This window comes from Pseudorasbora parva, chromosome 2 (assembly GCF_024679245.1).
Source record: "Pseudorasbora parva isolate DD20220531a chromosome 2, ASM2467924v1, whole genome shotgun sequence".
Taxonomy (NCBI): Eukaryota; Metazoa; Chordata; class Actinopteri; order Cypriniformes; family Gobionidae; genus Pseudorasbora; species Pseudorasbora parva.
In genome coordinates, this window is record NC_090173.1 from 12529071 (window position 1) to 12673249 (window position 144179).

At 40.2% G+C, this 144179-nt stretch overlaps 3 protein-coding genes across 6 annotated transcripts in view; all 3 read right to left on the bottom strand.

Moving 5' to 3' along the window:
• Positions 1-5493: 5493 nt before the first annotated feature.
• LOC137092072 (uncharacterized) lies at positions 5494-28049 on the bottom strand. Its single transcript, XM_067456348.1, has 14 exons — positions 28022-28049; positions 25975-26328; positions 23294-23380; positions 22820-22912; positions 12633-12707; positions 12016-12129; positions 11572-11706; positions 11303-11386; positions 9048-9146; positions 8744-8833; positions 6896-6991; positions 6536-6634; positions 5880-5908; positions 5494-5738 (listed from the first exon to the last, which is right to left on the bottom strand). Exons 2-14 carry the CDS (start codon positions 26237-26239, stop codon positions 5646-5648), a joined length of 1359 nt encoding a protein of 452 aa, XP_067312449.1. The 5' UTR covers positions 26240-26328; positions 28022-28049; the 3' UTR covers positions 5494-5645.
• Positions 28050-28550: 501 nt separating this feature from the next.
• LOC137048646 (uncharacterized) lies at positions 28551-88237 on the bottom strand. The gene is made up of 16 exons (XM_067426827.1): positions 87922-88237; positions 85778-86119; positions 85449-85535; positions 85263-85358; positions 84889-84963; positions 77576-77689; positions 74390-74524; positions 74125-74205; positions 60944-61042; positions 60580-60678; positions 57098-57193; positions 56807-56905; positions 37173-37529; positions 36708-37061; positions 33662-33763; positions 28551-28825 (listed from the first exon to the last, which is right to left on the bottom strand). The coding sequence occupies exons 3-16, from the start codon at positions 85483-85485 to the stop codon at positions 28551-28553; spliced, it is 2019 nt and encodes a 672-aa protein (XP_067282928.1). The 5' UTR covers positions 85486-85535; positions 85778-86119; positions 87922-88237.
• Positions 88238-141406: 53169 nt separating this feature from the next.
• The window catches only part of map2k4a (mitogen-activated protein kinase kinase 4a), a 25643-nt gene continuing 22870 nt past the window's right edge, over positions 141407-144179 (bottom strand). For all 4 annotated transcript variants that reach the window (XM_067456359.1, XM_067456355.1, XM_067456366.1 and 1 more), the window contains one exon: positions 141407-142083. In XM_067456359.1, coding sequence (XP_067312460.1) covers positions 141970-142083 — 114 coding nt within the window. In that variant the 3' untranslated portion in view covers positions 141407-141969. The remainder of the gene's footprint in view (positions 142084-144179) is intronic.

Here is a 144179-nt window from a genome sequence, read left to right on the forward strand (position 1 = left end):
ACATTTGGTCATCAAAGATTACACCAAGATTTCTGACCGACCCTGAAGGAGTAATCAAAGATGAACATAGCTGGATGGTAAAATCGTGTTGTATGGTCGGATTAGCAGGGAAAACTAGCAGCGCAGTCTTTGCTAGATTGAGCTGCAGGTGATGTTTTTTTTTCATCCATGCCGAGATGTCCGCCAGGCAGCTTGAGATTCGTGCAGCTACTGTGGGATCATCTGGTTCGAATGAGAGGTAGAGCTGTGTGTCATCAGCATAGCAATGATATGAGAGGCCATGTGCCTGAATGATGGGTCCCAGTGATGTAGTGTAAATGGAGAAGAGGAGAGGTCCAAGCACTGAGCCCTGAGGAACCCCCGTGGTCAGTTAATGTGCTTTGGATACCTCTCCTCTCCAGGCAACCTTAAAAGACCTACCTGTGAGATAGGAATCAAACCAGTGGAGCGGAGTCCCTGTGATGCCCAGTGATGAGAGGGTGGACAGAAGAATCTGATGATTCACAGTGTCAAAGGCAGCAGACAGATCGAGGAGGATGAGGACTGATGATTTGGATGCAGCTTTAGCCAGCCGCAGGGCTTCAGTAACTGACGATAATGCCGTCTCAGTTGAGTGGCCCTTTTTGAAACCTGACTGGTTTACGTCCAGTTGATTAGACTGTGAGAGGAAATATGAGACCTGGTTGAACACAACTCTTTCAAGCGTTTTCGCTATGAATGGTAGGAGAGAAACAGGTCTGTAGTTCTCTACAAGTGATGTGTCTAATGTGGGTTGTTTAAGCAGTGGGGTTACCCGAGCCTGCTTGAATGTGGTGGGGAAGATGCCGGTGGAGAGAGATGTGTGTGATGATGTGTGTGAGTGCTGGTAAGAGTGTAGGGGAGATGGCTTGTAGAAGATGTGAGTGGATGGGATCTAGAGGGCAGATAGTGGGATGGCTGGAAAAGGAGAAGTTTAGATACTTCAGCCTCAGTGAGTGTAGAGAAGGAGGAGAGAAGATGTTTGGCTGTGGATGTGCCCAGTGGTGGGAGGTGGTGGAGGGGGACAGAGGAGAGAGTTAAAAGTTTGGAGAGGAGAGGGTGAAAAATGTGCGTGTGTCTGAGGTGCTGTTGATTTTGTTGTGGAAATATGACAATTTAGCTGTATGGACATCATGTGAGAAGAAAATGAGCAGAGATTGATACTCAGGTCAGATGGGTCGTTTGAGTTGCGCCATTTTCTCTCTGCTGCCCTATGTTTGGTCCGGTGTTCACGAAGAACATCAGATAACCAAGGGTTAGAGGCGGTAGAGCGTGCTGGCCTAGAAGATAGAGGGCAGATACTATCTAGACAAGAAGTTAAAGTAGAACATAAATTGTCTGCTGCAGTGTTGACATCCATAGAGGAGAATTGTGTGGGTGACGGAAGAGAGGATGACACAACAGAGGAGAGGTGAGAGGGAGAAAGAGAATGCAGGTTTCGTCTGAAACTAACTGGTAGAGGAAGTGGAAGTGTACGAGTAGTAAGATGTAGATTAAATGTGATGAAATGATCAGAGAAGTTTATGGGTTTGACCAAGATGTTTTCTGTAGTGCAGTTGCGTATGTAGACGAGGTCAAGATGGTTGCCAGATTTGTATGTGTGTGAGGTAGTAAGGAGTTTGAGATCAAATGAGGATAAAAGGGAGTGAAAACCTGTAGCATACGGTTTGTCCAGGTGGATGTTGAAATCACCAAGGATCAAAAGTGGGCTGCCATCCCCAGGGAATGAGGATAGCAGCACATCTAGTTCCTCAACAAAGGTGCCCAATTGACCTGGAGGGTGGTAAATGACTACCAGATGGATTTTAGCAGGAGCTGTAACTGTAATAGCATGGTATTCAAATGAGTTGTTATTGCATAGAAAGGTGTGGGTTGAGTATTTCCAATTGTTTGTGATGAGATGTGATGAGATAAATACACAAAAACATCACTGCCAGAAGTTGTCCCTTGTCAAAAAATCTTTAAGGATTCCAAATAAGAAACCTGTACAGGATTCAATTAAGAATTCCTATCATTTTTTGGAACCATTCTTATAGGATTCCATTATAAATAGTCTTATAGGATATTTATGTATTGTTCTATATGATTCTTATCTGATTTCTATTGGATTCTGTGGCAATTGTCTTATAAGACAACAAATAAATATCCTGTAATATCCTCTCTCTCTCTCTCTCTCTCTCTCTCTCTCTCTCTCTCTCTCTCTCTCTCTCTCTCTCTCTCTCTCTCTCTCTCTCTCTCTCTCTCTCTCTCTCTCTCTCTCTCTCTCTCTCTCTCGTCATGACAACCGCAATGCTATGACAAATGCTATTGAGTCTGACTTCACAAAATGCGTGTGTGCTTATCCTGGGTGCCATGGCAACAGTGCGAGTTAAATTAATATGCTGATGGCTTGCACACACTCACAGGAACACACAGAGTAACGGCTAAGCTCAGTGTTTTGACTGAATAATACGTTCCCTTTCGAGGGAACTCGAACTGCGTCTACGACACTTCGGGCATACTCCCTAAGCAATAGAATGAAATGAAACATGAATGAAATTACGTCCAATTCTGATTGGTGTTGCGTCATGACGTAGTATGTGATGGCATTCACAGAAGTTACACAAGGGAAACCGGCACATAGTACAAAAAGCTTTCGCTCTTCAGCAAGGCACTCTTTGTTACTCTGTCTGTCTATTTAGTGTTTTTTGTCCTGTAGGAAAACATATTATATTAGAAAGATGGCGGGTGGTGTGGAGAGCTTGCCGCTTGCCCACTCAAGAGGAGCTGCTAGAGGTGCTGACCCGTGCTGTGGCCAGATTAAACATCGACTGGCCACAGGAAAAACTGTTCTCGCCAGGGCTTGCCATTTTTCCCAGAAAGCCTCATTCAGCTCGCGTCTCCAACCCTCCCGTGTTGGATTATTAAAACGCGCTGGGGGCGTGTGAGGCTGGCTATGGGGTGATGCCTCGGGTAGAAGAGGCTCTCGCACGCCATCTTTCGCCCGACTCTGCATCTTCCCTAAGAGCCCCGGTTATGCCCACTAAGCCCTGTTGTGATACGTCAGCACTGGTGGGCAGAGCTTATATGTTGGCAGGTTGTGCTGGTATCTCCCTGAACACTTTGTCTATTCTGCAGGCCTACCAAACCGATCTCTTTAAAGATCTGGATGAGGGGGATGGTACCTCACCGGAGGATATTCTGGAACTGAGAAAGGCTTTTGATTTGTCTCTCCGCATCACCAAGGAGATGGCCCGTGCCATCGGTCGCGCGCCATGGCTTCTATGGTGACCGTGGAGAGACATCTATGGCTAAGTCTGTTGGGGCTAAAGGAGAAGAAGAAATCCTTCCTCCTAGATGCCCCGATTTCGCCTCCTGGTCTGTTCGCCGATGCCGTTACCACCGTCGTCTACAGATCTCTGGAGGCAAAGAAACAATCAGCAGCCTTCCAGCAGTATCTTCTGCAGCCATCTAGATCGGGGAAGGCTGCCGCTAAAGGGCAGCCCCATCCGTCAACCAGCTCCTAACACCGGCAGGTGCAGAAAGAGAATGTTGCTTCTCAAATCCCTCCTCCGGGAGCTTGGCAACAGAGACGGCATGCTTGCCAGCAGTCTTCGGCGCCGCAGGTCGATCTGAGGACAGTCCTGCAGGCAAAAAAGGCTACTGGGAAGAAGTCCTAGCTGTGGCTGGGCTTCTGAGAGCGGTCTCTCCCATGGAAAAGAAACAGAGGTCTTGCCGCTCTCGAGGAATCAGTGCTGTGCTCCCACCGTCAAAGGTCTTACCCCGTCCACACTTAAGGTGTACGTGGCTGCCATTGGGCTTTCCACGCTCCTGTGAGGGATGAGCCTCTGGGAAAGCACCATCTGGTTGTACATTTCCTCCATGGGGCTTGGAGGATGAGACCTGCAACTCACTCCAGAGTTTACACCAACTTGCCTGGAGTTTGCTCTGGCGGAGTTAAGGCCATCTTGCATCCGAGACTGGGCTATGTGCCTAAGATGCCATCAAGTATGACACGGTCAGTGGTTCTTCAGGCATTCCATCCTTCGCCTCACGTAACAGCGGAAAAAGGGAGACTTTTCTGCTCTGCCCAGTCAGGGCACTGAAAATTTACTTGGAAAGGTCTGCACAGTGGAGAAACTCAGACCAATTCTTGGTGTGCTTTGGCACACCTAAGAAAGGGCTGCCTACTTCTAAGCAGACGGTTAGTAACTGGATCGTCCAGGCTATAGCCGTGGCTTATCGGGTGCGCAATCTGCCTTCACCCATAGCCGTGAGGGCACATTCCACCAGAGGCATTGCGTCCTCTGTAGCCCTCCTTTCTGGGGTTCCGCGCATGAGTGCTCGCCTCCTGGGTGTGCCCAGAAACCGGCTTTCACACTAGGGTGGTGTTAGCATCGGTGTGGCATAGTGGGTATTCGTTCCCCGAACTGTCGTAGACACAGTTCGAGTTCCCTCAAAAGGGAACGTTCAATGAGAAAGGGAACGAGACACTGCATCTTGTCGCCACACCTCCTCTCACCTAGAGTGCCTGCTTCATTGCGAGGCTGTTGGTACAATGTTCCGGCTTCCCTTGTTTAACTTCTGTGTATCCCATCACATACTAAGTCATGATGCAACACCAATCAGAATTGACATGGAATTCATTCATGTTTTAGAGACGCTATTGCTTAGGGAGTATCCCCGAAGTGTCGTAGATGCAGTGTCTAGTTCCCTTTCTCAGGGAACAAGGGTTACATTCGTAACCCGAGACAGTTTCTTTCTCGCAAAATCTTGTACTGCGTTCACACAAACATGATTAGAGCATCTGGAGCAAGTGATTTCCCTCCTGGATACTTCCAATAAATGTACGTGCGTGCAGTGTGAAACCCGCTTTAGAGCTTTCTCCCGTTCTTTACAATGGGAGACGGAATTTAACGAGTCTCGAACATAAACACCCGTGACAAATGTGGGGAGGAGTATAGCCTCAATACTGCACAGCACTGCCGCTGGTCTCATAACATCTAATTATGGCCAAATTAAATATACTTTGAGTAGGAATCTGAATTTAACAGGTCATACAAACATTCATATAAAACATTTATCCTCAGTTTAAAGGGATAGTTCACTTTAAAATGAAAATTCTATCATCCTTTACTCACCCTCAAGTTGTTTCAAACTTGTATGAATCTCTTTCTTCAGCTGAACACAAGGGAGGATATTTTGAAGAATGTCAGTTAACTGTAACCAAACAGTTAATTGGAGCCATTGACTTCCATGGCATTTTTTTTTCCTAATATGGAAGTCAATGGCTCCAGTTAACTGTTTGGTTACAGTTAACTGACATTCTTCAAAATATCTTCCCTTGTGTTCAGCTGAAGAAAGAGATTCATACAGGTTTGAAACAACTTGAGGGTAAGTAAAGGATGATAGAATTTTCATTTTAAAGTGAACTATCCCTTTTAAGAATCACATATACAAAATAAAACATTTCAGTTTTTTATCACAGTACAAAACTATTTACATGAATAATGATTCATGATAAAATAAATATACCAATTCCAACTTAAAAAAATAAAATAATACAGTCCATGTTGTTTCAGTTTTGCAGAAAATAGTGCCTAAAGTGAGTGAGATAAATCTGAAATAATCATTTTCTGCATTGTTGATCATTTTGAGGTTCCACCTGATCTCCCTTTCAGAGGAGTCATCGCTTCTGGTGTGTTCTGGTTTTGATGTGATGTGTCAGGTGGAGTTATGTTCTGCATTCAGGGCAAGAGATTTCAACAATATCAATGTTTTTTGGAGAAGCTCATGGGTTTTGTAGAATCTTGTAATGAATAAAACAATATTTTGCAGGTCATTGGATTTTAAATCACTGCAGCCATAAAGATTATACTAACCTGACAAGACTTCAGACATTTTGAAAAGCCTGTGAGGTCAGAACAGAGAGAAAAAATTAGTGGATCTGTTGAATCTTTCTCTGAAAAAAGAAAGAAAGATAAATAAAAAAAACACTACTCATTCATCTAAATCTTCAATAACTTTTAATAGCAATAACTGTTGTTACATGGATCCCTCAGAATGATTTGAATGGTAAATTTTAAGTGTTTTGAGTATAACACACTGTAAAAATGTTCAACCCATTTCAAATGCTTATATGGAAACTATATTGCTAATATAGTTGAGGGAGCCAATACATATAATTTTTAATTCACGCTTACTGTGAGCAGCTGTCGTTGAGTTACACTCATTTCAGGATTAAAGGAATCAAGGAGGATGTTTAAGGGTTTTAAAAGAGTAAATGGCAGATTATTAGGGGTCTGGGATAACTCGGGTCTATTATAGCTACACTTCTATTGAGTGTGTTCTGAGCTTTACAGCGAATCAGAACACACAAACAGAGACACACTGCAATATGTGTTAAATTAGTGACTCAATCAGACTTCAGAAGTTTTCACTGCAGCTACAGCAGAAACTAAACGGAGGATAATTTATTAAATTAATTGGGACATGTAATCGAGAGATTGTTATCAATAGAATTGTACTTTATACTCACAAGATGGAAATAATCCAGAAATCAGCAGAGCTACGGCAAAGAAACACTCTGAGGGAAAGACAACAAATCTCAGATCTTCCACTGCTCGGACACCAGTCACTGACAAAAAAAAGAAAGAAAAGAAGAGTGGATACATTTGCTTTTTAAATATTATCATTACTGTTTTGAGAAATGGATGCAATCTAGGCAATATTTTATAATTAGTCCAGAGAGATACATATGAATTCAGCTAATAATAGTTTAATTAAAACAACTTTGAAAAGGTGACATCGTGAAACATTTTAAAGTTTTATAATGTACTCTTAACTTTGTTGAATTATTTATATATAAAAACAGTAAATTGAAGTGTTGTGTTCACACCTGTTTTCAGTATCAGTTCTGTCATCAGTGTAACAGAGGCCAGTAAGACAACAGCAACTGATCCAAACAGATATACAGGAACAACACGGGGGAAAACTGAAATGCAAGTTTAAAAATGTAATATTGATTTCAAAGACAATTATTGCATCAATTTACCTTAACCTAAACATTTACGGAGCTCCTAAAGGGACTTGCATAACGTTTAAATCCACTGGAGGCAAGGTTTCAGAACCCAAGTGCAGTTTATTTAACTCAAAACAACAAAGTAAACAATAACTCGGCTTGATCTTGACTAACTTGACAACAACTAAAACATAAACTTGGATCAGACAAAGACTCACCACCGACGGGTTACATCAAAACATCAATACTAGACAAAGACAAATGGCAAACATGGGCTTACACAAGGACTAATGACTAGACAAGGGACACCTGTGAACAATTATTAAACAATGAACCAGTGACAACATGACACAAGAACACATACATGATTTAAGCTTGGAACATACTCTGCAAGAACAAAGAAATTTGTTCGTTTTCTTGAGGTGGCAAGAACAAGAACAAAGTTCGTTTTGGCCAGTGCATTCATTCTTCAAGAGAAAAGCAGGTGCCGATCATCTGCGTTTCTCCACATTAACCATGCCCACTTTAAATCTCTGACCAATCACACAATAGTTCTCGGACACCCACAAGAAAAAAGTTCTGCTCAGGCGATGTGTCGAGAACAAGCTGCGAGAACTCCCAAACCAGGGCTGGAGAACAACATGACGTCATTTTGTTCTCGCAGTCCTGGGAGCGATAACTTTTTTCTCCGTTCTTGCGGAGTATGTTGCAGCCTTTAGAGAAGAGTATCTCCATAGAGTTGAGTTTAGTTGATTCTGCTCATTTGCTGTCTATCACTTTAAAGCTACTTTGACACGATGTGTATTGTATAAAGTGCTATGGAAATCAAGGTGACTTGACTTGACTCAGTAGTTCATACCTTACAACCATTTGTATTTTTGATTTGCATGGTGTATAATATGATCGATTTCAGTCTATCTTTCACTCATCTGAGACATCACCTTAAAATATGCTTATTCAATTGTTTTATTGTGTTGTAGTGTGCGACTGATGTATGAAGTCTGTTTAAATACCCCAATGTTTAATGTCATGGACCAATTTATGGGCCCTATCATTAACCTGGCCCAATGCAGCACCAGGCAAGACGCAAGCGTTTTTTTTTTTACTAGTTTCAGCCTGACACAGTTATCATTTTCACGTCCAGCCTCACTTTGTTTAAATTGCAAATGCATTTGCACCAATTTGTGTGCCCATGGGTGTGCTGTTCTGAAAACCAGGTGTGTTCAGGCACATTGTTGGCGCGTTGCTATTTTGATGAACTGAAAACGACTGCGTTATTAACCAACAAAAACCTGCCCTGAAGTCGATAGTGTAGTATTTTTTGTTTTATTTAAAGGGTGCGTTAGTAATATGCACTTATAGGCACAACGCATATTTTAAAATATTTAAAATAAAAGGATTACATTGTAAAATAGTATTGTTGTGTACATAAAGATAAAAATGCCTACATGTCAAAGGATGCATGTATCAAAATTACAGATTTATTATGAGTACTATTTGCAATATGACGAATGAAATTGGTTACTTATTTAACCAATCGTGGTAATACACACGTATTTAAACAATCGTCAGGTTGAGGGTGTCTATATTTCACCATGTAAATAGCGGATCCACTATAGTGCAAGCAAAATAGGGCCCTACGTCTTTAACCACAATACTTATACTGATGAGGCTGAACCACACTGAAGTAGAAAAAAATATAAAAGTAGATGATCAATACTTTACCATCATCAAAATCAAGAAAATATAAAGTAAATTTCATAATGGCCCAGAGTATCTGCAGAAACACCATCACACAGCCCCATCCGATGGCATCTGTACATAAAAAAGAGTGAAATGAAGCATCACTTCTCCATCCATTTCAATGATTAAATGATCCTTTTTTTAATAAATCCACAAGCACGACAGCTTTATACTGTATATCCTGATCTAACATTTTGTGACCAGGTAATGAACTTCAGCATAAATGTATAATAGTTTATTCAATAATCTGCTATTATTCCACACAATATTAAAAATATTACTGTACCCGTTTTATTTTCCAGTGTCAATATGTAAAGACCAATCATGACTGCATTAATCACTAATATGAAGATTAGCATCACCATTCTTATGACAGAATCTGAACCTAAAAAAGAAGAGAGGGTGATAATGTTAATAACTCCTTCATACTGATCAGGGGTTAAAACCGATCTAATAAAGAGAGGCACATAAATAAAGAGATCTGAATATAGAAGTCTGAACACAGATCATGATTAAAATCACTGACCTACTGACCACTGACTGATCTAAGTATTCATTTCTCCTGGAGATTAAACTCAAGCAATCAGAGACAGAGAAAGCCAGAAATCAAAGATGAATGTTGTTGACAGAATTATTATTGGTTAACATTACTCAAAAACAGTAAATACTCTACTACTAATTACATGCTAAAATACTTAAAAACCAAGTTTAAATACTGTTTGAACACATGACAAGGAAGTAAAAGCATAAATCTATTTAGAAAATACATCTGTCTTGATGCGTGTTTATATGTAAAGACAGAAAAGATTGTTTGTGTTTGTTAGATGAGAATACACTATATTGCCAAAAGTTTTGGGCTGCCTGTGTTTACATGCACATGAACTTTAATGACATCCCATTCTTAATCCGTAGGGTTTAATATGGAGTTGGTCCACCCTTTCCAGCTATAACAGCTTCAACTTTTCTGGGAAGGCTGTCCACAAGGTTTAGGAGTGTGTTTAGGGGAATTTTTGACCATTTTTCTAGAAGAGCATTTGTGAGGTCAGGCACTAATGTTGGACGAGAAGGCCTGTCTCTCAGTCTCCGCTCTAATTCATCCTAAAGGTGTTCAATCGGGTTGAGCTCAGGACTCTGAGCATCACTGCTCTAGAGTCCAGTCGCGGCGTGCTTTACTTCACTGCATCCCACGCTTTGCTTTGCACTTGGTGATGTAAGGCTTGGATGAGCTGCTCGGCCATGGAAACCCATTCCATGAAGCTCTCTATGCACTGTTCTTGAGCTGATCTGAAGGCCACAGTTTGGAGGTCTGTAGCTATTGCCTCTGCATAAAGTTGGTGATTTCTGCGCACTGTGACCCACAGCATGTGCTGACCCTGCTGTGATTTTACGTGGCCTACAACTTTGTGGTTGAGTTGCTGTTGTTCCCAATTGCTTCCACTTTGTTATAATACCACTAACAGTTGAGTGTGGAATATTTAGTAGTGAGGAAATTTCATGAATGGACTTATTGCACTGGTGGCAACGTATCACGGTACCGCGCTTGAGTTCACTGAGCAGTGATGTAGAAGCGTGTGCATGCCTAGTGCTTGATTTTATACACCTGTGGCCATGGAAGTGATTTAAACACCTGAATTAAATGATTTGGAGGGGGGGTCACAATACTTTTGGCAATCTAGTGTATGTTCATACATGTTTACCAGGTGCACTCTAAAAAATGCTGGGTTGTTTTAGGAAAAAATATTTTTTTTAAAATGTTGGTTTTTGTTGGTTTAACTTTAAAAAGTAAGTAACCTGGTTGCCTTAAAATTTTGAGTTTATTGAAATTAAAAATTTGAGTTGATACAATGAAGGAAATTTGTTTAATAAATAGAAACTCAAAATATTATTGTATCTGAACCACATAAATTTGATAAATCATGAAAATAGCACTATTTGGCTGCGTCATCACAAATAAAACACAGAATTACCCAATATGCTTACAAAATCTTTTAATAATATTTTAATAAAGGTTGTCCAATCTAAAAAAAAAAATCATTGTATTAACTCAAAATTTTAATTTCAATGAACTCAAAATTAAGGCAACCAGGTCACTTTTTTTTTCTAAATAATTGTTTACAGTGTATGAGTGACTGTTGACTTTGGGTGTATGTGAGATTAACACATGTACACTGTAAAAAAAAGAAGGTACATTTTAAACTTTTGCAGTATAATCAACTTGGATGTTAAGTTGACTAGTTGACTAATGTTTAACTGACTTTAAAAAATGAGTTACATCTTGTATAACTAATTAAAAAAAGTGTAAAATTCCTTAACTTATTTTGATGAGTTAAAACAATGTAAAAACATATGTTGTCAAAACTTACTGAACATATAATTTTGTTCAACAGTGTAAGAGTAAAATTGAAACACTTTGTTACATCACTTTGTTAAAGTGAAAATGTCATCAGATTTCTGTAATGTTTCTCTAAACACTGCTTATCAATATAACAGAGATGTTCATGAAGTTAGAATAGAGATCAGAATTCATAATCAAATACTCACAGTCAAGTCTATCATAGCATCTAAAAAACCATGTGTCATTTGTCATCATCAGTAACACTGGTAAAATGACAACAATGACGAGTGCTAAAAACAGAGGAGTATTTATATTAATGTCGGATGTTAGAGTAAGGCATCAACAGATTTACAGCTGATGCAATAAAGTGCTTTAAAATGGCTATATAGAAGAATTTACATGTTCAAGTGTAGTGATCTGAACTATAGATAAAATTAAGGCAAATGAACTCAAATTATTATGAATATGAACTCACCTCCTCTGACAGATCCAAATGTGAAGAACAGGAGGATGAATTGTAAAGTAGGCAGAATTTCAAAGATCATATCAGCCACAACATCAAGTATATTAATTATCTGTCCACTTTTCTTTCTAACCTGTGTAAGTAAAACTATAGGGGAAACATTTTGATTAATTAACATCTAAAAACATTCAGTTTTGAGTCATTATACAAAATGTCGGCTAATCTGTGTGGTGTGTTCAAGTGCAGCTTTGCCCTGCTCGCAGGAGACGTGAAGCAATGCCACTGTCAGTTTAATCATACAAATATGTTTGTATTTTAACATCAAACAATATTGTGTCATGCATTCACATTACATGAAAGTAATGAAGGATGTTTGAATCAGTGTAAATCATAGCTGTGTGATTCAGAGATAAATACATGACTTATATAAATCTGAAATAAATCAGAAATACTTACGGTACATGATTTTGCTGAAGCAGCACAGAAACAGTGTTGCAAACAGTACTATAATTGTGTCTCTTTCAAACTCAGCAAAATTCAGAAGTTTTTCCAAAGCACTTGTAAAAAGAGCTGAAGAAAAGAATATAAAGAAAATTACCAAATAAAAGCAGTCAAAATATGATTACAGGTCAGAAGAATTATAAAACACTTGCAGTACTAGTGGAGAGCAGGGCACAACCTAACGCTTTTTGACTTTCTCAGTTTGTGTAAATCTACTTGGAGTTCACTTTTTCCCACATTAATTTCACACGTCTAGTACAATTATGTGGTTTTATTTCATTTATACAGTGTATATTTTTTTTCTTGATTTGTCCAAAAGTATGGAAGTGAAATGTGACAACATGCCCCATAGGTGGGGTTCAATGAAACATGACCAAAACACATGAATGATCTGAATGATGACATAAATCAAAAGCTGCTTAATATGTCTGCATATTTTATTTATTTAAGTTATTGTCCCAAATTTGTAGAAAAAAAAATCCATTAAAATTCTGACAAGAATTTTTTTTGTTTATTTTCTGTGAATGTGTATTTTAATGTATTCATGAGGGTTGACTGGAATTTGTGTTTACCTAAATTAACAACAGCGGAGAGAACCACATATTCTGAAACATAACTGTATTTCAGAATCAGTGTTTTAATGTTGCCTGTAACACAAAAAAATATTTAATGATTACAATCACAAAAAAATACACAACATCGACTAAAACACTAAGGCCTTGTCCACACTAATATGTTTAAGTTTGAAAATGCATCTCTTTCTCTTAGTTTTGGCCTCCCGTCCACACTAAAACAGCGTTTTGTCCTGCGAAAACCCAAGTGTGTATTTTATAGGGGTGTCAACATTATTTCGATTCGGCGATGCATCGCGATGCGGGGCATGAACGATTCAGCATCGATGCGGCAAAGTGCCATAATCGATTATTTGCAATTCCCCTTTATTCCACAAGGTGGCAATGTCTGATACCCAATGATGAAGTGACGTTTCACTCATAGTTACCTTTGACAGAAAACGAAACAATAATTATAATCTGCAAAACTTGAAATGGCTCAGTGATTTACTTCAGAGAGCAAGTACTAAACACAATCATATGTTAGTGTCACTGTCTCTTGATGATGGATGTGGTCAAGAAGCTGTCAGTGATCAGAATATTGATTTTGAAGACGTTGAAAATGAGTTTGGAGAATATGCTGGAGATCGTGAATATGAGGCAGATGCTGAATATACTGGTAAACGAGCTCTGACGAGGACATATGATGATGGTATTAAACATCTGCTCAAACTGAATCCTTCCAAGCTCCAAAAGGTAACGAAATAGGTTTTATTTTATTCTTCTGTAGCTGTTACTCTAAAATCAGTAGTTTTATATATTATCACGACAAGTAGAGGTCTATCCATGTTAAATATAGATCTGGGTCGCTAACGACCAGAATATGTAAGAATGTTTGGGGAAACAGTCATGCATTTAAGGGTTAATTGCATTTTATTTTATTTTATTTAATTACATTTTATTTTATTTAATAACTTTTATGTCAAAGATACAGGAGACACATAGCAGCCAATACAATCTGTTGTTTAATATCTGCTTGTATTGCCTCATGACTGATGAAAAATTTGCTTTGTGTGCAGTAGAATTTTGATGCATCACAATGCATCGTAGAATCGAATTGAATCAAATCGTTACCTGGTGAATCGTAATCGAATCGAATCGTGAAGGCAGTGCCAATGCACACCCCTAGTATTTTACCAAAGGTAAAAAGGTATAATATATACCTTATATAATATATTATATATAATATCCTAATATAATACCCAAAGGTATTTTACAACAATGACACATTTAGTCATGTGATGGATATTTAACCGATAGATATTTATGTTTTATACTGCTATTGTGCCTATTACGTGCAATTCACTTTAACACTGTTGCTAAAGATGTTACATTGTACACTCTTCATATCGAGAGAGATAAAAAAGAGAAATGTCACAAAATCGCAATTGCTGTCCTGCGGCAAAACATAAGAGCAGTTGCATTTTAGACCACACATATAATGGTGACTAAAGCCGCGTTTCCACCACAGGAACTTTACCCAGGAACCAGGAACTTTGGGTGGTACTCGGTGTGTTTTGACCGCAGGAACCAGGGTCTAAAAGAGGTTCCAGGTATTTCCGGAGGTAGTACTTTTTCAAAGTTCAGGAACTATCGAGGGCGGGACTTGGGCGCTGAACATGCTGATTGGTTGAGCTCACGCAGCCTTTTATTTCAACTCGGCATTTTTAAAAGTCTTTTGCGAGGTTCGGTCTACGTTCAGTAAATATCAGTCTTGCTCTCTGTCTGATGGCGTGCGTTCATCTCAGCCATCTCACGTTCAATGTCCGTAATAGCTGATAATAATATAACGGTACATTGTCATTTTAAATCTAGCTTTACAAGCTTTCTGAATATGCTGCTCTTTTCTGTCGTTGTTAATTTCCTCTTTAGTAAACCTAACGTTATACATAACCAGCAAAAGCAGCACAGCTTGAATCTCTTCCATTCTCGTTATTATTTTTTTTACAGTCTATTTTTCACCATATAAACGACCTGACCGATTACTTTTAAGTGTGCATCCTTACATGACGTGACAGCGCGCGCTGCGCTCATGTTGACAAGAGAGGAAAGCTCATTTTTCTGAGGGGTAAACTTTTTATTTCGTAAGTTATGAAGATAATGTTGGAATAATGACACACGCCTGACAGAAGATTTTTTTTTCCTGAGATGATTTTTACACTTTACAACAAATAAAAAGCTTATTATATAATACTGTATTAGTCCTGGTGGCCGTTAAGAGTTGCTATGGCTACAGTAAACACATTCCAACTGCTGGAGAAAACAGCGTTGACATTTTTGATGCAGCAGACAAACTGTGCATGTGCATGTTAACACATGTAAACACCAGATCGGTTTAGATAACGTCTCATGTAAATAGTCCACTAAATCTTTCAATCGTTACACACAAAAATTATTAGTGTCCGTCTATGACTTGGAGGAGCAGTCGCGCGCAGTCCTACATCACCGGACTAATTTGCCTAATCTTCACGGAACTTTAGACCGCAGTGGAAATGCAGACAGCTGCAGGTCTGGGGGGGAGAAAAGTTAGTGTAAAAAAGTTCCTGGTACAAATTGTTCTGGGTAATTTTGGTGGAAACAGGGCTTAAGTGCGACCTGGACGAACCAGCGAATGGTGAGATATTTTGATTATATCAGTGGCGGTTCTAGGATTTTTCTGTAACAGGGGCCATTAAGGGGCCAGATGTTACATTCAGGGGCCAAGTACAGGGTACATTAAAAAAAAAAGGGGGAAGGAAGGAAGGAAGGAAGGAAGGTGTTTTATGTCATATTTATTAAATTTATTGTAGCTTAAATGTTAGTTTTTGTTTTGTTTTTTATGGAAAAAAAGGCAGAGACTGCCGTTTTGGCGGCAGTGGCTCAGTGGTTCATGTAGATTGCCTACAAACCGGAAGGTTGGTGGTTCGATCCCCGGTTCCACCTGACCAAATGTCGAGGTGTCCATGAGCAAGACACCTAACCGCAGCTGCTCCCAACGAGCTGGATGGCGCCATGCATGGCAGACACCGCCGTCGGTGTGTGAATGAGAGAGTTAATGGTTGAATGTGAGGCAAGATGTAAAGCGCTTTGGATGGCCATGGGTCTGTTAAAAGCGCTAATGTAGTCCTTTTACCATTTATGACATATTAAATTTTATTGTAGCCTAAAATGTTTTATATATGTGGTTCATGTTATGTTTTCTAGACAGACAAACCAAGACCAAGACGAGATGCTGCCTCATCACATGCACTTTATTGAACTTCCCATTCACCCCGCATACACCTGTGACTCCTTATGTCATCATCTCCGATGACCACTAGATGTCCTCATAACCTCATATATGTATAACATATACAATATGTTACATCCCCCTTCTTAAGTATGTTACTTTGTACTGATGCATAAACTTCTGCACAACTTTTAAACCCAACATTTAAGTTTGCTTTACCCAAATTTCACCATAACTACAAAATTATTCAACACTTTCCTACAAATGCATTTATACTCAAACTAATGCATATCAACTTATTACACATGTAACCATGCCCATACATGACTCTCAGTCTTTGTATTTTTCAGGTATTTTTACAATTCTTCCAGACCTTGTACGGTAAGCTTGCTCTTTCTCTACGCTGTTATTACCATTTCTTTCATTTGAAACGTCCTTACTGTCCCGTGCATTGCTCTGTGATTCATCAACCGACTGCTGACTATCAGTATCCATGTCAACACTTTTCTCAAATGTTGATGAGTCTGTTTCTCTTGTTTTCCTTAAATGTCTGCGATTTCGTCTGAACATCTTCCCATCAGGAGTCTTTACTATGAAAGAACGTGGCTGTTCATGCTTTTCCAGAACAACAGCTGGCTTCCATGAATCTCCCTTTTGCATCCTTATTCCTTCACCAGGTTGCAGATCAGGTAAGTATTTAGCCATCCTGTCGTAGTATTGCTTCTGATTCCTCTGTCTCTGTTTAAGTTGCTCATGCACTTGCGACATTGCCTCCGTGGTAAGCAATGCAGATGATGTTGGTAGCTTCGTCCTGAGACGTCTCCCCATCAGTAATTGTGCAGGTGATAATCCTATCCCTTCCATTGGCGTGTTACGGTACTCCAATAGTGCTATGTACGGATCACATTGACTACTCTGCGCTTTCTTTAAGAGATTCTTAACTGTTTGCACCGCTCTCTCGGCTTGTCCATTAGACTGTGCATATCCCGGACTTGAAGTCACATGCTTAAATCCCCATTCCTCTGCAAAACTTGAAAATTCAGCACTTGCATACTGAGGTCCATTGTCAGATACTACTATATCTGCAATTCCATGTCTTGCAAAGATGGACTTCATTTCTCTGATGACTCCACAGCTTGTCGTGTCCCTGAGTAGTTTTACCTCTATGTACTTTGAAAAGTAGTCCACACATAACAGAAATGCTGAACCACCATGGTAAAAAATGTCTGTACCTATTTTTTCCCAAGGTCGTCCTGGCACCTCATGCTGGAACAATGGCTCTTTTTGATTGTTGTTCCTGTTTTCATTGCAGGTAGCACATCTGGATACTGCATCTTCAATTTGTGTTGACATACCTGGCCAGTACAAAATGTCTCTGCCTCTTGCCTTACATTTGACAATTCCCAGGTGTGACTCATGTATTTTGTTGACCATTTCCTGTCTTAACTGATTTGGAACAATGAGCTTATTTGCTTTGAATAACAGACCATCTTCATAACTGATTTCCTCTCGAAATGTCCAGTATTGCTGTATTGATCTTGGCATCATCGATCGTTCTTTCTCCCATCCAGTCAGCACTGCCTTTTTTATCATCTGCATCTCCGCATCCTCTGCTGTTGCTTTTTTGAAAGCATCCAGTTTCTGTTCTGAAATAGGAAGTTGTGAAGTAATCCAGTTCACTGCCAGATCCTCTTCCAGCAGATTTTCCTTCTGCTCATGTAGATAAGCACGACTTAGAGCATCTGCTATGTATAGTTCCTTACCAGGTTTGTATATCACCTTCAGATCGTACCTCTGTAGTCGTAGAAGCATTCTTTGTAATCTCATAGGAGCTTGATGCAGTGGCTTCTTAAATATACTCTCTAATGGCTTGTGATCACTTTCAATTGTGATTTCCTTTCCGAACACATACTGGTGAAATTTCTCACATCCATAAACTATGGCTAACAACTTTTCAATTTGTGCATATCTACGCTGACAGTCGTTCAGAGCTCTCGAGCCATAAGCCACTGGCCTTCCTTCTTGCAGAATCACAGCTCCTATTCCGTCTGAACTGGAATCTCCCGACAATGTGACTGGTTTGCTCACATCAAAGAATTTCAAAGTAGGACTTTGAGTGACCAAATATTTCAGTTTTTCAAAACTTTGCTGTTGAGCATCCTCCCAGTGCCACTCAGTCTCTTTTTCCAACAACTTCCTTAAAGGTGCACTTATGTCAGACATGTTGGGAATGAACTTTGCCAGATATTGCACGATTCCAAGAAATCTTTGCAGTTCTTGCTTGCTTTTTGGTGGTGGAATTTCAGTCACTGCCCTTATCTTTTCTTCATCTGGCTTAACTCCTTGAGCACTCAGTATGTGTCCTATGTATTTGATCTCTGTCATTCGTATTTTGCACTTGCTCCTGTTGAGTTTTAAATTGTTTTTTCTTGCACATTCCAGCAGCTCTATTAGCCTTTCATCATGCTCTTGAATGGAGTCTCCCCACACCAGCAAGTCATCGATGATGTTTACCACACCTTCCAGTCCTTCTATCATTTGTGCAATGGATCTCTGAAAGACTTCTGACGCTGAGGATAATACCGAAAGGTAACCTAAGAAAACGGTATCGCCCAATTGGCGTGTTCATTGTGCACAGCTTTGAACTTTCATGATCCAGCTTTATCTGCCAAAACCCTTGATTTGCGTCTAGCACAGAAAAGTACTTCGCCTTCGGCATTCTTGAGACCACATCTTCTACTGTCAGCATTGGATAATGCTCTCTTTTTATTGCCAGATTTAGATCTTTAGGATCCATACAAATGCGCATTTTCTTCGATGTAACTACAGTTACCATGCTGTTGACCCATTCAGTTGGTTCAGTTTGCTTTGCAATGACCCCCATCTGCTCCATTCTTTGTAGTTCTTCGACCACTTTCTCTCGCAGAGCTACAGGTATCCTCCTTGGCGCATGCACAACTGGTCTGATATTAGGATCAGTTTGTATGTGGTGTTCTCCTGGTAAACAGCCTAATCCTTCAAATAGATCGTCAAAATCCTGGAGAATGTCACGGCTCTTCTCAATTTCATACAGTCTTTTAATCATGCCCAATTTTTGACATGCAGATCGTCCTAGAATGGCAGGTGCATCATGCTTCATTATTTCAAACAGGATTCTGTATTTCTGTCCTTTGTACATACAGTTCAGTGCTTTCTTGCCCAATGGCGCCATCTTGTGTCCCGAATATGTAACAAGTTTGCAGCTTGACCTCTGCAGTCTCCCAGTTATGTTCAGCAACTTGTACACTCCTTCTGACATGACATTACATTCAGCACCAGTATCCAGTGTCACTTTTACCTCATTCTTGTTTATCTGGATTGTCTCGATCCATTGTTCATCCTCCTTACTTGAGTTGACGGACATTACATTTCTTTCTTTTTCCACTGTCACTGTACCAATAAACATGTTATCATCTTGTTCAATCACGTGCATTCTTTTACTCTGACTCTGCCGGTCTTTGGTGTTACACATCTTTGCAAAATGATTTTTCCTCTGACAAGACTTACATGTTTTCCCGTAGGCTGGGCATTTTCTGTACTCGTGCTTGTTGCCGCATCTGCTGCATTCCTTTCTCATCACTGACGTCTGCTCTGATTGGATGTCTCTCTTCTTTGGCTTTATGGATTCAACTTTGTGTACATTTACTTCATCATTGAGTGCTTTCATTTGACTCGACGTGATCTCGCTGGCCCTGCAAATGTCTATGGCCTTTTCTAATGTGAGATCCGTTTCTCTTAGAAGTCTGCCTTTTAGTTGATCCTCTCTTATGCCACACACAATCCTATCACGAATTAATGAATCGTGCAGATCACCAAACTCACAGTCCTTTGCTTTGCTTTTCAGATCAGTGACGTACATGTCGATTGTTTCTGCAGGCCCTTGCGATCTTGTGAAAAACACGTGTCTGATGTACGGTAGGTTTTTTCGAGGCTCACAGTAATTTTTAAACTTCTCTTTTAGTACTTGTATTTTATTTCTCTCCTCTTCTGAGAACTCAAATGTATTACATACTTTTATGGCCTCTTCCCCCGCCACGTGCAGAAATGTAGCACACTGCACCGTCTCTGACTTCTCTGCTACTCCGCTAGCTAGCGAGAAAATTTCGAACCTTTGTATCCAGTTCTTCCAATTTTCCGCGAGATTACCTTGCAGAATCAACGGCGGTGGTGGCTGTAACTGTGCCATCCTCTTTTCCTGCGTTTATCTCTGTTTTATTCTGACACCATGTTATGTTTTCTAGACAGACAGACCAAGACCAAGACGAGATGCTGCCTCATCACATGCACTTTATTGAACTTCCCATTCACCCCGCATACACCTGTGACTCCTTATGTCATCATCTCCGATGACCACTAGATGTCCTCATAACCTCATATATGTATAACATATACAATATGTTACAGTTCAGAGAAGTGTGCATATATATGAATGTCACTGTAATAAAATGAAATATGACATATGACACAAAACACAGCCCAGTCTCTTTTTGTTAAATGTCAGTTTGTGTGATCAATGACAGACTATAAGAGTATAAGTAAAAGGCATAAGAAGCTATACAAGAAATAAAGTGAACAATTTAGTCAAACAAAGGTAGTACTATCTACAGCGGTTAAATCATGCCTAAAAATTTATAAAACTTCGCTTTGCCCTCATTCAAAGAGATGCCAGGGAACAAATGATAGATTCATGAGACCAAAGATTGGCAGTTAGATCTACACAAAACGAATAACATCTCAATATCTCAAGGCGAATATTAACCACTACAGAGACTTCAGAGTCAGCGGCAAACGTAAGGACTAAAGCCGAGGAAAGGCAGCTCTCGCCGGGTTAACGAGTGCTTAGTGCTTACTGAAAGACTGGATCCTACAACTCAGAAAATCGGCAGCTGAAAACGGCGCCGACAACTCAGCAGCTAACAACTCTTTCACATAAACATACTAGTGGTAATCAAACATTAATAGTTGTGTGATTCAAACATTAGTCTCAGACGACAGTTCTCATGTCCTCAGAGTTGAAGTACAGTCTCTGCCGAGAAAAAATAAAAAATAAAAAAACGCACTGTAGAGATTTCCCACGAAACACAGCAAATCAGGCTTTTACAGCTGCTACTTCCTCGTCCCCAAGAAGGATGGCAGCCTCATTCGCATTCAAGGTGGTGGTATACCAATATACAGTCATTCCATACAGACATTCTCTAGCTCTGTGTGTAGTACTCTCTTTCCCCTCTAATGGTGCGTTCACACCAGACACGAATAAAGCGATAAGCTCGAGTGATTTACATGTTAAGTCAATGCTAAGACGTGAATAGATATTCTGCGGTGAGGATGATGTGAATTGAGCGTTTGATGCGTAAAACAAATTGAAAAATCTGAACTTTGGCGAATATTCACACTGCGTTAACCAATCAGGAGCCTGCTTGCTACTTTCATGTGGTGATGTGTCACAAAATGTAGTTTTAGGAGTTTTTCAGGTAAGAATGTAGTTGTTTTCGAGGTTGTGAGATCCAGTCGATCAGCTTAACTCGACTAGTCCTTCTTGCATCTTGTGTGTCTTTGGTATCCTTGATCTATAATTTGCTCACTGCCTAATTGTTAGGCCGAGAGCAAATTAAGTGTCAAAACTTTTTTGTAGGCCATTTAACTTTACCGTTGTAGCCTACTAGCGCTAGCTTTGTTTAACTAAATTGTTTGCTTTAGTTATTGTATAGCTTCTTATACCTTTACACATAAACTTACATTTAACAAAAGACTGGGTTGTGTTTTATGTCACATTTAATATTATGACAGTGATAATCACATTCACACTTTTTGTCTGAACCCCATAAAGTGTGTTTTTTTAAATGTAGCCCAAACGAAAAAAGGCCGGGTTGTGTTTTTGAAATTTTGTTTGTTATACATGCAGTTAAGATAATCAAGGTATGCGTTTCCTGAACCACATTTGCGTGGCTATTAATATTTTTATGAAAATGAAAATGGTGTTATGACATATTTCATATTATTGTAACCTAAAATATTGTTGCTGCTGTTCCATCTGCAGAGTAACAGATTGTGTCCTTCCATCCTTGAACTTGGCAAGTCTGAACTTATTCAGACTAAAGTGTAGGACAGGCGGAAGTACTGCTGAAAGTGGCCGTCATCCAGGCACAGCTCCTGAAGCGCCTCGAACGTGCATCTATTTTGCTTCAATCGCTCAATTTATTCACGCGTCCAATTCGGTTTATAGAATTGATTCGTGTTTAATTCGCTTCATTTACTTCTGGTGTGAACACACCATGAGACAGACAGGAATCTGCAGTCTCAATATCTCGATGACTGGCTGCTTATAGCCAAATCGGAACAGGAGTTATGCAGCCACAGTTCCCTGCTCATCAGCATTTAGAGGACTTGGGCTTCAGGGACAACTTTGGCAAGAGCTCGCCAGCCAAATGATCCCTCTCATGGGGGCAGTCTTCGACTCAGCCAAAATGAAAGCTTGGCTTTCACAAGAGCGTGCATTGAAAACAAGGAGCATGACGGGGTCAAGTGGGGTCCTTCCACCCCCTCAGGCAATTTCAGAAGGTGCTAGGCCTAATGGCGGCAACCATTGTTGATGCGATAGCGCTGGCTTACAATGTTGTGCCCCTTAAGGTTTCCACACAAACATCAGCTAAAAACTGAAGCAATACTCATTCCCGTTATCTCAGGGAACCAGGGTTGGGTTAGTAAACGTTTTCCAACATTTGAGTGTGGACGAGAAACGTTTGAAAACGCTAGTGTGGATGGAGAGCATTTTGAAACGAAAACGCTGTTTTCAAATGTATCCAGATTAATGTAGACATAGTCTAATACACAATTTAAAATAAAACGTTTTAATCAACTTTCTTTTGGTAAATCACTCACACAAAGATTAAAAAACGTCTACCTGTAAAGTTGGTGAAATATGGAGCCGCCCAGAGCAACAAGAGAGGTCTCAGAAAATAAAGAGCACAACAAGAGACAGACTCATTCACAGATCCTGAAACACAAACCAATATTGATAATGAGAATTCAATGATTTACTGTATTTATAAACTAACATAAGGCTGAAAGAGTGTGGCTATTATCATTAGAACAAATCTAGCTATTGTATTTACAGTGGTAGTACAGCTTTTAATTCCATGTCAGCAGCTGAGGACATTTTCATGGAAAGATTTACTTCTTGTATAAGTTATACAAGAGTTGCATAAATACAATACAATAAAAACTAAAACAAATGTATATATGAAAAGACAAGACTATACAAGATATACAGGAGAGATTATATCAGAAAATATTGAATATAAAACATTACTCAATTCAATTGTAAACCTACACCTGTATTTAAGTATTTATCAATTTCTTCATTAGAAACACTCACCTTCAGAAACACCCCACAAGACAAAAGCAACGAACATGATCATATTTGGACAGAAGACCAGAAACATCTGAAGACGGAAAAAAGCATCTAGAGAGAAAATGCAAAATAATTAAGTTGGAATGGAATTTGTAGTAATAATTTTGAATATGTAACAATAATATATTTAATTAATAGTATTATTCTTAATCAGATCAGCTTAATTTTAACTGATTAAAGGGGGGGTGAAACACTCAGTTTCAGTCAATCTCATGTCAATCTTGAGTACCTTTAGAGTAGTATTGCATCCTTCATATCTCTGAAAAGTCTTTAGTTTTATTATATTTATAAAAGAAATATGGGCTGTACCGAGTCTTTCCGGAAAAAACCGAGCGCCTGGAGGCGTATCGTGTGGGCGGAGCTAAAGAATGATGAGCGCGCAAAGCGGTGACGTCCTCAAGCGTGGAGAAACCCATCTATCTCAGCTAATACAGATAATGATCCACAATCAAATCTGAGGCTGAAATAAATTGAACAGGAGAAACGGCAACATCAGGATGTCCATCTCTGTGGTATGTACTGTATTTAGGGGCCTTTGTGTGCAGTTTATGAGGACATGATTCGGTTTATGGACTATTGTATGTGACTAGACCTTAGAGGTAGCAAGCAAAACGGTTTTGCACGTCAGAGTCAGAATAGTGTAACGTTATACAGAACAACAATGGAGTAACCGTTAGCGCATTTGAATGACGAAGCACGCGATCGTATCGTTTACTGATGTTTACTCATGCGACGGTAGCCAATAGCAGAGACATTTGAAGTTGATTTACTCACCGGCATCTTCCAAAGCAGGACCGCTCTGTCAAAAACACACTTCTTTGGTATGATTTGGTGAAGTCCTGTGACAGCAGTGACCGTGGAAATCCACTTTGCGACGCGACTGAAGCGATGCCTTGAAGCTTCCCGTCATTTCTGCGTTCAAATCGGTTCAAATGCAGCGCTGCCTTCCCGGAATGCTGTGCTGAAGCGCTGAAGTCGCTCGACGTCACCCATAGGAATAAAATGTAGCACGGCGCGACATAAGTGTTCACGGACGACTGGATCTGCACCTGAGAGACTGTTTACAGCGTGCATTTCCTCTCTCTCCCTCTAGTGACGCGCGCGCACCCTTCCGGGAGAAGAGCCCGTACAGCCCATACAAGGACCTTCCGCTCTATTTAACGTCAAATAGACCCATACTCGAAAAAAACTCGCCGAAACTTGTGAGAAACCGGAAGGAGTATTTTTAACACAGAAATACTCCATCAAACGTCCAACATTAGTTTTTGAAACTTTGTCTATGTTTAGGATGGGAATCCAAGTCTTTAAAGGTGTAAAAAGCTCAGTATGCATGAAACAGCATTTCACCCCCCCCCCCTTTAAATAACATAAATTATTGAAAGCCCTAAATGTACATTACAATTGTCACAATCACATTAACTCTGTGACAAATACAGCCAATTAAAATATTTTTGCCAAACCTTTTTTTTTTTATAATTTATAAAGGGCTATACAGGCATCGAATGGCTACATAATGGTATTACAGAAGATAAATGGTGCATAATTTATACCTTAACAGTCGATTTATAACTAATGTTCAGATTTGAAACGTCTCGGTTACACATTTAACCCTTGTTCCCTGAAGGAGAGGACGGAGATGTACATCAGAAGTGAAAGTGTATTGGGATCCCTAATATAACATCACAGTTTCTGACCCTTCCAGTGCCCGGTGCAAATCTCACATCCTTCGCATTCTCAATGACAGAACATATAGATACCCAGCCGAACACAGGTTTCACCAATGCATACGAGTGTTAGGCTTGGTGTCAGATGCTCCAACATGTCTGACTGCCACGGGTTGTGAAGGAGCTCGCCAGGGTTCGCCTATCTAGGGAACGCTATACAAGAGAGAATATAAGCACACTTATCCACTCCATGGGGAGGGGAATGGCACAGCAATCCAACACAAGAAGTGGGGCTCCAGCCGTTACTGGCCACTAGGGGTGAGCACGCAGGAAGCAACCATTTCTACATGGAGGCTATAAAATCTAGTGAACGTGTTTGGTGTTGCCCAGCCCGCAGAATCTGGTTTCCACCTGAGGGAGCACTAGATCAGGCATAGGGGTGGGTGCTTGGCCTCGAGAACCGAGGTAAGCAAGCCTGGACCGCAACACTGTGATAGTCATGTTCCCACAGTGAAAACATGAGCTAGCCACAAAAGCTGCTTTAGTGTGCTGAACATCCAAGCACGTGATACAGTGATTGTAACCATCAGCCGGTGTCACGACTGCATCCAGAAACGCAAGGGCGGAATAATTTCTTGAAAAAGACGCAGTGTCTGCCTGTATACATATACATGTTATTTAAGATTAGAGTGTTTTCATAATCAGTTTTATGTTACTTTGTATGCAATTTTACATTATCTTTGATAGTGGGTGCCAATAGGGATTTCACCCATTTCAGGGGCATGTGTTGGCACAGACAAGCACACACAAATCCAAGCATAAAATAAATGACAAGGAAGTCTCTACACGTCACCATTGTGAGTTTTTGTGTTTTATGAGGACTCTCCACAGACATAACATTTATTTTATCCCCTTAACCTTGCAGAAAACATTCAGCATGTTTATATTTCCAAAAAAAGCATATTTTGTATGTTGACTTACCAAGCAGTCTTAATTCCAAATTAGTTTTAGTTGAAAACACAGAATCCTGGTCTCTGTAAACTGTACATGTGTAATTGCCCTCATCTTCAGCTCTCAGATTGTCCAGACGGAGGGAGAAGTTTCCATGTTGAATCTGATCAGTAAAGAAATGAGCTCTATCATGATAATCCTGATGCGGTTCCTCTGCTTGACTCTCACCATCTGGATACAGATGAACCAGATCCTCCGAGTCTGTTCTTCTCCATTCCACCTTCAGACCCTCCATTGGTAAATTATTATTATAATAAGCGGGCAAAACTACTGAAGATCCCAGAAAGACAACCAGAGGACCAGAGGGACCACGCACAGCAAACCCTAAAAACATCGATAATTTGTTCATAATATGAAAATATTTAATGAGTACAACAAGGTCACCCGATTACTTTAATAATTGTATTAATCACAAAAATTATTCAATATACTGTAGTAAACAAGAACATAATTTTTTTCTATGTACCTTCCTATATTGTTAACATTAATTGGCCTTCATCCACATTTTAGTGGCATCATCTAACACACCAAATCCAGGTCATTAACTCATTAGTAGAGACTGCAGGTACTGAATTAGATGTGTCCGATTAGGGGACATGCAGTGCTGAGGGGTGAGAGCCCTTCAGGACAGGTCTAAAAAAACCCTGCACCTTTTATATTATACAGCAGAACTGTGTTTGCCTGATTACACAGAATAAGAGACATTGGGCACTATTTTAACGATCTAAAACGCAAGTGTCAAAGTGCGAAGCACAAGTAACTTTGTGGGCGGGTCTCGGCGCTGTTGCTATTTTCCCGGCGGGATAAATGGCTCTTGCGCCCGGTGCAAATCTAAAATGGGTTGGTCTGAAGTAGCTTCATTATTCATAGGTGTGGTTTGGGCGTAACGTGAATAAACCTATCAGAGCGTCATCCAACATTCCCTTTAAAAGCAGGTGCGCAGGTTCCATTACGGATTGCTATTATTATGGCGTATTTACCAGGCGCACGCCAGGAGCGGTTCACAGCCGACGTGACTGATGTTCTTGTAAGAGCAGTGAAAGACAGAGAAGTTGTGTTGTATGGGGATGGGAGAAACCCACCCAAAATAGCGTCGGTTAAACAGTCGTTGGTTAAACAGTTTTTCAGTCGATTTTTTTTTCCAGGTTCTTGATGGACAAACCAATTTGTCAGATGTCCTTTTATACATATATGTCTTGCCACTATTGGGCAAACAGGTCTGATTCTTAATTACTACAATTGAATAATTTGTAAGCTAGATTTATGCCTATTTTTTCACATCTTCGTCGCACACCACAATGATTTCCGTCATCTCGTGTTAATATTTTTTTAGTGTAACAATTTATGCAAAAATAAGTGTTGCATCTGTGTAGATTACATGAGCAAAGTGTATGCGCGTTGTGCACGCTATACATTATGGTCAAGCATGCGCCCTTAAAATAGCATAATGAACAACGCGCCACTGACTCTAGACCAGGTTTTTTCTGGTCACTGGCGCAATTGTTTAATGGAACAGCAAAATAGCTCCAGGCAGAAGCCACTACTTATTATGCCTACCCTTTATAATATTTCTCTAATGAGCGTCATTCTATCTTTTTTTCTTTTTGTAATGGATTAGATTAGTACAAGATATACAATAGTAAACTATAGACATTTCCCAGAATGTACAATGATAATTACAAAGATCATATATACATATATAGGTGTGCCAAGCTTATGTACAAGATTTTTTGTCTTCAGTTTTTTATTTGTAATAAATTTGCAAAGATTTCAAACAAACTTCTTTCACGATGTCATTATGGGCTAATTGTTTGTTGCATTTTGAATTTAAATAACACATTTCAACAATTTGAATAAACAGAATAAGGCTGTAACATAACAAAATGTGGAAAAAGTGAATCGTTGTGAATACTTTATTGATGCACTGAAAGTTTAAAAATAATATAAATAAGATAAATAAGTGAATAAATCAATGAGGATCAGGTTTTTTTTCTTTTTTTTTTTTCTCTTTACTTACCTGGAAGAGATGAAGATGAAGATTGATCACACTCTACACACACAGAAAGAAAAGGGGGGGGGGGGTAAATGTTCTGTAATCACTATTTAATTATTGTCCTTACAATATTCAATTATTTGTTCAGCAATTATCTAACACTTGCAAGTGCTGATAATGATTTTTTTTCTCCTATATTTGTTTTTTATTCAAATTGAATAATTACATAATGTACCACAGCCCTAAACAGTGTCTAAACATTTAATTAACATCTAAAAATGTCTGGATGTTAGTAGTTTGAAATGGATCCAGTATTGAAATAGAAGCCAATATTTTTTGATTTTGTGTTTGTGAAACAACTGACACGCGTTCATAGTTGGGATGAACTACATCTGTTTTAATTGTGACTTCTGATTCCAAATACTTTTTTGGGCCACTGTATGTTTGACCATCTTGTTTGCATTACAATTTTATGACTGGTATCAAACTCACTTTACAGCGAAGTATGTATTTATTAAAACTACTACAGCATGTTATATATAAATCTATATTTTCACTTACCCAGTTCCAAAATAAATTTAGTTGAAAACACACAGTCCTGCTGTTTATAAACTCTACATGTGTATTCTCCATTATCTTCAGTGCTGAGATTCTCAAGTTTAAGGGAGACGTTTCCGTGTTGAATCTGATAAGTAGAGTGCAGTGCATTCTCTTTCTCGGAGTTTGTTTTTCTCCATTCCACCTTCAGATTTTTCTTTGATAAGTGTTTATCAACACAACAGGTCAGAATTACTGAAGAACCCAGAGGAACAAATGGTTGAATGATCCCTGTAAAACAAAATGCATATAATTCCTAATGTAATAATAACCTGAGTGAAAAATATAATTATTTTGCCCATACTGTAATATCTAGGAAATGTTAGAAAAAAATGAAGCATATTGTTAATATGAACATAACTGGTGTGCGTAATTCTGCTGCTTTATTGCAGAAATGTAAGCTAGATATACACTGAGTACAACAATACAATCTGATTATGGTTTGTCAATTCAATGCTAAACAGATTTTAAATTGAACTTTTATAGTGCATTTAATTGCTTCCTTTGACTAATTCATTTAACAAATGATTTGCTCTTATCATCAGACCGTGGTTGTATATCTCTCTGATTAGTGTACCTCGATCTTAGTGCTGCATTTGATACTATTGACCACATCATTCTTTTAAGTAGACTCGAAAATTATGTCTGTCCATTATCAGTTTGTAGCAGTAAATGAAGATATATGGAGTGCCTGTATGGAGAACCACAAGGCTCAGTACCAGGACCATTGCTTTTCACCCTGCTTTTTACCCATCAGTTATGCTGATGATACGCTGCTCTATATTTCTTTGCAACCCAACGAAACTTACAAATCCACAAAACTAACAGAATAGTAATCTCTACTACCTAATTCTGAAAAAAAACAAAAAAAACAACAGAGATTTTAATTATTGGACAAAAAAAAAAAAAACTCTCTCTAACCTAGAATACTGTCTAAAGGGTCCTGCACACTGTGCGATTTTTCTAAATCCTTTGCGAATGTCCCTTGTCAGACTGTACGAACATGATCGCCATGTCACACTGTAAGATCTCAGTTGCCATTAATCTCAGACTGCACGATAGTGAAGGCGCGCTAAAAACGGACGCGCGCAAGAAAACTCACCTGGAGTTCATATCATCAATGAATGACGCGTTCAGTGACAGTGAGCTGCATTACACGCGGGGCTGAAATGCTGGCTACAAAGAAATCTCAAGCACTCGTTTTGGTCATAGTTTGTCTTGAACTTGACTTCGTCGTAGGAGAAGTCACACTGCAGCATTGTGTGCCAAATCTTCTGACACTGCCAGAATTTCGTCTGAGGTAAAATTTGATCGCAGCGCTCATTAATCGGCTGCCGGTGAACATGTCAAACTAATGACCAAAGACGTCAGATTTTAGCCTAGAAATCTTTTAGGATTTGCTAAATTTGTCTCAGACGGCCAAATCGTGGGCAAAATCGCACAGTGTGCACCCGGCTTAACACTTAATGGCTGCTCTGTCAAGTCTTCATCGTCAATCAAAACCACATTCTTCCGTTTTAAAAGTATATCACTCTCAATGAAAAATATGGAACAGTAAATTCATACGTTCATGAGCTCAAGGCTAGATTATTGTAATGCTCTACTGGGTGGTTGCCCTGCACACTTAATAAACAAACTCCAGCTGGTCCAAAACTCAGCAAGTAGAGTTTGTATTAGAATCATATCCTCTTTTTTTCTTTTCTTTTTTTGGTTTACTATTAAAAATTGTATACATTTAAAAATCTTGCTAATTACTTACAAAGCACTAAATGGTTTAGCTCCTCGGTAGTTGAGCAAGCTCTTTATAGTCATTACAGTCCTTCACGTCTATTGCAATCTCAAAATTCTGTCCAGTTGATAATACCTAGAATATCAAAATCAACAAATTCTATAAACTATAATACTGATCTGCCAACATTGTTGCTATATGATATTTACAGTGCAACTTTCAGTAATTATAAATGGACTGCATTTATATAGCGCTTTTATCCAAAGCGCTTTACATTTTTGCCTCACATTCACCCATTCATACACCGGCGGCGATGTCAGCCATGTAAGGCGCCATCCAGCTCGTCGGGAGCAGCTGGGGTTAGGTGTCTTGCTCATGGACACTTCGACACTTGGTCAGGTGGACCCGGGGATTGAACCACCAACCTTCTGGTTTGTAGACAATCTACATGAACCACGGAGCCACTGCCGACCCCTATAGTGTAACTATAAAGTACATACGTGTAAGTATAAGGGAACAATATGTAATATTTAAGGACTAAAGGGGTAACTACCAGGAAAATGAACAAATTATTTATTTTACAAGAAACTCACACAAGAATATCATGAAACCTTGAAGCTAATTATGAGAGCAATTCTGGGTGTACGTTTTATTTTAATAAATACATAAAAGCAAAAGACATGGGATTCCTTCCTAAAATATGTCATGGTGCTCATAGAATGATTTGAAACAATATGTTAAATTGTTCTCTGATATCTACATAGAGGGTATGTGGTTTATTTAAGGGCAAACATTTTCAGTTTTACAGGTCCATTTACAACCTTATAAATTGTCCCTAGGATGTAATGCTCTGTTTTTGCCTTATTCGGAAGGGTCATGAATATTAATGTTGAGTTCTGCTCTAATTGGCTTATTTCAGCAGCTCACAGCAGTTCAGTGAAGCGGCTCGTGAGTCCTGACAGAACACAGACCGACTGAACGACACTTTAAGCAGAACATCTCAAATGGAGATAGCTGAAATGCAGCCTACTTGTTTATTGGTATTTTCAGATCATCCGCGCACGAGAAAGAGCTCGCATTCGTGCAGTTGCCAGATTTCAGTCATTTAAATCCCACAAACAGAGCTTTTCTGTGAAAAAAACCTGTATACTATCCGGTGTTTCACCTAAACATGTCCAATCTGCCAACCACATGCACACGAGCTCTCTCTCGCGCACGGATGATCTGAAAACACCAATAAACAAGTAAGCTGCATTTCAGCAAATCTCCATTTGAGATGTTCTGCTTAAAGTGTCATTCAGCCTACATTTTAGACTTGTCTTTTTTCCGTCAACGATATTGCATGTTTATATAACGTTAGTCACAATGTAGGCTAAGGTTACGCAGTGACTGTGATGTAGCCTAATCTGAAATACAAATAGGCAAAACACCATACTTCAGTTCTCAAAAATATAAATATATAATTATATTTTATATATAATATATTTTTACAAAATGAATAGCCTTGTCAAATGACTATGGTTTTAACTTATATGGTGGAAAAGGTGACGTTTGCTAGAAGGATCAAGTGAACGATCCTTGGATGATGATGGACAGATGATGAACAGTAACGTAATCCATCCACGTCATCAAAGGCGCTGGGTTGAATTTGTTCAAATCCTACACGGAGTGCTTGTTCGTATATGCATTCACCTTCACTATTTCTCTTAGAAATTATGATCATGTTGTTAAGTACTCTGTGTATTATTAAATAATTTTTTTTACAACACCGGCAAAGATCGTTTATTCCAGCGCGCGTGCAGACAGGGCCGCCAAGTTTTTAACAAAACCCGCCAACACAGTGCAGTTGAGCACTGTTGACGTGCTCTGATTGGTTTTAGGTCTATCCAAGCGATGTCTTTCCTGGTTCGGTTGAAACACGCCCCATAATCACAGCCCAATGGAGGAGAATCAGACTCCTATTCTGACTAGAATTACATATGACCATGTCAGGCTATGGAATGAGAAATTAAAGCCTAAAATTAAGTAATTTAATCACAGATTAGACACCGGTATCAGTGAATCAGGCCACTAAATTATGACAATATCTAAATAAAGGCCAGTAAATGATGACAATATAGAAAAACTACTGTTAAAAGGTCAAGGGCCAACAATTAAAGGTAATACTGATCACCATAATGGTGACATTAAACTTTATTATTTTCAATAAAAAACAACAACATCCAAACCTTTGTTAATTATCAATAAGAACTTTAGTATGACAGAAGTAAAGTCTGGAATATAATAAGTGAAGATGCTGAGATCTGTTAGTGTTTAATGTTCTGTTGGGATTTAAAGGGTTTCTGTATTGTCTGTTTTGTGGGTCACCGTTGTGCTGAAGAGTAGCGTTTGTGCTTCAGTCCAGGATGGGCCAGTAAATGTTGCTGTTATGCTGTATGTTGCTTTGTTTAAGAGGCAGTAACTGTAGTTGCTTATAAAGTGACATATAGTTACATTAATTCATGCAGTTAATTCAGTATATACCAGTAAAATAACTTATTTTACTGTTTTATTGTGAAACATTTATTGCAAATTTCTGTAAGTGTTTTTTGCACTTTGTTTAAAATAGGATAAATTAATTTGAATTTTGAATCATTTTTAGTTTGAATCATTAACCCTTTTTTCAGAGAAGGAGGCTCAGGTGTGGCTCAGTTTTGGGTTTTCTGGTTTACTTAAGGCTGAGAATCGGTACCAACACTAAAAACCCATTCAGGCCCACTGTAGGGACAGTTATGGGTTAGCAGTTGGCTGAGACTCTGGACAGTTATGGTCCATGTGTAGCCCTTGTCTTTAATCCAGATCTGGTCCACTCCAGGGCCGTCATTCTTTGTGGTATGAGGGAAAAGGGGCTCTGTTTTGTTACATTTTTCTGAATTTAGCTACAAGTAACAACACTTTATGGATAGCGTTGTTATAAATTTGATAATTTAATTCAACAATACTTTCAGAGCTACTACAAGCAAATTTAAAAAACAATTTATATTTTGTTATAGCTTATTTCAACTTGATGCTGTTTTTCTCAACATATGAATAACTAATAACTCAAATTAATTATCTTCTCTATCACACTAATAAACTCTTGATTTTTTTTTTCTATACTATACATTTTTCCATATAGGAAAATCCACTATTTTGTAAAAACATCAGTATTCAATTGATTTATAAGCCTCTCAATAAACATTCACTAAACAAACTCAATAAACACTAATTATTATATTGATTATAATTATTAGGTTTAGATAGATTTTTCACTGAATTACAGCAACAACAAAAAAAATGTCTTCCTGTAATATTCATACCTTTATCAGGTGATCTGCAGTAGATCAGACAGCAGAGCAGAAGTGCAGATCCAGATGCAGAAATACAGAGAATCAACACCATTATGTGTAGAGCAGAGAAACCTGTAAAACACAGAAAGTTATTAGACAATGTTATTATTGTACAATTCCCTGTAGTGTACACACTATAATCGACAAGTGTGTGTCTCGCAGTCAGGACAAATATTCTAGTGAGTGCATTCAGAGGATTATAATACTAAAAATCAGTTGAAACTGTCTACTACACAACACAACACTGATAACGTGCACAGACTATAAGATCTTTCACCAAGCAGCAACGCCGACCAACAACGAAAAATGTTTTTGTTCACACAAGTCATTAGAGACATTTTCCTTTCTGTTTTCCCTCTATGCTGCTGCTCTTCAGGTCGTAAACATCTGCACCCAATTTGCTGATTATAGCACTCCGTTCACTCTTATTGAGAATTAACAGAGGTTTAGATGTTGGATGTTTTATTGAAAATATTTGTGGCACGAAAGTATTTTCGGTAAGCATAATCTATTCATAACAAATAACCACTTTTGGTAATTGATAAGATTAGTGAAATATTCTACTTCATGATGCTGAAAACTACATCACCTGATCATCTTTGTTTCTGGAGTTCTTTGCAACAAATGATGTGTTTAAGTAACAAAAGACCACAAACTGACATAAAAAGCCAAGTCAACTGCCCAACTAAAGGAAACACTGATCACCATAATGGTGACCAAACATTTTCAATAAAAAACATCAACAGCTAAACCTCTGTTAATTATCAATAAGATCTGTAGACGTCTGACAGAAATAAAGTCAATCATGTCAGTAATCAGTGAAGCTGGTAATGCTGTTTGTGGAGTTGTTTAATCCTCCTCTGCTGAGATCTTCAGAAATTTAATGGCTTCTTTTTTTGAACATGTTTGTGGCATGAAAGTATTGTTGGTGAATATAGCCTTTTCATTACAAATAAACACTTTTGGTCATTGATGAGATTAGTGAATTATTCTGCTTTATGATGCTGAAAACGACATTCTCTGATCATCATTGTTTCTGGATTTCATTGCAACAAATGATGTGTTTTAGTTAACAGTAACAAAGACCACAAACTGACATAAAAAACCATAATGATGACCAAACATTTTCAATAACTAAACATCTGTTAACTATCAATAAGATCTGAAGATGTCTGACAGAAATACAGAGTTGTCAAAATGTGCTTTGAGCGGTGTTGATTTAACACTGAGGATTTTAATGCTGAGTTCACACTGCCTGATTTTAGCCCCTATTTTGACTCGCCGACAGGTTTTACGAAATCGCCGACAAATGAGTGAAATCATCAGCAAATCGGTGCTCATGCACGTGAGTGACAATCACACAGTGTGGATGATCAAAGACACGATCAGAGAGAATTGCAGATTTGGCATTCTATAGATTTCTATTATTTTTATCACTAATTATAAATATTACAGCCTAACCCTAGCTTGTATCATTTTAAGAATATCCATGGGAACATTGGGAGAGATCTTTATATCTTTATCCGAAGTAATACCAGGAAAACATACAAAAATAGATTCCAAATCTTTAAAAAAAAATCTAAACAATTAGACCAACCACAGCTAATGCATTGTACCTAAACACTTACCCGTGTTCATCTTTTAATTCTATTATCATATATATATACAAAAGGGGATGTTAATAATTTTATGAATGATCCGCAATCATGGGTAAGACTGCCGACCTGACTGCTGTCCAGAAGGCCATCATTGACACCCTCAAGCAAGAGGGTAAGACACAGAAAGAAATTTCTGAACGAATAGGCTGTTCCCAGAGTGCACCTCAAGGCAACTCAGTGGGAAGTCTGTGGGAAGGAAAAAGTGTGGCAAAAAACGAGAAAGCTGAGAGACGCAAGACCCAACACTCTGGGTGAGCTTAAGGCCGCTATCGAAGCATCCTGGGCCTCCAGAACACCTCAGCATTGCCACAGGCTGATCGCCTCCATGCCACGCCGCACTGAAGCAGTCATTTCTGCAAAAGGATTCCCGACCAAGTATTGAGTGCATAACTGAACATAATTATTGGAAGGTTGACCTTTTTGACTTTTCTTTTATTGGTCGGATGAAATATGCTATTTTTTTTAGATAGGAATTTGGGGTTTTCATGAGCTGTATGCCAAAATCATCAGTATTAAAACAATAAAAGACCTGAAATATTTCAGTTGGTGTTCAATGAATCTGAAATATATGAAAGTTTATTTTTTATCATTAACCCATCTTTATCACAGTATGCACATTTTTTGAGAAGGACCCGTATATACTGCAGTGAATTCTAAACATTAGTGTGTCCTTCTTGTTTTGTAATTATTAAAAATATTGCAACAATACTTCTTGTAAGTGTTTTCATGTCACTGTTTTATGAGTTACACAATGTGTTTCCTGGGTGACAACCATAGTGTTGTGGAAGAATGAGCCAATTTAATGGCCAATTTGAACCCGGTCATGGTTAATAATTGTTTGATTGATTTCTCACACCTGTCCTTCATTAGTTATTGTGAATATAATTCCCTCAGGTCTTCATTGTCTGGTGTTGTTTGTGTTCGACATGCTGTCACGTTGCCTTTCTCTTGTGTTGAATAATCGTTATAATGTATTATGCTCTTTCGTTTTTGTTTAATAAAGTTCATGCTGCTTTTTAAGATCCTCTTTGTCGAAACATCATCCCCATCTGTGACCGATTTCTTTGCAAATTACATTTAATAAATGATGACATGTAATTAATAGCAATTAATATATATGACTTTTTTTAGCTGCTGATGCGGACATTCATAAATCTAATACATTAATTCAAGATTATCTGTGTATTAATGCACATTAGTGCATGTGTATTGTAAAATGTTATCTCAATCACTTTGTTGTAAAACGTGGATTTTTAATTGACTTTATGTACAACTGGATGTAAATGAATAACTAAATTAAATTGTTTATTAGTTTAGGCTCTAACAGTGGCATATTGTTCATGTGTCTGTTGACTCACCCAGTTGCTCCAGTTCTACAGTTGCATTGGCTGATAAATGTCCAGCAAACACTTGACACATGTAAACTCCTTTGTCTTCAGTTCTGACACCTTTCAGTCTGAGAGAGAAGTTTCCTTTAGGGATTTCATCAGTGAAGAACTCAACTCTGTCTCTGTATCGCTCATGTGCTGCCTCTGGTAAAGTCTTGTTGTTTTGGTAGAGCATAACCGGAATATCATCTTCATCTGTTTTCTTCCATGAAAGCTCTTCAATGTGTTCAGGTGTGATGTGAGAGTCTACAGAGCAGTTCAGAGTGACGTCCTCACCCACAGATGCAGATATGGAGCGACTCGATCCTGATACTAGCAGACGCTCTGAAAGAACAAACAGTGTTAATACCAAAACATGAGATGTAAATTCAGTAATTACTAGTTTCTGTAAAATCATGTAAAAAAATGGAAGGAACTCATGTGATCCACATTTACCAACATCTTTTATTTGAACCTCAGTCTCTCCAGAATCCTGGTCACTGTAAACTTTACAAGTGTATTTTCCCTCATCTTCAGCTCTCAGATTGTCCAGACGGAGGGAGAAGTTTCCATGTTGAATCTGATCAGTAAAGAAATGAGCTCTATCCTGATAATCCTGCTGCTGGATCTCTGGTCGACTCTCACCATTCAGAAACAAATGAACTACAGTCACTGAATCTGTCTCTGAGTCTGTTCTTCTCCATTGCACCTCCAGACCCTCCATTGGTAAAGGTTTATCAACATAACAGGACAAAACCACTGAAGATCCCAGAGGAGCAACCAGAGGAGCAGAGGGACCGTGCACAGTGAGCCCTAAAAACAAATAAATGAAATAAAGCAAGTGTAGTTTCCCGTAGATTAAATTGATACATTGATGGATAATTATCATCTTCATTGACATGAACAAGCATAACTGTCAGTTCATCTTCAAATCTAAAAAAGTGGAAATTATTCATAAAAAAAAAAAAAAAAAAAAAACTGTTCATAAGACAAACAAGGCACTTTCACTTTCATTATTTAAAAAAATGTTGCATGGCTGTTAAAATCAGGTCACCAGGAAATGTAACCTGAGAAAAAAAAAAACACCAAAGCTAATTATAAACATATTGTTAATCAAATAAAATCTCACCTGCGTGTTCATATCATCACTAAATGAAAACTATTGCCCAGCTCCAAACTGATAAATCGGGACAATTAGGCATTGAGAAAATCAACCAACAAAACTGATGAAAGCTCGACTGCTAAAACGTGATATCTTGCTTCACTATCTACTTCAAATCATGCATTTAAAATAAAAAAGGTTAATTAACTTATTGCATAAAAACTTAATTAAAAGTTTTGTTAAGAAATTCATAAAAACTCATTCCTAGAATTGAAGCAGAAGGCTTTAGACCACAAAGGTCTTTAAGACCATGAGCAACATAAATTCAGCCCAAACCGTGGACACTAGTAGTGTAAGTCTGCACAGATTTAAATGATACATAATTAATAATGTGCCTTGTCTTCAGAATCATCTTAAAGACAGAAAATCAATGTACATACCATCAGATATAACTGCAACTGCAGCCACAGATATAAACGTAAGCAGATCCATGATCAGTTGAAATAATAATAATCATCTCTCTCGACCGTCAGAGTTAGAGACTGAGAAAGAGTTCTGTTGAACAGCAGCTAATCCTGATAAACCAGTTCTGATTAAATGGAAAAACGTCACTATGAAAAAATGAAAACATCTGCAATGGGTGTGTAGGTTTCCACTGAATGAAGCCCTAGCTTAGCTTGACACTTTGTCCACTCTCTTCGTCCGAATCCACATCAATAAATCCACAGAACCACTTCTGTGAGTATCTTTTTACTCGATTAGCAACAAAACCATAATCACAAGAATATTACAAAAAATAAATTATTAATTAACGAGAGAGAGAGATAAGTTAAAAAAAAAAAAAACTGTGAGGCTCCACTCTCTCCTTGCCTGACTCAGATCACAGATAACTTTTTTTTGTTGTTAGCACCATTCTAGCGAGAGTCTTAATGGAACATGCGTTTACAGGTAAAAAACGTCAAAACGGTAGCCTGACAAGCCAGACCCACATCAAGATGTTTGGTCAGGAAACTCACCATAGACAGGTCTCAATCCAAGGGGCGGGATAAACGTCTTTCGTTGTCTTTCAAACTCCCTCTGCACGCGATAGGATAGCGCTACAACCAACCAGAGCAGGGAAGCTGAAGCAGAGCTTGTTGATAGAGTAAACATTCGCCGTATCTGGTTGGCAAAACTCCGAACATCTTCCCTTTTTAAGAATGACTTCAGTGCCGTTCTTTATTCTTTTCTCAGAGAAAAGCTTAACTCCAAGTCTTCCTGAGTCACGGTCAAAGCTGATTCGAAAGACCGCCGTTCGCCAGTTTCTGTGTTTACTAGAAGCACGCAAACGCAACTCGGCCATCGTTATTATGGCCCCGCCCACCGACTCTATACACGATGTGATTGGTCCGGCAAGAGTTTGGTCAATACAGCTCAGAAGGGTATTGAGAGTTGCTAGACGACACTCGCGGGCAGATTAGATTTGCTGCAGCTAGGGTTCGTCTAGAATTCTAGGCTACCAAAACGGTCTTATGTTCCTTAAATAACACTAATGTATTATAAATGCACTCTAAATTATACACACACATTTTAGATAATTAAACAATTAACTCCATGCATTACTGTAAATATTAACTGCATCAACCTAATGTAAATATTCCTTTCAATTTCCTCCACATAAAATAAATAAGGTAAATTACTATTTAACTATGTACAATAAAAATTATGTATTAATTGCATTTAGGCTTCTACATTACCAGCCCCTAATTGTTATCAATGTCCTTGAAACAATTACTCAAACAGTTAAATTAAAGGAGCCAACATGCTAACTAACAAACTATCAAAAAAAAAAAAAAATCTTCTTGGTCTTCGCCCTGTACGAATTAGGGTCTTTCCTTTGGAACATTTTATACGTTGTCCTCAGATCCTTGAAGAATACATAGCTTTGTTATCGGGCGACAAAGCTTTTCTTGTCAAGAAAAATCTCCACAATTCTTCCAAGTGGCCATTAATTTCTGGGTGATGTATCATCCACAATCAGCACTACATCACCAGCTCTGAAGTTTCTTCCAGGAGTGGACCATCGTTGACGTTCCTGAAGCTGCATAAGATATTCTTTACACCGGCGTTTCAAGAAAACATCCGCAAGGTACTGGACTTGCCTCCATCTGTGGTTAGCATACTTGTCATCCTTGCTGAACACTCCTGTGGGTAACTCAGGTTTGACCTTGAGCAGCAACAGGTGGTTGGGGGTTAAGGCCTCTAAATCATTGAGATCTGAAGATGCCTGGGTAATAGGCCTGCTGTTTATGATGGCATTATCTTCACAAAGCAAGGTGTGGAGACCTTCTTCATCCAAAAGTTGTTCCTTTACTGAGGTGTTTTGAATTTTTCTCACAGAGCGGATTAGCCGCTCCCAGCTTCCTCCGTGCTGAGAACCCACTGGCGGATTAAAGTGCCACTGAACTCAACTTCTCTTGCAAGTCCTTCGCCTTCAGTTCCGTGTAGTTTCTTACAGCTGATGCATCTGGACAATAACTTTCAAATAGCACCGTCTGCTCCGGGGACCCAGAATCTTTGACGCAGTTGGGCCAACATATGACTTCTCCCAGCATGAGCTGTAACATCGTGGATGTGCTTCAGCATGAGCATTGTGATGTGTGAATCTTTTGACAAGATGGCTTGCTGCTTGGAATACTCTGGCATAGCAGCACGGCTCATCCTTCCACCTACTCTAATGACGTCTTGAAGTACAGGGTCCAGCTTGTAAAGTGAACTGTTAATTCTGTTTTCTCCATGTGAGTTTGGTTCCCTTTTCTTTGCTTTCAGTTCCTTAAGCAAATATTTAAATTTCAGAAACCAGGCCACAGCACGTTTTAGTTTTGTCCAGGACGAGTAATAGGTCATCAACTGTTCCATTGCATTTTTGGGCTCGTGTCTGAATAATATGCGCTTGAACTACCTTTTTAACTTCTGAGTCGTCGATGTCCAGCATTCCAGGATCTGGCTTTTTTGGCCACTGTCTTGTGCACAGAGCAGGAAACTTGGTCCTGAAAGTCAGCTTTCACTATTCAAGAACGCTTCAACGGTCTGTCCTCTCGAGACATGATCAGCAGGATTCAGATTGGTATTAACATATCTCCACTGAGAAGTCTGAGAGTGCTCCAAGATTGTCGTAATCCTATTGGCAACGAAAGTCTTGAATCTTGTACCTTCGCTGTTCAAATATTTCAGCACAGCCGTGCTATCTGTCCAAAAAATTGTTATTTTCCAGTTCAAGCTCTTTCTTCAGAAGCTTGTCCATCTTGACGGCAGCTTTTTACACTATTAAAGACTTGGATTCCCATCCTAAACATAGACAAAGTTTCAAAAACTAATGTTGGACGTTTGATGGAGTATTTCTGTGTCAAAAATACTCCTTCCGGTTTCTCACAAGTTTCGGAGAGTTTTTTCAAGTATGGGTCGGCTTGACGTTGATAGAGCGGAAGGGCCTTGTTAGAGCCCTGCACGGGCCTCAAATCTAGGCCCTAGCCCGGCCCCGGCCCGAGACGCTGAGGCCCTAGCCCGGCCCGTGTCCGACAGCTTATCACAATTCTCGGCCCGAGTCCGACTGGAGCCCGTGTTTTTGTTTATTTCTATTTTTATTTTATTTATTTTTTACATTTTAGCAGCCATTAAAATAGTTCTGTTTTGTTTTTAATGTCAAAGTAGTTATATTTCGTTTCGTTTCTTTATTAAGTTAATTTAGAAAAATGTTTAGAGCATTTTTTTGTTTGTTAAATTAAAGTTTTATTTTGTTTAAGTGACGACCAGTTAACCGCACCAAATTTTTAATCGATTTAATCTCTCAAATCAACTCTTGACTTGTCTTGCCTATAATAAAATCCATAGATGTAAAACACTTCAAGCATCACAATGTTAGTTAATTTCGCCTACTATTACCACCACAGTAAAAGGCATTTTTGACGAGCTGAGGCAGGCTGATTCTGCTCGCGGCTCTCGCAAACGGAGCTAAACAAATAAAAATATAAAAAGAACATGCAGGTTGTCTTATAGCCTACCTTACACCTACGCAAAATGAATATAAATCCGATCTTCAATTCCCGTGGTATATGCTCATTTATCGGAGTTTACAGCAACGAAAGCAAAAGATTCAAGATTTATAAGCATTTTATTCAGCAGCTCATTTCAAATTCAAAGACCGCAATATAAGAGAGAGGGACCTAAGCGCACTGGTAAGATCATTTAGTCTCATTCATTTTTATTGAAGATGAGTGTTGCAGCACCATCATATCTATCTGACTACAACATATAGCCCATAACACGCTCACACGTTTATTTTTTAACCGTTTGCCAGGAGTAAAATTTATACATGTGGTTTAAACAACCAGATACTGCCTGCATCGGTCGGTGCCACGCGGAAAACGTGTGCATGCTTCAAATAGAAGATAAGCCTATTTTCACGCGACATGCGAGCGTGTTGGAAGTGTTTCCAGGCGAAATATAACAGGAAAAGATGTTTATATGCCATTCTGACACGAATACATATTAATAAGAATGACATTTTCATGTTTGAAAGTCTGTAGGTTAACATAAATGCAGATATAGGCCTAATTGTAATAATAAAAAACAACATAATTATCGATTTTGAAATATTAAACCTGTCAATACAGAACGAAATATTCTGTGGCCTTTTGCCGTCAATAGGATATGGTATGGGCCGGCTACTGCCGACGTTGTCTTAGCTGTATCAATAGGCAATATATTTATATTTAACATGAAGTATAGGGCTTCCCTGTATAGCAGCAGATGCCCCGCGGAAGACACGCAAGAGAAACGCCACGCTCACAAGAAACGCGCGCTGCTGCTGCTGGCGCGGACTCTGAACCTATGCTCTGAACACTGTGCGAACCATATCTTGACAGTCGTGTTAGCTATTATGGTCTCGTGTTGTTTCCACCAGCGCAGAACATCTCATTGTTCCTTTTAATTAATACAATAAATATAAAACAAAGGAGAAGCCTAAAAAAGGCCCGAAGCCCGGCCTGCGTTTTAGGTATGACATGAAAATTGGCCTGAAGCCCGGCCCTAGGGGCGTAAAAAAGTCGGGGCCAGTCGGGCTCGGGCATAAATGCAAGGCTTTAGTCCTTGTATGGGCCGTATACGGGCTCTTCTCCCGGTAGGGTACGCACGCGTGACTAGAGCGAGGTGTAGCGCCCCCTATGCTCTGAGTGTAACCCAAGTGACCCTCCGGATTCTTTAAATTTGTCTCTCAACGTGCAACTATGCAATAATGTTATTCTTTCCCTTTAGTCTAAGCCTGTGTCTCTCCTAATGACTTCAAGCAACACAAATTGTTTAAGTATAATCAAAACAATAATATTTACACGATAAAAGAAATGTTAAATAAAGATCCCTGGTGCTATTTTGCTGCTCCATTAAACAGTTGCGACACTGACCAGAAAAAACCTAGTCTAAAGTCAGTGGCGCGTTGCGCGTTGCGCGTTGCGCGTTGTTCATTATGCTATTTTAAGGGCGCATGCTTGACATGCTTGATTGAAATTAAAATGCATAAACTGTGAATGAATAAAAGCTAAAATGGCTTGCCATAGCTGTCACGCACCAGTGGTGATCACAAACTCACGAAGAAGATGAAGATGAAGAAGGACTAGGAAGCGGACTTCAGTAAACAACACTTTAATAGCTACTTCACACACTGACAAAGACAGAGTGAACACAGAGGAACTAAATACACACACTAATGAAGAACATAACAAGGGGGGCAGGTGATAGAGATGATGACTAATTAACACAACAGGACTATACTAAACTAATGAGGGATGACAGTGGCAAAAAACAGACATGTGACAATAGCATGCTACTGTGTTTTATATTATGTATGTTAAAGCAATATTTGATTTATTGTTATTATTTACTGAGGGATGTGAATCCATATTGACCAGTATGTCCAGCTAATTAACTTCAACATTTTACATTCAATACAGCCTATAAATCAGTCAATCAATGTCAAATTGTCAATACATTGCTTTCCATCTTGCATAATTTGTGCAGTAGTTAAGAGTTTTAACTAAACATTGACTAAGAATATAATCATTGTCTTGTTTTAAAAGTATGTAGCTTATGTGCACTTATGATGAGGAGGAGGACCATATTGTTCTGTCGGTCTGGTATCCACACAGATATTTTTGCTGGAAAATGCACGTTTCATTTCATAAATGTTTCATTTCTATGGAATTACCTTTGTCTCAATAAAACCAAACGAAACTTTATAAAACTGAACAAAACTTTTTCAGAAACTATCGTAAATATGCCATTACAAAAGAAGAAAAAGACATTTTAAAAAAATCATTCTTTGTTAATGTTTTTCAAACATTCGTTTTCGCAAATCGTGGACTGTGAATGCATTGCCAAAGATTTTGCTTACTTTTCTCAGTTTTTCGTTTGCTGTTTTGACACAAACCTCTCGTGGGGGCGGGCTTAACAGATATCTACTCTGATTGGATAAAGAGGTTTTGATGGACAGGTGCTCGCTGACCTGCACATATTGGAATGATCTCACGGTGGTTTGTATTAGTTCGTAAAGATGAACTCTCAGGAGAGACATGGAGTGGTGGCGGCTTCATCTTCATCTTCTTCACCCGCTTGTTCTTCAAGGCAGCAATAAGTTTGTTTTATTGAAGTAACCAATAATATCGATAAAAGTTGTATCCATGTAGCCTAGAAATTTAGACGCACCCTAGTGGCAGCAAGTTTAGTAACTAGTAACTAGTAACTCTCAATACACTTCCGAGCTGTAAACGCCAAACTCTGGTCGGGCCAATCACATCATGAATAGAATTGGTGGGAGGGGCCATAATGACAACGGCCGCATTGCGTTTGCATACTTCTAGTAAACACAGAAACTGGCGAACGGCGGCGGTCTTTCGAATCAGCTTTGACCGCGACTCTGTAAGACTTGGAGTTAAGCTTTTCTCTGAGAAAAGAACAAAGAACGGCACTGAAGTCATTCTTAAGAAGGGAAGAAGTGTTCGGAGTTTTGCCGACCGGATTCGGCGAAAGTTTAATCTTTTAACTAACGTCAGCTCTGTTTTACCTTCATTGCTCCGGTTGGTTGTAGCACTATCCTATCGCGAGCAGAGGGAGTTTGAAAGACGACCGTTTATCCGCCCCTCGGATTGAGCCCTGTCTATGGTGAGTGTCCAGACCAAACATCTTGATGTGGGTCTGGCTTGTCAGGCTCCATGTACAGTGTGCAACAGTTCGTTGCGTGTTATTGATATACATAGGCGTAATTTGCGGGTGGGATGTGTCCCCACCACTTTTTGAAACATTGAAACAATCTTGTTGCACGGATGAACCTAACTAATACAAACAAAACATCTCTGGTTAACTATAAGAGCATATTATAGTTAGTTATCTGGCGGTCTAGCGCTCGTTGCTGCAGTTATCAGCATGTGCACTCTACACACAGACGAGCACTTTAATTGCTTAACGCCGTTGCAGAGACTTTCTATTTGTTCCGGTGAAATCATGAAATAAAATGCATTAAAAAAAACTGTCCCTGCTCTTGATATACTGATGATATTCAGTATAGATGCAAGAATTAAACATGAGGTTTATTTTAGCTAATAAATTAACTATTGAATTGATTTCTGGACATCTTAATATAATCTCCCCATCGAACCACAAGGTTTAACGTATTTTTATCACTCAATTATGTCGTAATAACGAGATCTTATGTCGTAAAAACGACATCATTTTCTCGTAATAACGAGATGTTATGTCGTAAAAACAACATCATTTTCTCGTTAAAACGACATATATTTTCTCCTAATAAGGACATGTGTTGTATGATGTGTACAAAATATGCCTTATGAGATTTCATTAAATATGAAAATTTATAAAGCATATGTGCCTTTGTCTCACTTCAATGTTTGAAAAGCAGAAGCAAGCTCAGCGTAGCCTAATCTTCCGCTACCTGTATTAGTGGCAGTGCCCAAAGCACGAAATTGTTGTAGTTTATTGATGTAGCTTACAGTTCATAACAGATCGCCATCTTCTAAATGGACCACTCGTCATTTTCGACGGACCCCGGCGAAGCCACGAATATTATAACTATCTATAGGCCTGTAAAACATATTTAAGACATGCATTAAAAACTACTTGTTTTTCCAGCTTCACTGGAAACAGGCCAGTGGGTTTGTTACGCACGTGACGTCAGTCCATTCCCAGCGTTCTTGGTTTGCTTCTTCTATGAATGTCCTTGAGTTGCCCAACCAGAGCTTAGACTTAAACCCAGTTAAACATGTTTGAAGATCTGAAAATGGCTGTGCACTGTCGCTCCTTTTTCAACCTGATGGAGCTTGAGAGTTCCTGCAAAGAAGAACGGGAGAAACTGGCCAAAAATAGCTGTGCCAAGCTTGTAGCATCATATTCAAAAATAATTGAGGCTGTATTTGGTGACAAAGGTGCTTCAATAGAATATCAAGCAAAGGCTGTGAATACTTATGTACATGTGATTTTGTTGCGTTTTTTATTTTTAATAAATTTGCAAAGATTTCAAAGAAACTTATTTCATGTTGTCATTTTAGGGTATTCTTTGTAGAATTGAGGAACAAATTATGAATTTAATCCATTTTGGAATAAGGCTGTAGCATGTAATGTGGGAAAAGAATACTTTCCAGATGCACTGCATTTCAAATGAGCAGTGTAACTTTTTATACATTAGGTTGACTGTATTTTATTTTGACAAGATACAGGCTGCGATGAAAAGTTTTTAGAACTGATAAATGTTGTGTGTGTGTGAGGCACAGACACGATCACTTGAATTTTTTTTTTTTTTTACATTGAATCAATTTAAAATACTCTGTGATTTATGGAGTATTTTTTTAATCTGTGAATGACATATTATTTGGATAACTCACAATAAAAACAAAACATTGCTTTGAGCTTACAGTGAGCTTTTTGAATGGCTGTCAACAACAAATAACAGGCGAGAAAGTGAAGGCATTTTTCATGAATGCAGCTGAGATGCTGACATCTAGTGGACGGAAGTAAAATATGTCACAAACCAGTTATTTACATTTGTTTACAACACTAGAAATAAAGCAAAATATTATTCTGTAAAAATACAAGAGACGATCAATGAAGATAATAAAGGACGATCTGAAATCTGTGATTCAGTGTGGATGTTTCTCAGCTGTATTATTAATTAGTATCTGTTTCATGTCCTGTATAGGTGCTGTGGGCTCTGTCTGGATGTTTCTCACTTGTATTATTATATTATGAGCATTAATATCTGTGAAAATCTGCACTGCTGTGGGAATCACTGTGTTTCTCTTCATCTCATGGATATTTTGCTATATGAACACAGAGCTGAGGAAACATTGGCCTGAACATTGTACAACTGCTCTCTGATCAGACAAAAACACTGAAGAAAACACACATGAGCTCTAGATCACAGATCGACTGAACTCGACTGATAATATGAGATGACCAGCAGCCGTTGATCGTATTAAAGAAATACTTAATAATTGTAGAATAATTCAAACTCCAGTGCTGCAAACATGATGATATTTGTCTTTATTCTCTTAATCTCATGAATTTATCTGAATGTACATATTACTAAGAGTACATATAATAATAGTGATAATACATGTAATAATAAGAGTACATGTGTACAATGCTTTTATAATGTAGATAATTTCATAATGAAGGATCTTATCAGCCAATCAAACATAAAAGTGTTATAACACAATAAAACAAACCTTGCATTACAGCTATTTATAAAAAACAAAAAACAAAAAATGGTACAAGACTATATATTAAGCAAACCATCAGTGTCATTTTTGTATTGATGCTTTTTACAATCCATGTGGTTTCAATGTCTCAAAGTGTTCAGGATAATTCAGGAATATTCCCTTTTCATGTTTGTGACAGCACTGAATCCGGCTGAGCTTCCTCCTGATCTTCAGTCTTCAGAGGCTCCATCTAATGTGTTTCTGTTTTCTTCTGTTCTCTTTTAGACACTTGTTAGAAAAGAAAAAAAAAAACTGAATTTTACATGTATTGTTATGAAAATTACACATTTTTCTTTTCAGATTTTTACATGAATTATATATTTTCAAAAACATGTTTTACTCTCAAACTGTGAGAAACTCTAAACAACCTGTTTTTCTTATTTGAGGTTGAGATATCAAAAATGAGCTTTCAGTCAGAATTTGTTTGTGTTCAGTATCAAACACTTCCACTAGATTGAACAGAAGTCTAGCTTATTTTTGACAGCAAACAATACAAGTGTGACTATATAATGGATGATTTTTTTTGTTCACACAGCAAGTGCTGAAAGTTTTGTACCATTCCGATGAAGTAAAAAAAAAAAAACACACAAAAAAAAAACACATAATATTTCTTATTTCAAAATGACCAAAGCCCTCGCAAATAGGTTAAACAAATACATTACAAAAATTATTCACCCTGACCAGACTGATTTCATCTCAGGGTGCTTCTTCTTCTTTAATGTGAGACGACTATTAAATATCCTATACTCAAAGTATGATTCTCTTTCGAATATTGCCATCTTGTCCCTGGATGCTGAAAAAGCTTTCGACCAAATTGAATGGAATTACATTATTTCAGTGCTCCGAGAGTTTGGGCTAGGAGAATCATTCACTCTTTGGGAATACTAAATCAGTATCTCAGCTCATCGGTTCTCAGAATCGAAAATGTACGAAAGATCAAACATGTCCAAAAGAACGGTTCTCGATTCTGTACTGGTGATCCGAGACCCTCTGCAACCCGTTCCTGACTCGAGAACTGCCATATAGCAGTGTGTGTGTAAGTGTGCTGAGAACTACTGCTTCTGAATTACCCCTCGTGTGAAGCCCTCCTCCCGAGCTAGGAGCCCGACAAGACACATGAGTATCATTTTCCTTTACATTATTTGTGTTTCCTTTTCATTATTTGTGTTTCATTTTCATTATTTGTGTTCAGTTTTCTTATTTCTATCTAGCCTTTTCTCTGATCTGTATTCACCATGTGCTTTCAAATCTCTACTATTACTACTAGCACTCGTAAATCACGCTCTGTACGCGTGAGACGCCGCAATCCTAATAATTTGCGCAGTCTACAGAAATCCTCTGCTACTTTACTCTCTATTCCAATTGGTCTCTGGAATTGCCAGTCTGCTGTAAACAAAGCAGACTGTATTTCATCTATTGGGACTCATTCTCAGCTCAGCCTCATGGCCCTAACTGAGACCTGGATCAAACCAGAGGACACTGCCACTCCTGCAGCCCTCTCAACCAATTTAACTTTTTCACACACTCCTCGGCCTATTGGGAGGGGTGGGGGTACTGGTTTGCTTATCTCAAATGATTGGAAATTTGATCTATTACCATCTCTATCGGCCAGTTCATTCGAATCACACTCAATCACTATTACTCACCCTGTTAAAATCCATGTGGTAGTGGTCTATCGTCCTCCAGGTCACCTCGGTAACTTTGTGGAGGAGTTGGATGTGTTACTTTCTAGCTTCCCTGAGGATGGCACTTCTCTGATTCTGCTTGGTGACTTCAACATCCATCTTGATAAACACCCAGCCGCAGACTTCAGCACTCTACTGACTTTATTTAATCTTAAGTTAGTATCTACTACGGCTACTCACAGATCAGGTAACCAATTAGACCTTGTATACACACGCAACTGCTCCACGGACAACACTTTAGTTACTCCATTACACACCTCAGACCACTTTCTCATCACTCTTAACCTCATACTGACTCCTGATACAACACGTACTCCTACACAGATTACCTTTCGGCGTAATCTACGCTCACTCTCTCCCTCTCGCCTATCCACTATGGTTTCATCTTCACTCCCTCCACCTGCTCAGTTCTCAGCACTGGATGCTAACTGTGCTACTGACACTCTTTGCTCCACTCTAACATCCTCCTTAGACAGTTTTTGCCCCCTTTCATCCAGACCATCCCGCCCCACCCCATCTGCCCCCTGGCTGTCTGATGCTCTCCGTGAACATCTAAAAACTATACTGACCTTACCTTGTATCAGTCTCTTCTCTCTTCTTTCTCTACAAATGTCTCCACTGCTAAAACAACATACAACAAAATCAACAATTGCTCTGACTCACACTCTTTAAAACATTCTCCTCTCTCCTTTGTCCTCGTCATCCCCCTCCTTCATCAACTCTTACAGCTGTTGACTTTGCATCATTTTTCACAAACAAAACAACTCTCATCAGCAACCAGTTCTCCTCACCACAAACTGACACGCACATCTCACATCTCAACAACTTACACGAACACGCTTCCATCCTTCTCTCCGCTCTCCGAGGCAGATATTTCTAAACTCATCCTTTCCAATCACCCTACTACCTGTTCACTTGATCCTATACCCACTCACCTCCTTCAGGACATTTCTTCTTCAATCACCCCTGCACTCACTCACATTGTCAACACTTCTCTTCACACGGGAACCTTTCCCACAGCATTTAAGCAGGCTCGGGTAACCCCACTGCTTAAGAAACCCTCTCTGAATCCAGCACTTTTAGAAAACTACAGACCGGTATCCCTTCTGCCTTTCATTGCAAAGACCCTTGAGCGAGTTGTGTTCAATCAACTCTCTGTGTTTCCTGAACAGAACAACCTCCTGGACAACAAACAATCTGGCTTCAAAAGCGGCCATTCGACTGAGACTGCCTTGCTCTCGGTAACTGAGGCACTTAGACTGGCAAAAGCAGCTTCCAAATCCTCAGTGCTCATTCTGCTGGATCTGTCTGCTGCTTTTGACACAGTTAACCTTCAGATCCTCCTGTCAACACTTAAGAAGACGGGGATCTCAGGAACTGCTCTCCAGTGGTTCAGGTCTTACCTCTTTGGTAGGTCCTACAGGGTGTCATGGGGAGGTGAAGTGTCTAAGTCACATCATCTAGCTACTGGGGTTCCCCAGGGCTCAGTCCTTGGACCACTTCTCTTCTCCATCTACATGTCATCATTAGGCTCTGTCATTCAGAAACACGGCTTCTCCTATCACTGCTATGCTGATGACACTCAACTCTACTTCTCATTTCAACCAGATGATCCTAAAGTCAGTGTTCGCGTCGCTTCCTGTCTGACAGACATTTCTGACTGGATGAAGGAGCATCAACTTCAACTCAATCTTGCAAAGACAGAATTACTTGTTTTCTCAACCAACCCTGCACTTCATCAAAATTTCTCCATTCAGTTTGGTTCATCAACCATAACTCTATCCAGGACAGCCAGGAACCTTGGAGTTGTGATTGATGATCAGTTAAACTTCACTGACCACATTACTGCAACAGCCCGGTCCTGCAGATTAGCTTTATACAACAGTAGAAAGATTAGACCCTTCCTATCAGAACAGGCTGCACAACTCCTGGTTCAAGCTCTTGTTCTCTCCAGACTGGATTATTGTAATGCTCTTCTGGCTGGGCTTCCAGCATGCACTATCAAACCCTTGCAGCTGATCCAGAATGCAGCGGCGAGAGTGGTCTTTAATGAGCCGAAGAGAGCGCATGTTACGCCTCTCTTCATCAAACTGCACTGGCTGCCAATGGCTGCTTGCATCAAATTCAAGGCACTGGTTCTTGCCTACAAAACAACCATTGGCTCTGCACCAATATACCTAAACTCACTTGTTCAGACTTACACACCCTCCAGAAGCTTGCGTTCTGCGAGTGAGCGACACCTTGTGGTTCCATCCCAAAGAGGCATGAAATTGCTCTCACGGACATTTTCCTGGACCATTCCCACCTGGTGGAATGACCTGCCAATCTCAATTCGTGCTGCTGAGTCTCTAGCCATTTAAAAAAAAAACATCTTAAGACACATCTCTTCGAATTGCACTGGACCAATAAAGAATAGCACTTTACTATCCATTTAAATTTAGTTTGTTTGTTCAAAAAATAATAATAATTGTTTGTGTACTGTGCTTAATTAACTGAGACTTCTTACAGCTCTTACAGGTTGTTGGCCTTGTCTGTTTCGTTGCTTCTATTGCTCTCCCCTTTTTTGTAAGTCGCTTTGGATAAAAGTGTCTGCTAAATGATTAAATGTAAATGTAAATTTATACAGTCTATATCAAAACTACTGTTAATACATTTTAAAATGTATATCAACTAAGAAATTAAATAAGCTGTTCCTGAAAATATCATGCATTATTGATAAAAAAAAAAAAAAAAAGGTTTGACCGTTTTACAATCCATGCATTGTGTTTCTAAACTTTAAAATAATACAGGGATAAGACAGCAATTATGTGATAAACATGTTTCAAACGTGATTCATTTTATACACTAAACCTGCATTTCGTTCCTCTGAACAAATAACATAACGCATGCTCAGCTCATCAGTTCTCAGTATTGAACGTGTCCGAAAGAAACAGTTTTCAATTTTGTACTGGTGATCCGAGAACCGCTTTACGTTCAGTTACATGCGGATGTTCTCATGTAGTTCTCTCAGCAAAACATGTCTCAGTTCAGTGAACTGTAGGAGTTACAACATATACGTCAAGATATCGAAGTATATATTTCAACATATACTTACAACATATAGTTCAAGATTTATGGTCTGTTAGGGACAGTAAGTCATGTTAGAAAGTGTGTAGCTATAGTAACTTGTGGGATCAGCGCTAATTTGAGACGCAAACCGTTTAGAACGATTCAGTGCGATTTGGTGAAATGGTTCGACTGCTTCACTAAAAAGAACCAGTTCAAAAGAACGATTCATTCGCAAACCAGACATCACTAGCACAGAGGCACTAGACAAGGGTGCCCACTATCGCCATTACTTTTCGACATTGCTATAGAACCCCTCGTGACGGCCATAAGAAATAACCCACTTATTGTCAGGGGCTGCTGAAATGGAGGACTCAGATGCAGAGTGAACAAAAGACAACTTATTGACAAGACTCTAAACAGGGAACGACAAGGAAGTGACAAGGTGTGGAGCAGGGGACAGACGCCACAATGACAGGCAGGGGAGATGACCACTCAGACCAGTCCAAGGAGACAATGAACTTGAGGACAGCTTGGGAGGCAGGCAGGGCGATGGTGGAAAAACCTGAGACTTGATGTTCCCTCTCAGAATCAGCTCCAGTCTTAGCTGTCAGGCAGTAGGAGACAGTGGCCAGTAAAAACTCAGGGTAGAAGGCAGGAACCAACACAACACACACACAAGACAAGACTTTAGACAAGACAACAAGAGATAACAGACAAACTAACAACTATGACTAAAGAAAACAAAACCTAAATAATAACTGGAGCTAGCAAAAGAGAGAAAAAAATCATATAAAACCAAGTTCTAAAAAGACTGAAACTAAGAAATAAAAAAGAAATAAAACAAGACTGCACTCTTACAGGAAACTAGAGAGAAACTAAATAAAAGTCAAGCTATCAAAAACAAGACAACTAAATAAGGCTAGGGAGAACTACATCAAAAATAAAGGCTAGAACTAGACAAGGGTAAAAATTCAGGAACAAAGAAAAATCAGATTTTATCAAAAAGGATAATCTCAGACAAGGAAAACTAAATCTAGCACTAACTGACAAGGAACTAGAGAATAGCATGCATACAACAATTGCACACAAAAGCAACAAACCAGCAAGGACATGAGGGAAGGTAGCACAATGTAAAGGGACCTGGGGCCTGTTCTTCGTACATCGCTAACTCGGTTAGCTGGATTTGATTGTTGACGATTGGGCTCAATCTCGGATTGTTTGGTTCTTCGATGCTCATGTTGGACTTGTTGTCATAGCAACAAATATGTTAGCTTAAACCTGCTCGGGAGCTTATTTCATGTAAACAGGATTAGATCGCATCTTGAGGTGATATTTAAAATATGTCCCAGCCACTGCTACTTTATTACAAGAATTCATTACTGAACAAGGGTCAATAATACTTTTAAATAATAATAATATAATAGTTTATTTGAAAATAATATTATAATGTTGTGTAAACGGTGCATATAATACTATAGACACAGTCACTTGATTGAGAAATTTATTTGTGATGGAATAATTACTTTATAGTTGTATTGGAGGTTTATACACGTCGTAGAGTTAATATGCGTCGTGCACACTGATCTATGTATAGATCAGTAGTTGTGCATTAATTTGAGTGATGACGGATATTATGGGAGTTGCTGGATGCAGTGCAAGAGATGCAGATAAATTGATCTTGACTCTTAAGGAACTTTAAATAATATTGTCACGTAACAAATCTGCTTCAAATTGAATTAAAAATTGAATTACAACGTTGAAATAAAAATGTAATGGGTGTACAGATACTATAAAATCGTGAATATAAATAATTGGGAATCATGTTCATTCAAAAAGTTCAGATTTAAGTTATCTAACTTTTATGTTGTTTCCTTATAAAGGTTCAGAAATTCAAATTTTTCAAGTTTTTTGCTAGGTGGCTTTTTTAATTATATGATGTCATCACGTTGTCTTGGCGCAAGTCAATCGTTGCATTGCTGATCGTAGTTTCGAGTATCGATGCATCTGCCCTCTTCAGGGATCACAAGAACGTGCAGTAATCTTAGATAAATTAATCCAGATATTTTAATCCAATCATCTAATTTGTTTGAAGAAATTAGCAAGAGATCAGTTATCACGATTAGAAAATCTGGGATCTGTCAAATCATCTCAGATGTATTAAGCGAGGTACGAAGAATGGACCCCAGAGGATAGGAGGATTAGGTGAGCACAATTAGTGAAACATGGACTAGACCAGAATAAACAAGGCGGCGTGGTTACAGCAAACAAGGAGGCAGGGCAAGAGGAACACATGGCAAACACAAAGAAAGACAGAGCCATGTGCTAATGCTGCATTCACGTGCCCTCGGAATTATCGTAAATACGAGTTTCCTAGGTAAAAATTGCACATGGATGCCCTCCCATTTCAAAATTTGAATGGGATGAGCTCGTAATCACGACTTCAGAAGTGGGAATTATTAAATTTACAATAGCTCGTGAAGGCGACATAAGACACAACACTAACATCAAAACATTAAAGAAAGACAACACAGACAAGGCTGCTAGGGCAGAACCCTGACACTTATTTTATCTCCCATATAGGTAAGTAAATCATCACATATCCTTATATGCCAATGACATTATTCTTTACCTTATCCAGTGTGTATCTGTATTTGCACTCATCAAATGATTAGATTTCCATGTTTTCACTTCAGTGAGTAATGAAGCCAATCACAGACATGTTTGTAGATTTCAACAACGCAGTTGGCCAATCACAGGTGTTGAACTTGTAATCCACTCACCGCTCGAGTGTTTGTCCGGGTACTGAGTTCAGTTAACATGCGCGTCAATCCTCTGTACGTGCAGACATGAAAATAAGAGATTCATTGTACACCAGCTTCATTGTGGAACTTTGTGAGATTGCGTTTATTGAATGAGTGACAGCTTTTATTGATTATAAAGGGAGCGCTCTTTGCGCGCTGTCTAGGCAATATAATTATTATTTATTTTTTATTATAGGTCTATAATATATTCAGAATTTGAATAAAACTGTTGTATTCCATTCTTGACAAGCAGCCACATACACGCTTCAATACACTGACCCATCCACACGTGGGATTCACTCAAAAAAATATGATGAATGACAGTTATAAATATTAATGTCGAAATCAGGCTCATAAAATTTTTAGGAAAACACTACTCCTGGCTGTATTTCATTATCCATGGATCCCTGAATATTTGGTAAGTTGTAAGGAACACTATATCGAGCCCAACGTTTAGTTTAAACTGATGATCGTTTGATCAACTCACGGTTTCTTCTATTAACTCCAGTCACGCAGCAACTCTTCTGCCACCAGCTCCGGCTGAGGGGGCGTGTTCCGGCGGGAAAGTGACGCGGATGCATTCTCTCTGTATTTCCAGATTAGGTAAAACATTTAAGTTACCGCCCACCAAATCTATCCATACCTACCCCTGTTGCTTACAATCACCCCTTTAAGCCATAATTTGCAGAGTCCACATTTTTATCTTTGTCCAGTAGAGGAATGGTTGCAGTGAGAGACTACATGTAGACTGTAAATTCCCCACATTTCCCCAGCTGACAGAAAAAATTGATCTTCTAGCGTCACATTTTTTTTAGATACCTTCAGCTGAGAAACTATTTTCGAAAGTCTATCCCACATTTTGATCTATTTACAGATGAAAATAAAAATATACAAATTACTTTCTTCCTCTCCTGAAGCCCCTAATCTGATTTCTCATTGTATGGATAATTTCACCAGCCAACTCAACATATCTACCCTACATCTGAAAGATTCTTAGGAAAAGGATTCAGGTATTTTGTTATCTGATGAGGGCTGGGTTGGGTCTATTAAGATCATAAGTACATGTTCTATAAACTCAAGACATCAACTAATTCAATATAAAGTAGCACACAATCTTTATTATTCTAGGACTAAGCTTAGCAAATTCTATCCTTCCACCTACTCTATCTGTAACAAGTGTGAATCTGCACACTTTTGGTACAAACATTTTAAATTCTATCCAGAAGCTTATTCTTGTGACCTCTGTTTTGACCCGGCTATTCAGAAAGTTGTACAATTTGGTATGGTGGTAGCCAAAAAAATAATAATTCTATGTCTATGAAAAAAGGTATCAAAACTTTTAAAATATTGGCTGGCTTAACTCTCCACTTTGCATTTAGCCTGACATAGACATAACATCTCAGGTAATATTGCAGGCTTTGAAGCCACCAGAGAACATTTTCTTAACTGTCTATCGACTGTTAGTGATAATAGCTTAAAAGTTTGACCCTTTTCATCACCTACAAGTCTACGTTATACTGCCCAAGTCCACTGGCATAAATATATAAAATGTATAGAACTGATCTAATTTAAAGGTTGTTAAACGAGAGAACAGATGAAGATCAGCTCATGTGATGTAAATGTGATCTAATGGACGATTCTGCTTCATACTCACGGGACTCAAATAATCCTGAAAACAGCAGAGATACGGCAAAGACACATTCAAACAGAAAGACGATGAATCTCAGATCTCCAACCGTACGATCTCCATTCACTGAAAAAGATGAGAATGAATTATCATCTTTGTTTCGAGAAATGAAATCAATGTATATTTGTGTAATTGCTTGAGGTGATTTCTGCCTCAGTGTGAGACACTTCAGTATTTCAGTCACTCAGGATTAAAATGATCTTATTAATATATGCTTAAATATATTTACCATGAGCGTTATTATGTGTGTTCATTTACCTTTTTTCAGGATCAGTTCTGTTATCAGAACAGTGGAGGTCAGGAAAACAACAACAACTGATCCATACACATACACCACGACATAACGGTGAAAATCTGTAACGCAAGTTTAAACATTAAGGGTGGGTTGCACCAACAAGGATTAAATTCAACTAAATTGAGAGCTAATCTAGGATTTGTTTGATCTAGGCTTTATTTTAAATCGAGTTGTGTTGCACCACTTAATTTCAAACCCAGATTAACAAATCTGGAATTAGAATTCAACCTGCGATTAAAACTATCAGTTAATGGAGTATATATTGTGGCGGTGTACTTATGACAAACAACTGTCATGATTGGCTATCATGAGTGACTATAGTTGCTTCGCTCTTGACAGCGCCGCCCATCCTGTTTGATCGAGTGGAGCGGGCATGAGAAACACGAGGCACGGTCCCGATCACTGGCTCTCACATCATCATCACAGCTGCCGACCGTTAAATGCTAAATATAATCCTCTCTTCTTTTCTTTGTCCGACACCGAGGTGCACCGAGATGAGTGACGGATCTGCATCCTGGACTCGATAGCAGGCGTAAACTCACGGGCCACCACTACACACTCTGACGGCTCTATTCGCTTTAATTTTCATTTTTATTAGTAACGTTAGGCTAATAAATAACTCCGAGATCTGGCGACACACCCATTGTTTCTATCTCTGTTCAATCATCTGCATAGTTTAATTATAGGTGCACTTTATTTTATTATTATTAATAAATATTATTTTACTATTATTTATTATTACCTCACATCCAAGTTTAAAATTAATCTATAATTGAGATTTAAATCTGAGTTTAAAGTTATGCAGCAACAGGATTAAAGTTAATCTATTTTAAATAGAAATTAAATCCAGGATTAAAATGATGGATTAAATGTAAACCTGCTTATTTTTAAACAAGGTTTAACGTTTGGTGCAACAGAATTATAAACCTTAATGTAATCTAGATTTAAGATTAATCCTTGTTGGTTCAACCCACCCTAATAAAATAAAGTGCACCTACAATTAAACTATGCAGAGGATTGCACAGAGATAGAAACAGTGGGTAAAGAGCGGAGTAACTACAGGGAGTGCAGAATTATTAGGCAAGTTGTATTTTTGATGATTAATTTTATTATTGAACAACAACCATGTTCTCAATGAACACAAAAAAACTCATTAATATCAAAGCTGAATATTTTTGGAAGTTTTAGTTTTAGCTATTTTAGGGGGATATCTGTGTGTGCAGGTGACTATTACTGTGCATAATTATTAGGCAACTTAACAAAAACCAAATTTATACCCATTTCAATTATTTATTTTTACCAGTGAAACCAATATAACATCTCAACATTCACAAATATACATTTCTGACATTCAAAAACCAAACAAAAACAAATCAGTGACCGATATAGCCACCTTTCTTTGCAAGGACACTCAAAAGCCTGCCATCCATGGATTCTGTCAGTGTTTTGATCTGTTCACCATCAACATTGCGTGCAGCAGCAACCACAGCCTCCCAGACACTGTTCAGAGAGGTGTACTGTTTTCCCTCCTTGTAAATCGCACATTTGATGATGGACCACAGGTTCTCAATGGGGTTCAGATCAGGTGAACAAGGAGGCCATATCATTAGATTTTCTTCTTTTATACCCTTTCTTGGCAGCCACGCTGTGGAGTACTTGGACGCGTGTGATGGAGCATTGTCCTGCATGAAAATCATGTTTTTCTTGAAGGATGCAGACTTCTTCCTGTACCACTGCTTGAAGAAGGTGTCTTCCAGAAACTGGCAGTAGGACTGGGAGTTGAGCTTGACTCCATCCTCAACCCGAAAAGGCCCCACAAGCTCATCTTTGTTGATACCAGCCCAAACCAGTACTCCACCTCCACCTTGCTGGCATCTGAGTCGGACTGGAGCTCTCTGCCCTTTACCAATCCAGCCACGGGCCCATCAAGACACACTCTCATTTCATCAGTCCATAAAACCTTAGAAAAAGAAGTCTTGAGATATTTCTTGGCCCAGTCTTGACGTTTCAGCTTGTGTTTCTTGTTCAGTAGTGGTCGACTTTCTGCCTTTCTTACCTTGGCCATGTCTCTGAGTATTGCACACCTTGTGCTTTTGGGCACTCCAATGATGTTGCAGCTCTGAAATATGGCCAAACTGGTGGCAAGTGGCATCTTGGCAGCTGCAGGCTTGACTTTTCTCAGTTCACGGGCAGTTATTTTGCGCCTTGGTTTTTCCACACGCTTCTTGCGACCCTGTTGACTATTTTGAATGAAACGCTTGATTGTTCGATGATCACGCTTCAGAAGCTTGGCTATTTTAAGACTGCTGCATCCCTCTGCAATATATCTCACTATTTTTGACTTTTCTGAGCCTGTCAAGTCCTTCTTTTGACCCATTTTGCCAAAGGAAAGGAAGTTGCCTAATAATTATGCACACCTGATATAGGTTGTTGATGTCATTAGACCACACCCCTTCTCATTACAGAGATGCACATCACCTAATATGCTTAATTGGTAGTAGGCTTTCCAGCCTATACAGCTTGGAGTAAGACAACATACATAACGAGGATGATGTGGTCAAAATACTCATTTGCCTAATAATTCTGCACTCCCTGTATAGTCACTCATGATAGCCAATCATGACAGTTGTTTGTCATAAGTACACTGCCACAATATATACTCCATTCACTGATAGACTTCTATAAATATATTTTCAGGCGTATGAAAGTGCACGCGCTGACGCAGTGTTTTCAATTCCTGCTTGATCAGTTGGCTAACAGTCTACGTAGCGCTTTATAAAGACAACTGACATTTTCCAAGTTTATTTCCTTTCCTACTTGTCAGAGAGAGTTCCTGGTGATCAGTACAGAAGAAAATTTTATATTAGTATTGTTGCTGTCAATGGCGAATCCATCATGGCGGCGAAAATTTATCGTAAATGGAGGTTTTAATCGCAGGTTAAATTCTAATCCCAGATTTGTTATTCTGGGTTTAAAATTATGTGGTGCAACACAACTCGATTTAAAATGAAGCCTTGATCAACAAATCCTAGATTAGCTCTAAACTTAGTGTTTTAGTAAAGTTACTTAACTACTATTTAACTATTGGAAAAATATTAGTAGAGAAAATGATTGAAAACCCTCAGAGATACACAGAAAAACAGTCTCTGACTATGAGTCTTTGTTTGTTTGATTTATGAAGTATTTTATGCCATGTAACTGTATTGATTTAAATTACAGTGTTGAACTGTGATATTCATCTGATAATTACTGTTAATTAATGAGATGGATCGATGTCTCTGCGCCTGTCAGCGTTTCCATCAGAAATCAGATTCATAACACTTAAAACAAACCTGCCTAATATCTCTGTCCCTGCACGGTTTAATGCCATCAAGTATGAACTGTAAATGAATTCAAACTGATGTAGAAAAACACAGAAGAAAAAAGATGATGATCAATACTGTACCTCGAGAAAAACTGAAATAATAGGAAGTATCATCTGTAAACTTCATAACTGTCCAGATGATCTGCAGAAACATCAGCACACAGCCCCATCCGAGAGGATCTGTAGATCAGATCAGATAAAGATTCACTTCTCCAGCACTTTCTACACAAGTGTCTCATTTATATCCTGAACATGTGATCAACCTTAATATGTCCTGATCATGTGATCAACATTTATATGTCCTGATTATGTGATCAACTCTCTGCCATGACTCCAGTATTTAAATGACAAGCTAATGAACTTCAGCATAAATACACTTTATAAAATAAACTTATATTTTCTAGATCAATGATGTGTTGTAATTTAAAAAAAATAAAAATATGACCTGTGGTTTTCTCCAGTGTCATTATGTAAAGGCCGAATATTACTGCATTCATCACTAATATGAAGATTAACATCACAGGTCTTATGACTGATTCTGAACCTAAAAGAGATGAGAGTGACAGAATGAGTGCATGAATAGACAGAAATAGAGCTGATCAGAGATTAAACTGAATAAAGACACTCAATGTGAAGATGATTAGAAAACAGAGAAACATCTGAACACAGATCATCACGATCCGAAACACTGAAGAATCAAATTAATATACAAGATGGCGGATGGTCAGTCGAGTGTGGTAGCTGCTCTACTACTCTACACGCTAATCTTAAAATGTGTACATCCAGTAAATATCTATGCACTTAAGCAGTCTGATAATAGATATTTACATAAAATTAACGACAATTGTGAATTGTGAAGCCATCGATGGGATCTTTTGGCATAAACAAACAGACATGATCAATTGCTTCTCTGGATATGGAGAGTATGCGTTTACTATCCCCTTCCAAACTGCACGTCGGCATTACCGAAGAAATCTGGAAGGAACAGCGTGTAAACAACAATACAATAATGCTGTAATAATTAGCAACTGCTTGCTTTTGTCCGGAGACATTCATCAGTGGCCTGGTCCAACTATTGTAACAGATGAGGGGAGCATTGTTGACAATTCCATCTGCAACTCTACCTCTAATCAGGTATGTAGATTATTCAAAGCCTACTCATATTTTGAAACTAGACAGCAAATTCATACTCTATGACGCATGCTCTCCCCGAGCTGGGTCCCATGATGATGGCCCAGTTGAGTTTTAATGCTGATCTGGCTCTGTCGATGGGCGCTGCGACTGGTGAGCGTCCGTGGCAAAACTCATGGAGGGGAGGACTGTCGTTGTCATTTGAATCCTGAGCAGGCCTACCCCAGAGGATTTAGTGTCCGTTTGGCAGGGTTGATATGTTGGCCTGGTGGTGCAGCAGACTGAGAGTCATCCACCGGTAGAGACTTTGTTGGTGGGAATTCACTCAATGATGGCACATTCTCAGGTCGCGGTTGACGGCAGGGATTGTATGCCCGTAAATTCAAGTGACAAGCAATTGAACAATAAACTGCATGAACATAAACAGGTACATAATAAAAAGCGAGCAGCGGTGAACAGAGAAATACAATAGAATCGGATAATCACTCCATCAAAATTTTAGCAAAATTTGGAAAACCTAATATGATCTCAGACAGACTGAAACATCTTGGATTCATGGTCGAACAGAAAGCATCCAGCTCTGTTTACATTTGCCCCCGTTGTAAGGTCATTTGTATTGCAATTAGAACGCGATTTGTAATATTTTGAAATCTTTTGAGTCTTTGGAAAATTGTGTCTCACAAACTTTATTCAAATTCAGATGTGTTAGAAGAACATTTCCAGGCTTAAGCATAGTTACGCTATTTAGTTATTTACATAGGTAGTTATTTATTTACAATTTTTACCAGATCTTGTGTGAGGAAATAAGCAAAGCAAGGCCAGATACAGAGCTGCTGTGTGGTGTTGGCACATGATCACACTGTCCATCCTCCTCATCAAAGTAGCCGGTGTAATTCACATCTGGTAGCCGCGTGTTGTTCTTTGCTCAGGTTTTAACAAAGAGGAAAAGTTTAAATCGCTTAAAACGGACGCGATAGCTTATTCGAACGAGAGATGTTCAGCATGCAGCATCGATCTTTGTAATGTACAAAATCTGCTTACTTCACCGTCGCTGCGCTGTCGTCATCGTGTAAAGCCCGCCCCAAAGTTTATGATTGCCACAATTTCGACGGATTAGAAATGGGTTTGAATGGGCTCTTGGCCAGACTACTTAAGTAAGCAAATCTTAAGCTTAAGCTTAAGCAAATCAATGATCTCCTTGAGGGCAAGCTTGATAGCGAGAAGTTCCCTGTTTCCGATATCATAGTTTACCTCCGCCAGGCTGAGCTTGCGGGAGAAGAAGGTCATTGGATGGAGTCTGCTGGGATTCCCCTGCTGCTGAGATAGCACCGCTTCCACTCCAAGATCTGGGTTGGGGTGGATGAGGATTGGACTGGGATGCGGTGGTGAAGGTGGTCTTCAGGACTTTGAAGGCTTGTGGGGCTGCTGGGGACAAGAACAGAGACTGATTTTTGAGGAGATGGGTGAGAGGACTGGAGATGGAGCTGTAGTTTTGGATGAAGCGTTGATAGAAGTTGGCGGAACCTAAGAATCGTTGGAGCTGTTTGATGTTTGTGGGAGTGGGCCAGGACTGGATGGCTTCCACCTTCCACTGGTCCATCCGGATGCCACTGTGATCAATGATATATCCGAGAAACTGCAATGAGGGCTGGTGGAATGAGCACTTCTCGGGTTTCAGGAAGAGATGGAAGCTCCTCAGGCGTTGGAGGACCTCCGAAATGTGACGGCGATGGTCAGCCAGGCTCCAGAAGTATATCAAGATGTCATCTATATAGACCAGGACGAACTTGTGGAGAAACTCACGGAGCACCTCATGGATGAAATCCTGGAATAGAGAATATGGCCAATCCATATGGCATGACAAGATATTCATAATGGCAAGTAGGTGTCACAAAGTTTCCATTCGACTTCCATTCATCCCCCTCACATATCCAGATGAGGTTGTACGCGCTGCGGAGGTCCAGCTTCATGAACACAGTGGCACCATGGAGATGTTCCAGCGCAGCAGGGACGAGAAGAAGTGGATAGCGGAACTTGACAGTTATGTTGTTGAGTGCTCGGTAGTCTATGTAGGGCTGCAAGCCTCTGTCCTTCTTAGCCACAAATAAAAAGCTGGAAGCAGCAGGGGAAGTTGACATATGGATGCAATTCTGGTCTAAAGCCTCCTGGATGTACTCCACCATGGCCTTCTCCTCCAGGGGATAGTTGTAGATTTTCCTACGGGGCACTGACTCACCTGGCAGCAGATCAATAGCACAGTCCCATAGCTGGTGTGGAAGCAGGTTGGAGGTGCATGTGGGGTAGAAGACCACTGAATGGGGCGTAACAGACTGGGATGTCCACCGAGCCATCATGGGAATAGCAAGTTTGATGTCTATGTGATGGATAAATGATTCTTGTCATTTTAATGCAAGGTAAATTAGTGTAAAATGTACTGTGATCACAATAGGAAAGTTGGATCCTTAAAAGTGTTTAATCAGACATTACACTAAAGATATGCATGAACAGGAGAAGTGGGCAGGACACCCGCCTGCAACAGTATCTCATTGGCCGGAGACTCCCCCAAGTAGGGACCTTGAAGCCCGTTTAAAACTCCCGGGCAACAAGATATCTTTGCTTTTTGTTTTGCTTCATGCTTTACTGACAGCCATGGTTTTGCGGTGACTTCTGCTTTGATTGTGCGGGCCTTTCCTGCCTGCACGCAGTGTCCTCAGAGCTACCCAGAGCTCTTCATCATCACCACACTCCAAAACTCTGTTTGAAACTCTTATGCGCAGTGGCACCACAGAGAAACCCGTCGCGTAGCAACCAGCTAACGCCATCCAGGATTCGGCTTTTCACCCCGCAAAACCAACTATTTGTCCCTCTGACCACAACAACTGACCACCAACTGAGCAACGCCGTGCTAAGAGGAACCCATGCTCATAGGAGCATTCAAAGCAAGTACATGCCTCTTCATTCTGGCTGAACTGGTACAAATCTTATCTAAGCAAGCAAACTAAGGTTGACCTGCTAATATATTGATTCTCAGGTTGTGGTTAGAAAATCATTGGGACTTCACTCCTTTCCATTAACAGACATCCCTTTCCCAGTAACTGTATGAATATATGTTTTTGTTAGTTTCTGTGTGTTTAGAATAGTCCAATAAACTTTTGTTTACCTTTTTCATCTAGTGTCTTTGGCTATGTGTTTATAAGTTACTGCCTCAAACTGATCGATTGTGTTACCTAAGCTCACAAACAGTGAACATAAAATGTATATTATTGCCGTTGTAACGGGTAATATCCCGATTCATGATTGAAAATGTACTCTAATTTCAACGTATCGCTGGACAAATAGTACGGTTCATTTCACTGTAATTCAATACCCCTTTGAGTTATTTGATCCGAATCAATTCCTTCCAAAGCGGATGGAGAGTTGGAGGAAACGTTCAAGCCCAATGGTATCCTCATATGCAACGAGATGCAACTGCACCCGAGGATCCAACACTTGACGGTATATGGTCAGTAGAGATCGTTCGTTCCACCCACTAGAAGTGGCCAGTGTGCAAAACTGGAGAGCATACTCATTAACAGTCTTCATACCTTGTTTTAAATTATAAAGTTGCTCACCAACTGCTGAATCCCACAAGGGTTTACCGAAAACCTCCTGAAAGTGGGTAGTGAAGCTAGAGAGATAGGGTTAGGGGATTATTCTGAGAACATAATGGTTCTGCCAACCAGAGGGCTTTGTCAGACAGTTGGGAGATGATAAATGGCACTTTGGATTGCTCAGTGGGGTATAGTTGCGGTTACATCTCCAGGACCAGCGAGCATTGGAGAAGAAATCAGTTGCAATCCTCCGCCGCAGCAGAGAAGGGCGCCGGTTGGGCCATGGGACTGCTGTTCACCGGAGGCGAAGGAGAAGTGGTGTCCGTGTCGGAAGTGCTCACTGGTGATGGTGCGGGAGGAATGGTGGTGAGAGTTCAACGGAGAGCATTGACCAATTCCTGAAATGGATCTGGGGCATTCATGCTGGCACTCGGTTGTATCGGTCCAGTCTTCTGTTACAGAACAGAGACACGGGAAACAGGAGATGATAAATATGATCCGGTGAGCAGTGAAGGAGATGAATGGTAGGTTAATGCAGATAACTGGAGGATAAAACTTAATGTCTTTACGCAGGAGAAGGGAACACTGGAGCCAGGGAGACGATGGAGACAGGAGACAGGAGACAAAGATGAGGAGACACTGGAGAATGAGGAAGCATGTAAGTAGCACCGGAGAGTCCTTGAGATGAGCATACAGGTAAATGTATTACTAACAAGACCGGACAGTGACTGTGAGTGTGTGTGGGGCTTATGCTGCCTTCACATGCTATCGGAATTATTGTAAATACGAGTTTCCAAGGTAAAAAATGCACATGAACGCCCTCTGATGTCGTGTTTACCACTGGGAAGAAATAATTTTGATACCCAAGTTTCCGAGATGGGCATGGCTGTCGGCGATTCAAACTCCTGCTGTGTGAACAGCGTTCTGACTGAAAATTACATCGGCGATGACCGACAGCCAATGAAAGAGTGAGATACAGGGCAGCAGGACGTTCAGGGAGGAGTTATAGAGAAGAATATCAGTATTTTAATAGATATATTTACAATTCTATCAAACAGAAACAAAGGCCAAACATTTGCACATCCAGCCACAGCAGCAGCACATTACAAAATTGTTTATTTACCTCAAACTGTCTTTGCAGAACACAATCCTGGCTCCCTCTGTCTCTCCAACAATTTCTTCCGCCATAATCTTTTTTTCTTTTTCTCCACAAATCAGCGCACATACAGTTTGAAGCAAACGTTGTGCAGTTTATCATTTTAATTAACAATTCAGTCTCGCGCGAGAACTCCGGTCTGACGCACGTGTAGTTGGGAAAAGTAGTTTGCGCACTGGAGAGAGAGAGAGAGTTGTCGGTGATTCTTCCTCTTGTTCAGTCATGCAGTGTGAACTCCTCTGTCGTCAAACCATCGTGCAGTGTGAACACAGCAGTGACTGAATGATACCCCAGATAGTCATGCAGTGTGACTAGAGCAGTGACCCGACGAGTTTGAGAATCGTGCAGTCTGAACTAGGCTTTAGCAGCCTTACCTTGTCTACATTATGCCTTTATTGTGAATGTGATTATAAACAATATACTTTCGTGTTGTGCTGCTATGTTTGCCAGTGATTCTATGATTTTCTGGGACCGGGAAATGACTGAAATGGTTATAGTGTTAAAATAACATTTTCCCAAGACGCACAAAAGTATGAACCTGGCGTCCTCCATTCTTTCCGACAACAAAGCACCTGAACACAACAAGCTCGTAATCATGAATTCTGAATTGGAAAGTAGGAAACTTCTGATAGCACGTGAAGGCAGCATTAAGTGCATGCAGTGATGAGGTGATGATAAGCTGCAGGTATGAGTGATCAGTACTCGGGAGATGCTGTGCGTGGTGCTTGGGAATGGGGGGATCCTGATGTGCTTGTGACTGATATATTTTGTACATTTAATGAAATCTTACCTTGCTTCGCGTTCACAATTAGTAAAAATTTATAATTTTAAATCTAGTTCTTTATGTCTTTCAACTGGTGGTCCAAAAGGGTCCATATTGGTCCTAGTTCTCTTTAGCATGTACAGCTCTGGGAAAAAAAAATTAAGAAACCACTTAACATTGAAAAATCAATGTTAAGTGGTCTCTTAATTTTTTTCCAGAGCTGCATTTTAATGATTTACCCATAGTGTGTCAACAATGTAATATCCTAATGTACGCTGACGCGATAGTCATTTTCACACATTAAAAACGCAGAAGTGTTTGCAAAAAAGTTGACCGATGTTATGGCAAAAGTTACATCCTGGCTGAATCAGAGTTCCCTAAAATTGTCAAAAACAGTTTGTATCGTCTTCTCTAAAGGACATGGTGCTGATGTAAAGCGGGCTATTTTTATTTCAGGAGGGAGATTATAAATTGTTTCAGAATATAAATACCTAGGGGTACATCTGGACTCTTGTTTGGGTTTTAAAGCTCAAATAAAAATTTGTTCTAGATTTATTAGAAATTCTTTATCAAATTAGGCTGCAAAAGTATATTTTCACTCTATGATTGTTTCTCATATTACATATTGTTTGACAAGCTGGTCTACATTCCATTGTTTTAAAACCAATAGAATCCCTATACAAACAAGCACTTAAAAATTCAGATAAAAAAACACTTTTGTTTATTTTGTCATAAAGATCAACTGTCTTAGCTGGGAAAACCTGATTAAGTTTAAAAATGTTTGTTCAATTTACAAGATTATGTATGGTTTAGCTCCTCCCCCTCTGGCTGATTTCATTCATTTTAAATCTATTGAAAACAGAGTAACTACAAGTGCAACTCGAGCAGCTTGCATAATTCCATGCAGGAAAACTTCCTTTGGTCAGGCTATTTTTTCATTCAGAGCATCACATCAGTGTAATTATGTACCACAAACAATTAGAGAATGCACTTTGTTTAATTAATTTAAGTATAATTTTAAGAAATTGCTTCTTCATAATCAACAATATGAACATTAATATTGTAAAAAAGGCTCTGACATTTCTGGGTGCCTGCCGCTTTAAGACTCTGGTTTGGAGGTTACGGAAGAGAAGAAATGTGTGGTTGGGATATAATGGGTACGGGGATGAGTTTGAGTTCAGCAACGTGGTTTGGACTGCGTATCTGTGTAGTGCAGCTTCTTCAGTCCCGTCTGAGTAATCCAGCTTCCAATGTTCATGTGTTGAGTTAATGATGGAAAGTAAGTGACTGTTGCTATGTATTATAATGTGCCAGCATGCTGAGAGAGATTTATAGTGATAGAATGATGTTTATGCTGTAAAACACTGTAGGAAAAAAATAAGCTAGCTAGTGTGAGCCTTGTGATGTATAATTTACGTAGTTCCGTTTATAATGTTGAGTTAAAAGAATTAATATTGCGCTCACGAGACCATGTGCGTACGCTGTTTGAGTGGTAGTCTTGTCTGGCCAGAAGATTGCTCCTTCTATAAACCCTTTAATACAGTTTAATGTAACCTAGTCAGTGAGTTAGGTGGAAATTATATTTCTCCAAGTAGTAATATTCATGTTTATGTAATTGTAGATTATGTTCAAAGGGGCATAGCAGTGCAGTTTAATGAACCTGGTTTGTATCATGTGTGGTTATATTCTTCACGTTGCATAGAAATTTAAGTAATGTAAATGTTTAAATGACAGTACCTAATGGTTATTTATTTGTTTTATTATCAGACTATAATGACAATACTGGATATTTGAATGTTCTGATGTGCACGGCTGAAGTCCAATACAATCTGCAGAAGAAATTATATCTCCTTGTCTTTATTCCTGTATTCTGGCCGATACACCATCCTGTTTATTGGCTGAAAACTTTGATGAACTAGCCTTACTAGATTACCTCCTTAACTTTGGTCCTTCGAGCCGGATCAGCAGTATTCAGGATGGAGGCAGATGAAGAGATGTATCCGGAAGTGAGACCTAAACGTCAAATACGTCGACCTGTCAGACTTCAGGACTTCGAAGTAGACTATATGGGACATAGTCAACGAGTTACAATGGGATCTATCATCCCCTGCCTTGGATAGGAGGGTGTCCCTCTGTCGGGAGGGTCCAGACCAGACAACCACTTTCCAGACAGCCCACCCTCACTCTGGGGGTTTTATCAGTTAGCCCCAGACCATGGCCAGAGGAGAGATTTGGATGGGTTTATTCAACCTGCGCGAACACGTGTATCCCATCAGAGCCCATATTTGGATACTCGTTTCTCTGAGCAAATTAGAGCTATTCGGGAGGAGAATATTATGCTGCTCCAAACACAACAGGCCTTCCAGACTGGCATAAAGGAACTAAACGAAGCACAGTCTGAGATGAAAGAACTGCTGGAGGTAGCCCGCTCGCTGAGGGAATCCCTGTCCCAGGTTAATAGTCCAGCCTCAAACTACAGCAACCCCACATCTCCACAGGCCGGTGCTGTAGCCTCAAGGAGTTTCAATGATGCAGCACACTCAAAGGAAATGGAGGAGGAGGACTGGCCTAATCCTCCACATTGGCCTGATCCGGATGAGAACCTAACGAGAGGCATGCTCAATCTTAGAGTACAAGGGCTAGACAATAGCCAGCTTGACTTTCCCTCTGGAGGTAGAGTATGAATGCCTTGTAAGCCTCCATTTCATCTTCAGTATCCCAATCCTGCTTCTGATTGAGGGATATCATCATACTTCTCTAAACGGCCCTCTCAGCTGCTCAGACACCCTGCGCTAGCTCATGCACCTGTAATGAAATCAGCACCTGCCCATGCCTACCATCCCTTAGCAGCCGACGGAGCGGTGGTACATGGTATGCCGCCATCTAACCAATTTATGCAGCCGCTGGGGAATGAACAAGTCTATCGAGGGCCCCAGCCCACAATCCCAAGGCTCATTCACTCCCATCCACGGCTACAGAACTCTTCAAGTATCAGATCCTTGTGGATCATTTAAAGCTGGAGGAAGCCAAGCTGATAGCTGATGCTTAATTAAACTCACCCACCCCTTATAGTGACACTCATAGTGGGCAGCCTCATCAACTTGCCTTAAAGAAGATAGCATGCATCCTAGAGACTCCCGAGGTGAGGCATGGTGATACCATGGCATTCCAGAAGTTCTCTCTCCAGATACAATCTTTACTGGGTTTATTGCAGACTCTAGATCCTAAAGGAGAAATCAAACTCAACTACGGCTCACATATTGCTAGTCTGCTGAGTAAGCTCCCTCCGGAACAGTGAGCTGATTTCCGTCGACATCAGTTCAAGCAGTTAGGGGCGACCCACACGTTACATGATTTGTCAGAATGGCTCTGCTATGAATCATGGTGTCAGGGCTTTGACAGTCAGGCTACTGGATGCAGCAGGAAAGAAAGGCAGAACGTGAAGGCTGATCGTCATGTTAGACAAATGGTGACCGTCCTACATGGGGTTGGTGAGTTGGCAGAGACAGCTCTGTTGTATCATAAAGAGGGTTCAGATAACCGAGGAGCAAAGAGTAAAGCCTACTTTGCCTACTGTGAGAGTACTGAACATTATCTTAGTCATAGCAGAGCTGTCACCAAACTCTCCAGAGACCAGCTTAGAGAATGGATCCGGGTTAACAAACGGTGCTGGCGTTGTGCACAAACTCATCAAGCTGCTCAGCGCACATTGAAGAAACCTTGCAACATCTGTCAGGGAAAACACCTTCTGGCTCTTCACAAGATAAATACAAGAGCAGAGAGGGGCAATAAAGAGGTAGCTGCTAAAGAAGAGCGCTGATTTACTAGCTCTGCGGCTGACTCACTCTATCTGGACAAACCTGGAGCCGGGAATCGAGTCATGTTAAAGGTTGTCCCTGTGCTTGTACATTATGAGGACCAGACACTTGACACCTTTGCGATCCTCGATGATGGGTCAGAGAGGACCATGTTGTTTGCCAGCAGCAGCTAAGTTTCTTGGTATAAAGGGCAAACCCGAATCGCTTCCTTTGCGTACAGTCCGACAGGGCATCCAGATCCTCCATGGCCAAACAGTGTCTTTCCATGTCTCACCAGCGGTGAACCCTCACATCAGCTATAAAATCATTGGGGCCTTCACAGCTGGCTGCCTCAGCCTAGCGCAGCATACTTACCCTACTGACTGCCTGAAGAGAAAATACAAATACCTAAGTGGTATTCCCCTACCTGCCTTAATAGATGCTCAGCCAACACTGCTTGTAGGCTCCGATAACCCTCAGCTGATAACACCTGTCGAGCCAGTCAGACTTGGTCCACCAGGTGGCCCAGCCGCAGACTGCACCCGGCTTGGGTGGACACTTCAGGGCCCCACCCTATTCATGGGGTAGCCTATCCAACCTGCACAGTGCCTGTATACTTCATATACGCCATCAATGGATGAGATTTACAGGCATGTTGAGAGGCTCTGGTAAGTGAGCACCGTACCTTACCAACCAGAAAGAGAGGTGACTCGGTTAAAGCAGGATCAGCAGGCTGTAGCATTGCTTGAATCCAAGACTGTCCGTACTAATGTAGATGGAATTCTTAGGTACGCCACACCATTGCTGTGTCATGCAAGCATGCCACCATTGCGCTCGCCAAAGGAGGGCGTTATGCCCATGTTATGTAGTACTGAGAAGCGACTCTTGAAGGATCCCAAGCTGGCGGATGCGTACAGGAAGGAAATACATAAACTCATTGAAACAGGTGCTGTGAGTGAAATTACTGAGGATACCTCTCCCAAAGAAGGATGGTACATCTCACATCATCTCGTCAGCCACAATAGGAAAACCCGCCTGGTCTTTATCTGCTCTCACCAGTACCTCGGGCAGACTCTGACATAAAGGGGATGTTCTATCAAGTCCGCCTCATCCCTGAAGATTGTCGTCTTCTAAGGTTCCTGTGGCGGGACCTGAAGGTGTCAGGTTTGAGTGGCAAGTTTTGCCTTTCGGCGCAACTTGTAGCCCGTGCTCTGCGACATACGCCCTACAGCGCCATGTTGTTGACCACTGCCAGCCTGACGATGACCTGAGATTCTTGATTGAGAACTGCTTTTACGTGGATAACTCCCTGCAGAGTACGGGTACGTCGGGTGAGGCAAAATGGCTAGATGATCGACTCAGGGATCTTCTGAAATCTGCAGGTTTTGAGTCAATGGGCTTGCAATGATCCAAGCATCTTGTGCCACTTACCTCAAGAGGCCAGATTTGAAAGCCTAGAACTGTGGCTGGCACAGGATAAGTCCAACCCTCTTGAGTCAACACTTGGTCTCAGCTGGAATTGGACAACGGACTCCTTGGGCTACAAACATAGGCCTGTGTCCCACGAGGAACCGACCTTGAGGAACATCTACAGAGTTGTAGCTACACAATATGATCCCCTGGGTTACTTGTATCTTTCTCCACCCGAGCTAAGCTCATCATCAGGCAGCTGTGGGATAAGAAGCGAGTATGGGATGACTCGAACTTACCTGCCGACTTTCTGCAAGTCTGGTTCAGCTGGGAGGCTGAAATTGGGTCCTTACCACTGCTTACATTTCCACATGCAAATGTTCCAGCGGGTGTCAACCTTGCGGGTGCCACTAGGGAGGTGCACATCTTTGCAGATGCCTCGGAGCAAGCATATGGAGCCGTAGCTTACATTACTGAAGACAAGGAAGGACAGGTCCACCTGTCTTTCATCCTTGCTCGTTCACGAGTAGCTCCAAGATGTCTGCATTGTATCCCACGCCTGGAGCTTTGTAGAGCTCTGGTTGCAGCGCAGTTGGCTCGTGTTCTCGAGAAGGAACTCACTTTGACAGTGGCTCGAACTGTGATGTGGTTAGACTCCTCTAGAGTACTGACCTGGCTACACTCTCAGCCTTGTCGATACAAGGTCTTCGTGGGCGCCAGAATAGCTGAGATACAGTAGTTAACAGAGAAGTGCACTTGGCGCTACGTGGACTCTGCAAATAATCCTGCTGACGATCTGACGAGAGGGAAGACCCTGGAGACCTTAATAGATCCCAACCAATGGTCTCAAGGACCTCCCTTCCTTCTCCAGAACCCAGCCACCTGGCCAAAAAACCTAGTACCGAGCCATTTGACAACAAAGCGGAACTCCGGAAGACCACCTTCTGTGGAGTAACAATTACCTCACCAATGTCAAGCAGCAGGGATGACAAGCTGTACCAAACCTGGCAGGAGCTCATAGATGCCACTGCTCAAGAAATCCCAGGACAAGCCCCTTCTGGTTCAACACCGAGTGCTGAAGAGTATCAACAGGCGGAGATGATAGTTCTCTTTAGTGAGCCCAACACCAATCATTCTCAGAGGACTACAGACTTCTTCAAGCTGGGAAGCCTGTCTCAGCTGGGAGTCGGTTACTCACCCTAGCAACCACCCTAAGTGAAACACAAGGATCAAGACGACCAGGAAGACAAAATCTGGATCCAGACACGAGACGCAACCATGCCCATGCCTAAGCCCACACGCACACAGGGAGTGAGAATGAGTCAGTGAATGAATGAACCGTAACAGCTACAAGCATCCACTCAGAGTATCTTAGCAACTGCATAACAATACACTAGCAACCACTCAGAGTACCTTAGCCACTGCATAGCAACATGCTTGCAACTACTCAGTGTACCTTAGCCACTGCATAGCAACCACTCAGAGTACCTCTGTCATTATCAACCACTCGACTGCAGATCACACACAGATTCATGTATCATAATTTCAGATTGTAACTCATGTTGTAAATGCATCCCATGAAAAATAAATAATATTGTCATAGAAATACATATATATATGTGTAAAATAAGCAATGAAGTAATATTATTCAGTAACTGATTACAGGAATCAAATATGAAACATGTCAGTTTGTTGTTCAGATCCACTGTAACGTGTTTCTCTCATCACTGATAATCAGAAATAACTGAGATATTAATACAGAATTCATCAAATACTCACAGCCGAACCTCTCTTTGCATCTATGAAACCATGTCTCATTATTCATCATCATAAACACTGGTAAAATGATAATGATGAATCCTAAGCACAGAAGAGAAATTCAATTAATATTTAATATTATCATCAGATTCACAGCAGATTACAATAAATCATAATGAACATCAGACAAGTGAATATTAAACATGAGTGTTTTAAACATGATCAAATGTGTTGATCTGGACTCAGATCAATACGAATATGAATATGAATATGAATATGAAATCACCTGCTCCACCAGATCCAAACGTGTAGAACATGATGATGAATTGTAAAGTTGGCAGAATATCAATACTAATATCAGCCACAAGGCCAAATATTTGAATTATCCATCCACTTTTCTGTCCAATCTGAGTGACTAAAACTATGAGAAACATGTTCAGTTATTAAGATCTCATTTGATTCAGTTTTGAATTATTATAATGGCAGTTTATCATGACACAATTTATAACAAAACACAATAAAATAAACAACAAAAGCAGAAGAACTGAACAAATCTGAGAGAGATTTTATATAAACATTTATTATCAATAACAGTAATGAAGGCATTTAATAAATCTTCATGTTTCTAATTAAAACTATATGATATTTAATGAAAATATCAATATCAATATTTCCAGTAATCCTCTGAACTAAAGCTTAAATCTGAATGTGAGAAAGACATGGTTGAAGAGGCTATGTGCGGAACAATATTTCAGATGATATTAGAGCAACGTTGGTGGATCATGTGATAAATCATGGCCTGACTATGAGGGAAGCTGGGCAGAGAGTCCTCCCAAATCTAAGCCGGTTCACAGTTGCATCTATCATAAGGACATTCAGACTGGAAAGCAGGTATGTCTTCAACTCTCCACTCCAGAGTGTATCTACAGTATTTACAGTACTGTACCGTATCACATTACTGTGTTTCAAGTTGGCTAATGCTCCTTTTTTAACAAAAAAATGTTAGTTTTGTGGAACATACAGTACAGAACATAGCACTGTGCCATTGAGATTTTACAGTACTGTGTACAGTATAAAGTACAGTAAAGAACCAAAACCAATAACAATTTGTGGTTGTATTTTTCTATAGAATGACTAGAAGACCTACTGGGGGTGGTTGGCAACATCTAGCAAACAATGCAATCTGTCTCCACCAGCTACAGTAACAAATACTTGCAGATAGTCAAGTATTCATCAACATTAATCAAGTAGGCATTACCATGATTAGGCATTTTTGAAGGAGCACTTTAGAGTGCTTCGCACGAAGTCATCGCGTTTATTTTCTGTTGTCCAATCATGAATGAATGAGAGGCGGGCTTTCTGTTGTGTTGACTGTTACCTTAATTTGACTGACAGGACATCTGATTTGGGGGTTGCCTAGAAACTTTTTTTTTTTTTTTAAACGCAGTGCACTGCTTTTTTCTAAATTAAAAAACATCAACCAAAAAAGGCAGCGCAGTTTTTTGAACATGAAAAACGCGTTCTATGTGATTGGGGCCTTAAATTGATGTGGCTGGTTTCAACATCAGTAAAAGTAGATGACGGGATTGTAATATAATTGGCCAAAGGGCAATTTTTGCACGTCCCGGGGCAGTGTGGGGGAAACATCACAATGTGTGCCGCCATAAGCCTTCGATGGCTACACCATCATGCCAAACTAGGTCTCTACAATACGCAACACATACTCCCGTTTCTGGATACACTTCATGATGCAGTTATACAGGACAGATCAGAGCAGCTCAGGTTTGTTGTTGTCTGGGATAATGTTAGTTACGTTAACACTTTACAATACGGGTGCAATAATATGCATGAATTCATGCTTAACTAATGCACAAGGCATTATTTTCCCCGTTGCTTAGCAGGAGAAAATATCGCTTGTGACTTTGTTGAGTCCTGCGGCCAGACTCAAATAGACGGCAGGATCTGTAATCCCACCCATGTGCAATTGGCCTGTGTTTCTGTATTTACAGTAATGTATTTAGATTTATTTTTGTACTTGCGTTACTGCATTTACTGTACTGTGAAGTATAGACCCTTTTACAGCCCACGTGATCAAAGAGTTGCGCGCACAACAGAAGTGGTGTTGTTCCCTAGTGTTCTAATGTGTTAGCAACTCCGAAAGTTTATCAAAACGGTTTCCCAGCATCAAAATGTCTGGCTGTTGCGTTTTCGGTTGCACTAATCGCTATTCCACCAATGGGCTTAAGTTTTATAGGATTCCCACAGGATCCCGGCCGTTTCAGAAGAACTTGCGGTACCTGTGGCAGGTATTAAATGCATTGATTGAGCGAGGACATAAAAATGCTTGCATACAAAAATTTCATTTGTAAAACATTTACTGCACTTGAAACTTAATGCTTTAAAATAACCCTCCCAACATTGGCTGCCACTGTTGTGTATAATGTACCCCCCACCCCCAGATTATCATATCAATAATCACAGTACTTATCAATTTCATTTGTAATGATTTTATTAATAGTTTAATTGCAAAATAACCATCTGAGAAATGTATACAAGCAACATAGTTGCTATTAAAGTACTATAGCATTACAAAATTAAACTTTAAACAGAAGTGTGTCGAAACATACGAATCAATAACAACATAAAATGTAAGGAAAAGGATAATGTCTGTGTGAAGAATAAGAATATATGTAGAAAATTGTATTGGACATTCTGTACATGCCCACAGACAACGTATTCATAAGCATCCAGTGATTTATATGCTTGTCTCGGGTGTACACGCTCGGTTTCTCAACTAAAAACGTATATATCCGACCACTAAGTTATATATGGCCATCTGCTAACGTCTTCTATCCACTCCACTATTGTACACGGATCTGGTAGCCGAATACCATTTGATAAAGTCAACTTTTCAAAATAACTTTCTCGGTTTGTCTTTCTTGATAACTTTCTTGATTCTCACCACAGTATGTTGCCAAAATGCGCGCACATACGTTGCTACGTCATCATTGTATACAAACAGTAAAAGGGTCTATAGTACTGTGATGTACAGTATTGAGTTTATGCCATTTGTAACCTTTCAGTACTTTCATTTGTGGTTGTTGTGAAAACCTTTGTTGAAAAAAAAAGAACAAAAACGAAGTGTTGCATTGCTTCAAAAAATGCTAACTGAATAAAAACAGCGAAAATTAAAGACTGCAGTGTTTTATATAAACTACATTAGTGTGCTTTAGTTTGCTGCTAATCTGAAAGTGTATTCATATGATGCAAGTGTGTATCATTTTGTCATCAGAGTGACATTTTGATTGTTAGGTTTTGATAGCAGAGTTTAAATTCGACATATATGTGAATAGTTTATTTCCCCAGTGTTCTGTCTTGTGTGCTTGTGTGTAACATTTTGACAGAATGAGCCAAATTTTTGCACAAAGTTTTCAAGCAATAGGCAAAAACTATAAATCACAGAAATACTTACTGTAAATAATTTTGCAGAGGCAGCCCAGAAACACAATTGAAAACAGGACTATAATCACGACTCTGTCAAACTCAGCGTAATTCAGAAGTTTCTGCCAAGCAATTGAAAAAAGAGCTGGAGGAAAGAAAGAGAACAAAAAAATATAATCAAATAAAAACTCAATCAAACTATAAACACAGAAGAAGAAAGACACACACTCCTGTCGTTTAACGGATGGATTCATGTCAATCCTCTTGTTTTTCTTGATTTACACTGACAGTGTCTGATATAATCTGATTCTGACTCCATGACCTTTGTGCTTCTGAAGTGTCAAGTGTGTGTCATGACTTTAAAACATGATGAGGTTTTGTGGAACACAACAGAAAATATTCAAAAAAAACATAGAGTAAATATTATAGTGTGTGTATGAGTGTGTGTGTGTGTGTGTGTGTGTGTGTGTGTAAGGATGCCAGGTGGATGCTGCATATTGGTGGTGGTTGAGGCGATTCCCCCTCCTATATGTAAAGTGCTTTAAGTGCCTAGAAAAGCAAAACAAACTCGAACTGGAAGGAGGCAATAATTTCAGTCATTCATAAAGAGGGGAAGGACCCTAGGGATTGGGCCTCATACATGCCAGTTGCCCTCCCTAATACAGATTGCAAATTGTTAACGTCTATAGGTGTATAGAGAGAATTGTTGGGCATCTGATAAATCCAGATCAGACTGGATTTGTGATCGGGCGGCACGTGCAAGATAATATTCGAAGGCTACTCAATAGCTCCTTTCAACAACTTCCTTGCATGGTACTATTGTTAGATGCAGAGAAAGCATTTGACCGCGTATCTTGGCCTTTTTTATTTAAGGTGTTAGAGAAATGTGGACTTGGCCCCCAATTTGTTAAGTGGATCCAAATGTTATACTCAGACCCAAAGACCATGGTCAGAGTAACTGGCTGTCTGTCACAGACATTTCAATTAAGTAGGGGGACAAGACACCTCTAGACCTCTATCCCGCTATTGTTCGCTATGAATATAGAGCCCCTAGTTCAGACTATTAGAGATAACTCACAAATTAAAAGAATAGATAATTATGTACACAAATTGTCCCTTTATACAGATGATGTCCTTGTATATGTTTCAGGTCCTCTAAGTTCAGTTCCAATATTAATGGAGGAAATTAAACAATATGGAAATCAATCAGGGTATAAAATCAAAGTTAATACAATTGAAGCCCTAGCTTTAAATGCCCTCATTTCCCCTCACATAAAGGCTGTCTTTCATTTTAGATCGCCAAGAGAAGGCATAACGTAATTGGGAGCAAAAATCTGATACATTATACGAGGCTCTAAACCATGGCTATTCAAATCTTACCCTGGAGGGCCAATGCGGTGCAGAGTTTCGCTCCAACCCTGATCAAACTCACACACATGTGATTTTCTAATGATCCTGAAGACACTGATTAGCATGTTCAGGTGTGTCTGATCAGGGTTGGAGCTAAACTCTGCACCGCATTGGCCCTCCAGGGTAAGATTTGAATAGCCCTGCTAAACTATATTAAGCTCATTAAAAGATTACAAATGATCTTTTCAGATGGTCTATGTTGCCACTCTCTATGGGCGGAAGAATAGAGTCAATTAGAATGAATATCCTTCCCAGATTGATGTTTCTATTCCAGATACTACCCATCACACCTCCAAGGTCCATGTTTACTCAATTGGATAGACTAACTTCCCGATTTATCTGGCAGGGAAGATGCCCTTGAGTTAGATACATAGTCCTACAGTTACAAAAATCTCAAGGAGGCTGGGCCTTACCAAATTTCAAACACTATTAGTTAGCATGTCAATTAATAGCGATGACAGTGTGGATATAAGATAGGTCTGATAGAGGATGGCTTGAAAAAGAGAAGAATAATTGTGCATGTGTGCCATTGTCAGCTATTCCTTTTTGTGAAGAGAAGAGTTGTAATAGCCATTTAGGGAGGTGGACAATGATTACTCTAAGTCTGTAGAGAAGTTCAGCCGAGTTTTGGTCTTTTAACTGCCGACTCTGCCCTGTCAGTTATCTCATGTTTAAAGAAATGTATACCCCTACAGTTAGATTCAGGTTTTCAGAGGTAGAAACTATACAATTTACATTTATTCATCAATTGCAAGTTGGTACTACATTGAAAACCTTTGAACAGCTGGAATTAGAGTTTGGTTTACCAAGCGCTGATTTTTTCCGATATCTTCAAATAAGAAATTTTCTTCTCAAACATCCAAATTCAAAATAAATTCTAAACCAGTTATCACCAGTAGAACAGTACTTTAAAATAATTCAGTTTAATGAGAAGGCACGTAAACCGGTCTCTACTTTATATCAGGCCTTATTTGAAATTAAAAAAATATATAATATTGAACACACAAGGCACAAATGGGAAAATAAGTGTAACAAAGAAATAAATGAAGAGACCTGGAGAAATATTTTTATTGACTTGCATAAAGTAACGAATTCACTTAATTGGAGAGAATTCAGCTGGAAATGCTCAATCCGATCTGCAAAAAAAAGCTATCACAAAAACTTGGCTCCTAAGAGAGCCTCCAAACTGTAATAAATGGTTATCTTTAATTAAAAAAATATATGTTATGGAAAAAATAACATATATTCTTAGATTGCAACAGGCATTATTTAAAAAAGATAGTTAGAAGGAATGGCTTTGGACTGGGACTGATGGCTTTCCAGACATGGGAAATCTAGTAATATATACAGCAAAAGAAACAACTATAATTAAAATGAATAAATAAAAGGTCCCACTCTCCTTGGTTGGATTCAAGTATTAACTTATTTATAGTGGGTTTTTTTGTTTTGTTTGTATTTCCTGTGAAGATTATTGTTGTATAATGTTTGTTAAATATGTTTTTAGTATATAGTTGTGATTAGGTGGACCTGCAAAAAATGTAAGAACAGACATGTATGATATATGTTATACACAGGATGTATGTATCTTTGTTCTTAAAAAGAAAAAATGGAAAATTAAAATTAAGTAAAAAAATAAAATAAAAAAACTCCACACACGTGAATTTGGACACAAATTGGGGCCCTCTGTCAAAGACCACATCCATTGGGAGGCCATGTAAGCAAAAGACGTGATCTACGACAGCCACTGCTGTCTCCTTGGTAGAAGGTAATTTGGGAGGGGGAATAAAATTAGTTGCCTTTGAGAACCTGTCCACGACGGACAAAACAACCCTCTTGCCCTGGGAGAGCAGTAATAAAATGTAGCACTATGTGGGACCAGGGTCTCGAAGGAACACACAGCGGTTGGAGTAACCCATCTGGAGGACGATTGGAGGTACCAGTGGCACAGATATGCCCACCAGAATCGTTGCTTGACCAAAAAACTAGTACGGTTAACTTCTGGATTGATATGCCACGTTAGAACAATGACCCCATCGAATAACGTCGGACCGTAATCCTTCCGGCACAAACAACCAACTCAGTGGACCACCGCCAGAGGCATTACTCCTTCTAAGGACAATTTGACCTTCGATTCAATCTCCCATGTGAGTGTGGAGACGATGTTCTCTGCTAAAATGCACTCGGGAGTGAACAGGCATTCAGAACGGTCAAAAACACAAGACAACGCATCTGGTTTGATGTTCTTGGAACCTGGACAGTAAGAAAGCAAAAAATCGAAGCGACCGAAAAACAGAGCCCACCAAGCCTGCCTGGAGACTAGAATCCGTCTTTTGGCGGATCTAATATATTCCAGGTTCTTATGATTGGTTCAGAAAATGAAAAGTACCCATGACCCCTCTTACCAATGATGCAACTCTTTCAATGCAAGCTTGACCATCAACAACTCTCTGTTACCAATGTTATAGTTACATTCGGCAGGCGATAGACGATGTGAAAGAAACACGCAAGGATGCATCGTCATCCGAGGAAGAGCGCTGGGATAGAACCTCTCCTACCCCAACCTCTGACACATTGACCTCCACCACGAACTGACGTGATGTATCAGAGATATTTAAAATGGGAGCTGAAACAAAGTGACTCTTGAGGTTGGAAAATATGTAGGGTTTACACCAGACCTCGGTTACACCAGACCACCTGAACGTAGTCCTCGGGAGGTCAAGGCTGTCAGAGGAGCGGCTAGTTGGCTGAAATTGTGAATAAAACGGCAGTAGAAATTGGCAAACCCCAGAAACCCCTGTAGGGCCTTACAGGAATCTGGACTTGGCAAATCTGCCACAGCCTTAACCTTCTCGGGATCCATGCGCATTCCCTCGGACGAGACAATGTAACCTACGAAAGGAACAGACTGTGCATGAAAAGCGCATTTCTCCGCTTTGACAAAAAGCCCATTCACTAGCAACCTCTGGAGCACTCGCCTGATGTGCTGAATGTGTTCCTGGAGAGAAGACGAAAATATCAGTATGTCATCCAGCCTAACATAAATGAACTGATCTACCATGTTTCTCAGCATGTCATTGACTAGTGGTTGGAAAACCACAGGGGAGTTGGACAGCCCGAAGGGCATGACCAAGTATTCAAAATAGCCCCTAGGGGTATTGAACACAATCTTCCACTCATCGCCCTCTCTTATGCAAATTTATCTCTCTTATTGAGACCTCGAATTTCACACGTCACTGCTTCTACTCACAACAAAGGTCATAAATTTGACATACATCTTGTCTTATCATATGTTATTTCTGTATTTAATTTGGGGGTTTCAAATGTTGGCATCTACAACCATTACTAGTGGTATTTGATGATGTTTGCTAGGTCCATCAATTCCGCAACTGCAAACCGTTTTACAGAATTATATTCGTCATATTTTTTAAAGACAGTGTCTCAGATGGGTATGACATAGCTGGCTGACATTGTCTCCAAAATGAATGGAGGTAGATGTACACTGGATATTCTCACTACTCGTCTCCTCAAAGTTGTTTTTCCTTCTGTGAGTTTTAGCCTAACAGCTAAAAACTCCCCACATTTTTTAAACATGCTTAAAGGGATCCCATGGTGTTGAGACTTGTATGGCTTAATATAACATAAATGATGTCTCTTACTGAAATATGTAGTAGAAAACCCATGAAAGATCTACATTATTTAAAAAATTGATTTTATATTTGGACCATGGGCGGCGCCATTTTGTTTGCGTTCTAGGTTGATGACGTAGAGTGGTTGCACTCGTCAATCAGCTGGCATTACCCGTAGCTATTTTTACCACAACGCAACTCTAAAATTGTTTCAGAGTTAAACAAAACCAATGAATTGCTTTGTAATTGTACTTAAAACACACTCAAACATACATGTGCACACAAACTCACCTACACAAGTCACAAACATCGGCGGGCGGGCACACACACCTGACAGACTGCGCTGTCTCAATCGAGATGTTGGGCTGCTCAGTCTCCACGACAGGGGCTGAATCTGAAATCGACCCCTATACCCTGAGATAGGGCATTATTTGAAGGGACGGCCATTTGTAGAGTTGTCCGACACCATAGTGGACATGTTCGAGTGCAGTCATTCAGTCTCACGTTCCACCGCAATAACGAGTGTACAGCCGATTTACAAACAGCTGTCCGACTTCACGCACCCAAACATACATGTGCACACAAACTCTCTCTCTCACACAGACTCACACACACCCCAACAGATCGGCGCGAACACACACACACACACACACACACACACACCCCAACAGATCGGCGCGAACACACACACACACACACCCCAACAGATCGGCGCGAACACACACACACCCCAACAGATCGGCGCGAATTACACACACACACACACGCACTGCGTGCGCGCATACATAACCCTCAATCCCTGTGTTGATATCATAGATAGACTGTTGATATGCAGTAGATTAACTGTAATGCCTAATGTATCCAGCAGAGGGAAATATCTATGTAGGACGATGGGATATAGGGTAACGTGAGGAAGAGAGGCAGGATGTTTTGGTGATGATGGATTGGTTTGTGCATTAAAGTTTGAGCACAAGCTCAGTGAATTAACCTCAATCTTTAAACTTTCACTTTTAAGACACAATAACATTCGCTACTGTTGTTCACTAATACAACTTAAAGAAGTGAATGAAGACGACTGCGTGAAGTCGGACAGCTGTTTGTAAATCGGCTGTACACTCGTTATTGCGGTGTAACGTGAGACTGAATGACTGCACTCAAACTTGTCCACTATGGTGTCGGACAACTCTACAAATGGCCGTCCCTTCAAATAATGCCCTATTTCAGGGTATAGGGGTCGATTTCAGATTCAGCCCCTGTCGTGGAGACTGAGCAGCCCAACATCTCGATTGAGACAGCGCAGTCTGTCAGGTGTGTGTGCCCGCCCGCCGATGTTTGTGACTTGTGTAGGTGAGTTTGTGTGCACATGTATGTTTGAGTGTGTTTTAAGTACAATTACAAAGCAATTCATTGGTTTTGTTTAACTCTGAAACAATTTTCGAGTTGCGTTGTGGTAAAAATAGCTACGGGTAACGCCAGCTGATTGAGGAGTTCAACCAATCTACGTCATCAACCTAGAACGCAAACAAAATGGCGCCGCCCATGGTCCAAATATAAAATCGATTTTTTAAATAACGTAGATCTTTCATGGGTTTTCTACTACATATTTCAGTAAGAGACATCATTTATGTTATATTAAGCCATACAAGTCTCAACACCAGGGGATCCCTTTAAAAATTTTCGTTAGGTTGTGAGGTGCTCCTAACGTGCTCGGCTCGTTTCACATTGCCTCTCACATGCTGCGAGCCACGGCCATACGAGCATCCACGAATTCCACTCAATTTCTCCCGAGAGAAAAAAAAATTGGCTGCAAGTTCGTACAACAACAAAATTTGTGTAGAACCCAAGTAACAAGTGGCAGCTGGAGCTGGTTATCAGCTGAGTGGTAATCTGTGGCAGTCAGTGAATCCATGAATAGTGACAGTTTGTTTGTGTGTATAAACCGGATGTGTGCGTTCATTATACTCAATGCTGCTCAAAAACGGTTTTACGATGAGCAGTAATGTGTGTCATTTTAAACTTTGTGAATGTAACATGATATTTAGTGTGACATTTAATGCAGGTTGATAATCAGCTGTAGATCAGGACGTGTTAAATAAGATTATGGAATAAAATCTGTCTGTCATTCACTAGATACTAGATGCATAAATCATGGTTATGATTTATCTCATGTTTTTAGCTGCACAATATTCTGATCAATTACATTCATATTCTGAAAATCATATGTTTCTCAATGTTATGTGCTCATCTGTTAATGTATTTTAAATGTTTTCATAATAATAAAGGTTAACAGACAACTGTATTTGTTTACCTGAATAAACAACGATTGAGAAAACAACATATTCTGCAATATAACTGTATTTCAGAATCCATGTTTTAATCTTGCCTGTAAAACAGAAAAGAGAATAATTACAATCACGTTATCATACACAACTACACAATGAAACACATGCCACTTAAACATGAATGAATAAAGGATTAAGCAATAATTATGGCTTTATTAGTTAGTCCAAATATACTGATGTAATGAGGTCACAGGTGTCATTCACAACGGTTCAACCAATCAGAGTCAAGGACTGGAACTGAAAATGTATTTTGGTAAATCCCACAAGATTATATGAAGTCTAAATATCTGGGTATTAATTCATCTCCTGATCTCTAATAAACTGATCAAATGAATCTTACCTGTGAACTTCATATTCATATACGGAGCCGCCCAGAGTATCAGGAGAGGTCTCAGAAAAAAAAGAGCAGAGCAACAGACCGACTCATTCACAGATCCTGAAACACAAACAGATAATCATAACTGCTGTATTAATAAACACATACATATGATATTATGATGCATACACTCAGTACTGAGACACTCACCTTCAGAAACACCCCAGAGGACAAAAGCAAGAAACATCAGAATATTTGGACAGATGACTAGAGACTTCTGAAGACTAAAGACTGTGTCTAGAGGGAAAAAACAAAATTACTCCAACTCAAATGGGTAAATGTATTCTGAATTAAATATTTGATCATTATTAAAAATACTACTATAAGTAATCTGATTTTATTTAAATGGACGTCTCTGTACTTTCTGACAATGACATTTATAACTTATGAATCAAACTCAAAACTGTATTGAAATAATGTAATATTATAAATAACTGAACAATTGATTAAGGATTAGAGCAGGTCTTCTACTGACTTACCTAATAGTCTCAGCACCAAAGTTATCTCGGCTGAAGACACACTACTATTGCTGTAAACTGTACATGTGTATTTTCCCTCATCTTCAGCTCTCAGATTGTCCAGACGGAGGGAGAAGTTTCCATGTTGAATCTGATCAGTAAAGAAATGAGCTCTAGCACGATAATCCTGATGCTGGACCTCTGGTCGACTCTCACCATCTTGATACAGATGAACCAGATGAGTCTCAGGGCCTGTTCTTCTCCATTCCACCTTCAGACCCTCCACTGGTACAAGTTCATCAACATAACAGGACAAAACCACTGAAGATCCCAGAGGAGCAGAGGGACTGTGCACAACAAAGCCTAAAAACAATCAAAGAGAGAAAATAAATAAAGCTTGTGTAGTTTCAAGATGAACAGGTGTGTAATGACATTATATATCTTTTTTTATTTGTTTGTTTGTTATTATTATTGTTATTATTATTATTATTATTATTATTATTATTATTATTATTATTATTATTAATCAGCCCATCTGAGAAAATCATGTTAACACTGTTACAGTGAGCACTTTTGAAGATGAAATACTCAATGGATTTGTCAGGTTAGTGACACAGACAGGGCTTCGATTAAGCCAGGAGTAGGTCTTAGTTAAACTATATGTAGCTTTTATAAATGTTCTCAGATCATGAGTTCTGCTATTATCATACGCAGTCCTTAAAACATAACACAACATGCCACAGAAAAGTGTTGAAAGCATCGCATCACTCACAAATATTTATATTTATTAGAATATAATTGTTTTTGTAATTTCTGGATAATGATTTCATGTAATTCAAGTGCTTAACTCCATTAATGAGAATGGCATATTTAATCTAAATGTGTATATCAGATGTATCTACACTCTCATTGTGAACATGCACTCTATTTATGATTTAAAGTGGTTTTCCTTCATCTGCAGTCAGTTCCTCAGCTCACCATCGATGTCGCCAAACTGTCCAGACGCATGGGTCAGAGTTTATGTACAGGTGCACAAAGTTTCATGTCAAGTTTTTTTTGTGATAAATCCCAACTTGCATTGGAAGTGACAGGGTGAAGGAGGTCTGGGATGTGTGTGCAAGCATGTACTATTATACAGACATGAATGAGCTGCACTGTAAAAAAAATATTGTTGGTTTAACTTAAAAAAGTAAGTAACCTGGTTGCCTTAAAATTGTGAGTTTATTGAAATTAAAAATTTGAGTTGATACAATGAAGGAAATTTGTTTAATAAATAGAAACTCAAAATATTATTGTATCTGAACCACATAAAAAAATTGATAAATCATTAAAAAAATAGTTTCACTGTGTCATCAGAAATAAAACACACACAATTACCCAATATGCTTACAGAATCTTTTAATAATATTTTAATAAAGGTTGTCGAATCTCAAAAAATGTTCATTGTATTAACTCAAAATTTTAATTTCAATGAACTCAAAATTTCGAGGCAACCAGGCAACTTTTTTTCTAAATAATTTTTACAGTGTGGTGAATTAGACCAAGTGACAGAGCACTTCTGTCCTGCATTGTGTTGTGCACTGCAGTGGTGAATTATTCAAGACTAATTAGATGCAGACTCTGATAAATGATAAAGACTGTCAATACAATTAATCATTAATTAAACTACTGACACGTCATGGCAGTATTAACTATAATTGTCAGAGACGTCATGTAGGATAATCTACTGGTTAAATCCATGACTTATGAGCGGACTGAATTTAGACTTGCTTCGCAGAGGTCAAAATCACAAAGATTCCTTCCACAAATTTGGATTTCTTTTCTGACATTATCTGCTAATATATTTAATGCATATTTAATGCATTGTCTTCTGCTCTTTAATTTAGTAGGAAATTACTTTCTATAGACACGCACGTCTCCAAACCGAGCACCACAAACCCACAGTGTAGCTGATAAAGCTAAACACATGATAAGATGTAACTGGTGTACTTTAAAATTATTAATAGTATGTGCATAATTAATGCCAGCCCAGACAATTATATTTATCACTTAAATATTCAACATCAAACTAATATATTTTTTAAAATCTGGAAATACTATTTCATATTCTATGATTAATGAAAATCATATTGATCAGGGCTACAACAGAAGCAGAGTTTACTTACCCAGTTTCAACTCTGTGTTGGTTGAATACACACAACCCTGGGCAGTGTAAACTTTACATGTGTATTCTCCTTCATCTTCATCTTTTAGATTCTCCAGACGGAGGGAGAAGTTTCCATGTTGAATCTGATCAGTAAAGAAATGAGCTCTATCACGATAATCCTGATGCTGTTGAATCTCTCCATATTCATACAGAAGAACCAGAGTCTCTGAGTCTCCAGTTATTTTTCTCCATTCCACCTTCAGACATTTCTGTAACAAATCTTCAAACTCACAGGGCAAAACCACTGAACCTCCAAGAGGAAAGACCTCACCAGTCATAAGTAAACGTAAACCTATAAATAAATGTGGAAGAACTTTTAATAGAAAATAAAAATAACATAGCCACAAAACTCAAAACATAATCACACTTGAATAACAGCTACTCGATCATTCATTGGCTATTAATTAATTGCATTAATTAATTAGTATATTAATTAAATATACTATGTGTGCGCACACACACACACACACACACACATATATATATATATATATATATATATATATATATATATATATATATATATATATATATATATATATATATATTGAAGGGGTAGTGGGCCGACACCCTTGCCTCTTCATCATATGCATCTTATCCTTTTGAATTATTTTTTTAATAACCTCATGAATTAAATAATCAGTTACTATCCTTTCAAAATGAATAATTATTGACAATCAATTTTACTTGATCATTAATACATTTAACTATTATTTAATATGATTTCGACTCTATGTCTGCTGTATGGTGTCTAATTTGCTTTCCAGAGACGGTCTGACAATAGATAGCCTGACATAGATAGCCTGACCTCTATCTCTGGGTCCTGACCAACAGGGCCTTGGAGAGAAAGTAAGAACTTCCAAGAGGTGAATCCTGCCTGTTGTTATTAACCCCAGGACAGGAAGGGGTGGGAGGATTTGAGTCTCCTAATTGTGATTTCTTCCCATTTATATAGTGTGATTTTTCCCATTGATAGAACATTTTTTGTCTTTATATTTCTTTATAGAATGAGGTAGATGATATTAGTCATACTTTTCTTTCTGGAGATTCGTTTGTCATGTGGTGTTGATATCTTGTTCTATTGATAAGCTCACTGCTGCACTAACTTTAGAGGAGACATGTATCGCAAGCCATTTTAGCATTTAAACCTTTGTCTGACTATCTATAAATATATTTAAAGATAGTAACAATTGTATTTTGACTAGTGATAATTATAATTCGACTAGTCAAAATGAAAATTAGAGATATCTGCAATTATAATTGCACTAGTAAGAAATCTGATTCGAGATATCTCTAAACACATTTTGACTAGTCAAAACTCTTTTAAAGATATCTGTAATGACGTCAGAGATATCTTCAATAGACGCGTCACACATACGCAAAGGTAATTAGAGATATCTCTAATTCAATTTCGACTAGTCACAACTCTATTTTAAGATATCTGAATTGTACCCGCTCCTAGTCAAATCTGCGCTGTTGTGTAGGGTTGTGACGTGAGGACATTTTCCACCAATAATCGACGAGTGACAACATTTGGATGCATATGATTAAATGTCTCCTGCAGACCCAGTCAAAAACATTTAAGAATGATTTTTAAAAAATTACAGGTTAATAAATGTTTAAATAACATTATGTAGCTACTGATTACATTGATTAGTACATTGCGTTGTGTTTACTCGTGTCATAAAGGTAATAATCCACAAGGTGGGAGTGGTGTGTTGTATTATAGCAAAAGATCTGCGATGTGATATTCTGCTGTGTTGAGTGATGAGCACCAGTGTGTTTCGAAAAGTTATTTAAAAATTATAACATATGTAATGTTGCATTAAAAATAAGGCCAAATGCTTAGCTTTAAATGTGTTCGTTTGGGAATAAAAACTAACACAATTTAATCCACAGCATGCACATCTCAACATTATTTATTACTTTAATATATAGCCTAGGATAAATTCAGTAATATTCTCTCCGATGATTGAACATCCTGACTCCTGGTCTTCATTTCGCATATCTCGTCTATGGGTCAAAACTGTCAACACCTAACAATATATATTCCTAGTTTCTACATTTTAGAAACCATGGAAACACCAAAGACGCTTTCATATTGTATGTTTTATTAGACCGAGGAGCAACTGTTTGGATATATTAATTTATTCCTTATTGTTTGAATGGCTTGTTTTCTCATGAGTAATGTTTTTACAATGCCTCAGACTGACAACACAATTTTGTCAAATTGCTTACATAACCAGAAAGAGCTTTCTCCATCATAAAATATGTTTTACAATTAATCGCATGTCATTTACCAACAGTCATTTAATCATCCTGTTTTTATTTAAAAAAAAAATATTCTAATTAGTGATGGGCAATTTCGAAACACTGCTTAATTTTTTATTGTTAAGTTTCGAATCAGAGGTTCTGAGCCTTTATCAAACTGCCAAAGTCACAAGATTAGTTATTTTGAGAATTAATCACAGTGTACAAGATATTAATTACGTTGAGATATAATCACATAATACTTGTAGTTACCTTATGTACACAGTCAAAGTTTATAATATTGAAATGTTGTTGTCTTGTTTTTTTGTGTAAAATTTATTTTTCTACAAGAGCTCCTATACTTATAGGATTTTATATATTTTCTTCTCCAACAACAACTTATATTCATATAGAACGGTGCATTAAGCTAATGCACAAGTACAAACGGGTTTAAACAATAAATCAGCTCCATGGTGAATTTCAAGTCACCAAGGGCTTAGTGCGTTTCATTTAAACCTTATGCATGAGTGCCGCCAGTAGTGGCCAATCGTGCAACATAAGCTATGACACACATCCGAGTTCACGAGACGGAGGGAAGTTAGGGAGTGAAGGGCATAAAAAGTGGAAGGCAGTCCTAGAGTAATGTTATAACGTAAATGTAAACACACTCGACTGCAGAATGAGAATAATAAAAGCTCAGAGGCTGGTGTTTCGCGCAGGTCTCTCTCATTAGCATTCGCTCCCCAGGGCTCTCAGCACCAGCTTCATACCTCTGCAGATCAGGGGCGTCTCTAGCAATTTTGGGCCGTATGAAAGAATATAAGCCCAGCTAACAGGGAACGTTCTCAGAACGTTGGCTAACGTTCTCTGAAAGTTCTCTCAACGTTATCAAAAAACGTTCTCGCAGTAACATTATTAGAACGTTGTGCCAACGTTTTTTGCTATAGAGAAACGTTCTAAAAACGTTAGCTATAAAACGTTATTCTTACATTGTTAGTGGAACGTTTTAAAAACGTTACTACATTAACAAAAGTATTAGTCATTACAAATTAGTCATACAGCTTTTTTCTCAAACTTCAGATACATATTTTGTATATCCAGAGACAACTTAATGACACTTAAATGCTATTTTCGTGTATATATTAATTTTTTTACAATCAGAAGAAAAATCTAGTAAACTAATTATGTACTAAATATAAATGTAATATAAATATAAAAGTCAATTATAAAAGTGGTTTTAGCTTTTTTTAAGAAAGAATAAGATGTCAATAAACAAAAGCAAGTACAGTAAAGCAGAAAACAGGAATATTTTATTTGATCATACTCCACACCCTTATAAGAACGTTATTTAACGTTCTTAGAACCTAATGAGAACGTTAATACAACGTTCCACAAACTGGACATTTCAACGTTCCTAGAACGTTCAAAAACGTTTTTAGAACTTAATGGGAACGTTAGGGAAACGTTCTTATAACCTAAAATTGTTAGCTGGGAGGTTGCCTATCGTACCAAACATACAGGCCAACCTATAGCGATCTAAAATAATTGTCAGCCATTTAATTATATATACACTACTCAAACAAAAGTTTGAGAATGGTATGATTTTTTTAAATGTTTTTTAAGAAGTCTCTTCTGCAATGCTGCATTTATGTTGTTAAAATAGCCTAAAGAAACTGTAATATTGTGAAATACAATTAAAATGTAAAATAACTCTTCTCTATGTGAATATAGTAAAGAGCGGATGGAGTCGAAGTTCTGATCGCTTTTGGGGATTTTCTTCACACAAATCAATCGTTTGGCCTCGGGACACTTGTATTTGTACTTTCTGAAAAATGTTGCCTGCAGTCGTATCTGCCGGTTATCCTGTTTTTTATAATACACAAATGTGTAGGTTTAGGGAAGAGTTTGAGTTACGCATTCAAAATGTGTCTGAATATGTGTGTGTGTCCACAAGGTAAATGGATTTATAAACATACTAAATAATGTTTTTTTGAAAATGTAAAAATGCAGAATGTTTCTTGTGATGGGTAGGGGCAGTGTGTGTTTGATGTGTGTGTGTGTGTGTGTGTGTGTGATGGGTAGGTATAGGGGCAGTGTGTGTTCGATGTGTGTGTGTGATGGGTAGGTTTAGTGGTAGGGGCAGTGTAGGGGGATAGAAAGAAATGGCATTGATAAACACGCTAAAAAGCGATTATGCGTCTTTATAGCACACCAAAATGGCATACGAATTGGCGTGTCATACATACGCCATTTCATGAGATCAGTCTGCATTTATTCCTGTGGTCAAAGCTGTATTTATCATCAATACTCCAGTCTTCAGTGTCACATGATCCTTCACTAATCATTCTCAGATGAGGATTGGCTGCTCAAGAAGCATTAATGATCATTATCAATGTTGAACGCAGTTGTGTAAAACATTTTTTTTAGGATTGTTTGATTAATAGAAAGTTAAAAAAAACAGCATTTTTTTTTTAATAGAAAGCTTTTGTAACATTGTAGGCTACTACTGTTCAAAATGTTTGTGTTGGTAAGAACTTTTTTGTTTTGTTTTGTTTATTATTTTTGAGAAATAACTCAATGAATACATTTATTCAGCAAGGATGCACTGTAAAAAAACAAAAACAAATCAGGTCTCCAATAAAAAAAATTCTAGTGACTGATCACATCAAAAAAAAAAATTGTTGGCCAAATTGATTTTTTTTACAGCTTGTATTAAATTGATCAAGTGACAGTATAGACATTTATAATGTTGCAAAAGCTTTAGATTTCAGATAAACTTTTTTTTTAAAAAAACTTTCTATTCATTAAATTATCAGTTTTGAACACTGATAATAATCATAAATGTTTGTTGCTCATCAAATCCTCCTATTTGAATGATTCTGAAGGATTATGTGACTCTTGAAACTGGAGTAATGAGGATAAATTAACCTTTGATCACAGGAATAAAATATATATTTTAATATATTCAAATTGGAAAAAATAATAATTTTACATTGTAAAAATATTACACAATAATATTGTTTTTGCTGTATTTTGGATCAAATAAATGCAGCCTTGGTGAGCAGAAACTCAAACGTCTCAAACTTTTGACCCGTAGTGTATATCAGTATTAAAAATAGCACAATACCTGCTTCTTATCTCCATCACCTTCTTCTTCCGTACTGACCTGCATATTCCCCTTCTCAAAGCTGAGCTTTGGTTGATACAGTCTACAATTATACATTATACATTTATAATTTATATTACATTAATGTTACTACTAATAAAACTGATCTCTGGGGCCCCAAAAGTGTGTGGGCCCTTATAATTATCCTAGCCTAATCCTAACAGTTCCGCTTGGCCTTACATGTGCAGGCATATACAATTGTTTTGGGGGCTTACATATTAATGATTCAGACGGTTGCGTCACACTCGACGCAAAAAAAAAAAATTCTTGACATGAGAATATTTACAGTATTTTAATATACAGAACTCAGCTCTGATTAAATTAATATAATCCTGAATAAATAGTTATAAATATATCTTCAGATTTATAATCACATTCAGGATTACAAATATATTCAGATTTCATATAATTATTTCCTGTTTGGAAATAATTGCAAATGTTCACAAATGCTTTTTTTTTTATTGTTTACTTACCCAGAACTAAATTTGACTCAGCTGAAGACACACAACTAATCCCACTGTAAACTGTACAAGTGTATTTTCCTTTATCTTCAGCTCTCAGTTTCTTCAGATGGAGGGAGAAGTTTCCATGTTGAATCTGATCAGTAAAGAAATGAGCTCTATCATGATAATCCTGATGCTGGACCTCTGGTCGACTCTCACCATCTTGATACAGATGAACCAGAGTCTCTGAGTCTGTTCTTCTCCATTCCACCTTCAGATCTTCAGTTATTAAGTTTGGAGGAACACGACAGGGCAAAACCACTGAAGATCCCAGATTAATGTCATGGTTATAAGAATTTTCCACAATCAAATCTGAAAAGGAAAATACATTTAATTTCTAACATAAAGTAAATTGTAAGGCAAAATAACCCCACTATCATCCATCCATCCTCTAATTCAATCACATGTGTTTAGCACTAAATGCATGTGCAAATGGGACCTTTTTTGTGTGTGATCAGATTATTGTCAAACACATGACCATGTGATGGGAGTATAGTATTAAAATTGTTATTTGGATGAATGTATTTTAATACACATTTTAATTTTATTTTGTTGGTTCATTGATCAGTGTTTGTGATCCAGCATTATAGGCTGATCGTGAAAATGGTGGAGACTGTTGCCCTTTAAAAGGTTAGTTCACCCAAAAATGAAAATTAGCCCATGATTTACTCAGCCTCAAGTCATCATATGACATTCTTCTTTCAGACGAATACAATCAGAGTGAAATTAAAAATGTCCTGGCTCTTCCAAGCTTTATAATGGCAATGTCTGTTGCTCTGTTTTTAAAGTCCATAAAAGTGTATCTATCCATCAAATATCTGCTCCACACAGCTGCGGGGGTTAATGAAGGCCTTCTGGAGCGAAGTTGAGCATATGTGTAAAAAAATATCTATATTTAAAACTTTATAAAGTAAATTATTTAGCATCCGGCGAATCGCCTTCTGAATTCAACTCACGGAAAGTGTAGCACCTCTTGAAGTTCAAAATCCTTACGCTACGTCTGACGACATTGCACACCAGTTATGCTTTTTCCAATCTGGCGGAAGCTAGATCATTTACTTTATAAAGTTTAAATGATGGATATTTTTCTTACAAAAATGCGGCACTGTGCTTCAGAAGATCTTTATTAGGGATTATTATTCTTTATGGGGATATAATCATGGGGATGACTGGTGACTTGATAGTTGTCCAAAATAAACCCATTGACACCTTGCACAAGACACAAAAGGTCATTTCCAATGAGGCTGGCTGTTCACAGAGCTCTGTGTCCAAGCACATTAATATAGATGTGAAGGGAAGGAAAAGATGTGGTAGAAAAAAAGTGTACAAGCAATAGGGATAACCACACGCTGAAGAGGATTGTGAAACAAAACCCATTCAAAAATGTGCAGGAGATTCACAAAGAGTGGACTGCAGCTGGAGTCAGTGTTTCAAGAACCACTACGCACAGACGTGTGCAAGACATGGGTTTCAGCTGTCGCATTTCTTGTGTCAAGCCACTCTTGAACAACAGGCAGTGTCAGAAGTGTCTTGCCTGGTCTAAAGACAAAAAGGACTGCTGAGTGGTCCAAAGTTATGTTATCTGATGAAAGTAAATTTTGCATTTCCTTTTGAAATCAGGGTCCCAGAGGCTGGAGGAAGAGAGCTGAGGCACACAATCCACGTGGCTTGAGGTCCAGTGTAAAGTTTCCACAGTCAGTGATGGTTTGAGGTGCCATGTTATCTGCTGGTGTTTGTCCACTATGTTTTCTGGGGTCCAAGGACAATGCAGCCGTATACCAGTAAGTTTATGGAGGTGCAGATATCATTTTCCAACAGGACTTGGCACCTGCACACAGTGCCAAAGCAACCAGTACCTGGTTTAAGGACCACGGTATCCCTGTTCATAATTGGCTAGAAAACTCACCTGACCATAAAAAGTAAATCTATGGGCTATTGTGAAGAGGAAGATGCAATAGGCCAGACCAAACAAAGCAGAAGAGCTGAAGGCCACTATCAGAGCAACCTGGGCTCTCATAACACCTGAGCAGTGCCACAGACAGATCGACTCCATGCCACGCCGCATTCCTGCAGTAATTCAGGCAAAAGAAGCCCCAACTAAGTATTAAAAGCTGTGCACACTCATACTTTTCATTTTCATACATTTCAGTTGGCCAAGATTTCTAAAAATCCTTTCTTTGTATTGGTCTCAAGTAATATTCAAATTTTCTGAGATACTGAATTTGAGATTTTCCTTAGTTGTCAGTTATAATCATCTAAATGAAAAGAAATAAACATTTGGAATACATCAGTCTGTGTGTAATGAATAAATATAATATACAAGTTTCACTTTTTGAATAGAATTAGTGAAATAAATCAACTTTTTGATAATATTCTAATTATATGACCAGTACCTGTATACTTAGGATTACTTGAGGCTGAATAAATCATGGGCTAATTTAAATTTTTGGGTGAACTAGCCTGTTAAAGGGCAACAGTCTCCACCCTTTTCACAACCAGCCTATAATGCTGGATTACGGAGTAGTCTTCCAACAGATTTGTCATTTTTGTGTGAACTATCCCTTTAAAGATATCATGAACTGGTCATGAGGTTAACTAATGACGTTTGTGTGGTTTTTACATTCAAAAACATCATAACTAATAAGGACTAGGCTATTTTCTGCACTGGTTTTAAGGCTCTCTCCAAAATGCTGGGTTTTGATGGGCATGCCGCACTGAACACTTGGAAGTAAATGCCTACGGCTAGGATTGGATAAGATTTGCATATTTAATGAGCTTCAGCTCCCCTGTCATTTCACGAGGGAGGGATTGTTTTGAAAGCGGCAACCAGGATGATTCTCTCACAGGGCTCGTAAACGTCTGTATCAAACAAACACAATGATTTATTTCCCATCCATCCGCAAATGATTGGACTATTATTTTTGTATTACATGGCCCGCACGATCGGTCGTTACAAGCACGGACTACGCGCGCACGCACACACACGCATGCACCCTTCAAATGTCAAGTCAAGAGAGAGACAACAGCGCAGAACAAGAAAGGAATATTTTGAGATTCATCGGCCTGCAGAAGGATTAACGTTTTGGTAAACCGTCTGGAAAACACACAGCCCCAGGAGTCCAGTGTGCTTAAGGTAGCCTATGTTCTGTTAGACACGTACACATAAGCAAAACGATCTATAACAATGCAGTACTATTATATATAAAAAACACGTTTTACTCACATAAGTGTGTTGCAACATTCCTCCTGTCGGATCCAATATAGAAGAAACAGCATTCTGTTTTAATCTCAAATGTCTACAAATCCAGCATCCACCGGAGATTTGTTTATAAACAATTCCGCTGTGAAACGAAGTGAACACCGTCTTCCCCATGTCACGGCACAAACACAAAGGAAAATGGTGCGAGGACTCATGTGCAAAAGAAGTGATAACTTATTATAAAAAATAAACATAAATACAAAACAAAACCCACAAGGGGGCAAAAATACATAATCAAAACATAAACTCAAATACATACCAGAACAGAAATGCGAGGAGGACGGGAGATGCAGACATTACAACGATACCACAAAGACTGAAAAACACCAGGAGCTTATAATAGGGAACAAATGAGGCAGGGAACGAGGAAACACAGGTGGGAGAAATCAAACACTAATTAGATAACAAGGGAGGAGGCGGCTTAAGGAGCCGCTCCTCCTTAAGGAGCGGCTACCAGACGCTCCACTAGGGACGGGCGGGACAGACCAGGGAGGGACAGACCAGGGCGGGGCAGGAGGGACAGACCAGGGTGGGACGGGAGAGACAGACCAGGGTGGGACGGGAGGGACAGACCAGGGTGGGACGGGAGGGACAGACCAGGGCGGGACGGGCGGGACAGACCAGGACAGGACGGGCGGGACAGACCAGGGCGGGACGGGAGGGACAGACCAGGGCAGGACAGGAGGAACAGGGGAAACAGAGAAGGAAGGAACAAACAAGGGAGGGGTCAACAAGGGAGGAATGGGGAAAACTACATTTTCGAGAGGGCATGGTGGCCCACAAAGTTCAGGCACCCAGGGCGGCGCGGTCAGAGCAGGACGCCGGGTCGGCGCGGTCAAAGCAGGGTGCCGGGACGGCCCGGTCAGAGCAGGGCGCCGGGTCGGCACGGTCAGAGCAGGGTGCCGGGTCGGCGCAGTCAGAGCAGGCCGCCGGGTCGGCGCGGTCAGAGCAGGCCGCCGGGTCGGTGCGGTCAGAGCAGGGCGCCAGGTTGGTGCGGGCAGAGCAGGAGCAGGGTCCATTGAAACACGATCCACCGGCAAAGGGACCACCAGAACACGATCCACCAGCACAGGGACCACCGGCAAAGGGACCACCGGAACACGATCCACCAGCACAGGGACCACCGGAACACAATCCACCGGCACAGGGACCACCGGAACACGATCCACCGGCACAGGGACCACCGGAACACGATCCACCGGCACAGAGACCACCGGAACACGATCCACCGGCACAGGGACCACAGGAACACGATCCACCGGCACAGGGACCACCGGAACACGATCCACCGGGACCACCGGCACAGGGACCAACGGAACTGGCGTGGAGGAAGCCTTTCTCCTCCGCCGCCGTCTCGGGGGGACAGTGGAGCAGGGACCACTGATACACAATCCACTGGAACATGATCCACCGGAATACGAACTACCGGAACTGAGTTCACCGGAACACGGACCACCGGCACAGGGACCACCGGATCCATCACCGAAGGAGCCCTCTTTCTCTTCCTCCTCCCTCTCCCCGAAGGGGTCATCGGAGGACTGGGGACCTGGCAGTCTGTGAGGATAAGTGGAGGAGGACCAAGCGGCGGAAGGCCACCTTTCCATAACTCTCCTCCACCACCACGATTGTACATAAATCCCACAAACTGCCAAAATGATAAAATCCCCAGCATTCCCATCTCCCAAGCGCTAACAGGCTCATTTAGTCAGTTGTTAAAGATGTCCTTGAGCTCTGTCACGCTGATGTTGAGCCCCTCTGCTGCAAAGACGAACCGGTGCGCAAACTCCTTCACGCTGGTTCCCTCCTTCCGGAGGGAGAGGAGCTTGCGCCGTTGTCCTGCCATCGGTGAAGCAGAGGGGCAGGGAGATTGGAAAAGGAAGCCTTCCATCTTGCTGAGTCCTCTGATGATGGTACCGTTCTGTCACGGTACAAACACAAAGGAAAATGGTGGGAGGACTCATGTGCAAAAGAAGTGATAATTTATTATAAAAAATAAACATAAATATAAAACAAAACCCACAAGGGGGCAAAAATACATAATCAAAACATAAACTCAAAAACATACCAGAACAGAAATGCGGGGAGGACGGGAGATTGCTACGGAATTAGATGTGCTGTAGAGGTGTGTTTCAACATGCAATGACGTAAAGATGCGAACACAATCGTTTTCTGGGCCTGGTGTTTTCAGCTCTGAAACGTACAGGATATTTTTATATTACTATGACCTTTTTTATATCAAAAGCTTAAGGGAAAGTTGATTTCTCAATTCATCATCCCTTTAAAAGCGTGCTTTGGAGACAGAGAGCATGTGTAGTATGTTAATGTGTCAGTCACATGGAAGTTTTTACGTCCTTAAGAGGGGTGCGCAGGCTCTGGCCTCTGAGAAGGTACACAGTGGCAGTGACAACGGAAAACTGAACAGCCCTGCAGTCGAAGTATGGTGAACATGACAGTGACACAGAGTAATCACTTTCACAATTGTGCAAAGACGAGTGGAAAGGGTGCGAATGAGTCCACATGCGGGGAAGAAGGTGAAGTAAGGTAATCACGTTTTTTTCTGGATTTTGACCAGACTGGGTAGTGGAAACTGCTACCCAGTCATATTGTGAGTACAACTCCAGTAACTGATTTTTGAAGATCGATGGATGGATGGATATTTTTGTGATCATTCTATATCTATTTTTTAACTAGTAGAGACCATGAAAACGAATTACCAGTACACTAGCCAATGGTCTTTTTTTTCTTTTTTTTTGTGCTGTGATTTATGTGGGTTTTGGTGTGTATTGTATGGTGTGTGTGTGTGTGTGTGTGTGTGTGTGTGTGTGTGTGTGTGTGTGTGTGTGTGTGTGTGTGTGTGTGTGTGTGTGTGCACGACCAGGGCTGCATTTCCCGAAACCTTCTTAACACTACGTCATTCTTAAGTTATACCTTAAGGTATCCCTTGACGTTAATATGTTTTCTTTTTTCTCCACCATAGTAGCAGCTGATTATATGTTTTGCGACTAGGCCATCTAATAATATAAACTAGTTCCTTTTCAGTCGGTCACCTCAACGTACGTCGGGTGACCGACGAATTGGGATCACTTCTGGGAGCCCCTATCAGCTTCTAGATATAGAAAACGGGCCAATGAACATTGGCGTGCATGCTTTGCATATCGCACCCCGCCCCGCTGCGCGGGTATAAAGCGGAAGCGATCGCCACGCAGGTTTGTCATTCACTTCGGAGCTCCTTTTCTGGTGAGAGCAGAAACAGGCTGCGCTACAAACCTGTGATTCGATGAATGTGCGGTCAATCCCTGGGCTCTTCAGCGCTAAAAGAGCAGATTTCCTCATAAAAGAGCTACACGGGTGATGTGCCGTCTTTTTCAAGATGTCTTTCCACCCGTGTGTTTCTGAATGCGGTCGTTCCCTGTCGCCCGCTGACGGTCACAAGCGCTGTATTACGTGCCTGGGTTCAGAGCATGCTGAGGTGGCGTTTGTGGATAGTTCATGTTCTCACTGCAGGAACATGACTATCTCGGCGCATAGGTCGAGACTCACCTACCTTCGGGAGTGTGGAGTCCCCCTACCCATAGCTCGATTTAGGTCTATTCCTGCCCAGTAGAATAGGCCTTCATCCCCTCGAGGGATGAAGGCCTACTGAGCCACTGGCTCAATGGTTCATGTAGATTTTCTACAAACCGGAAGGTTGGTGGTTCGATCCCCAGTTCCACCAAGCGTCCAAGTGTCGAAGTGTCCTTGAGCAAGACACCTAACCTCCCGACTAGCTGGATGGCGCCTTACATGGCAGACACCGCCGTCAGTGTATGAATGAGAGAGTGAATGGGTGAATGTGAGGCAAGATGTAAAGTGCTTTGGATGGCCATAAAGTCTGTTAAAAGCGCTATATAAATGCAGTCCATTTACCATTTACTTCGATGGATGGCCGGGGTGACCTGAGGATTATGTTAGGAAAAATTCCGTAGACCGATCCTCCGCAGGACCCTAATCCCTCACAAGCGCCGCAACCGGTGGTGCTTCCGGAGGATTCCGTCGGCCCCTCTCATGGGCTTCCGATGGTGTCCTTTTGAGGCACCCGCGGATGAGCAGATGTCGATCGCTGCATCGGAGGGGGAGTTCCAGTCCTCGAGGGATGAAGATTCGGCTGTACTGCCTCCCTCTGGGAGAGTGGCAATGGTCGAGTTGGACCTGAGTTGACCGCTATGCTTTCCCAGGCCGACGAAAAGGTCGGGCTTGAGTGGAACCCTCCACCACGCCCCGAACCTTCTAGATTGGATCGACTGGTTTCTCGGGGCGGGCCGTGCTGGTTTTCAGCGTCCTGTCCCGGTGCCATTCTTCCCTCAGGTGCATGAGGAGCTGACTAGGTCGTGGAAAGCACCGTTTAGCGCCCGTGGGCGACCTGGTGGCTCTTCCCTCCTCAATACCCTTGACGGTGTATGAGGGTCTCCCGCTGGTGGAGTAGGCCATCGCGATGCAACTGCGTCCGGCGGCCGCTTCCAACTGGCGCAGGGACCCGAAGCTCCCGTCCAGGGCCTGTAGATTCTCTTCCGGTCTGACCACGAAGGCCTAAAGGTCCTGTGGCCAGGCCGCATCCGCCTTGCATGCCATGGCGTTGCTTCAGGTGCACCAAGCACAGGCACTCATGGACATGCACGAGGGTAGTCCTGGCCCAGAGCTCCTCCGGCAACAAAAACCACCGCCCGTGCTATTGGCCAGGCGATGTCCACCTTGGTGGTCCGGGAGTGGCATCTCTGGCTCAACCTGGCCGATATGAGGGAGACCGATAAGACCCAGATCCTGGACTCCCCTATTTCGTCGGCTGGGTTGTTCGGCGACGCGGTCGAGAGCTTTGCCCAGCAGTTCTTGGCCGCCCAGAAGCAGACGGAGGCCATCCGGCACATCCTGCCCCGGCGGCCCGCTGCTGCCTCCCCCCCTCCACCCCTCCGCCGGCAGCAGCACCTCTGCCTGCTCATCTCCGCCTGCTCGTCACCGCTGTCGTCCCCGCTCCCGCCGCAGCCCAGCAGCAGCCTCCACCCGGGCGTAGGCGTGGAGCCGGCCGCGGGAAGGACGTCCAGGCCGCTGCCAAGACGCATCCTTAGGTGCATCCGTCCCCAAGATTGGTCTGCAGCAATCGACCTGAAGGACGAGTACTTTCATGTCTCGATTCTCCCGCGACACAGACCGTTTCTACGCTCTGTGTTCGACGGATGAGCATATTAGTATGAGGTCCCACCCTTGGGGCTTATGGTGCTTGAGCACCTCAGCCATTTGGGGCTTCGGGTCAACTGGGAGAAGAGCAAACTCTGCTCGATGCAGAGGTTTCCTTTTCTCGGTATGGAGCTGGATTTGGTCACCCTGACAGCACGCCTCACTGAGGAGCGCGTTCAGTCAGTGTTGAACAGCTTGAATTCATTCAAACACAGGACGGCGGTCCCACTGAAACAATTTCAGAGGCTTCTGGGGCATATGGCATCCGTAGCAGCGGATACGCCGCTCGGGTTGCTCCATATGAGAGCACTTCAACGCTGGCTACATGGCTGAGTCCCGAGGTGGGCGTTGCACAGCGGGTCCCTCCGTGTCTTAGTTACACCAAGGTGCCGCCAAACCTTCAGCCATGGTCGGACCCTGTGTTTCTACGGGCGGGGGTGCCCCTAGAACAGGTATCCAGGCATGCGACTGTCTCCACAGATGCCTCATCCACCGGCTGGGGTGCCACGTACAACGGGCTTGCAGTTTCAGGTCTGTGGACGGGGCCTCAACTGCAATGGCACATCAACTGCCTAGAGTTGTTAGCAGTTCGTCTTACCCTGAGCCAAGGCAGCACGCCGCTCCAGGGCAAGCACGTTCTGGTATGTACGGACAGCACTGTGGTTGTAGTGTACATCAACAAACAGGGTGGTCTATGATCCCGTTGCATGTCACAACTCGCCCGCCACCTCCTGTTATGGAGTCAGAAGTTTCTGAGGTCACTTCGTGCCACTCAGATTCCGGGCCGGCTCAATTGTGCGGTAAATGAGCCCTCCCGGCAGCCAGTGCTTCCGGGAGAGTGGAGACTCCATCCCCAGGTGGTCCAGCTATTTGGGATCGCTTCGGGGCCGCACAGGTAGACCTGTTTGCCGTCCCGGACATTGCCCATTGCCAGTAGTTTTATTCCCTGACCGAGGGGACCCTCGGCACGGATGCGCTGGCACACAGCTGACCCCGGGGTCTACGCAAATATGCGTTTCCCCCAGTGAGCCTTCTTGCAAAGACATTGTGCAAGGTCAGGGAGGACGAGGAGCAGGTCCTGTTGGTGGCACCATACAGGCCCAACAGGACATGGTTCTCGGAACTAGTGCTCCTTGCGACAGCACCTTCTTGGCCCATTCCTCTGAGGAAGAACCTCCTGACTCAGAGACGGGGCACCCTCGTTCACCTGCGTCCAGACCTCTGGAAACTCCATGTCTGGTCCCTGGACGGCATGCGGAGGTTCTAGGTGGCCTGCCACGGACCGTGGTAGACACCATCACTTCCGCTAGAACTCCCTCTACGAGGCACCTCTATGCATTGAAGTGGAACCTGTTCGTCGACTGGTGCTCTTCTCATCGAAAAGACCCCCGAAGATGTTTGGTCTGGGCCCTGCTTTCCTTTCTACATGACGGGTTGGAGAGAAGGCTGTCTCCCTCCACCCTCAAGGTGTATGTGGCCGCAATCGCTGCCCATCACGAACTAGTAGAAGGTAAGTCTTTGGGGAAGCAGGACCTGATCGTCAGGTTCCTGAGGGGCGCGAGGAGATTAAATCCACCTCAACCCATTGCCATTGTCTTGGCGTATGAGTCCCAAGACATGCCCTGCCCGCTCAGGATTAGAGCCCACTCCACCAGGGGTGTAGCCTCTTTCTGGGTGCTGGCTCATGGCAACTCGCTGACTGATATTTGTAGAGCTGCGGGTTGAGCGACACCCAAGACGTTCGCTACATTTTATAGCCTACGTGTAGAACCGGTATCTTCTCGTGTACTCCTCATAGTCGGTAGCACCGAAGTGCCCGTTCTAGTGTCGGCTTGCTGCGCCACTCCCTTCCTCGTGGAACAGATACGTGCGCTTATATGCTCCAGTCAAGTTCCCCAGTAGGGCGAACCCTGTCGAGTCCTACGCAACCCATGGCAGTCAGACGTGGCGGAGGGTCTGATGCCAGGTCTAACAGTCGTATGCATTGTGGAACTTGTGTTAGGCTGGGTTCCATATGTAGTGGCCCCCACGGCGGTCCCATATGTGTATTCTCCACATTACGGCCTGTCGGACAGCTGTTGTGTGTAAATCGGCTGTACACTCATTATTGCGGTGCAACGTGAGACTGAATGTCCACTATGGTGTCAGACAACACTACAAATGGCCGTCCCTTCAAATAATGCCCTATTTCAGGGTAAAGGGGTCGATTTCAGATTCAGCCCGTCGTGGAGACTGAGCAGCCCAACATCTCGATTTAGACAGCGCAGTCTCTCAAGTGTGTGTGCCCGCCCGCCGATCTGTTTGTGACTTGTGTAGGTGAGTTTGTGTGCACATGTATGTTTGAGTGTGTTTCAAGTACAATTACAAAGCAATTCATTGGTTTTGTTTAACTCTGAAACAATTTTCAAATTGCATTGTGGTAAAAATAGCTACGGGTAGCGCCAGCTGATTGAGTAGTGCAACCACTCTACGTCATCAACCTAGAACGCAAACAAAATGGTGCCGCCCATGGTCCAAATATAAAATCGATTTTTTTTAAATAATGTAGATCTTTCATGGGTTTTTTACTACATATTTCAGTAAGAGACATTGTTTATGTTATATTAAGCCATACAAGTCTCAACACCATGGGATCCCTTTAAGTTCCAATTAAGATTTAGACAGTATTATAGTACTGAGACTGCTCTCATTAGAGTTACAAATGATTTGCTCTCGCTATTGGTGTTACTTAAAGGGGTGATGAATTGAGGAACCAACTTTTCCTTGAGCTTTTGATATATAAAAAGTCATGTATAGCGTCATATAAGAATATCTTCTACGTTTCAGAGCTGAAAACATACTTGTTAGTCTAAGAAAAGCTTTTATAGACACCAGGCTCGGCAAACGGTCCTGTGCTTGGTACTGATGTCAGTGTGTGTCGAAAAACCACCTCTACAGTGCCTCTAATCCGGTAGCCCTGCCCACTGATTCATGGAGGTGATCTGGTGCTAGCTGGTCAACAACAATAAATATGCAGAGGAAGCTTAAGCTATTGCTATTCCTGGTTGTGGAAGAACTCAGTTGCTGCATAAGCTTCCTTCTGATCCTATTATTAAGATTGAGTGGTTGAACTTTATTTTTAATGAAGTTCCAGCTCACGTGGGGAAGACTTCTTCACTGCAGGTCGTTCGTAAACAAATCTCCGGTCGATGCTGGATTTGGATCCGACAGGAATGATGCAACACACCATGTGAGTAAAACGTGTTTTGATATGTGATAGAAATATGCAAATCTTATCCAATCCTAGCCGTGGCCGTATACTTCCAAGTCTCCACTGCGGAAAATTTCATAATTATCCCTTTCACTGTGGCTGCTGTATCTTTAAATGAGTGTTAACTATATTGAGTGCTGGTCTGTTCTTCTTATATCATGTTGATTATGTGAACTGAAGATGTGTTATCTTTCTTGGATTTTGGATTAAAGTGTCAAAGTCTCTTAATCTTCAAGTCCCAAATGGACTACAGCAAATAAAAATATTTGTACCATATTGCACTCTGCTGTAGATCCGACAGTAGAGCAGAATTGCAGATACAGATGCACCCATAGAGAGAATCAACACCATTATTTGTAGAGCAGAGAAACCTGTGAAACACAGACATCCGTTACTGAACACAGGGGTTATGTGGTAAATTTCTGTATTACCGTAAAATTCTATATTATCATAAAAAGTAAACAATTTTATTTGTGCAAATATGTATTGTGTTAAACACACACACACACACACACACACACACACACACACACACACACACACACACACACACACACACACACACACACACACACACAGTGTTTCCATGTTTTATGGGGACTTTCCATAGGCGTAATGGATTTCATACTGTACAAACCGTATTTTCTATCCCCTTACACTGCCTCTGCCCCTAAATCTACCCATCACAGGAAACATTCGGCATTCTCTGCACTTTCTCAAAAAAACTCCTTCTGTGTGATTTTTTCCTCATGGGGACCTAAAAATTTCCCACAAGGAAAAGAATTTTGGTTATTGCCATTGTTACGTACGCAGTACTACGTAGTTTTTTTGTTTGTTATATATATGTATACATGTTGTGTGTTGCGTACGTGGTTACGTATTTTGTCTTGAGATCACGCTGGGCCTGATATGTGAGTGTGTATTTGAATCAGCTGCCTGTGTTTCAGAGCTGGAACGTGAGTGGACGATCGCTTGTAAATCTACAGACGTCAGACACTGACGTCAGGCGGATACCACCAATCAGCGGTCGCAAGGCTCTTTATGAATGGAGCAAGCTGAAAGGGACAGGGTGCTCTGACTTTGGGGAGAGAGAGCACGCTCGGTGACGACGGTCTCTCGTTCGAGAGTCCAGTCCGAGAGTCTAATCAAATCTTGTTACTTTATGAGAGTTTCTGATTGTCTTGTCATCTGTTCACTTCCCGCAGTGAAAGGGGTAAGAGAGGTTGTGAGCCAGTAAGCAGGTCGTGACCTACATTCACACACACGTAGCTCAAATCATGTATTAGACACACCAGGCTTAGGAGTGGTGCTGTTATGTATGTTTTGATTTTGGTTTAGTTAGGAAGTTTAGTTATGGCGTTTGCGGACGTTGAAGATGTTTTTTTCTACATCTATTGTTGTTAGTTAGTTTAGTTGTTTTGAATCTTTAGTAAGAGAAGTTTTGTTATGTTTGGTTCTTTGATTTAAGCACCATTCGTTTGCTCCTTCTCTCTCCCCATTTTTGATGTCTGTTTGATCCTGACTGCTCGTATACTTTGTCCATTTACTTTCTATATTATTACTTTTCACTAAATTACTTTACAATAATATTCACATTAAATACTTTTCAATTGAGATTGTTGGGTGTCGCTCGTTCATTTGCGTGTTCCCTTTCACTATCTGTCACGCACACACCTCTATTGAGTTATGTCTGATAATATGCTAGACATTTTAACATCTAATTAACGAGGGACGTAACATATTTGGGGGCTCGTCCGGGATTGTTATCTCTTTCTTTTGTTTGAGATGCAATCTTAATATTCTATGTTGATTACAATCGTATCCCGGTTAATTGGAGTGTGCGTGTGTTTTTGTATAGTGTGGGGATCCTGCAATCGAAGGGAGTCGTTTGTGTTGTGAGTAAGTATCATGGAAAAGAGAATAATGAGTACTTTTGATTTGCAATCATTTATTGCTGATCCAACTTTAGAAACTTTTGAGCGTTGTAGAAAAGACGAGTTGCTGCAGATCGCGGATCACTATCGCATTCCTGTGGTGAGGCAAGCATTGAAGCAGGTTATTAAAAATTAGATTTTGAAACATTTGGTCAAACTAAAAGTGTTTTTATTTCCAGTTGCGGATAGTGAAAAGGCTGGCATGTCGGCTGTGGAAAGGCGCTTATCTAGTGTGGGGAATATGGAAGCGGCAACAGGTGAGCATGCTGAGGGGGAGGTGGAGGCGGAGGCCGACCCCAAGGCAGTCTTGCCGCCCTTCTACCCGCTGTCTCCGCGTACTGGAGAGTCTGGGGGTGACGCGCGACTTAAAGTCTGTTTGGCCCGACTCCAGATGGAGAGGCAGGAGCGAGCTGAGACGTGCCAAGCCGAAATGAAGCTACGCCTGGAGGGCCGTAAACTGGAAATCGAGGCTGACAAACAGGTGAAACTGCGGCGGCTCGAGTTAGAGTCAGTGAAGGTTGTCCCTGACCGAGTTGTGCAGCTTAATCCTGTTAGCCCTGTTGGTACTTTAGTTAATTCGGCAAACTCTGTGAGTGATATTTCGACTGCTACATTTGATATTAGCAAACATATTGCTTTGGTGCCTCACTTTCGGGAATCTGAAGTGGACGCGTATTTTGCTGCTTTTGAGCGTGTGGCTGCTGCTCTTCGTTGGCCAAAAGAAGTTTGGTGTCTTTTATTATAGTGCCGTTTAGTTGGTAAAGCACAGGATGTTTGTTCGGTGCTATCGTTGGAGGAAAGCTTGCAGTATGATGTAGTGAAGAATGCTGTTCTCCGTGCATATGAGTTGGTGCCTGAAGCGTATCGGCAACGTTTCAGGAACCATAGAAAAGTAGCTCATTAAACTTTTGTGGAATTCGCCCGTGCAGGGAGTTCTTTTTGATAAATGGTTGTCTACGAATAATGTGCTAATGCTTTTAGAGGATTTTAAAAATTGTCTGTCAGAACGAGTAGTCACGTATTTAAATAAGCAAAAGGCTACGTCGCTTTCACAAGCCGCGGTTCTCGCAGACGAGTGTGTGTAAACGCACAAGAATGTGTTTGTTTCAGTCTGACCAGAGAAAATAGTGAGAGTGCCTTCACCGCAGAACTCGAGCGCCGGTGCGAGAGGTAGTTCATCACTAAACAAGGAGGTACAAGAATGCTATTATTGTCACAAAGTGGGACACCTGATTTCTGATTGTTCTGTGTTAAAACGTAAAAATCAGCAAGGACTGTTAAAACCTGTTAATTTTGTGAAGACTGTGCCTGAAACTGTTCAAGAAAAAGATGAGATTGATGCTGGGTTCAAACCATTTGTTGAAAGGGGTTAATCTCCGTTAATGGCAGATCTGCCGAGCAGAAAGAGGGGCAAATTTTGCGTGACACAGGAGCGATTCAGTCATTTATAATTTCTGACGCACTTCCTTTATCAGAGCAGGCATTTTGTGGGTCAAGTGTTTTAGTTCAAGGGATTGAAAGGGAGTTGTGCAGGTGCCGTTGCACCAGATACATTTACAATGTGAGTTAGTTTCAGGTTTTGTCAAGGTAGGTGTACGTTCTTCCTTTCCGGTGAAGGGCGTTGCATTTATTCTCGGGAACGATTTGGCCGGAGGTAAGGTGTTGCCTGTGTTAGAAGTCGTTAACACACCTGACTGTTTTATTCCTGCGGGTGACATCTCCACTAATTTTCCGGATGTATTTGCTGCTAGTCTAGTGACGCGTGCACAAAAACATAGAATTGGAGATAACATTGTGCTGTCTGATTCTTTCATGTCACCTGTGTTTAATGTGGCATCTGAGTTAGATCCAAAAATCTCAGAGGTTAGACCTGATGGAACTTCTGTTGATGTTGCTACTGCGATTGAGTTCTTAGCTGAACCTATTTCTTTTGAACGCATTAAGACTGCGCAGAGGGAAGATGTGTCGCTGGCTAACTGTTTTTCTGCTGCGGAAAATTTTAAATCTGATAAACCTGGTTCGGTTAAATATGTGGTTGACAGTGGGCTGTTGCTGAGGAAGTGGCATCCTGATTCAGGGGTGGAGAATGAGTGGGATGCTGTTTGTCAGATTGTTCTGCCTACTGTCTATCATAAACAAGTATTGAGTTTGACACATGATCATGAGTTGGCGGGTCATTTGGGGGTGACAAAAACTTACAACCGTATTCTGAAACATTTCTTCTGGCCTGGCCTGAAAAGAGATGTATCACAGCACTGCCGCACCTGTCATGAGTGTCAGGTTATGGGCAAGCCAAACCAAAAGATTCCTCCAGCGCCTCTGATTCCGATTCCTGTTATCTGTGAACCGTTCGAACATGTGATTTTGGATTGTGTGGGTCCTTTTCCAAAATCCAAAACAGGTAATCAATTTCTTTTAACAATTATGTGCTCCGCAACATGTTTTCCAGAAGCTGTCCCCTTGAGAAGAATAACTGCGCCTATTATCATTAAAGCTTTGCTTAAATTTTTCTCTACGTTCGGATTGCCAAAAATAGTGCAGACAGACCAGGGAACAAATTTTCTCTCGAATGGTTTTAGACAAGTGTTGAAAACTTTGGGTATCTCACATCGAACATCGAGCGCGTATCATCCTGAGAGTCAGGGTGCGATAGAACGTTTTCACCAGACGTGTAAGTCAATGTTGAGAAAGTATTGTATGAGTTTTGGTAAAGAGTGGGATGACGGAGTTCCACTAGTATTCTTTGCAGTTCGTGAGGAAACGCAAGAATCCTTAGGATTTAGTCCTGCAGACTTGGTATTCGGACATACAGTACGAGGTCCACTAAAAGTACTGAAGGACGGAATGATGAATGATACAAAGTTAGTAAAGCAAGGTGTGCTGGATTTTGTTAGTCGGTTTCGAGAACGATTGCATAATGCATGCTCGTTAGCACGCGCTTCACTCTCAGTTACTCAAGAGGGCATGAAGAAACGTTACGATCGGAAAGCTGTTGTGCGTGAAATTCGACCTGGCGACGAAGTTCTTGTATTGTTACCAATACCTGGTTCAGTTCTGACCGCTCGGTTCTCTGGGCCGTATAAAGTATCAAAGTGACTGAGTGAGACAGATTTTGTAATAGATACACCTGACCATAAACGAAAGTTTCGTACGTATGTCACATCAACATGTTGAAATTATATTGTTCACGTATGTGATCTGACAGATCACCGGAGGAAACAGGAAAGCCTGTGGCGACTTTGAGTGAGGTTTCAGCCGCTGCCGTTATTGCTGTCCCTGATGCCGCCGCAGCGAGTGGTGACGTGTCAGTGATACCTTTGGGTGAGTGTGATTCTGATGAGTGGTTTGCACTTTGTAATGATTTGTCAACTTGTGGCAGACTTGTGAATTTGGAAATTTTGAGAAATTTGCCCACTAAACTTGACAATCTGCTTGAATCCCAGCAACAAGACCTTACTCAGTTAATTCAAGAATTCCTGGTGCTGTTCAGTGATGTGCCAACCCAGACCCATGTGATACAGCATGATATTCAAGTGATGTGTGATCGTGCTATTAAACAACATGCTTATCGAGTGAACAATACCAAACGTTCTGTGATGAAAACTGAGGTCGAGTATCTTTTGAGAAATAATTTAGCTGAACCTAGTTATAGTCCGTGGAGTTCTCCTTGCTTGCTGGTCCCAAAGCCTGACGGTGCATTTCGTTTTTGCACAGATTATCGCAAAGTTAATGCCGTGACTGTACCAGATAGCTATCCTCTTCCTAGGATGGAAGACTGCATAGATAACCTCGGTTCTGCTAAGTTTGTTACGAAATTAGATTTACTGAAAGGGTATTGGCAAGTGCCATTGACTGCTCAAGCGGCAGAAATTTCAGCTTTCGTAACCCCTGACAACTTCCTACAATATCACGTTATCGCGTCTGGGCTGTGAAACGCCCCAGCAACTTTTCAGCGCCTCGTAAATATTGTTTTGTCGGGAGTTCAGAACTGTAATGCATATTTAGATGACTTAGTGATTTATTCGTCTACTTGGTCTGAGCATTTGACTGTTCTTCGGACAGTTTTTGAACGGTTGGCTGGTGCTTCCCTTACAGTTAATTTGATCAAATGCGAATTCAGTAAAGCCACCATCACTTACTTGGGTAAGGACGTAGGGCAAGGTCAAGTGCGTCCTGTCAGTGCCAAGGTATCTGCTATCGCGAATTTCCCTGTTCCTACGACTAGACGAGAGTTATGTCGTTTCTTAGGAATGGCTGGTTAATATAGAAGTTTTTGCAAGAACTTCTCTGTTGTAGTACATCCGTTGACCAGTCTGTTAAGTCCAGCGAATGATTTTAATTGGACTGATGCGTGTCAGCATGCGTTTGACAGCGCAAAGCTGTTGTTGACCAGTGCACCTGTCCTCGCTGCTCCGGATTTTTCACGTGCTTTTAAAGTTGAAGTAGACGCTAGTGCTTTAGGTATGGGTGCGGTTCTTATTCAAGAGGATGATGAGGGACTTGAGCATCCTATTTGTTACTTTTCACGGAAATTCAATCGACATCAATGAAATTATTCTACCATCGAGAAAGAAGCATTGGGTTTGATTCAGGCATTACAATTTTTCGAAGTTTATGTAGGTTCATCTGTTCTTCGGGTCACTGCGTATACGGACCACAATCCTTTGGTGTTTTTGACTCGGATGTAAAATCACAATCAACGCCTTATGCGTTGGTCGTTGATTGTGCAGAACTATAACTTGATTATAAAGCACAAAAAGGGGTCTGAAAATATCATTGCTGACACTTTATCTAGAGCTTAAACGCTGCCTTAGGAAACATCTTAAGGGGGTGAGTGTTATGTACGAAGTGCTACATAGTTTTTTTGTTTGTTATATATATATGTATACATGTTGTGTGTTACGTACGTGGTTACGTATTTTGTCTTGAGATCACGCTGGGCCTGATATGTGAGTGTGTATTTGTATCAGCTGCCTGTGTTTCAGAGCTGGAGCAAGCTGAAAGGGACGGGGTGCTCTGACTTTGGGGAGAGAGAGCACGCTCGGTGACGACGGTCTCTCGTTCGAGAGTCCAGTCTGAGAGTCTAATCAAATCTTGTTACTTTATGAGAGTTTCTGAGTGTCTTTTCATCTGTTCACTTCCCGCAGTGAAAGGGGTAAGAGAGGTTGTGAGCCTGTAAGCAGGTTGCGACCTACATTCACACACATGTAGCTCAAATCATGTATTAGACACACCAGGCTCAGAAGTGGTGCTGTTATGTTTGTTTTGATTTTGGTTTAGTTAGGAAGTTTAGTTATGGCATTTAGTTATGGCTCTCTCCCCATGTTTGATGTCTGTTTGATCCTGACTGCTCGTAAACTTCAATTTACAATTTACTTTCTATATTATTACTTTTCACTAAATTACTTTACAATAATATTCACATTAAATACTTTTCAATTGAGATTGTTGGGTGTCGCTCGTTCATTTGCATGTTCCCTTTCACTATCTGTCACGCACACATCTCTATTGTGTTATGTCTGATAATATGCTAGACATTTTAACAGCTAATTAACGAGGGACGTAACAGCCATAGTTTTCTGATGGTGAACTGTTTACGTTGTAATACCTGTCATTATACATATTTGTGTATTATATTTCCAAATATTTATGATCAATATACATTCTAAAAAGTTTAACCAATATGATGTACTCAGTTTTTCCACTCAAAACATTTTAAACCTGTTAAATCAATTTGGTTGCTGCTGCCCCATGGGCAAGCAGCAGAACAAAATATTCTCCACGGCCCTCCACCTGGAGAAGGAGTGGTCCTGCTGCCATCTCCCGGAAAGAACTGCCCATCTTTGAGCTGTCCGCATCAGGACCACCACTTGGCCTGGCGTTTAGCAGGCCGTGGGAATGGGGCGGACTGGATACCTTCCTTCTGCATCCTCACAGGCTTGGCCCGGGTGAAGACTGCTGCTGGGGTTAAGCGGGAGCCTTAGGACGTGTCACTTTTAATAAAATGTACTTTCATCAGCCGCACTTTTTCTGGGTCTCACCAATCCTAGTTGACCTACTTCAAGCGGGATTCAAACCAACGTTACCTGCGCGGGAGGCGGCCACGTTAATAAGGATACTAAAAACAGCTTTTTCTAACCTCGGTTGATATCGCGCCTTTTGAGGTCACGGTTATGCAGGGCCGGCGCTCCGCACACGCACATCACGCACTGCCCGTAGGGCACCAAGTGCTTGGGGGGGCACCAAAAAATCTGGGTCGTGAAAAAATCATGACAATAGGCTACTAGTATAAATGACAAATAAAATATTTCTAAAAGCATGTTAATATACAAAAGCAATACAAAAGTAATATAGGCCTAGACCAAATTAGTCGAGAAAAAGGTGAATCTCTGTGCCAGTCTCCCTCTGGTGCCCCCCCCCTCCCCACCTCCCAGTGGTCTGTTCGATTATGCCTCAATCAATGTCAAATTTGGCAGACACCGACCTCAGACATGGCCTCGAAAAGGCACCAAGAGTCGGGGGCGGAAAAAAGAAAAAAGAAGAGACAGCGGGATGATGCTCGCGGGTCGCTTGCAGGTAAGACAATAGCCACGTTTACATGCACGTTTTTGAAGTAAAAAGTGCTGGGACAAACGCTGTTAATATGAGAGGGTGTTGCCAAGCTGTCTGTGGCATTATGCCAACATTATCTTAATAACTTCTAACGAAATAAAAAGTTTACCCCTCAGAAAAATTAACTTTCCTCTCAACATTATAACCTGGTGTGAGCGCGCCGCGGCGCGCACTCTTCAGTGGTGAAGGCGCGTGCTGTGTATCGCGTCATATAAGGACGCACACTCAAAAGTAATCGGGTCAGGTCGTTTACATGGTGAAACTTTTCGTTTGATCAGTTCATGAAAAGGTTTATCCCACCCCTCTCAAACCGATTACAATTTCATTCGGTTTGGGCATTTTTATTCCGATTGAGGTGTTTATATGGAGCATTTAAGTGGTCTGGCTGTCATCAGCATCAATGGGGACGTGGCTCATAAACTGTCATATGATGACCTGATAGCTGATTTTGCAGCTAGGAAATGTAGGCGTGTGCCTCTGTAGGGCCTCTGACAACTGATGGTAGTGAAAATGTTTAATATAGTTCTATAGAATAGCAGAATGGTCTCTTTATAGAGATGTAGTCCCTCTGTTGAGTAATTTCTACTGTGCAGTTATGCATGGTTATTTGCAGTTTAAAATGTGCACTTTAAAATTCATACTTCATAAAATTCATACACTTATACTGTTATTTGCACTAAACTTTTTTTGCACTTTTAACTTTGTGTTTACATTGTTCAGTTCCAATTATTCATTTGCAGCAGTTATTTTGGAAGTAAAGAGAACCTAACTAAGAAATTCTGAATGGTAGTTATTTCTTTGGTTGGTTGGTTGGTTGGTTGGTTGGGGGGTGGGGTGGGGGGGGCACCGCCAAGCATTTGTGCTTAGGGCACCCAAATGGCTAGCGCCGGCCCTGCGGTTATGGGCAATTGTATTTACATAGAAACCTATGGTAATACATCAAATTGTGAAATGTGACGACTGCGTTCATACGATTGCGACAATATAAGCTTAATGTGTGTTTTTCAAGCCATCTCAGGGTAGGCTATTTTTTGACAATAAAGTATATCATATTAAAAATAATGTAGTGTAATGAAGGAGACTTGAGCCCCTTTCACACTGCGATTCCGGCAAATACAAGGATAATGCGACCCCGCATTTGTTTCCGGGCCGCTAGATTTGGCCCATTCACACTGCCAGCGAAATACCGTAATTTGTGGGCTTTCACACACAACCCGTAACGGTCCCAGAACGAGTTAACACGTGACATCCTGATGTGACGTATAATGGCGAGCGATCTCAGCTTCAGCGCGGATAGTAAGGAGCTCCGTGGTCTCGACTTGTGTCCAGTTTGCGCACATTTCTGCTTGTTTAATTTTAGTTTCTTTTGTATACGAACACTTTCTGCGTTTAAAACATCGACTAGCTCTTCTGGCACTGCAGGGTTGCATTATTAAAAAAACAAGCTCTAGGAGTCGCACGAACGTACTACGTACACGTTGCGGCATTAGTTTCGGCTTTTGTTCACACAGCGCTCGTCCCGGGTCGAATACCGCAATGTTACTAGGTCCCCGACCCGGGTTCAATTCGGTAATCAATGCCGGGACGTGGTTGCTTTCACACAGAAGGCGACCCGGCAATGTTCCGGGAATATTGCGGATCCAACGTGCAGTGTGAAAGGGGCTTTGGTGGTGGAATGAGGAAGTCCAGGAGAGTATCCAGAGGAAGAGGTTAGCTAGGAAGAAGTGGGACAGTGAGAGGACGGAGGAAAGTACACATGAATTTAGGGTGATGCAGTGTGAGGTTAAGATAGAGGTGGCAAAGGCCAAACAGAGGAATGTGTATCGGTTGGCGAGGCAGAGGGATAGAGATGGAACGGATGTGTAGCAGGTTAGAGTGATTAAAGATAGAGATGGAAATGTTTTGAAAGGTGATAGGAGGATGAGGGAAAGATGGAAGGATTACTTTGAGGAACTGATGAATGAGGAAAATGACAGGGAGAGAAGAGTTGTAGAGGCAAATATTGTTGAAAGTAGAAGGAAGTACCAGGAAGTAGAAAGTATTAGCAAGTGTGACGTTAGGAGAGCTTTGAAGAGGATGAAGAGAGGAAAGGCAGTTGGTCCTGATGACATACCAGTGGAGTCATGGAAGTATCTAGGAGAGATGGCAGTGGAGTTTTTAACTGGGTTGTTCAACAAGGTTTTAGAGAGTGAGAGGAATGGAGGAGAAGTGTTTTGGTGCCGATTTTTAAGAACAAGGGAGATGTGCAGAGTTGTGATAACTACAGAGGTATTAAGCTGATGAGCCATACAATGAAGTAGTGGGAAAGAGTAGTGGAAGCAAGGCTAAGGGGAGAAGTGGACATTTGTGAGCAGCAGCAGTATGGTTTCATGACAAGAAAGAGCACTACAGTGAGGTTACAGAGAGAAGAGGTAAAGAAGGTGCAGGATTTCAAGTACTTAGGGTCAACAGTCCAGAGCTATGGGGAGTGTGGGAAAGAGGTGAAGTAGCGTGTGCAGGCAGGTTGGAATGGGTGGAGAAAAGTGTCAGGTTGTGTGATAAAAGTGTACCAGCAAGAATGAAAGGAAAGGTGTACATGACAGTAGTGAGACCTGTGATGTTGTATGGTTTGGAGACAGTTGCACTGAGAAAAAGACAGGAGGAAGTGCTAGAGGTAGCAGAGCTGAAGATGTTGAAGTTCTCTTTGGGAGTGACAAGGATGGAAAGGATCAGGAATGAGTATATCAGAGGGACAGCACATGTGAGATGTTTTGGAGACAACGTTAGAGAGGCCAGGCTGAGATGGTTTGGACATGTTCAGAGGAGGGAGAGTGAAAATATCGGTAAAAGGATGTTGAGGTTAGAGCTGCCAGGCAGGAGGTCAAGAGGAAGACCAAAGTCCATTCAGATCCGCTCTGATGATTAGATCCATATCCATATCACTTCGAAGGCCGCATTTGAAGTGTGATTACGTCAGAGCGGCACTACGAAGGCTGCACCTTTGAAGGCCACATTTGGAGTGTGATTGTGTCACAGCGGCACGACGAAGGCTGCCACAAGTTATGAGCGACTTCAAAATGCACCCTTCGTTTCTCAGGCAAAGGAAGGGTACAGCAAATGGAACCTTCCCACAACTTCGCAGCCTTCCCTATCCCAGAATTCATAGCACACTGGTGACTACAGGATTTGACTGGTCCTCATTCCTGCGGCACTTGATAAGATTTCCCATAAAGACGGTATAGCGGTTGGTAACTCAAGTGTAGCCTGGATGGTAACACTATACTTGAAGGGGTGTGCATAAGACTGACATGACACTACTATGGTTTTTGTCAACTCCGAAATGTCATCATTGCATTAAAAATGACATAATTAAACGAATGACACTTAATGACAGTTGTCATAAACATGCATAAAAACTCCTTCATATTCATGACACGTGTCATGTCATGATTATGAAGGTGTCATGTCAGTCTTATGCACACCCCTTCAAGTAGTGTTACCACAAAGGGTAAAGTTGACGTTTACTTTTTAACTTGCATAAATGCTATTTTTTTTCTCAACCATTCTCTCAAGAAAAGAAATCAGTCCATTATCTCTTTCTTTCTTTTCACTCTTTCTTTCTTTTTTTCTCCTGCACTTTCTTTAAATAGCCTAAAATTAAACCTATGCAGGGCTGTATTTTCGTCCCGCTCCTGCTACTCCGCTCCGCACCATTCCGCTAACGCTTAGAAATTACTCTGTGCTCACCCGCTATAAATTGTTTTATTCCCGACCTGACTGATCCAGCTAAATTTAGATTTTTTTTCCAGAATCTCTCTTTTACTCTTCCCTTACAGAAAGAGAGACGCTGGGGATAGGATATGGTGTCCGTGCAATCATTTATTTTTGTTATCATAGGCTACTGTCAAAACTGTAGCTAAAGAATATCACAGAAAAATTGGCTAAATCAAATGTGACATCTGTCACTCAAAATTATAAGACAAAATGCAAATAAAACTAAACCTGCTGACTTAGCTGTACTGCAAAATATGTCTTTTATATGAATGAATGAATGAATGTCGCTCACTGCCGACGGTCTATTACCAAAAGTCTCCTCCAAAGGCTGAATGCAAAGCCGGTTTCTGGCACAAAAACAATTTATCTAGGCTATATTATTATTATTAGCCTATTATTATTTTTTATGCAAGTTATTTGATTAAAACAAAACAAAACTAATTAAACAAAGAAATTGCTGTCTATTGTTCATTCACGTTAACTTGAAACGTGTAGGTTAAATAAAAGAGAAGTGTTTGTTCTGTAGGCCTACATTATTTATTTTTGTAATGCAAGTTATAATTTGTACATTATACACATGTTTATATATATATATATTTTCTTGTCATGTAAATTAAAATGTGTAAATAAAAATAAATTGGTCTATACATTACTTAAAGGTTGGATAGGTAAGAAGTGGTTAAAAAACTTTTTTTCCAAATTTGTTTAAACATTCTTTATATATCAATACATAATTAAAATGCAAGTACTCTAAAAAAGAAAGTATAACATTTGAGTGTCTGTAGACCTCTCACGACTGTTTTAAAGACAGCTCATTATTTCCATTCACTCCACCTTCTCCCTTCTGGGCTCTTTCCAAAACCACGCCCCCAAAATTCATGAGCGCGCCTCACCGACCAATCAGCTGGAAGACGCATTATTTACCTCAGACGAGTGGAGTGCTTGTAGTGACATCATGTCAGAATCACATATTATAAAAAATCTAACTTTATCAGTATGAATATAAACAAATAAGATGTCATTTAGTACTCACGATCAAGCTAGAATACCGATACTGGTAAAGTTTAAAATATATTTTTGTTTAATTCGGTAACGAGCTAGTTATATTTATAAGGCAAAGCTAAAAACGGGTAGCACTGATACATTTTTCCCCCCCAATAACATCAGTTATACTGTGATGAAGATGAATTTCGTGTAAGATTCATAACATAAACTGTGTTTTGCATGTAAGAGTTTCCATGATGAAAGCATTGTTGATTAGTAGTAGCTAAAGCTAACTTAGCTCTAAAAAAAGTTCCTGGATGCAGTGTACTAGCTTTTACACATGCATTTTGTTATCTGAAGTTAAATTTTGTGCAATTCAACACGACAGCGATCAACTTGGAGTAAGCATAATGAGTATTTATCATCTCTACTAATGGCTAAGTGTATAATATTGTAACTTTATGCTAAGTAATGTTATGCTATATTAAGCAGCTACATGTGCTAGTGATACATGCTTCATGAAAACATGAACCAAAAAAATGTATAATCAAAATGAAAGATTACCTGTCCAGCAGAAATACAGTCAGCAATGAGTCGTTTTTCAGTCCCTTTAGGTCCCTCAGTTCTCGACATCGTTGGAAAGCCACGCTGATATTTACTCACGTTTGATTTCTTTGTTTATCCAAAGACTTCTTGTGCATTGCCTTTACATGTAGGCCTACTGTCTTCCTTTTTTTTTTTTGACTGCAAAACCCGGCACCGTGCATTTTGAATGCTTTTGCTCTTCCTACGGCTGCGCGCATGTGTGGGCAGAACCTGTAGCGAAAGCGGTGGTCGCCATGGTAGCGAGAGAGAGTGACAGTCACCCACGCCAATCATTTGTTTCATCCCGAACGAAAATAATGAGCGGTGTTTATTGCAGATTAAACAGTCTAGAGTCACTTGATTTTTATACTCTCTTTTTCAGAGTACTTACATTTTAATTATGTATTGACATATAAAGAAAGTTTAAACAAATTTGGACAAAAGTGTTTTAGATCATTCCTACCTATCCTACCTCTAAAGTACTTTTTTCAACTAGCCTATTTATAGACCAATAATATAACTTAAGTTTAACATGAGAAACAACTAAAAAAATTATTAAAGCTGCGGTCCGTAACTTTTTGCGCTCTAGCGGTTAATAAACATAACTGCACGTGTCTTGCGGAAGAAAATTGCAGCCAGAGCTACTTCTCACTGTTTATGTCTATGGCGGATCACGCAGGGACTGTGCTCCTCCGCAGCGGTACCAACCAGTCTGGCCTGAAATAGTCCCAATATAAACACTTATTATAAGTGTACCATAATGATTCAGGGTAAGAGAAAAACATGGTTTAGAAAATGGATTCATGTTGTACAAGTTCATTGTATAATATTTGTAAATCTTAAACACAAAAAAAGTTACGGACAGCAGCTTTAACAGCTAAACCAGAAGAAAACACTTTTCTACACTTTCATTGTGCTGAGCGGGAAAAGCTGTTGGAGCTGGACCAGGATGGGGAAAAAGTGTTGCCAAGTCTGGAATAAGGCTGCATTTAGGCTACTGTTGCTTTGAGGTGTTTGTAGCCTATAGTCCATATGTTAAGTTGTCTTTACTTAAGCAATATTTCTACCGCCCGCGCCCCACATTTTGGGATATTTTGGCCCATTTTGCCCATGATTCCGCTATTTTTTATTTGGAAATAGGAGGGTCTTTGTTGTTTAGATCTGGCAACCCTCTCCCTCGGTTCGCACTTTGTAGGCATGGCATGCCCTGGCCTTCGAAGTGCATGGCCTTTGAAGTGCGCACCCTTCACTTTGGGACACAGCTACAGTTACCCGACAAATACACTCACCTAAAGGATTATTAGGAACACCTGTTCAATTTCTCATTAATGCAATTATCTAATCAACCAATCACATGGCAGTTGCTTCAATGCATTTAGGGGTGTGGTCCTGGTCAAGACAATCTCCTGAACTCCAAACTGAATGTCAGAATGGGAAAGAAAGGTGATGTAAGCAATTTTGAGCGTGGCAGGGTTACATGGTGGAGTATTTCACAATCTGCTCAGTTACTGGGATTTTCACGCACAACCATTTCTAGGCTTTACAAAGAATGGTGTGAAAAGGGAAAACATCTAGTATGTGGCAGTCCTGTGGGCGAAAATGCCTTGTTGATGCTAGAGGTCAGAGGAGAATGGGCCGATTGATTCAAGCTGATAGAAGAGCAACTTTAACTGAAATAACCACTCGATATGACTGAGGTATGCAGCAAAGCATTTGTGAAGCCACAACACGCACAACCTTGAGGCTGATGAGCTACAACAGCAGAAGACCCCACCGGGTAACACTCATCTCCACTACAAATAGGAAAAAGAGGCTACTATTTGCACAAGCTCACCAAAATTGGACCAGTGAAGATTGGAAAAATGTTCCTTGGTCTGATGAGTCTCGATTTCTGTTGAGACATTCAGACGGTAGAGTCAGAATTTGACATTTGGCATTTGTTACCACTGTGCAGGCTGGTGGCGGTGGTGTAATGCTGTGGGGGATGTTTTCTTGGCCCCTTAGTGCAATTGGGCATCGTAAATGCCACAGCCTACCTGAGCATTGTTTCTGACCATGTCCATCCCTTTATGACCACCATGTACCCATCCTCTGATGGCTACTTCCAGCAGGATAATGCACCATGTCACAAAGCTCGAATCATTTCAAATTGGTTTCTTGAACATGACAATGAGTTTACTGTACTAAAATGGCCCCCACAGTCACCAGATCTCAACCCAATAGAGCATCTTTGGGATGTGGTGGAACGGGAGCTTCGTGCCCTGGATGTGCATCCCACAAATCTCCATCAACTGCAAGATGCTATCCTACCAATATGGGCCAACATTTCTAAAGAATGCTTTCAGCACCTTGTTAAATCAATTCCACGTAGAATTAAGGCAGTTCTGAAGGCAAAAGGGGGTCAAACACAGTATTAGTATAATGTTCCTAATAATCCTTTGAGTGTATTTTAAGAAGTAGTAAAATCACAAACCTGACTCTCCATTTTCTTCCACTCCAGATAGAGGTGATTCAGGTTATGTTTTATTTCTTATGAATATTTTAAGTCCTTTTCTGTGTAAAGCACTCTGAATTACTATTGTGTATGAAATGGGATATTTAAAAAAACTTGGCTGGCCTAAAATTGGATACCTAATTGACTTTATGTACAACTAAACGTAAATAAAATAACTAAATAAAATAATATTAGTTTAAGCTCAAACAGTGGCATATTGTTCATATCATGACCCCTGTCATGCTCTTTGGGTGTACAGTAGTACATATGAAAGCGCTATATAAATGCCTCATTCATTCATTCATTCATTCATTCATTCATATTTCTGACTCACCCAATCTCTCCAGTATTACAGTTGCATTGGCTGAAAGTCCTCCAGTAAACACTTGACACATGTAAACTCCTTTGTCTTCTGTTCTGACACTCTTCAGTCTGAGAGAGAAGTTTCCTTTGGGGATTTCATCAGTGAAGAACTCAACTCTGTCTCTGTATTGCTCATCTGATGAATCTGGAAAAGTTGTATTGTTTTGGTAGAGCAGAACCATAATATTTTCATCTCTGTCTGTTTTCTTCCATGAAAGCTCTTCAATGTGTTCAGGTGTGATGTGAGAGTCTACAGAGCAGTTCAGAGTGACGTCCTCACCCACAGACGCAGATATGGAGCGACTCGATCCTGATACTAGCAGACGCTCTGAAAGAACAAACAGTATTAATGCCGCAACATGAGATGTAAATTCAGTAATTACTTGTTTCTGTAAAATCATATTAAATATGGAAGAAATAATTCATTTGATCCACACTTACCAACATCTTTTATTTGAACCTCAGTCTCTCCAGAATCCTGTCTGCTGTAAACTTTACAAGTGTATTTTCCCTCATCTTCAGCTCTCAGATTATCCAGACGGAGGGAGAAGTTTCCATGTTGAATCTGATCAGTAAAGAAATGAGCTCTATCATGATAATCCTGATGCTGGGATTCTGGTCGACTCTCACCATCCAGAAACAAATGAACTACAGTTACTGAATCTGTCTCTGAGTCTGTTCTTCTCCATTTCACCTCCAGACCCTCCATTGGTAAAGGTTTATCAACATAACAGGACAAAACCACTGAAGATCCCAGAGGAGCAACCAGAGGAGCAGAGGGACCGCGCACAGTGAGCCCTGAAATTGAACAAACATTGTTCATTAAATAATTGGCTGTACAACAATACATTTGGAAATTATGTTTCTGCTGTGGAATATACATTAAAGGTGAACTCTGGGGATTTAAGTTAATCTTGATCGTTATACCTTTGTGAGTACAAAAAGAAAAAGACGAACCAGATTGGTGCTTGTAACACGGAGCTGTTACAGTTGCTAAGCTTATCTCTCTTATCTCTTATTTATATATATATATATATATATATATATATATATATATATATATATATATATTTTTTTTTTTTTTTTTTTTTTTTTTTTTTTTTTGTATAAATGGTTGTATATCACTAACCTATAAACAAACTGTCCATTTTATTTTGATAAAAAGGCCAGAGTTTTAGTCATGTAAGCTGTTTTCTTTAATCCAGTAAAGATTTGGTAGATAATTTAGTTATTTTATTTTCAGTGAAAAGAAAAGTAACACGCCTATTTTTCCAGCTTACTGATGACATAGCATATATTACTATGATGGAAGAAAGTTAAAAATGCAGTAAACCCTTAACAAACTTAATCGGCTGCTGATGAACAGAATAGCTTTAAATGGCCAGGTGTGCTCATGTACAGTACTTGGAAATAGTTTGGTTAAAGGACCTAAGTAGCCTACTCATACAACAAACACACAGAGTTACAAGAAAAGCATTATATACAGAAAATAATGTAAAAGAAATATTAAACTAAACATACAGTATGTAACAATAAACCAAAGTCTTACCTTATGATGCTCAGTAGAATTGAAAAAGAAAAGAAAGCAATTACTTATTTTTGGTCATGCCACGAATCTCTAAAATTGGTGATGACAACAGAAAGTTTAAAAAGGTATAATTTAATTAAAAATATAATAAAAAAATATAATAAAACCATAAAATTACCAAAACACCTGCAACACTGACTTACGGTTCTGGATGTAAATGAAGTAGATGCATCTGCCTCATGCTCCCTGTACAGATTTCTTTTATTTGTTAAAAATCATCTACCTGTTTATTATTTTCAATTGTAACAAGATAACACGTTTAATAACTAAGGAAGCAGAAAAAATGGCATCTGCCATACAAAACTTACATGGATTGAAATATATTGATAAAAAATACATTTTCCTATATTTAAAGGTCTTAAATCTAGGAGAAAATATATTTTATATGTAAATATATTTTTAAATAAATATTAAAATATATTTATATATTTGATTTTGGCTTTTTTCACATATATTAAACATTTAATTATGTTTTTATTGGAAATATTTAAATATTTTTGAGTTTTTTAATATTTTTAAGTTTAGATATCCATCTGTATAAATACATTAATTTGCAATGTTTGTGAATATATGTGGGACACTGAGAGCTCCAACCCTGCCATCTGAGCTTTTAGATGGCGGGGCATAGAGGGCAGCGGGTCAGCCTGGTGCTGCTTCATACACTGTGTCTGTGTTACAAGCATACTAGGAGAATCTGCTGAAGGATCTCAATCAGGGGGATAAGAAAAAGAAAAAGAAAAAAAACTGAATCGCTGCGGTGCATCATACCAGGGGCCCTCTTCTTGAATATTGAAGGGCCTTTTCTATTTTGCATCCCTAGTCAGCCTCCTCTTTCCTTAGAGTCATCCGGCCAAGGCCCGCCCCCTTCTCTGCGTTCTGGGGTTCTTAGTAATGCAGGTTGGTGTGAAGCAGGTTGGACTCTGAGCAGGAGGCCTCATCAGGTCTCCTTGCGGGGGAGTAGCGACATTGGGGCCCATTTGAGCATGGGAGGAATCTCCCCAATGATGTCGGCTTCAGCTGAACCTCGTTGACAAGTAGGCCCCTCATGGCACCCCTGTGGATGAGTCCCCAGAAGGTAATTGGATGTCTATTTTTTTTTTCAGCCAAGCAGATAGCCACTATCAGCTTGACTCGGAGCTTTGTGCCATTCGTTGCAAGCATGGCTGCAGGCCCAGTTAGTATTCCCGGCCTTCAGGTATTGGACGGCAGGTAGTAGGCCTCACCAGGCCTCCCTGAGGGCCTACTGTGGTTGCAGTAGGCCTTGTCTGGCTTCCTCCGAGGGGGAGTTCCTGAGCTTCAGTCACTGGATGACAGGTAGTAGGCCTTGCGGGGCCTCCCTGAGGGCCTGCTGTGGTGCAGTAGGCCTCATCTGGCTTCTCCTGAGGGGGTGCTCCAGGACCTCAGCGCTGGATGACAGGTAGTAGTCCTCCCCAGGCCTCCACGAGGGTCTGCTGGGGTACAGCAGGCTTCATCTGGCTTCTCCTGAGGGGGTGTTTCTGGGCTCCAGTCACCTTATGACAGGTAGTAGGCCTCACCAGGCCTCCCTAAGGGCCTAGTGGGGTACAGCAGGCCGCATCTGGCTTCCCCTGAGGTATAATGTGCTGTAAGGTGGTAGAAGGTAGTCAGGTAGTAGGCCTCGCCAGGCCTCCCTGAGGGCGAGCTCCACTGTTTAGACACTCGCACAGCTAGCATCGGTGGCTTCTGGTGTTGATGGCCTCATGGGCCTCCCTGAGGGGACCAGTTAAGCATCTTCCCTCTCGGCCTTGAACAGCTAGCCTCAACGGTGCCAGGTAGAGGCTCCTTCAGGCCTCCCTGGGGGGAACGAGTTCCTTGGACGGAGACGCATAACTGGCTCACGCTGACAGCTAGTGGTTTCCTGTCATCACGTTTCGGTCCTAGCCAGCAGCACCTGATGGCAGTTGCATACCACTGCTGTTATGCGGTCCCTACAGGACGGGGACCTGCATAAGTTGCCTACAGCATGGTACCTACCAGGTAGGCTTAAGAGCTCCCCTCTTATGAGGGTCATCTGTGAGCTTACGGATGGCTTGGCCTGATCACTGATCAGGCTCTGAAATCACTGATTTCAGAGGCTCTGTTTTTCAACAGACAGGTTTGGCTGACGGAAGCGTCCCCACGTAGTGATGCCAGGTCAGACCTCCCTGGTGGCATTTGGTGAAGTTTTTCCTGAATAGTGACTGGCTGGGGTGCCCTCAGGTCCCCTAGCCAAATTCACTTAAAGGAACCCCTTCTGTTGAATGGTCAGGCCTTTGATTGGTTGGGGTAGGACTTCTTGCGGTACGCAAAGGTGCCCCACAAGGCTTATAGTTTGGGCTATGACCGTAGGGAATGCTGTCCCAGACAGCCTAGTGTGACCAGAGGGGGAGTGGTTCCCCTCGGCATGGCGGCGTGGGTATATCATTCCCCGTAGCGTCAACTGGCGCAGCACGAGTTCCCTTCTGAAAGGGAACATCTCTGGTTCTGACTGTAACCTTAGTTCCCTGAGAACAGGTAACGAGACTCTGCGTCGCATTGCTAAGCCTCGGGGCCTGCCTGCGAACAGTCCCTTCAGACGAAGAAGCTGGGGTGCTTCTCAATATCCCTCATCGTTTCCTCGCTCCTCCGTCCTCCATCATATGACCTGGAAACTGATGGAGCTCAGCCATCTTGTAGGAGATCTCAAGTCTCTAATTGCAGGATGGAGGAGTGAGGAGGCTTCCTGTGGAGTCGTGAGCGAGGATACACTGGAGTATCCTTTTGCGGAAGTGTTTTATCGACTAAACGTGACGCAAGCATTAATTCTCCTCCCCCTTCACATCTGGCCACATTTATTTAAAAATGTATTATTATGTTTACATGTACAAGACACAAATTTTTGTCAAATAACGACACCTGACAGTTGCAGAATTGTATCAAAGCACAGGAAAATGAAAGAAACAAATAGAAACTAATATTATACAACGAAAAAGCAGTTAATAACTGGAATTCGTTGTTAATAATAACTGGTAATATTGATTAAAATATGGACAAATGTGGTATTTTGTGGAGGCTGAAGCTCACAATATATATATAGTTATCTCTAATGTTCTAGAAACACGACTAAATCCAGCGGCACAGAGTCATCATTAACTGACGCCGCTTTAAAGTGACGTTAAAGGGAGCTAGGATATATCAATTCACTTGATTCAAATCCTCCGCCCTCGCGTCTTTTCCTCGCGCCTTTCCCTCGCGTCCTGAAGGGGTGGAGCTAAGGCGCAAAGAAAGGAAGCTAGGAAAGGAAACTAGGATGCACAAATAAGAATTGGGAAGCACCCCTGGTGTCATGTTTGCTAGACGCCCTTATATACTTCCTGGCCGCACCTTGATGACATCATAGGCTGTCGCCGGTCAATAGGATTGCCATGATTCGATAGTAGTTCAGACACCTGTCACACTGAAGGCATTTCCCCGAAGCGTCAGCTACGTGTTTCTGGACGTGGTCAGAAACAATTCTCAGATAGGCCGTGGCATTTAAACGATGCCCATTTGGCACCAAGGGGCCTAAAGTATGCCAAGAAAACATCCCCCACACCATTACACCACCACCACCATCCTGCACAGTGGTAACAAGGCATGATGGATCCATGTTTTTATTCTGTTTACGGCAAATTCTGACTCTTCCATCTGAATATCTCAACAGAAATCGTGACTTATCAGACCAGGCAACATTTTTCCAGTCTTCAACTGTCCAATTTTGGTGAGCTTGTGCAAATTGTAGCCTCTTTTTCTTATTTGTAGTGGAGATGAGTGGTACCCAGTGTCAGGTCTTCTGCTGTTGTAGCCCATCCCCCTCAACTTTAGAAATGCTTTGCTGCATACCTCAGTTGTAATGAGTGGTTATTTCAGTCAAAGTTGCTCTCAGTAACTGAGCAGATTGTAAAATACTCAGACAGGGCCCATCTGGCACCAACAACCATGCCACGCTCAAAATTGCTTAAATCACCTTTCTTTCCCATTCTGACATTCAGTTTGGAGTTCAGGAGATAGTCTTGACCAGGACCACACCCCTAAATGAATTGAATCAACTGCCATGTGATTGGTTGATTAGATAATTGCATTAATGAGAATTTGAACAGGTGTTCCTAATAATCCTCTAGGTGAGTGTATTTGTCAGGTAACTGACAACAGGTAACATATATACTAAATATATATAGCACAATCACAAAACTAATATAAATCCAGCAACTTGAAAATCAAAACTTTGAGCGTGGCATGGTTGTTGGTGCCAGATCTTGTTTGACTGTTTTGCTATTGCTGGGGATTTTAACATTCACATTGACAATGCTGAATCCAGTACAGCAAATTATATCATGACTGTCCTTAACACTGATTGATCTGACTCAGCATGTACATGGACCCGCACATAATCTTGGTCACACTCTAGATTTACTTATCAGCAAGGGTCTAAACATTTCATTGATTGTTATTAAGGATGTTATTAAGCACGGGATCATTTCTGTTTTTTCTTTCATATATTGATCTTTCCTGCCATTGAAGCTATGTCTGTCTCTGTCAAAAAGAGATGCTTAAATGAAAACACTAGGGTGCATATCTCTGACACCAATCATATCTGCAGACTCTGTTGATTTTCTCCTTGATTCATTTAACTCAAAAGCCAAGAATGTCATTGATGACACTGCTCCAGTGAAAGTCAGGAAAAAGAATGGCAGACCTGATGCTCCTTGGAGAAACACAACAGCAGTTCAAAGTATGACCAGAAAATGCAGAAAAGCTTGTGGCAAGAAACAAAATTTGTAGTTCCATTTCATTCTGTCACTCCAAGTTACATCAGCGACAGAGGAAATGGGGTTTTCCCTTAGAAACCTATCACCTTCGAGTTCTTACAAAACGAGCCAATGGCATTTGTGTTAGTGTGCCGGTGTGTCGACACATTCCAGCAATTCCACATTGCCTACCTGCTGATCTGTGCAGTGATCTGCAACAGCTGTGCATGTTTCCCTGTGTGCTTTAACACTGCTGAGCTTCCTCCCACAAAAGAGAGGAAGAGACGCTTGCACGTGGCACATCTTATTAAAGACGTCTCGTCCATTCCCTTCTAGATACAGTCGATCTCTGTGGCCATCTGAGGGGCACAATCGCTGCTTGCCGTGTTTGGGCTTACAGCACGCTCAAGCAATGTTTGTAGATGAGTCGTGTTCTTACTGTGAGAACATGACCATCGGGATGTTGCGGTCTAGACTCAATGACCTTCATAATGGAGGTAGAGCGCCCTCTGCCACACCCCAATCTATCTCCTCTACGAAAGGTGATACTTTGCCTGGTGGCCAGGGTGACCTGAGGTTTACGGTGTGGAACAAAGGCCCGACGATCCTTCCTCGGGCCAAACCCCCCTCTTGCACATTACGACCCGCGATTGTCCGGACTGAAGCTCCAGGTGATGACACGATGTTGATCGTCGCATCATAAGATAGGCTGGAGCCCTGTGGGGATGACGATTCGGCTATGCTGCCGCTTTAGGGCACACTGATAAAAAAAACTTGTAGGATTTACTTGAAAGCTGATGGCTGAGAAAGGCTTCAAAAAGGCCTCCATTCAGGCATTCAGTACACTGACCCACTCACAAGACCCATAAAAGGCATTGAAGACGACATTACAAAGTCCATTTTACTACAGTGGCTGTACAATAATTTTACAATACGACGAAAATAGTTATTGTGTGCACAAAATCAAAATAACGACTTTGTCCACTAAGTTATTGACATGAACTTGACGCATGCGCGAGAATATGACGCAGATCCACCGTTCGAATACATGACCCGGAAGAGCAGGAGCGCCGCTATCACGTGAGTTCCAGGTGAGTTCACGTCAGAGACTAACACGGAAGACAATAACTTTGCGGATAAAGTCATTATTTAAAAAAAGAAAAATTGCACAAAAACTTCTCGTCGCTTCGTAAAATGATTGTACAGCCACTGTAGTGAGATGGACTTTGTAACAAAGTCTTTAGTGCCTTTTATGGGTCTTGTAAGTGGGTCAGTGGAAATGTACTGAATGCCAATGGGGGCCTTTCTGAAGCCTTTCTCAGCCATCAGCTTTCAACAAAAATATCTTCATTTGTGTTTCAAAGATGAACGAAGGTGTTACGGGTGTCCAACGACATGACGGTGAGTAATTAATTAAATAATTTTACACAATTTTTGGGTGAACCTTTAAGTAAATGTAATTTTAAAATGAACATCACTGTTGTGAATATATAAATGTTATACATCTGTAACATTTACTGTTATGAAGTAAATCATTAGCTTTTATGTCTGTCCATTTCACATTATGAATTACTTAGTTTAATTAAAAAAAATTATACTCACTACTATTATGTAAAGTGTTACCAAATAGTAAATGTAAGAATTTACTCTGCATCAAATACTTCTATCACAAATCACAAATAAATACAATAAAGTTGAACAGTTTATTATGTCAACATTCACAATGACCCATTAAATCAGTAATCTTCACATCAACTGATTAGTAGTTAAGGTACATTCAGTATAATTTACAATAACTGTAGAATTAACCTTGTATGGTTCAACTAAACCTCAGCAGCCAACAGTGGCATAACTAACATTAATGATGAGCACATAGTCCAGCTGAAACAGAATGGTCACTTCTTCATGTTCATTCACACAGACTGGATCCTCTCGATGTGTTCAGCGGCATCACTGCGACTGTCCTCCTGCATACGGTTTGTAATAAAGAACGAAAGAACACAATTCTATTGACAAACAAATACAAAATAGATTCATTATCAGTGAAGAACGAACATGCTTGCTTAAAATGACTAAACCTAACTCACAAACTTAAAACCAAACATAAACAAAAGGCTTGGCGTGAATCTAAACATAAACCTTAAAACTTCACCAACAAACAGGTACATATTCATTCACAATAACAGAAAAAATGTACATGGCAAACATGAGGGCTTAAATACACAAAGACTGGGGACTAGACAAGACACACCTGTGAACAATGATCAACCAATAAACCAATGACAGATCAAAACACAAGACAAGGAGCACATGGCAGGATCACATGACAAACCAGGAAGTGCATGACAGGACATGACAGTGAACATGAAAACCTAAAAAAAATGAAACCAATACCAAAACCAAAACACCCTTTGACATTCTTTGGTGATTAGCTTTAATACATTAATTGCTGCTAAATTTTCAGTGGATATAAAAATGACTAGACACTTTTAAACAAGGCTAACAACACACACAGGCAGCCATCACTTAATCACGGCCAGCTAACATTAAATTATTTAGAAGTTAACCCGACTGGGTGACCTTTTCTATAAGAATGCGGCTAACTACATTTAATCCCTTCTATTTTCAATATCACCCAACTGCGACCACAAATGGGCTTCTACTTCACTTCTTCTGCTAAACTGCTAGCAGTCAACTTCCGGATTAATATGTTCAACATTTGCTAGTTAGTTTTTCTCAAACAGAAGCTTCAAAATAAGATCTAGCATCTTGCATGACATCATGAGTTTGCGTAAACATACACGCCACTTTCTAAAGCCAAGTGGCGTGTTATCTGTGCGCATTTTGAGCGATCCGTGTGTATGTCTACGCTATGTGATTCCGCGTGAATCTCTACACCTAAACGATCCATCATCCCCGCATGTGATTCCACGTGTATGTCTACGCCGAAACAAACCATTATGTGTGCGTGTGTGTGTGTGTCCACAATGTAAATGGATTTATAAACATACTAAATTATGTTTTTTTGAAAATGTAAAAACGCAGAATGTTTCTTGTTTAGAGATCAGGGTTGGGTGTAGGCAATAGTTAATGTGATTGACATGGGCAAATGAAATGTTTAGAATTGGTTGCAGGGCATTTCCGCTGAACTGGTTTTGACGGAAAAATAACGCATATGACATCGTGCCTTGAAAAACTCATTGCGTTTGGTCAATGAGACGCTACCAGGAACGCCCAATAGGCGTTCTTGTTTCATGACCGGAACGCCCAAGCCGCAGCTGGACCCCTCTCTCTATTTTTGACTAACCACCAGTCTCAACGTTATAGAAGTGGATAATGCCGGCACTTTAGCTAAAGTTGTTGTAATTAAAACTCGCATTAATTTAATTTTGAACCGTAACATCTATGCCATAATCAAACCATCAAAATGAACACATAGTTGTTATCACAAATCTAAAATAAAAAAGTCAAACTTACCGAGAATAAACCAGCCATGTAAAAGCGACACCCCAAACTGACCGTCTCTGCCACCACTGAAAAAGCAGGATCTTTAAAAAAAAAACAAAAAAAAAAAACTATACGTCTCGGTTACGTATGTAACCCTCATTCCCTGAAGGAGGGAACGGAGACGTACGTCGGAACTGACCGACGAATTGGGATCTGATCTCAGAGACCTATCTACTTTGAGTTTGTAAAAACAAGCCAATCGGAGATTGGCTTTTCAGATTAAAATGTACTTAGTATTTTTAGGTGAATGTGCTGTGACTATAAAACATTAAATAGTATTTGTAAATATAAATTGTGAATATAAATATATAAATAAAATGTACTTTCTTCTCAGTTAATTTATTACATTAATAAATTGTGTAAATTTGACATAAGATATATAGTTCAAACTTTGATTTTACAATGTATAAATTACATGAATTAATGTAATAGATTTTACAAGACCAGTATTTTTTTTTTTTTTCAGTGTGTAAAAAAAAAAAATTCAGGTCTCCAATTGAAAATTTTCTAGTGACTGATTCAATTTCTGTTAATTAAATTGCATCAATTCACAGAATTTGAATTCGGCAAACTGAAACGTAATCAGTCACTAGAAAATGTTCAATTGGAGCCATTTTTTTTACAGTGCAGGTAATCAGTATATCCTCATGTTGTGCTGAGGTCAGACGGGCTTGTCCACAATTTCAGAAATTAATCACTATGTCTGATTTTGAGGTAAATGATAGCAAAATTTTGGAAGAAACTGTACAGCACCTTAAAACATCAACTTGCTCTCTCGACATACTTCCCAATTCTTTTTTCAGAAGTGTGTTTAACTGTCTAGAAGCAGATCTGCTAGAAGTGGTAAATTCCTAATTTCTTTCTTAAAACTACTGCAGTTAAACCCTTCCTGAAAAAGAGCAATCTAGATAAGACCATTCTTTTGAAAAAAAACTGTACTTTTACTTCGTTACATTCGGTGGCATCCTCCGCTACTGTCAAATAGTAATAATATATTAATAAAAGTAGTAATATAATAATATCTTTTTTTAAACAAGTCAATATGACTTCTTCGCAAGTCTCGTAAAACGTATCACCCTCATCACCTGCTTATAAGTAGCATGCGTTTAGTCAGAAGATAATAGCCGAAGCAGAGGAAGACGAGCTACGGGAGGCAGATCACCCGTGTCCTCAAGTTCAGTCTATGTTTTCACTCCAAGATGTCAAAATGAATCGTTTCATATTGCGATGCATGCTGTGTGCACCAAAATGAACTGACATCTTCGCATACGAGAATTCCAGCTCCAACCTGAAAAAAAAACACGTAGCGGTAAGTGTAACAATGAATCTATATTTGAACACTATTAATTTGGTAACCATGGGCACTTTTTCCTTATCATAATACTATTCCACACACTGTCCGAGTGTTTTCCTCATATGCGCTCTTGAGCAAGCAATGGCAAATCATTTGAATTTGAATCAAACAACACATGTCCACGAACAAACGTTCACATCTGCACATTTATATATCTTTGAATTGAATAAATCTAAATTGAATAGCCTAATCTGTGACATCTTGCATTTATACACAAATCCTGACAGACACCTTTCTGAAGTGTAGAAGAAGAAAAAAGGATTGTATTTTATTCCTACCTAAAGAATGCATATACAAAATATAAGAAGAAAGTATGTTTTAAAAAAGAGCTCTGGTTAGCCCAGCACACCATTAATTTACACTGTTTAATCATTAATCACACACACACACACACACACACACACACATACATATATATATATATATATATATATATATATATATATATATATATATATATATATATACTTCTGTATTTGGACAATCTTCAATTTGGCTTCTGACCGCATCACAGCACAGAGACAGCGCTCATAAAGATAATAAATGATATTTGCCTCAATACAGATCCAGGTAAATTATCCATGCTGGTGCTTCTCAAACGTAGTTCAGAATTTGACACAACATTATGTCAAACAACATTATTCTTGACAGGCTGGAAAACTGGGTTGGGCTCTCTGGGATGGTCCTCAAGGGAGAGGTTATTATGTGAGTATAGGAGACCATAAGTCTGAGTGGACGTCCATGACATGCGGAGTCCCACAAAGGTCAATTCTTGGGCCACTTCTATTCAACCTGTTCATGCTCCCACTGAGCCAAACTGCTTACCACAGCTATGCAGATAACACAGATATCTACTTAGCACTGTCACCTAATGACTACAGCCCCATTGACTCCCTGTGCAAATGCATTGAAGTTAACAACTGGATGTGCCAAAACTATCTTCAGTTAAACAAAGACAAAAAGCGAAATCACTACATTTGGAAACAAAGATGAAATTCTCAAGGTAAATACACACTTTGTATTACTGGTTTGATACATAATTTGAGGTCAAACAACTAAGAATCGAGTCGGGAATCTTGGTGTAATTTTAGAGTCGAAACTTAGTTTCAATAGTCATGTAAACGAAATAAGCAAATCAGCATACTATCATCTAAAAAATATTGCAAGAATTAGATGTTTTGTCTCCAAGCAAGACTAGGATAAACTCGTTCATGCTTTCATCACCAGTAGGGTGGACTATTGTAATGGACTCTTCACCAGCCTTGCCAAAAAGACCATTAGACAGAACGCTGAGCAGAATCATAAAATATGACAAAATCTCACCAGTCCTTGGGTCTTTAATGGCTTCCGGTTACATTTAGAATTGATTTTTAAAGTACTGTTAATTATTTATAAATCACTCAATGGTCTAGGACCTCAATACATTTAAGATATTTTTGTAAACGAAATCCCTCCGGCACGAGGACAATCGATCTGTATTCTATGGTGGTTTTAAAAAATATGGTCAATATTTTATTTAAAAAAAAGAAAAAAAAAGAAATGTTGTTATTTACTGTAATATCACATTTAGTAAAATGTCTTCATGCCAACTTGATCAAGCGAGTTCTTTACGAGTTGACTTAAAATTGCTTTCATAATAATGAGATGTTTGTAGAGGTTTAAGTTATTTAATTACATATATTAAAATGTAAGTAAACATTTTGACTGGGTACTATCAAATTTAAAAGAAAAATTAAGGAACAGTACAGTAGATCTACAAATGGAGCAGGGCCGTGTCTGTTAAATCTGATTTAATATTGAAGGGGGAAAGAAAGAAAAACAAGTGAAATACCCTGGAACACAACCATACTAGTCTAATACTCATTAGAAGCCAAACTCATACTAGTTAGGCTACTCATAAGATAGTTACTCATAAGTAGCCTAATAAAAAAAATAGCCATAGTAAATATAGCTTAAGTTTTATATGCTCATGTTTTTGTTTGATCTTGCGCCTCACAGCGTAACACTGGCCAGAAAAACAAGTGCGTTTGTGTGGATGAGATGAATAACGCCTTTACTGCTCATCTTTAAATCTCTTTCTCGATGAGCTGAAGATATGAAAAATGCTCTATACCCGCGACTAACGCCCCTGAATAGATCAAAGATCACACTTACCGTCAGCGATCACCAGTAATACTGACATCAAAACACAGTTCGGTAGAGGCATCTTCAAATGTGTTAAATCAAACAAAATTATGTTTCTCAACTTTAGTTTCAATATTGTGATGTCTGCACTCAACTGGCTGATAAACGGTCACATATGTATCACTGCTGACAGACGCTGCTGTTTGAGAAATGAGGCAGACCCAACGCTTCCTTTCAGTTTCTGCGTTACTTTCACTTTGAAATTGCCGCAGGGCTGGGCCGAGACGGAGGAATATTATAGGGATAGTCATATATCCCACTGAAACGGATCAATCCGAGTGAAAATAATCAAATCATTATAGCGCATAGGCGTGTCCAGGGCTGAAATGGCTAAGATTTACTGGGTGGAGTCTTGGTGGGAATTTGTATAATTATTGGGCCTATATATTTTCTTTTATACTTTCAATAATTTTTCCGACGTAGGTTACTTAAACAATAATATAACCTATAATAATAATAATAATAATAATAATAATAATAATAATAATAAACACGTTATGTTTCTTCCAAAAAATAGTTTTCTCTAATATCAACATGACTTCATGAAAGGTCAATGAACAATATGGATTGTGTGCGGCACAATCTCTGCTTGAAGATTAAACCTGTTAAATTTTGGTCTAATTAAAGATAGGCTACAGTGTGTAGTAATCTGCACGTGTTATACATGCAGAATTTAATAGGTTACACAAACCTTTTTAAAAACATTTGTCTTCAGGTTGAAGAAAACTAGAATGTTTTGAATCAGGTAAGTGCTTTGAAAATCAAAATATACTAAGCTCATTTAAAGGTGACTCCAGTTGTAACACTTTTTGTTTTAATTAATGAATATTATTGAGTTGAACTCTCCCTCCTTCTCTCAATCAATTTTATCAAATAGTGTTATAAGGTTATTTTTACTGAATGAGCTGCATGGTTCTGGATATTGAGAATAATTTTTTGTTTGTTCAAAACAGAAGAGATCACAATTCTGCAATGATTTTTAAGAAACGCAACTAAACGAGAGAACATGTAATTTACTTTTTAATTATTTTAAAAAACAGTTTGAATAAATGATTAAATTCACTCATAAAGACTTTGTTTAATTAATGGCTGAATCTGTGATTTTAAATGAATCTATTTTAATTAATCATTCAATGTCAAATAAAAAAGCACTTGTCGCCACCTAATGGAATAACAATGCAATTGATACAATCTGTATTTACTTTCAAAAGGTGATTTATTTAGATCAGTGGTTCTCAAACTTTTCTTTTTCTTCCCCACTGGGCTGCACTATATGTTCCAAGTTCAAGTCTCAATGTCTGAATATTATTTACATATGCCATCACCAATGCAAACCCTCCAGATTTAATGTTATGGTGTGTATTATTATTATCTTTGATGTAAGACCGCCCAAATCGTCCCAATGGAGGCTAACGATTAGCGGGTGAAGGTCGCTGTGCGTTCGTCTTTTCAGCGGGGAAAAGGGGTTTTATTCCAATTCTTCATTTTAGGTTAAAATGCCAAATGTTTATTTGATCATTTATATAACATCAAATACTCTGAAGTAAAGAATGAAAAAGATCTTGAAACGTCCAGCATTACGGGCTGACCTGAATACAGAATCGAGCCCTGAGCTCTTTTCAACATTTCATTAAATACCCAGACCAGATTCACAAACTCCTTCAAATGGAAACAAGTTCACAATGGGAATTTGCATTAATAGAGTCCTATCGACTTGTACTGAAGAGAGGCCAAATGCCTGAAAGCCACACACACCATACACCAAGGAAAGATATCTTTAAACTCTTAAAACATTTATGATGTTCTAGTTTACTTCTGTGGAGTTGAGATATTTGTACCAGTCGCACTGAGACATTTCAAATGATATCAAAAAACATAATACTGTATCGTGAGGATTGACATTGTAACGAAGAGATTTCTGCTGCATTTCACGTGATCTCAATATGGGGAGCAGGAGTTTGGGGGAAGTTTCATGTGAAAGAAAAAGCACATAAATTAGTTTCATTCAGAGATGGTTCATTCATTCAGTGTGATGACATCAACAACGGAGACACTAACTGTATGAATGAGTTCAGATGCCATTATTATTGCTATTATTATTATTAGAGATTATACAGTACTTTTACTCACCATTAATGGGACACCTGATGTTGACCAATTTAGTGAAATTTGGCTCAAAAGGAGTAACAGCACAATGAAGTTGTGACTGTAAGTTGCAGTCTGTAAGACGTGCATGGAAGCGCGATTTGATGCACGACATTGCAGGAAATGTGCGTTCGCATATGTATGTTGATCCAAATATGGAAAGCACTTTCAAACTTGCTAATCGAAGATTCTGTCCAGGGATGTTTCGCCACATTTCTGTAACGGAGGATGATTGCTGCACGGTATAGGTGTTGCCTGAACTTCCATCAATTCATCTTCAAGTGAGTGGTGGGGCAAACCGAAAGCTGCAGACAAGTCCTTGATTTTTTTTTTTTCCCACAGGGAAAGTTATTGGCTCTCTGATCTTCTGTCACATTTAAGTTGCAGGTTCAGCTTATTTAGGTGAACTGTGATGTCTGCAAGAAAAGCACGATTTGTTTTCCAGTCCTTATCTCTCAAGACGGGAAATCTCTATCCCTCACCAATGTCATCAAGAAAGTGAACTATTTTAGGCAGTACAGCCAGAAAGGGTTGCAAGACTTTAAAACGAGGTCTCCTTAGGCACCATCCAATTCCTCCAACAACACAAAGCGGCGTTGGATTAGAGGGCATGCTCGAATGAAGTTGACCACCTTGACCACAGTGTCCATAACCACATGGTTTGCCCTGTTTGGCAAGGAGCCATGAAATTTTGAACGTTTCTAATGTCACGGCCTGGGACACTTTTAAGCTAGCTTGCATTGTATTCAGTTCAGCAATTGAATTTTTTTCAAGACTAGTTATCTGGAGAGCTCGTTCCTCAAATCCAGGTCGATATTTCTTGTAACATGTTGCAAATGTTGAAGTAAATAACACTGATTCTCTCTTCATCACGGTACCTGTTAGTGGGTGAGATATATTAGGCATCAAGTGAACATGTTGTCCTCAAAGTTGATGTGTGAGAAGCAGGAAAAATGGGCAAGCGTAAGGATTTAAGCGAGGTTCAAATTGTGACGGCTAGACGACTGGGTCAGAGCATCTCCAAAACTGCAGCTCTTGTGTGGTGTTCCCGGTCTGCAGTGGTGAGAATTTATCGAAAGAAGGAAGGAACAGTGGTTGAACCGGTGACCGGGTCATGGGCGGCCAAGGCTCATTGACTACGTTTACATGGACAACAATACTCCGATATTAATCTGATTAAGACAATACTCTGATTAAGAGGCTACCATGTAGACAGCGATTTCTAATTATCTTAATCTGATTAAAGTCATAATCTAACTACACATAAATCGGATTAAGACATGTGGAGTATGCCTGTTTTAGTCGCATTATCGGAGACATGTACACACCTTAATCTAACTATTAATGTCGTGTCGGAGATTTCGCCGCATTTTGTGACAGGACACAAAGTTACACACACCAGGGAAGTGCAGAGGGGAGGCTTTGTGGGTTGGAGCCTCTGCCCTTTTTGAAAATTAATCAAAAGTGCCCCTCTCAACAATCATCGATAATATTGTGGCCAATAAAACAGAATTGAAATTATAATTAATATAACAATGTCTACAAACCAGTAACAAATGGCGGAAAAGTCCCGTTTATCTTTTACATATCTGTCAGTCTGAAAAGTCGTTGCCATAGCGCGTTGCTTTGGGCGGTGTGTGTTTGGCTTGACTGTTCATTCTGAACACTGCGTCCTCTCTCTATATTTTTATTTTTGTTGTAATTATTATGCTCATTGTAAAAGTAAAATACAATAAGTTTGTATCTGTAATCGCAGACCAGATGGGTCATTCAGTGAACACCTGTGGCTCGACGGCAGGAAAAACAATCCAAACAGTCATGATTTTTACACCTTTTTCATCATTAATCAAAGCTATTATTCTAAACGTAGGCTGTCAATAAGTAGGAAAGAGGGGCAGTGTCTCTTCAAAAAAACAGAAAGAGACACATAATATTACAAAAATAAATCAACGTAAATGTAGATATAAAACATTATAAAAACGCATGTTTTTTATACTTCCTAATGTAAAGTAACACTGTCCAACAGCGACACCCATAGGTGAAGTTAGCGGGTTTCCTGAGCCCATAAAATTAACACACCTGCCAAAGTCACGTTATGATTGGATGTTGGAGAACATAGCATGGCATATAACCATGCCCTAAAAATTTTAGATAACAAGCCTATTCGATTTCACCATTGTTACATTTTAAGTAAACATAAACTCTTAAATTTTGTTAATTTTGTCAATCTTAGACGCATAACGTTGTTTTTTAAATGTTTGACTGGACTAGCACCTGAGCCATTGTGTAAATTTGTCAACAGATTAGAATTTTCTCGATCAACAAGAGCTGCTACATGTGGCGACTGTAAAGTGCCCTTTTGTAAAACATCTTTTGCCCAAAATGTTTTTTCTGTGAAAGGAGCTAATCTGTGGAATCGGCTTCCAACACATATAAAAATTTTAACTAAACTGTCCGCCTTTAAAAAAGTTACAAAAACTTGGTTTTTACAGCAGCAGAAGTGTAATCATGCCATATGAGGGGAGTATATGAAATGTGACTTGTGTAAGTTTAAAGACATGTGCTTATCTGATACATTTATCTTTCTTGGAGCTATCTGGTTTCTGGACATTTTTTATTTATTTATTTATGTTTTTTTTGTTGTTGTTGTTGTTGTTGTTTTTTTGTGGTTATTCCTTCATTGTCTTAATCTGTTAAAAGCCTTTCTAGGGACAGGTGTTGCGAATTAGCCCTGGCTAAAAACACTGTGATACACGCAACGGATTATTCTTTACGTAATAATCTTTGTCGACTTTGTATCTGTCCCTATTCAAATAAACAACAAATAAATAAATAGGGACGTAATGACATGCCATAATCGATCTATGTTCTGTAACATATAAAACGGGAACATGAACGGAGTACTCAAAAAGCAACTCATGTAAACACCTTAATCAGAATATTCTTATTTAGAATAAGGTCAATAATTAGATTACTGCTGTCCATGTAAACGTAGTCATTGATGCACTTGAGGAGCGAAGGCTGGCCCGTGTGGTCCGATCAAACAGATGAGCTACTGGAGCTCAAATTGCTCAAGAAGTTAATGCTGGTTCTGATAGAAAGGTGTCAGAATACACAGAGCATCAACCAGTCAGGGTGCTCATGCTGACCCGAAAGCACCAACAGTGGTACGTGAGCATCAGAACTGGACCACGGAGCAATGGAAGAAGGTGGCCTAGTGTGATAAATCACTTTTTTTTTTTTTTTTACATCAGGTGGATGGCCAAGTGTGTGTGCATCGCTTACCTGGGGAACACATGGCACCAGGATGCACTATGGGAAGAAGGACAGCCGACGGAGGCAGTGTGATGATGGGCAATGTTCTGCTGGGAAACCTTGAGTCCTGCCATCCATGTGGATGTTACTTTGACAAGTACATATATACATACATATACATGCAATAAAATGTATAAATATAATATAAAATAAGCAGAATAATTTGACAAATAAAATATATATATAAACTGCACTATACTACACAAAAAGTATCAAACATGGAGTCCTTTCCATATTCCTCAGTTTTATTTATAATATCAGCACATAGTCGTTGTACAGTGAGGATTTCCTCGTTTACAGAAAGCCCGGCCACCTCTGCGTCACCTTAACATACAAAACACGTGTTTAATATCACATACATGAAGAGGAGGGGGACCAGACACGAGCAGATTCCAGTACGGCGACGACTTTCCCAATCATATATTCCACAAGTGATTTCAGAAGTATAAATACAATTCCAGGCTTATTTATTTCATTATTTAATATCTGTTTAAAATCATTATTCTGCATCCACGAGAGAATAGCCAGACCGCCACGTGCGTCCCATCAGATGCTTGTGTGTGTGTGTGTTTATACGTTTTACAGGTGTGTGTGTGACAAGAGAGAGAGAGAGAGACAGAGAGAAAGAATCATGGGCAGGAGGTATCTTACAGTCGAGCTTGAATTGAACACCGCTCTGCCGCAGCCGGTGCTCTTGTGTACGTTTTCCCGTCTTAATACTGCAGTTCTGTGATGAAGCAAACTTTTACACCGTCTCATTCACACGCGTGGATGTTCAGACGCGCGTGTGTCAGTCCACATACATCGGGGAGCTGGGAGACGTGGGCATCTGATCCAGGATCAGGCAGACGTAGCTGGCCACGTCTACCGTACGCTCCTCGTACATCTGAATGAAGGGATGTTTCTGACAGACAGAGAGAGAGAGAGAAGTTTGAAGTTTTGAACAGCACTTCTGCTTTACTTTAGTTCCTCGTCAACCCTCGCAAAGCACCTCAAGCTTTTATCACATTTAAAGCATTAAAGGGTCGCAAGATTGCGTCCTTGGATGGAAGGAATAGTCCATCCAAAAATGAAAATTAGCCCATGATTTATTCACCCTCAAGTCACTTTCTTCTTTCAGACGAACACAATCAGAGTTATATTAATAAAATCCTGACTCTTGCAAGCTTTATACTTGGAGTGAATGGGAAATGAGATTTTGAAGCCGTGAAAAAGCACTCCATACGGCTCCAGTGGTCAATAAAGGCCTTTTGAAGTAAAGTCATGCATTTGTGTGAGAAAAATATACATATTTATTACTTTATAAACTTTTATAAACTATAATCATTGGCTTTCATGGCGGTTCCTGCATTGCCAGCAGCCATATCACCCTGAAGCCCAAGACTGGTTTCCCACTGAAGCTAAGCAGGGCTGAGCCTGGTCAGTGCCTGGATGGGAGACCAACTGGGAAAACCAGGGAGCTGCTGGTAGAGGTGTTAGTGAGGCCAGCAGGGGGCGCTCACCCTTTGGTCTGTGTGGGTACTAATGCTCCAGTATACAGGTCCTTCTCAAAAAATTAGCATATTGTGATGTTCATTAATTTCCATAATATAATGATAAAAATTAAACTTTCATATATTTTAGATTCATTGCACACCAACTGAAATATTTCAGGTCTTTTATTGTTTTAATACTGATGATTTTGGCATACAGCTCATGAAAACCCAAAATTCTCAACAACAAAAAAATCTAAAAAAATTAGCATATTTCATCCGACCAATAAAAGAAAAGTGTTTTTAATACAAAAAAGTCAACCTTCAAATAATTATGTTCAGTTATGCACTCAATACTTGGTGGGGAAATCCGCTAGCGGCCTTAAGCTCATCCAGAGTGTTGGGTCTTGTGTCTCTCAACTTTCTCTTCACAATATCCCACAGATTCTCTCTGGGGTTCAGGTCAGAAGAGTTGGCAGGCCAATTGAGCACAGTAATACCATGGTCAGTAAACCATTTACCAGTGGTTTTGGCACTGTGAGCAGGTGCCAGGTCGTGCTGAAAAACCAAATCTTCATCTCCATAAAGCTTTTCAGCAGATGGAAGCATGAAGTGCTCCAAAATCTCCTGATAGCGAGCTGCATTGACCCTGCCCTTGATAAAACACAGTGGACCTTCTCCCCAGTCTTCCTCCAGACTCTGGCACCTTGATTTCCGAATGACATGCAAAATTTGCTTTCATCCGGAAAAAAGTACATTGGACCACTGAGCAACAGTCCAGTGCTGCTTCTCTGTAGCCCAAAAGTGTCTTGGCCTGGGGAATGCGGCACCTGTAGCCCATTTCCTGCACACGCCTGTACACGGTGGCTCTGGATGTTTCTACTCCAGACTCAGTCCACTGCTTCCGCAGGTCCCCCAAGGTCTGGTATCAGTCCTTCTCCACAATCTTCCTCAGGGTCCAGTCACCTCTTCTCTTTGTGCAGCGTTTTTTGCCACTTTTTCCTTCCCACAGACTTCCCACTGAGGTGTCTTGATACAGCACTCTGGGAACAGCCTATTCGTTCAGAAATGTCTTTCTGTGTCTTACCCTCTCACTTGAGGGTGTCAATGATGGCCTTCTGGACAGCAGTCAGGTTTGCAGTCTTACCTATGATTGCGGTTTTGAGTAATGAACCAGGCTGGGAGTTTTTAAAAGCCTCAGGAATCTTTTGCAGGTGTTTAGAGTTAATTAGTTGATTCAGATGATTAGGTTAATAGCTCGTTTAGAGAACCTTTTCATGATATAATAATTTTTTGAGATGGGTTTTCATGAGCTGTATGTCAAAATCACCAGTATTAAAACAGTAAAAGACCTGAAATATTTCAGTTGATGGGAACATTATACTGTCACAGAGCATCGTCTTTCGGATGAGACGTTAAACCGAGGTCCAGACTCTCTGTGGTCATTAAAAATCCCAGGATGTCCTTCGATAAAGAGTAGGGGTGTAACCCCGGCATCCTGGCCAAATTTGCCCACTGGCCCCTGTCC

What these genes read in the sequence shown, in the direction of transcription:
- LOC137092072 (XM_067456348.1), bottom strand. Translation starts at nt 26,239, where the DNA reads ATGGAGGGTCTGAAGGTGGAATGGAGAAGAACAGACTCGGAGGATCTG. An exon ending in GACACTGGAAAATAAAACGG is followed by an intron (nt 8,834 to 9,047) that starts GTACAGTAATAT and finishes TTTTATGTACAG; the next exon opens with ATGCCATCGGATGGGGCTGT. An exon ending in AGAACTGATACTGAAAACAG is followed by an intron (nt 6,635 to 6,895) that starts GTGTGAACACAA and finishes TTTTTTTGTCAG; the next exon opens with TGACTGGTGTCCGAGCAGTG.
- LOC137048646 (XM_067426827.1), bottom strand. Translation starts at nt 85,485, where the DNA reads ATGTTTCTTGCTTTTGTCCTCTGGGGTGTTTCTGAAG. An exon ending in TGTAGAACTGGAGCAACTGG is followed by an intron (nt 33,764 to 36,707) that starts GTGAGTCAACAG and finishes TGTGTTTTACAG; the next exon opens with GTTTCTCTGCTCTACACATA. An exon ending in CTGCAGATCACCTGATAAAG is followed by an intron (nt 28,826 to 33,661) that starts GTATGAATATTA and finishes TTTGTTTTACAG; the next exon opens with GGATCATTCAACCATTTGTT.